This window comes from Leptidea sinapis, chromosome 39, assembly GCF_905404315.1.
Source record: "Leptidea sinapis chromosome 39, ilLepSina1.1, whole genome shotgun sequence".
NCBI lineage: Eukaryota > Metazoa > Arthropoda > Insecta > Lepidoptera > Pieridae > Leptidea > Leptidea sinapis.
In genome coordinates, this window is record NC_066303.1 from 7,005,574 (window position 1) to 7,127,469 (window position 121,896).

A 121,896-nucleotide genomic window follows, 5' to 3' on the forward strand; every position below is an offset into this window, starting at 1 on the left:
TTGTTTAAGATAAGTGGTGGTTTTCTTTTTTACCTCAAAATTGCTTAGTGTGTAGATAAAAGTCTTCTCATGAATCTTATTGTAAAGCTTAGAGGAGAGAGCATCATATTGACGTTTTGCGAAGGCCGTTTTACATTTTATTATGGGACATATATGGGTGCGGCGTCGTTCAAGAACAGTCACGTTGAGGGGTAGGGTCGCATGTTTTCTTAATACACTCCGAAGAATATATAGTTGCCGGACCGTTAAGACTTGGCATTCTGAGTAAAGGAGGTTGGTAGAGTATCGGATAGGTTTATAAAGCATTATCTTTAGAATAGCTCTTTGAGCTCTTTCCAGACTTAACATAATAGTTACGCGGGCTCCACCCCAAACAGGGATACAATAGGTCAAAAGTGATTGGCATAAGGCAAGGTATACAGTTTTCACCGTATTGGGATCAGTCAAGTGTCGTAACGTCTTAAATATGTATATTAATTTCCGCAGCCTCACTTTTAACGCTTCTATTTGTATATGCCATTTTAGGTTAGAGTCTATGTGGATTCCGAGGTATTTTACGCTGGAGACAATATTGAGAGAGGGGCAGTTACAGGTGGGTGTTATTGGATGACAAGTATGTATAATGATATTTGAGTTTTCAGGTGGAACCGAGGAAGCAGATGTTAAGGAAAAAGGAAGAATTTGTGTTTTCCGGATATTTAGTGTGAGTAAATTAGTTGAAAGCCAATCGGCCACGATGTTAATCGCTTCTTGGGCGTGCTATTGGCACTACTCCAGTCATTACCATGTACAACGAGTGCGGTGTCATCTGCATACGCGTATATGCTGCAGTATGGTATGTTTAGTTTGCACAGATCGTTGACATACAGCTGGAAGAGTGTAGGTCCCAAGATACTGCCCTGCGGGACACCGTGGTCAATTAACTCCGTGTCACTGATATGCTTGTCTATTTTCACACTCTGTTGCCGATTCAAAAGATAACTCCGGAAAATTCCCAACGCTTGACCTTGAATTCCATAACGCTCTAACTTAGTGATTAAGGTCGGAATTGATATCGTGTCAAAGGCTTTGGAGAGATCTAAGAAGATTACAAAACATTTTATTTTATTATCAAATTTACTCACTACGTTACTAATAAGATTTGTGGTTGCATCTTCTGAAGATATACCCTTTCTGAACCCGAATTGATTTTTAGCTATTATGTCATATTTATTGAGAAATTTAACAAGATGGTTGTTAAGTATCCTTTCCAGGACCTTGGACAGGACTGGTAAAACCGAAATCGGCCTATAATTAGATACGTCCCCTTTATCCCCTTGTTTATAAATGGGACTGACTAAGGCTCTGTTCATTACATCAGGAAACACACCCGTAGATATGGAAATTTTACAGATATGTGTGATTGGAGGTATCAGGACTTTTTTGGACGCTTTGATTACCAAGGGTGTGATTCGGTCCCAACCCGGAGCAGAGTCGTCTCGTAGTCCACAGATTATGCGTTCAACTTCATCAGTACCAATCTCAAGGAGAACAAGGGAGTTGGATTGTGTGGAGGTTGTCAGTGACTCCATTCTTGTGGTATTGGGAACAATCTTAGCTGCTAGATTTTTAGCTAAACTCACAAAGTGCTTATTAACTGCATTAACTGCAATATGAGGATCATCGTATAAGGTAAGGAGAGGCTGTGAGGACTCTGGTTTCCAAGTTGAATTGAAATTTGTAGCAGTTTTAACCACCTTCCACACGGCTTTTGGATTTTTATGTGTTTTCAAAAACTCATTTTTTTGAAATTCACGTTTCAGTTTATGCAGAAGGTTACTCAGAAAATTACGGTATCTTTTATATGTTGTATCAAGAATGTGATTAGTAGGGTTTTGACGTAATTTTTTATGTAAGTTGTCTCTATTACGCATACATCGAAGTAGACCTGGAGTTATCCAGGGCTTTATGTTATGTCTTTTTCGAGATGTGACTATTAAATTTGTAAAAAGGCTCATAGTGTTGGTAATTATAGAAGTTAGTCGGTTAGTTGCCAAATCTGCGTCCATAGTAGTCATGATAGAGGAAAAGTCGGATGTATCGAGTGCCTTCCGAACACCTCCATAGTCTACGCTAGTTTTAGTCCTGTTTGAATTATCGCCATGATGTAATCGACCACGGTCGATGCTCAGCATAATGGGAAGATGATCAGTTATAGGGGAATCAAAGACTATAGCTTTAGAAGTGAGGTTTGTTTTTAAGAGTATATGATCCAAGCAATTGTGTATTCTAGTAGGGAATGTGTGGGCCGGTAATAAACCTAGAGCAGCCGTAGATGTCAGGTAGTAATCCGAACATCTGTCGGTATTATTGGGCTTAATGTCTATATTTATATCCCCCAATATGGCAATATTTTTAAACGTATCTAAGCTGGAGACTACAGTTGTAAGAGAATTTATGAAGTTGTCTATGTTGGCATATGATGGGGAGCGATAGATACCGATAAACGCAAAATCTTTTCCAATGGTACATATTATGCAATTTCCATCCTCAAATTTAGGTTCCCAGACTATAACGTCCAAATATTGTTTAACGTACATCACTACGCCGTCGTTCTGCATTTTGTTATTGTGGGTACAATATGAAGCGTAACCATCTAGTGGCGGTAATTGATGGGTATTTTTAAGCCAGCACTCACTTAGAATAAGAATATCAACGTCAGAGCCCAACCTGCTAAGAAAAACTGTCAGCTGATCAAAGTTTTTATTTATACTCCTGATATTTATATAAAGGCTTTTAATACATCTAGCGGGGCTACCTATTATTTGTAAGAATTGATCGTGTGAGCACTGAAAAGAGTTTGCGACACTAAAAGCATCTATTTCGTTTGTGATTAGATCAAGCATTGCAAAGATTTATCAACAAAATATAGCACGGACAAGGACGGCTAGTGTAAAGTGTATTTTTAAATATATCAATTTTCAAATAAATAGGTTTATGTTTATCAATTATTTTAAATAAGAGATTATCTGAATTCATGAATAAGTTATTAATGCTAAAATAGTCATGAAGTATGTAAATCGAATTTGTGTATGTTATGATTCTGTTTTTAGAAACGTGATAAGTGTGTGTTGCAATTATTAAAAAAATAGAATTATAAAGAGATATTTGTGTGAGTTTATAATGTTCGTGTAAGAAGTGTGTTTTACATGGTTTGTTTGTAATAAAATGATAGATTTTTCTTAACATAGTATCTGATAACAGCAACGATCGTACGGGAGTAATACTTAGTCATAGTTTTTGATCAAGATCTTGTAGGCACTGCTCAGATTTTATCAGGATTTGTCTGAGCCCTTGATCCTTACGAAGGAACACCTTGGAGTTCGAAGTCCAACAAAATTTATACCCGTTGTCTCTAGCGTACGTCCGAGTTTGGTAGAATAGCTTTTTTATCGAAGCGGGCAAATGGTCATCGACAAAGATGGGTTTCTTCTCCCCAGACAGTCATTGGACTGTCTGGGGAGAAGTGTTGTGTATGTAATTTGTCTGCCGGCTTGCGCGATTTATTGAAGTTGCGAACAGAGGCAAGGAGATCGTATTTGTCCTGTACTCTAGTGAAATCTACTATTATGTTCCTAATAGATCCAGGTTTTCCAGTACTGCGGTAAACGTCACGAAGGCCCGCTAGCTGCAGTTTAGTGTTCACTGTTTTTGCTATATCGGAAACAGTCGTGGTTAGATCTTCTTTAGATTCATTATTCTTTTCAGGGACACTGCGAATTTCTACAGTTGAAGAACGCGTCATCCGGTGCATCTCTTGAATTTTTGATTCTAATAACAATATACTGCTTCTGTTTGCCTTATTTTCTTTTTCCAATGTTATCATTTTTAAACGCAATTCTTCGTATTATTTATTAATAAATTCTAGGGATCGCTCAATGTCTTGGTTAGATTTTTGTATGGTATTACATTGAGATTTAACTTCTGCTAGATCAGAAACAAGCTTCTTTAGAATTGAGTCTTGGGCATTTTTCCATGATGCAAGAGCAGAGTTTTGTTCAGTTTTCCAGGAGCAGAGCATATTTTTGATTTCGTCCTTTAACTCCGATAATCGATCAGTTTCACTGTGAGAATCAGTACGCAAGCGTTTACTCCTTACCGACACGAAGGAGCTGTCATACTCTTGGCTCACTTTGCTAGGAATATCGGGTTCCGACTGAACCTGCTTATTAGCACTGGCGTTCGGCTTATTCGGCGAATGTTGGAGCGGCATTGTATCCTGTGGTTGGTGTTAATGGCAATATGTAGTATAAATAAAACGAGTTAATGGCAGTCTTACTCTCTCGGCCTCTGACAGGATGCACCAATTGATTAGTTAAAGAGCAAAATTGGCAGATCATCAATTATATATTCCAGTAGATAGTTTCATAAAAATAAGGATAATTGAATTTATAATTAAATAGAAAAAAAAAAGAGCAAAGAAGAACAAAAAAAAATATATATATATATAAACTTGGGATTTGAACTATAGTCGTTCCAGTATCAGTCCGCAATGAAATAACGAAGCTCCACAGTATTTGTAGAACAGTTTGAAATAAGTCAAATACAGCACTTTGAGCAATTCTAAAATAATTATTTATACACTCCTCATTTTAAAAGTACCCTACACACGAAAAGAATATATTTTTGTTGTTACTCACTTATTCACAATAAAGTTTCACAGTAAAGGTGATGGCACGGTGAGGGACGGCTTCGTGTGTAGATTTAAACTGACGAATGATTATTCTATTATCTCTATATTCAATTAATATTTTTGTTCTCGTTGTTGTGGTGTGTCTCTTCTAATCGAGATCTGCTGATAGGTAACTCTCTTATCTTCCTCTATCCTGCGTCGCACAGCACTGATGTAATCTTCAGTAGTCGCTGTTAAAGGACGTCCCTCACGCGGATCATCATTGAGATTGCTACGTCCACGCTTAAACTCGTTAAACCAATTGTAAATAGTGACACGAGATTGGGCTTCATTAAAAAATGCTAATCGCAGCCTATCATAGCTTTGTTGTTGAGTAAGCCCACAACGAAAGCCATAATAAATCATTAACCGAACATTTTCTCGCATTAGGTTCATTTTCACGTGTAACAAGAGTTTTAAATTTGCCGCCAATTCACAAAAACAAATGAAAAAGTAATGCAATATGCTACATTAGGTTACCAAATAGATCTAAAACTGAAATTCAAAAAAAGTTTTCATTAGCAATGTTTCTAACTGGCCAGTTCTAAACATTTTCAGTGTTACCCACGTAACTTATCGAAGTGAATATCATCGAATAAATCAATATTAAGATAAAAGTTAATTATAAAACAATATTCCTTGTATTTAAAATGTTATAAGAAAGAAAATATGCAGCAGTGCAAGTATTGAAGCCTCACAGAAACATCACTCGGATTGTGAAAATCGAATAGAAAATTTATTGAAGTAGGCGTTAATTTGCCAAAATCCATAAACATCCAACTGTTTTGAGTTTTCTTTAGTATTAATTCCGTCAATATTCGTCTTCAAACAACTCGAGTTTAGTACCAGTGTTTGGCAAGTCAACGTCTCCTGAGGATGCCTCGTGTAACATTTGGATAAAATCGATTAGCAAAAACTAATTCGTTAGATGTTTTACATGGTACCTATCCCCGTGTAAATTCTGAAAATTTAAGTAATAGCTACGCATTATTTTCATGTCTATGCTTACCTCAACGTCTTCTGTAATATTTGCGGCCATTAGAGAATTTAAATTATTTATTTCTCCTCTTGACCTCGAAATTTGCAATAAGCAAATAGGATGTAAATACTACGTAATAAGAGGCGAGATTGCCTTAGTAAAAATTGAAATTTAATTTATTATGAAACGTGCAGTAATTTGACATAAGTTTGAAATAGTAATTATGAAGTATAATCCGGCTAAGTTTGAAAGCGAACAGTTGCTTGAAACGTAGTGAATTTCGGCTAGCTCCGTTTTATACAAGATTTTAGCTGTCATCTGTCAATCCATGAATGACTGCACGTTTCATACAATCTGATACAGTAAATTTTTTGCTGGCTAGGCTGCCAATAAAGACAGATTTAGCTTAAAGACAAGTAACATAATTATTTTTTGATATTTTGAAGATGCCATATCTTCAAAATCTCAATATTTAGAATAAAATATCATGGTTCTCACATGATGAAAGACACCATTATCAATAAAATTTATATTTTAAAATGTACAAATTTGGATTATTCATTATAGTTGTTGATAACTGTTCATATTTATTACCACTCATGGTGTAAGTAAGCTTTTTATTTTGTTTAATTCTGATTATTTAAAAAAAGAATCCCCATTTAATGTATATTTTTCCTTCTTTCATAACAGCGATAAATTTTGCACTTTACATTTAAGTTATCAAGATAAACGATGAGATTATAGTGTTCATTTTGTTTGGTATAAAAAAATATCAAGTCGTCTCCTAAAAAGTATTAATTAGTAAAAGTATTAACTGTAATAATTTCATAAATTAAGATTAAGGATTGGTCTCCACTGTGCTCCAACTAGATACCGCAGGCGTAGTCGCAAAGTGCGGCAACTAATACTGCTCCCAAGTGGGCGTATTCGACCCAGTCTCGAATAATGTGTGACGTTGACGAGTTTCTGTTAAACTTTGCTAATAATTGAAACTAAAATGCCAGGTTACGTAGTAAAACTTTGTTAAAAAAAATACTACTATAAATAAGATTTTAACTGGGATCACATATCATCAGTAACTATTATGTATTTTATTAATTTCAATGTAAAATAACACGAAGCGTATGTTAGAAAATTTGAAAGATGCCATTGAGTGCAGTAATAAAAAAGCTATTGTTCTTAGGAAATCCTTAAAATATGTTAATAATGTATATATAAATGGACACTTTACTTCTTGAGCTCTTAATAGTGATTTTCATTATTATAACACTAGAAATAAGGGATTGTTTGTAACTAATTCTAGTAGGCTTCATAAGATACATAATAGCTTTAAGGGTAAATGTATACACTTCTATAATAAAGTCCCAGCCACTGTTCAAGCATTATCTATAAATAAATTTAAATGTTTCTGTCATAAAAATGGCTCTGTCGTAAATCCTATTACTTCACTGCTGAATATCTAAATGATCGGACAGCCTAATTGTGATTATTTTATAGCGATAGAAATGACTGTACAATATTGTACATTTTTATTGAAAAGAGCGCAAAAAAGAATGCTGGGAGAGTTTCTTGCGCCGCTTCTTCTCTCTCAGAGCGCCATTTGTTTCCGAAGCGGTAGTAGTATCTAGTAGTTATTAGAAATGACATCAAAAAGAATTGTAAAGGAATCAATTTTGAGAAAATAAATGCCTTTTATATCTTTTAAAGATGTATTCCTACCGGAGGATATTATTCTCAAGCAATTTTCTTTTCCCTGGTCTCAGATATTGATTTGTTCTTTGATAACACATGGGTTACTGAAATGTATTGTGATTAGACACCAGCTCTATCAAAGAGCAAAGAAGAAATAACATTCTCCATCCAGCCGTAATAAAACCAGTATAAAATTTATAAACCCTCGACCATCCAAGATACACTATTTAACTTGAAAATAATATTGGCTTTACTACCCCGCAGTGGCTGTTCTGCCTCATCTAACGACTCTCAAAGGCTTTTACGGACCTCATGTTCAATTTTAACTTTTACATTTTTAGCTTTCAATCGCTCCAATCAATTTTTGATGATCGCAATATTCTTTACTTCGCTCCAAAGCGAGACTAGACTCGTTATGGATTTTTTGATTCGTTTTAGTTCTCTGAGGTATGTATGTATTTTTATTTATTTATTTAATCTAAAAAGATACGCGGACAAAAATTGTACTCTTATTTATTTTTTATTAATGATATATTAATAAGGTGTTTAAATAATACGTTATTACACAAATTAATTTTATAAACAAATTTTATGGACGATGCGGGACTCTAACCCGCGACCTCTCGCGTTCCTTGCGAGCGCTCTTCCACTGGGCAAACTGTTCGAGCGACGTATCGTTCATAAATCTTGATGTGTCTTGTTCGTTATTTTAAATAAGAAATAATATAGAATAGGCTAGAAAACATAATTCCTTTTTTGAAAATTGGGGACAAAACGAGCAGGAAGTTCAGCTGATACGCCCTGCCCATTTCATTGCATTATCGCTCAGGATTATTGAAAAACCCAAACATTCTGAGCGGCACTTCAACTGCGCTCGCCACCTTGAGACATAAGTTGTCAAATCTTATTTGCCCAGTAACTTACTTACGTTTCTAGCTACGGCGTCCTTCAGACCGAAGCACAGTAATGCTTAGGTACACATTACTGCTTCACGGCAGAAATAGGCGCCGTTGTGGAACCCATAATCTAGCCGGCATCCTGTCCAGAGGAGCCTCCCACTGGTGCGTGTTTTTGGATGCAACAATTAATTTTGCTCATTATTAATGCAATTATTATAACATTTTAATGGATATCTTTCGTTATCAAATACAGAATCATTATCAACATCAAATTTGTTTAATAGCCACTATCGACTTTGGTAAACACATAAAAAGTCCATTTGGCCCTCAATGACGCTTTTAATGTTTAGTAAATAACATCATAAATAACATATTGGCTACTACCAAAATGTCGGGGTCCTCATATATTAACTATTTGTTATAAAGGGAAATAAAATGTTAGGTTATTACGATAAAAGCCTCGACATCGATGCTCTCAATGTTATTATTAAAAAGATTAATTTTGATTATGTAGGCAGACGTAAGAGTAGACCAGTGAGTAAGCAAAACTGTCCAGAGCGAGTTCATTTTGTACTCGATTTTTTTTAAAAGGGGAGCATGTATATGGGTTAAATATTGGTATGTGACCACCGCGGCGTGTGCGTGTGGTGTCGCAACAGAGTAGCACCACCCTATCTCTTCCCGTTGGTGCTGTAAGAGGCGATTTAGGGATATAAAGAACGAAGGTTGGGCAGTAATCTTTCCAAGAGAGCACCACGATTAACTGCGATCGCCAACCCGCCTGGCAAGCGTGGTTATTATTAGCCCCAGCCCCAAGACCGCGGCGGCCCCGCGCGGGATTGCAACGGTAGCAGCCAAATAAGCGACGGGGCAGGAGGTGCTAAGAATCCGGTTGCTGAACCAGGCAACCACAAACGAACAATATTGAAACTGGCAACATATAATGTCAAGACATTGGACCGACGAGAAGTTGGAGGAACTGGAGGAAGTAATGAGCAGACTACTATGGGATGTTGTGGGTTTATCGCAAGTCCGAAGACACACGTGACGGCGGCCCATCATCATCAGCCGGAAGACGTCCACTGCTCAAAGGACAAAGGCCTCCCCCAAAGATTTCCACGGCGATCGGTCCTGCGCTGCCCTCATCCAAAGCATTCCGGCGATCTTGACCAGATCGTCGGTCCATCTTGTGGGGGGCCTGCCAACACTGCGTCTTCCGATACGTGTCGCCATTTGAGGACTTTACTAAAAATTAATTATTACTAAATTATATCATCATTATCATATCAGCCGGAAAAGGTACACTTCTGGACAAAGGCCTCCACAAAAGATCTCCACGATGTTCAGTAATGCGCTACCATCATCCAAAGTACTCCGGCGTTCTTAACCAGATCGTCAGTCCATCTTATGGGGTGCCTAACAACACTACGTCTTTACTGCCCCAACGGCCATCTGTGCATCGAACTATATGCCCTGCTAGCTACCATTTCAGTTTCGCAATCATCTGGGCCATGTTGGTAACTCCTATGAATCCTAATGGCTCTCCTCATTTGTGATTCGATCTCGCAGGGAAACTCCAAACATAGCATAACCGCGGCCCATACCTTTTGTAATAACAGAGTAATCACAAGAGCTTTGGCGACATTATAATGCGTAAAATAAACGTATTTTGTGGGTGTCGAGGGAGGTAAGCGTCAACGGTACCATCTATTGCGACGCGTGGCTGTATTTTCTATTTATTTGGTCCACCAATTGGTACAAACACAATGCATACATTAAAATAAAACAATAGACAATAAATACAGTGTCTTACCAATTAACGGTGGGCATGACAATACAACGTGTCTTGTCGGGATAAAATCATAATGAGCTATTTTTTGTTTCAAGTGTAATTTCGTATAATCACTTAGCTGACCTCTACTCGGCGAAAGGAATATTCCTACCAAATTTCAAGTCTCTACGCCTTTCGGTTCAAGAGATATTGCAATGAGTCATGACATAGGTGGAAATTTCTTTTATATATATATATATGTATAATATATTTGTATATTCGCCCACATTCACTTGGCATAACTGAAAGTGATATTCGTCCTCTAAGAGATATTGGTTAAAAGTTGAATGAAACTCAGAATCCTATGTTGATATCAACGCGACGAGCTCAAGTTTGATATCCCGCAGGGTTTTTCTTTTTGATCACATACCATCAGGTGACACATATGCTCGTTCTCCCTTCTCTTCCATAAAAAACTTCGTTATAATACAAAACATAAAAACAGCACAATCTTTAAAGAAAACATCCACAAGCGACTGCTAAAATTGTTCTTCTTATATCAATTTAGGCAACACAATAACTTGCATATTCTCTCTCCAATCTAAGTGTAGTTTGTTTGGTACAAAAAATATTCCATTCATTGCTCACCCACATTAGCCGTGCTAATGTCCCGACCTTTGTGTAATATTAGGTCCCGCAACAAAAACGATGAAAGAATCCTTTTGTTCGGAAAATGTTCTAAGGTAGATGCGAAGTATCAAATTGTTTCGGATAACAGAAATTCATATTTCTTTTATTTTATCGCACTCTTTATTTATCTTTGTGATTAATTGCATGTCACTTCAGTTGATTTGTTTTTACTCTCGATGGTCGAATAAGACGATCAAGATTTGCAGCCGTTTCAATTCATGCTTAGGCACTCCTAATCACTATGTTTACAATTAATCTTTTACTTTTGTTGAACTTTACAGTTGATAACCTGCTCAACCCCAATATTTCCATATGAGGATATTGAAAGTAGATCCTGTAGATGAAGCCACAACCTAAGAGTTGAACAAAGCAAACAAGATTTTGTGGCGATACGTTACTCGAATGGTTGGCTCAGTTGCTTAGAGCACCGGCACGGAACGCCGGAGGTCGTGGGTTCGAGTCCCGCATCGTTCATAAAATTTTGTTTTTCAAATTTTATTTGTGACAACATCTTTAAATTTGCTAGAAAATAGTCCGGAAGAGTATTGATGACAAATAGGGGATACAGTATGCTGTTATAGCTACATAATATATCAGTGGGAGACTCCTTTGTACAAGATGCCGGCTAGATTATGGGTACCACAACTGCGCCTATTTCTGCCGTGAAGCAGTAATGTGTAAGTATTGTGTTTCGGTCTGAAGGGCGCCGTACCTAGTGAAATTACATAGGGCAAATGAGACTTTACATCTTATATCTCAAGGTGACGAGCGCAATTTTTATGCCACTAAGATTTTTTGGGTTTTTCAAGAATCCTGAGCCGCACTGCCTCATGGTCAGGGCATATTAATTTCCATCAGCTGAAAGTCCTGCTCGTCTCGTCCCTTTTTTTCATAAAAAAAAACACTTAGAAAACCCCATGAAGCTACATCAATCAGTTCGTAAAGGGGCTTTGACATGGGGAAAAGAACTGATAAAAAACACCCAGCCCATCTTTTAAATCATATAACAACTAAGCCTATTTAATATAATATAATACAATTTTAAGAACTTGACAAGAACCTTGGATCATTATCCTCTATACAGAGTGTCCCAAAGTTATGGGACATGAAGGGAAAGTACCTTAAATATCGAAGATAGGCTATTTTACTGAAAGAAGACTTTATGTCATTTTTAAAAGTTAGTACTTCTGCATTCAAAGATTTTCTAAAAATAACTTGCCTCGCCTGGAAATCGAACCGACTGAAATGTAAAAAAAAAACACCCCTACTTTTATGATGCCAATCGAAAGAATGGCCAAAAACTAATAACTCTTCTTAAGTAACACAGTATTTTAAAAGAATGGAACAACGTAAAATGAATGTTTTCCTACTTGGATTGGTACGAATGGACCGATTAGATGGCCGGCCAGATCCCCGGACCTTACACCATTAGATTTCTTCTTTTCAGAATACGTGAAAGATATGCTATACAAAAAGCGATACGAGAACGTGGGCGAGTTACAAACAGAATTGTGCCATATCATATCGAGTATTTACCATAAAATGATAAGAAAATCAACAGGCAGCGGACTCATTAAAAGATTGGCGATTTGCGTAAGACAAGAGGAATCACATTTTGAGCATTTAATTAATTAATTTACAAAAAAATACCCACTTAATTGACTACTTTCTCTTACCATGATACTTAAGAAGAGTTATTAGTTCTTGGCCATTCTTTCGATTGGCATCATAAGAGTCCCCTACTCTTATGATGCCAATCGAAATGTTTTTTTTTTACATTTAAGTTGGTTCGATTCCCAGACGAGGCTAGTATTTTTTTGAAAATCTCGGAAACTACTAACTTTTAAAAATAACATAAAGTCTTCTTTCAGTAAAATAGCCTATCTTCGATATTTAAGGTACTTTCCCTTCATGTCCCATAACTTTGGGACAACCTGTATAATATTAGTATATTACCATAGTAAGCCTTCCTTGTCAAAGAAGGTTTAATATATTTCTTGAATTTGTGCTCTGTGAGTATGGCTTGTAATCATTACTGAATATAGAAACTCAATATCTCATTCACCATTCAATCCCCTAAAAGACTCATAAATAAAATCCATTATACATATGTTTCAAAACTCGATGCAAAAAGCCCACTCCATAAATTTTCCCTAATACACCATATTGTAATAAAAATATCAAACAGAATATCTAAGCTGTCGCATTGAAACAGTATTATGTACGGGGAACGGTCGCCTATCCATCAATATTATTGCTCGGGTCTTTACTGGCTGTCAGTGACAGCAATTGATATAGCCTCTGGGACAACTATTTGGTGACAAATCGCTCGGTTTTTACAAAATACAGAGTTATTCTGGTAATATCTGAGCGTAATTAAGATAATAACGATTTTTATTACAAATATTTATCAATAACAAAATTCATTTTCAAAACAAATAACACTTAGGCCGGGATGCATCATATTAGCTATCGAGTTATATTTAAAGTTTACAGTAACACTGACTTGCACCATCGTATTACTTGTCATAGTTAAAGTTAAGTTTAAAAAGTTATCGATTTTTTTTTTAATTTTTGATAGGTCGCTATTTAGCTATTTAACATTAACAATAGCTTTCACGGTTACGGTTAACAGTCAAACTTATGACGTCATCTAAAAATTGACAAATGGTGCAACACAGCATTTTTTGTTTAACCGGTACTTTATAATGTTTGTTATTACACAAATTAAATTTGTGAACGATGCGGGACTCGAACCCGCGACCTCTTACGTTGTGTGCGAACGCTCTTCCACTTAGTCAACCGTTCAAGTGACGTCACGTTCATAAATCTTATATGTCTTGTTCAACTTTCATGTTGTGGCTTCATCTACAGGATCTACTTTCTTCTTTTAAATTTCATTTGAGTAATTAATCCCAGAAGTGAGGGTTATCAATTTAAAAATAAAAATTTTTTTATGTTTGTTATTTCTAAAATTAGTAGGTGCAACCCACATTAATGTCAAATACTAGAACTCTTTTCGAATGATAAACACTGGCGGAAAAGTTCAATGAGGTGAAGCGGAAAGAAAATGTTTGCCATTCGCTTAAGTCGATATTTATACCTTCATTTTACAAATTAGCAATATTTGCATAGATTATTTTGTGTAACAAAGTCATACACCAAAATACTTTCTTAAACTACCAGTTTAAGAAAGAAATCAAAACTGAAGTGGCATGGGCAGGGAACATAGTTCGACTGATGAGGGCATATAGATGGCCGTTGGGGCAGTAAAGTCCTCGAATGGCGACCACCTATCGGAAGATACAGTGATGGTAGGCCCCCCACAAGATGGACCGACTATCTGGTCAAGATCGCCGGAATACGTTGGATAAGGGCAGCGGAGGATCGATCGTCATAGAGATCTTTGGGGGAGGCCTTTGTCCAGCAGTGGAGTCTTCCGGCTGATGATGATGATGACGAGCAATGCCATTCATTCACGCCATGACGAACAATTTTATTAAAATATTAAGCTTTTTGTTTTGATTTTGTTCGTCGAAATAAACAAAATACAACAAAAATGTGAATTACTGAATGCGTACTTCTAATGGTATATTACACAAAAGAACATAACGTTTTTACAAAGTATTATTATAATATTAGAACGGTGGGAAAATTTTCTTATTTGTGCAGACACTCGGTGTGTTTCGTGTTCGACTTCGTAAAAACGATACATTTTTATTTTATGATAAATGCTTACAACAGGTCAGTTTCATCTATCAAAATTAATTTGTCAAAGTAAACGAATAAATAAGAAATACGAATTCAAAACTTATTTGTTATGAAGGATGTTAGTTATTTATTTATATTTTCAAAATTAAAATCATAGTTTAAGTATTTGTATGTCACGTGACCTAAAACGCCGACCACCATTTGGAGACGTCTCTATAGCATAAACAATTTGTTTTTAGCAACACACCAACGATACGGACTATGAAAAGTCGTTTTTATTTTTAGATAAAACAATAAGGATTGCACTGCAGATATTTTGACGTGTCTTTGTTATGATCTTACAAACATATCTTGGCTGACACCGGATTCCAAATGGACGAGGGAAAAATGTTTTTAGTACAATTTTTATGTATAATTAGTTTTTTAATTTGAATATTAACTTGAGATATGACAACTATTTTATGATATATCTTATTGTGATCTATCTTTAATAGAACTTTCACACGTTGGGTGTAGTGAGCCACGCAAAATTAAAATCAAATCAAATCAAAAACACTTTATTCATGTAGCTCACGGAAATGACACTAATGAATGTCAAACAATTACTTTTCTTATTGAATTTACCCCACTTCGTAAAAGGTTGAGCTAGTGAGAAGAAGTGAATAGAAACTCATTGTCACTCTTCTAAATCAACATTAACATTTTCATCGATACACAAATCATTTCAATTACAATATATTTAAAGTGATGCAAGAAAGATGGAAAAAACTCAAACGTCAAATAGTCAATGCCTTACACGAGTATGTCAAAAAATTAAATGTAAGTTAATACAAAACAAAAGTAATTGAGTACAGTAGTTGCATCATCCACACACACCGCAAATAATTAAAAGTATTTTGCGAGCACTTTATTAGCAATCATAAAAAAAAATATTAAGAGGTAAACGAAAATCACGTATAAATATTGGTCTTTATAAATCAGCAGTGGGAGGCTCCTTTGAACAGGATATGGGCGGTGAAACAGTAATGTGTAAGCATTATTGTGTTTCGATCTGAAGGGCGCTGTAGCTAGTGTAATTACTGGGCAAATGAGGCTTAACTTCGTATGTCTCAAGGAGACGAGCGCAATTGTAGTGCCGCTCAGAATTTTTGGTTTTTTCAAGAATCCTGAGCAGCACTGAATTGAAATGGGCAGGGCGTATTAATTACTATCATCTGAACGTCCTGCTTGTCTTGTCCCTTATTATCATCAAATAAAATAAAAATTTAGCGTTTTGTTAAGAAAAGTTGAACATGCAACGTACCGCAGACCCCTCAAGAAGCACTTACCCGAGTCTCAAATTACAGAAAGGGAAAATTGAGGGACTGCAATCGAACTTTTTGTTACTTTTATGACAGCAGGTGTTAAGAAATACGATATTTCGTTCGATAGCTTTAATAAAACATTACCTACGAGGTTGGTTACAGTAGATTTGCTAAGCGACTTATTATTTTACTTAAGTTTGTTTTCTGTGAACCTGTCGTGGTCTCAGAAACCCTGCTCAATTTAAAAAGATGACATATATTGTTATAGAAATGTCAGTGATTTAAAAAAAAATATGCAAATATTAAACATTAGTGCAACGGTCACCTCATGACTACTTGAATGGGGACAGATATAAATTTAAAATGCTACTACTCGGCTAAGTCGAGTTAGTAAGTCTTTTGTGGGGCGACGTATATGCTTTTACAACAAGATCCCAGAAAATGTTCTAAACAAATGTATAATGAAATTCAAAATTGTTAAAAAACTTTTGTGTGGTAAAGGTTACTATAACATAAATTATTTTCTTCACAGATTGGTATTGGAGCGACCGCCCTAAGTTTAATTGTACGATATTACTTTGTAAACATATTTTTTATGAAAAAAAGAAGCCCGCTGAGTTTGTTGCGCCCGTTATTCTCAGGTCTGAGGCATACTTTTAAGAATGGATGGTAGTTTTTGACTTACAATAAGTGATAGCACATCCTATTTTGAATAAAATTTGAATTTGAATGATGTTTGTTTCCGAGTCATGGATATTTGAATGTACTTATGTATGTGTATATGAATATATATATGTTTAAGTAAGTATATTGTATTAAATATATCATTGTCTTGTAACCCATAACACAGGCTATGTATGCTTAACTTGGGGCAAGATAATTTTTGTAAAAAGTGTGTCAATATTATTATTATAATGACTGTACCAAATTTCATCAAAATCGGTTCAGTAGCTCCGGCGTAAAAGTGTAACAAATAAACTTACATTCACATTTATAATACTTGTAGGGATGATTAAAACGGCTTTATGGAGATCCTTCATCAGGTTGAGCGTATTGGTAGTGTAGTTATCGCGAACCCTACTCATACATCTACGAATCACAACCAATGGATGACAATAAAAATAAATTTCAATAATGTTAAGGCAATTCGACTAGCGGCCGTTTTAAATAACCTTCTATCCTTAGTTTGACTTACTAGACGTAGACAAATCTATTATTTTACGCTAACTTACATTTCAATAACCTATTGACAGATAGCATTGAACTATAACTATATTGGACATAACTATGGATAGATAAGATTTTGTCATTAAACGATGATAGAAATGTATCCGTAAGTTAAACTAAGAGTAGATAGGTTATTGTAAACGGCCGTTAGTCGCAACTGACTGAAGCCGCAAGCCCCAAAGTTGGGTAGCATCCGGCTATGGCCGCGCGGCGACCGGCCGCATGCGACTGGTGACTAAAATCGACCGTGTAAACGATCAGTTGCAGGCAGGGGTGGGACAGACGCCTTAAAGTGAGGAAGACTGTAGTGCCATCTGTTAGTTGGCCCGAAAATGAAAGCTTTGTCAGCTGTCACTCGCATTGAAACCTTTCAACTTTTCTTTGTGTCACTGCCCACTGGTCATAAAATGGCGGCTACTTCTAGCGTTTGCGCATATTGTATTGTAGCTCTCGTGTTCCATTTTGCATATTTACACTACTAAATCTATCCTTTATGTTCTATGTTGTGACAAAATTAATTAACTAACTCTACGCGCAATTTCAACATGGTGAAAAATTTCATTACCTACATTTAAAAGTAGAGTTAGTTATTTCATTGCGTCACAACATTAAAAATGAATTTTATAATTTGGAGCTTATTTATTGTTATTTTCGGGGCCAATCTCCAGATGGCGCTAGTTTTCAAATAGACAGCTCATAATGCGCAGAGAGGGCTCTCTTTTCCCTATATTATTATACTCTTTGGTTGCAGGCGATCACCCGCCGCATGAAGGAGTGTTTAACTATTTCAACTCCGGCACAAACAGCTATTTCGACGGAAATGACCGAGCCGCATGCGATTTTAGTAACCTGTGTATGGTCTAGCGATGCTGCTTGGTGAGGCAATTTGTAAAGCGACTAGCCGCACGGCAAATCGACCCGTGTAAACGCAGCATTATATACATTTCATATATTTTTTTTTTTGAGGATTTAAGAGTTGTTACAACAAAGAAGAATAAGTTTTTGCGTAAGAACATACGCAAGTCCACGCACACTTTTTATTTTGAGCAACAAAATATATTATGTAAAAACAAGAAAACTTGACTATTTCTTTGCCATTGTGGTATGAAAGAACTAAATCTCAATCTTTTCATAAATGTTATATAACTAAGAATATCGCTGATTTTATGAAATGTCTCATAACGAAACGAAAAATAACAAAAATATTTTTATTATTTCCTTTAGTATTGTCGACGGTTTCGTCAAAATTGGCTTTTTAATACCGTTCTTCCATATAATTTGATTAGTTTTATGTTATTATATCAATGAAAATAAGTGTTTTTCTTTTTCATAATAAAGGTTATGTTTTATTACGTTATCCTCATCAAATGAATTATTGAAAAAGTACTTAAATTTGAGAACCTAATAATACCTATATATTGCTTTAAAACGAAATCCTGTATGGTTTTTAGAAAGCCATGATTTAATTTTTTTTTTGTTTTCGGTGTTTAATCAAGTGTTATTACAAAAATGTTGAACGTGACATATTAAACACTTGTTTTAAAAAAGTTCTATTACAAATATGTGTTTTTATGTTGTTTAGCGTTAAACAATCTTTAAACATTGCTTATAATATTTAAACACAAGCCGAAGCTTGTCTAAGGTGTCTAAAGGATAGATTATATTCATAAGGGTTCGAATCCCGGTAGGCAAGCATTTTATATGATGATTATGGATGTTTGTTTCCGAGTCATGGATGTTTAAATGTATTTATGTATGTTTATATGAATTTATGTATGTTTAAGTAAGTATATTGTATTAAATATATCATTGTCTTGTAACCCATAACACAGGCTATATATGCTTAACTTGGGGCAAGATAATTTGTGTTAAAAGTGTGTCAATATTATTATTATAAGGAAGATTTACATTATAATGATGACAGATAGATGACAGCTGACTAGAATTGCGTTCCCTTCCTTTACTTGTTCTTTAATACTTCAGTTTAAGTTGTGCTTTGTTAGAATTTATTAAAAAAATAGCTGCATTAGTTAGTATAATTTTAATATGGCTTGCATGGTTTCCTTTATAAAAAATATAGACAAAATAATAAAATTAATTTTGACTCGAAATATTTAGTCATATTTATATGTCATTTGCTTTAAATTCTACGCGCGAGAATGAACACCAACTCAGTGAATTAAATACAAGTTAAACACTGTTTTGTAATAGAAAAAGATAATCTCCATTTTGGACATCGTTTAAGTAGTTAGACACTGTTGAACAATACATGTCTAAGCCATGTTTAAAAAATATTTTTTTATTAATTTAATCAAATTCAAATTCAAAAACACTTTATACATGTGGGTCACGGAAATGACACTTATGAATGTTAAAAAAAAAATACTGTTTCTTATTGAATTTACCGTTACTTCGTAAAGGGTTGAGCTAATGAGAGAAGTAGCAAGAAACTCATTGCCACTCTTTTAAGTCAAGATTCACATTTCAATTGTTTTACAAATCATTTCAATTACAATATATGCAAAGTGACGCAACAAAAATACTCAAATGTCAAAAACTGAAAGGCTTACACGAGTAAGTCAAAAAAAGAAAAAAAAGAAAATTAATACTTATAAACACAAGAGTTATTGAGTATAGTAGATGCATCAATCCACACATACCGTAAATAAATAGAGGCATTATGTGAGCATTTCATAAACTAAAATATATAATAACTTTAACTTTAAAGGAAACATCAAGCAGACCTCCCGGTAACAAGATCATCCAGCCACCACGAGTAGCACCCGTTCACGAGCATGACGCATGGACCAGCCATCGCCTCCCTCGACCATATTTTAGGGAAGGGAACGACCCACGTCGCCGCAATCTTTAAATTAATTTCAACATGTGCCTTTATGCCATATGCCATTGTCCAGTAGTGAACGTCTTTCAGCTGATGATGATGAATAACATCGTTAAAGTTTAAAATAGTACTCTAATATATTTATTTATGTACAGGCCTACATAGAGATGCAGATTATAAAGGCTGCGTCATAAAGAACGGAACATTGAACATGTTGGCTTCAGCGCAATGGAATGCTGCCAATTTGGTACGTTTGTGCTGCATATAGAAACAATCTATTCAATATTACGATATACACTAATAGAACTTAAGGACATATTCTAATGCTGAAGCTAGTTACAAATTCTGGTTGTCGATAAAATTTAATCAGTGGTCTGTATATGCCCTTCAATGTTTTCACATGTACCTAATAAAATTTATTGAATTAGGCGTTACTTTGCGGAAATCCATAATTATATACAAATGATTTAAGTTTTCTTTAGTGTTAATTCGGCCAATATTTGTTTTTAAAAACAATTCGACACGTGTTTCGCCTCTACACGAGGCATCCTCAGGACGTGTTTTCTCGCCAAAATCTGGCACGAGACTGTCGTTTTGCAGTTAGTGTTAATTCCGCCAATATTTGTTTTTAAAAACAATTCGACACGTGTTTAGCCTCTATACGAGGCATCCTCAGGACGTGTTATCTGCCAAAATCTGGCACAAGACTGTCGTTTTGCAGTGAGGATGCCTCGTGTAGAGGCGAAACACGTGACGAATTGTTTTTAAAAACAAATGTTAGCGGAATTAACACTAACGAAAACTTAAATCATTTGTGTATTTACATGTAATGTTTTTTTGCTCAATTTAAAATAAATATATGTGTACTTGTGTACGCACACAAAAACTTGTTCTTCCTTAGTGTAACAACTCTAAAATCCTCAAAAAATATATATAATAGCTATAACATATTACAACAACACTTGGTTAAAGTCACAAAGCCACATCAGTTCGTAAAAGGGCTTTAACATAGGGAGAAGAACACACAAGAAACCCCCAGCCCATCTTTTAAATCATATAACAACTAAGCCTACTTAATATTATATATATCGTTAAAAACATTTAAACGTGAGTTATCAGACTATATTGGTTCAAAGTTTTTATAAAACACATGTCTGAAATTGTTTGTTATGTGACAGTGACCTGTTAAAGTGTGTAATCATAAATTTTGTGAAGACGAATAAGTACTATAATAATTTTAATTATTACATCATATTTTTATGTTCTCATGTAAGTGACAATATTATGTTTTTAATGAGAAATAAATATCTTTAAACCTAAACCTAATATAAGACAATTTTAAATTATCATCTTTATAATCCTACTATTGTTCTTAGGTAGTGCGGTAACTAGTAGCGCAGCGGAGACCAATCCTTAGTCTAAGTTATTGTATCCAAGTATTGAAAAATCACGTCACTGTGCACGTGGGAGGCTCCTTTGCACCGGATGCCGGCTAGATTATGGGTACCACAACGGCGCCTATTTCTGCCGTGAATCAGTAATGTGTAAGCATTACTGTGTTTCGGTCTGAAGGGCGCCGTAGCTAGTGAAATTACTGGGCAAATGAGACTTAACATCTTATGTCTCAAGATGACGAGCGCAATTGTGGTGCCGCTCAGAATTTTTGAGTTTTTCAAGAATCCTGAGCGGCACTGCATTGTAATGGGCAGGGCGTATCAATTACCATCAGCTGAACGTCCTGCTCGTTTCGTCCCTTATTAATCTAAAAAAAAAAATATTAAAAATTTAAATATCGAACGATGAAAACGTAACATAGGTGATGGGACTAAATTTGTTTGTTTATTCAACAATGTAAACATGTTATATTTGTGTTTTATTATTTCTAATTGCTCTAACACATTTAAGCGAAATCCTTTTTCACATGTATGTAAAATATTAAAATTATTATTGTTTCCTAGTGAGTGACCTGTATCAATTAATGTTTCGCGAAGTGTAATTTTTTCGGGATGATCATTCCTAAATGAGACAATATGTTCCTTTATTCAAATTTCGAAATTTCGACCTGTTTGACCTATATTAGGATGCATTTAGGAATAATCAACGGTTTTGGGGAGACAACACGTCCTGAAGATGCCTTGTATAGAGGCGAAACACGTGTCGAATTGATTAAAAACAAATATTGGCAGAATTAACACTAAAGAAAACTTAAATCATTTGTTTGATTCTTGGAGTCAGCCATTTAATAAATCACAAACCCACGATAATTCTCGACGCAATTAATAATAAGTGTAATCCTAAACTAGTTTTAACATAATGAATGTTTCTGAAAGCGGCGGTTAACCATCGATCTCTCAACTCGTAACATTTAATTTTCAGTTATGTTTCTGAAGTTCTCGGCCCCTCATATTTCAACCGAATATTTTATAAGCGGTTCGCGGTCGGAGGCGTACGTCATAATATTTGCCGACCCAACAAGCAAGATTTTGAGCTTTCGCACTGGCGCTTATGAACGCCACGTTTTTTTCACGTTTTATTAATACAATAAGCGTAGATGGCGTATTTGTATTTGTTGGATGCGATTACTAATTATGACAGTAATCACGACCATCATGTTCACGAAGCATCCTCACACGCTTGATTGATTATTGATATGATTTAAAAAGTATGCGGGGTCGTCTCTTTCCCTCAAATAAGTGCGATGGCTGGTCCATGCGTCAACTCGTGAACGGGTACTGCTTGTGGTGCCAGGTCGACCTCATTGGATGCAATTACTAATTATGACAGTTATCACGACCATAATGTTCGCGAAGCATCCTTACACACACAATTAATTCAAGCTCTAAAGGTTGATGCATCCAATATACGATAATTTATATTTAGACAGTTCATTATTTTGTATGAAATAATGGATATTATTTAAACTCGATTCATCATATCGGATGCAGCACCTTACAAATTAATTTGTTATGTATATTACAGCCATTGTAAAATACTCTATTCGATTGAAAAGAGTGGCCGTTGGGTTTCTTGTATTTTCTTCTTACGAGCTCAACGTTTTCCTAACGTATGGTTAATTCAGTTATTTAAAAGAAACAGTTTTAGTGACTATTACAAAAGCGCCTAAAGCCTAATAGAATAAAGTTTATTTGATTTTGACTTTGACCTAGGTTAAACCGTTGACTCTGACCCCGGAGACACTTTTGCTGTCATGAAATCTGCATTCAACTAAAGCGATATCTGTGTAGAACACTAGCTTATAATGACTACTACTCGGCTAAGTCAACTTAGCAAGTCTTTTCTGGGTCGATGTATATGCTTTTACAACAGGATCCCAGAAAATATTCAAAACAAAAGTATTACGTTATTCATAAGAATTGTTAAAAAACGTTTGTGTGGTAAATGTTACTATAACATAAATGACTTTCTTAATGATACCACAAATTGGGAATGGACCGAGCGCCCTCAGACTATTAAAAAATAAGTTTAATTGCACAATGTTACTTTGTAAACATATTTTTTGATGAAAAAAAAAGCCCACTGAGTTTGTTGCGCCCGTTCTTCTCAGGCCTGAGGCATTCATTTTGGAATGGGTGGTAGTTTTTTGACTTTCAATAAGTGATGTCACATCCTATTTTCAATAAAAATATTTGAATTTTGTAAAAGCGTTTATAAACGCCAATGTACACTAAATTATGGGGCCAGAGTTTTACAAGGAAATATGAATGGTATAACCAAAATACAGCCTACATTTCAGAACCGCTACATTGCAGGTAGTCATTATACAGATCCGATTTAAAACGCTACTGAAATACCACTGTTATTTTATATGAAACTGTTCGTATATATTTATTGAAAGCACTGCGGGACTTTTAGTGCAATTTATACATTACTAAGGTAAGTATTGCTATTCTTATATATGTCACAGGGAAATGATAAAAACAATGATTTGGTCAAATCTCGGAAGATGTTAAAATAACAACACGGTTTTATCATTTCTCGAAACAAATCTAGTGATTTGAGCAAATGCCAGAGTTGGTTACGTGAAATGACAAAAATTATTTTCTTTGGTTTTCTAAGGTTTATTTGGTAAGACTTAGACATAATTTGGTAAGAGTTTTGTATTGTGTCGCAGGTGCAGTGAGAGGGGAAGGGGGAGGGAGGTAGATGTCCTCTGTACCTCATGAAAAGTTAGCGCACCAGTGTCTTGAAAATAAAATTAATATAACCTAACCTCAAAACAGATAAAAGTTTCTCTAAAGGCCAAGTAAAAGCCCCACTTCGCGGGGTCCATATAATTAAAAAAAAACACGAATATGTTGGTGTTTTTGACCAAATCGCTGTTATTATCATTTCCCTGCGACATATACACCATTTATTTTATTTGCCGGAATTCTAAGTAGATACAGTCTGTATGTAGATACAGTCTGTATGTAGATACAGTCTGTATGTAGATACAGTCTGTATGTAGATACAGTCTGTATGTAGATACAGTCTGTATGTAGGTACAGTCTGTATGTAGATACGGTACTGGTTTCGGATAAGTAGGTAATCACCAACATATCATACACTAAAATCTCCGAAATGTGCATTTAAATCGTTTCAGTAGTTTTCGGCCGGCCATACATTGATTAGTAGGTACATTATAGATTAATGATATGGACTCTGACGTCCCAGAAACCCTCTACAAACTGGCGTGTTTGAATAGCCGAAATATATTGCTCGAAAAGAATATTTATTTTTAATTCAATAAGAATGTTTTTATCAATAATTTGACGTGTTTGATAAGTTCTTTCTGACTGTGTCAGAAATGAAAACAATAGAGTCGCTTTGTTTAACCGACTTCAAAAAAGGAGGAGGTTCTCAATTCGTCGGTATGTTTTTTTTATGTTTGTTACCTCAGAACTTTCGACTGGGTGAACAGATTTTGATAATTCTTTTTTTATTTGAAAGCTGTTGCTTCCATGTTCCATATTACTAGAATTAGATTGTATAAAATTACGCAATTATTTTTGTACTTTTTAGTGAAAATTATGTCTATTGTTTTGGAATAGTATTTTTGAAGTAAGTTGTTTTTTTTTTAATTTTTTTTAAATGCTTAGTGAACAATTATTAGCAATATGGTATTTTGTGTATTGTGAACGGCTTATAAGAACGTGAATGCTTACGTACTAGTGCTATTTACACGTTATCACGGAACTATCATTACCTAGTGATAATTGATACTTATTTACATCGCAAATATATACCTAAAAGCATATATTTTTCAGCTTTCCCGTACTACCGAATTATCTCGTTAATGAAAGAGAATTTGCGCCACTTAGTAGCAAGAGAGAGATGTCAAGAAATTTACAAACCAAATAAGCATATTTATATTTCACCACTAAAGGATTTAAGTTTTATGGATTTAACCACATTTAAAATTTGGCAAAAGCTGCCATACAAATAAATGTTTATGTCCACTACGTACACCAAAAAGATACCCTGGAAAAGATATCTAAGTCTAAAAGAAAAATTTAATTTAATTCAAGGAACTTAACATTTAAATAACCAGTTTAACTAATTATTTTATGTAAATAAAAATATTAGATTCGGGTATTAGTTTCTCTCATTAAAGGTTACCTTAACTTATCCAAATCCCTTTAATACGTAAAGAAGTAACAAATATAAACACAAGCCAATAAATAAACATACAAACTTTCGCCTTTATAATATGAGTGTGAATATTGATTAAAAACGTAAAAAACCTCCGACTGAACAGATCCTGATCGGAAAACAGAGACAGATTGACGAACGTAAAACATATAGCAACCCTCATTTTAGTCTGGATTTAAAAAAACTGCTTCTCCACTGATGTCTCTGTCCAAATCGGGTTCTCAATTCAAAATACTCAGCTGAAACTGAAATAGTGTATACAATATACATTGCTGCTTTTGATTGATTATATTTTAAGAAACTGGATTAAACGCAGAAATGTATATCTTTAGCCATAGCTTCGACGTCAACTTTTTTGAGTTTTTCGTTTATCAAATTATCATACTGATTACTGACAAAATGACAAACAAAATTAAAAAAGTGTTTTTTAAAGTGAAACTTTTATTACATCGTTTCAAACTTTTTCGTCTGTGTTTTGCATGACGCGTGACGGTCGGGCGACGCCTATAGTTCGCAGCAGCTGACTGTATAAACTATTACTAATTTAGTTGGAGACTTAGTCTAATTTTATTATCTCCCATTAGTATTCCAATTTTCCAAGTATAAAATTAAGATTGATAAAGCTATTTTTATACCCTTAGTGGAATATTATTCCAAAAATTATTAGTTAAATGTCTATAATGTGAAAAAAGTTTCACTTTTACCGTGGTTTCATAAAAACACAATTGTGTGTTGAGAAACTTGAAACAAACAAGAAACGAAAAAGGATTGCCTTTTTTTAATTTTATGACGAGGGTAACATTTTTTCATGGAAAAAGAGGACATACAGCAAGGGTCACCTGGTGTTAAGTGATCACCGCCAGAGGTGATCACTTAAACAGGTTAAATCAATAAACTGTTTTCATTAACAGTTTTCGTTAACGAATTAACTGTTTTTCTTCAACAAAAAAACCTGCTGAACATAATAAGCTAATAAATTCAATCAATGTCTTCGCCCGTAACTCGCAATATATAAAGAAATTGAAGGCCTCACAGCTATCAAAACAGTTGACGAATTTGCGAATTTGACTTAATATTATATTGACGAAATAAAAACCTAAATTATTAATAAATGCATTAACTGATTTTTCAAAACCTGTTGACCATTGACAAAAAACAGATGAATTAAATTAATTTAATAACCTTCAATAACACATCTCTAGTAAGAAGTAACTACCCACCGTTAGTACTTAATAGTTGAACAACTTAAAGAACCACAGGGGCTCTCTCTCCAAAAAATAAATGTATACACTTCTTTAATATCGGATATAATTATTATCTTCGCTTGAGTAACGAATACGTAAAAATTTGTAATAGCGCGTTGCTGTTTCTATTTATAAACGTCTACAGCGCCATCTAGTCGGTATCCGGTAAACGAACTGGGGCAGTCCCAACAATTCATTAGTACAAGTGCGAACTCGTTGCCCGGTCGAAATAAATAAGTTATTATAAGGTATTACACACAAATTACAAGCGTTGTTACAGCGTATCTTTAATTTTCGCCAAGAAAACACAACGTCTGGATGCGTCATCAGTTCTATATTTGAAGCCTTCAGAAACCCATTTGTGACCTTAGGGGATTGTAAGGACGCGTTGACGGGACAAAGTACGACTCTGCCACTTGGACGTTCTTCGCAAAGTTTTTCAAAAACTCTGGGCAAGAACATACTACTCCATAAAATAAAGTACTTAGCGCGGATAAAGAAGTTTTTACATAAAAAATCAATGAAATAGTAAAATAACATGTAACGTGAGAAGACACTTTTGCTATCGATATATTGTAGGCGATTAAATTCGTTTGCTATTACAATATTAACAGGGGTTAAAGTATGAAACTGCCATTTCGTAAATCATTTGGCTTCACTTAGATTGTGAATACAATTCGGACCGATACGGACCTGTAGGTTTTTATAATTATTTTATATGATTTTATGCGATTTTTTTTTCCCGGGGTACGTTAAATATGATATATCGTTAGGTCGAGATATCTGCGTCTAAGTAAGGAAGCACAAAGCCGGCTGCGCCATCTCAAGATTTTTATTTTTTTTATTTATTTATTCATACGGAACATCAACATCATGTTACATTTAACAAACAATGAGTCTTACTTTACTTACTGACTATAAATAGATGAACACATCGCTCAATTTGGTTCATAACTAAAATCTAAATCCAAAAACATATAACTAAATAACAATAATGGTTATGAGATCAACTTAAGTAATTTAATATTTTTTTAAGGTATAAAAAAAAAGGTTAAGTTAAGGTTTACCTTAAAAAAATCGGATAATCTGTAGCCTTATAAGGCTACAGATTATCCGATTTTGTTTTCATTTTAAAAGGAGTAATAAAGAAATAACTTAATATAAAAATGAATAAATTTGCATCTTAAAGATTAGAGCTAACAGTTAAAACAAACACTTAGGAATTGAATGGTGACTATATCTTGTTCTTAAAAAATGTCCAGATGTAATTTAGTGCTACATTCGTTATACTGTGTACATATTCTAACAAGAGGAGAGTTAAGCCCAATATTAGTTCTATAGTAGGGGGTATAGAAAATGTTATTCATCCGTTGTCTACGAATTTTGTATGGAACTGAAAGAGATACTTCATTTTGTATGTCAATGCAGTTAATTTTTCCATTCATTATTTTGTAAAGATATTGAAGATTGAGGTGGATGGCCTTTAAATTGTAGTGTATTCCCCTAATGTTTCAAAAGTCCAAAGCGTGGAGTATTCGCGGTTCTGTGCCTTCCCCAGAATACGACGGGTAGCCCGAGCGAGAATGCTCGAGGAGTGATTCTACTACTCTGGTAGAGCCAGTACCTTCCCGGGGTAAAATCTCTTATAGCACCGCTGTCATATTCTGGTGGAGGGGACTAGGCCGCTACTTCACGCCGGTATTCTGTGCGATTGTGGTAATTAACCCGGACGAGTCTTGTCGCAATAGGCTGACGTCACTAGACGGCAGAGTGACTCTCCTACTTCTAAAAAGCTCTTACGACACCCTTGGGCCTGAGACTCCCTCACTCTTTTTACACCCAGGGGGGCAAATTTATCAGACTTTTGAGCTTGAAGAGGTCAAAAACATAGAACAGCTTTTATCTCGAAGAGAGCACGAAGCGAAAGCATGCGATTTAAAAACGGTTTATACAAAACTAGGTATTTTTTTTAAACTTAAAGTTTAAAAGTAACTTAAAGTTTGCTAGGCAAAGGCCAACTTTTTGGTGCCTGGAGCCATCATCATATACGACACGTCCGACTTCGTTACTAAATTTAGGACAGCGTGATCAGAAGCTTCAAATTGTTTCTAAAATTACTTCAGAAAAAATAGAGAGTGTGCTTAAGAACGCACGGCAGATGTAAAATGCAAATTTAATTGGCAATGGCTATCAATCAATCGTATTATTATTTATCGTATTAGTAGAATAAATGAGAAAAATTATTGTAATTGTTACACAATAGACAATAGATACAACGTATTTATTTATTCAATAACTTAACATTATTAATACTAAAACACAGCGACACAAGTTTCTATCTTTTAATTATGAATTACTAAACTTTCTCTTATTGGATAAAATTGCTCACAAATAAGCTAATTGGAATAAAAAATACGTGAGTTACCTTAACCAGTTACCAACAATTTAAATAAACATAATAATTATTATAACCCTCTTGTAAAAATAAAACGAACACACATGAAAATAAATAATAAAATTTCTTTTATTAGCTTTCTTTTTCCGTGATTCATTATATATCCCAACCTAAAACTCATATAGTATTCCCACAGGATTTCTTATATTATTTCTCAAAAAAAAATTGGATAAAATGTACCTTATGTCGTCCTTTTCAGTATCCGTGACAACGTTTGTGCAAAATTGCATTATTATTCGTTGAGAGACCTAATTACGAAATAAAAACAAATTGAAGATAAGCAAATGTTATCTTATCTCATATTGCCATATGTGTTAACAAACTATACGAGTCTATCTTACGAGTATCGCCTTTCGACAACACAACTTTTTTGTTCAGACTAGTAGTGTCAGTGTTGTGATTAGTTTGGCTACTATTTTCTTAGGGCCAAAGTTGTCAATAGCCAGCTCTGCTGCAAATAATTTAAGAGCCTTATCCCTAGCATCAATTCCGAGTGTCGTATCAAAATCGGTACAGAGAGATTTGAGCGAATCTCGCATCGACAGTCGACACTTGTGATTCTCGCCCAAGCATTGTTTAGACAAGTCGAGCCACGTATTCGTAGATCTACGATTACTCGCCTGTAGTGTAAACATTAGAGAGAAGCGAGTCATGTCTGGTGATACTCGCATTCGAGTATCACTTCATTAATACGAGTTTTTGTCATAATGTAAACAACCGCTGGCAAGAATTGAATGTCGCATTTTTCCATTCAATAATGGTAAACGATTTTTCGCCGCTCGCTAGCGAGAAACTCTTCTTGTGTAACGAACCTATTACTTGTATGAGCGTCTGTCATCGGCGAGTTAATCGTTGATCATCGTGTAAGCATCCACACGATCGTCCTAGATCATTTATTGGGCGACAGTCCTTCAAGATGGACGTGGAGTTTACAGCTGCTGCTACCATTTAATTTCAGTATACAATATTTATTATCATATTTTTGGGTGGTGTACAGACTATTCTCATGTAACGCTAGCAAATGTGACGCTTAGCTCGAGAAGACAGCCCGAGCAACCAGCGGCCAGAACGTCCGTATAAAACACAGTTTCTCAACCTTATTTTGCTCACCGCCCACTTTGAGAATATGTTTTTTTCTAGAGTATTTACGTGTAAATTTTTGCCTTTTTAGACTATAATTTTTTAATCTACCCTCGCCCCATCTGTTCCATCTCAATGCCCCCAAATTTTCTCTGGGTCTTCTACTGCCCCGAGAAGGGGCGTTATCGTCCAGGTTGAGAACCTATGGTATAAAAGCTTCGCTTCAAAAATAAAGTTTATTTTAACGCTTAATGTTATCAACATTCGAGAATTCTGAAAAGATTTCAAATGAAAACCCGAGCAAGATAGAAACACCACAATGCATTTCGAGTAAAAATTAAAGCAAACATTTCCCAACGAGATCTGAAGATGTTTTCTAAATAATAACTGTCTATTATCGTCTGGAAGCATTGTGATCTAAAGAATAACAAGCTTTGTGAGTCCAGTATCTTACCGTTTAAAATAAAACAAAGTTTGTGGGTAGAAGCAGAGACAATGAAAATGTAAGGCGAATTTTTAAACCAAAAGAAATTAAAAATGGCCTGTTATTTGAGTTTTGTAAAATTATTTGTCGCTTCTACTATGTATATGTATTTCAAAAACTCGTAAAATGTTAATATAAAATTTAAAAATAACCACGAGTTCTATTTGTTTGAATATTTTGAAAAACATCATTATTAGTGTCCAGATGCATGTATAACATAGGTAATACTGTAAGTTTCTAGATTTTTTTTATGAAAATAAGGGACAAGACGAGTTGGACGTTCAGGTGATGGTAATTATTACGCCCTGCCCATTACAATGCAGTGCCACTCAGGATTATTGAAAAACTCGCAAATTCTGAGAGGCACTGCAATTGCTCTCTTCACCTTGAGACATAAGATGTTAAGAGGCTTCACGGTAGGCGCCGTTGTGGTACCCATAATCTAGCCGGCATCCTGTGTAAAGGAGCCTCCCACTGGTAAACTGGCTAAATTCACATTAACAATGCTACATTTAAATTTTATTATATATTCTCTATTTTTAAATGTTTATTCAATATTTAAGCACTTCTGATTCTTTGGATCCATTGCATTGACAAATTGAAAAATATTTGTTTATATTAAGTGGGGAACACCTGTACCTTAAGAAGGCCACGCACTTCCATTTCGATAAATTTAAACAGCACTAAAATTCTTAGGTTCTCAATTTAAATCTAGAACAAAAATATTACAGGAACAGGATATACGAGTATCTCTGTTTGTGTTTGTGTTTGTAACTTTTCTTGGGGCACTACTTATTGTTTTATTTTATATTCACTTATAGTTTAAAGATTAGAAATTTTTACTCCGTATAGTTAAACAGCTCTTCCGTTTCAACATAATTTATTGAATTCAACCGGGTAGTATTTTTTATTTACTTCGTCTACATTCCACATTGCTTAGCTTTTAGTGTCAAGTTTATCTGGTTGTATACATGTGGTTGTACAGATTGTTTTGTAAACTGTCACTTTCCAAAAATAGTCATATTTTTTTTATATAAGGAACAAACAGTTTCATAGAACTATCTTAACAACTATGAGTTAATATAAGCCTTTAGTTCCCTGTGTTATATACAGGCTATGGCGCATTTATATACATAAAGTTTACGTGTAAGAGTGTGAATTTTATAAAGTTTATGAAATATGTATAGATACTATAATATCTTATTTAAATTTATCACTTTTGTTTCTGATTTTAAGGTATCTTTTTGATTTATTTATGGAGTTATATATAAAATATATCGATATGATTAAAGGAGTTATTATAAAGTCGACAGACACATCTTATGAAACTTTTGTGGGTAAAACAAGTTCTACTGATCAGAATTGAGAAAAATGATTTATTTTTACTGGTACGTTCACATATACGAGGTATCCTAAATGTAATATGACATCAGTTGTCTTTATAATAACATGCTTTCTGCTTTTTAAAAGGGATCAGCGATTAACGTTTTCTGTCTTTTAAGTTAAATGTAGGACATAATATAGTTTTCGAACACTATATTTGTTGAGTACTATATTCCATCTCTTCTATACGAGCCCTGGGCGGTGCTTCAGTCTCTCCAGAGGTGCCACATTGATTATCGAAGCGTTGAAGCGTTTGTATGGAAACGCCACCATGTCAGTCCGTCTCCAGGATAAGATCTCGAAGCCTATTTGACTGCAGCGACAAGGCGATGTCATATTACCCGAGCTGTTGACCGCTGCGTTGGAAGATGTCTGTAAGGTTCTGGACTGGAACGGCCTGGGCATCAACATCAACGGTGAATACATAACTCACCTTCGATTCGCAGACGATATCGTAATCATGGCAGAGACCATGGAGGACTTAAACCATATGCTCGATGGCCTCAATACAGCTTCCCAAGGATTAGGTCTCAAAATGAACATGGACAAGACGAAGATCATGTCAGATGTCCATGTCGGACCTACTCCAGTAACAATTGGGAACTATACTCTCGAAATTGTTGACGAGTATGTCGACGAAGTGCAAGTGGTATGTATTATAAATATACCTTAATGAATAGTGTGTTTTATTGTAAATGAAACGCAAATTCGAACAGAAAATGGTTTTATTTAATAATTCCGTAAGTTTTCACACCGAAAATTGGAAAAACTCTTTTACCCTATGTTTGACTTGGATTGTTACTTTATTTTTACACCTTACACATCCCTCGTCGCGTCGTTGTCTTTATTACTGAGGGTCGTGACTCCCCCGCTGCATCAGTTTCTCCCGTACGATTTCTCTCCATCTGCTGCGACCCTTAGCTTCACGAAGGGCATTGTGGAAGATAATGTTCAGAGAAGATCGTATTTGGTCCGATCAGCTCGTGGGACTGCATCCTCTGAGTTGCTTGCCATCTACCTTGCCTGTCACTATCAGCTGTGCAAGATTGTGACCCTCTTCACGAGCAATATGTCCGAAGAATTCCAGCACCCTATTAAGGCATATAGTGGAAAGTCTAGTTTTGACACAAAGCTTTCTCAGAATAGACACAAAATGTGTATTTTATCGTGATTCAAAAAGAATATCCATGCATAGGTCTTTTTTTTCTAGAACGAAGTGCTCCGCCGAGCCCCTGCTAGATGTGACCAAAGAGGATGTAAGCAGCAAGCGTCGCAAATATGTTGGCCTCAGTGAGTCATACATCTTGTGCCGTTTGGTATCGAGACACTTGGCCCGTGGGGCCCAGAGGAGCGGAGAATGTTCGAAATACTATCTTCGCGCCTCGATAAGGCTACTGGAAACCCAAGCGCTGGCAGCTATTTCGGTCAACGGATCAGCCTTGCTATCCAACGCGGTAATGCTGCCAGTATTCTTGGTACGCTTCCACGTAATGACAGTTCTAATTTTATGTAGTCGTAGTATTGTAAATATAGTTATAAGATTTGTTTTGTTTGAATAATAAATGTATCAATTTACTATTAAATTATAATATGCGTATTGTATTCGAACTGGTGACAATTTGGTTAGATTATTAGGCGGCGCAAGAGACAACTGTCATTATGTTAACCTCTACGGCCGTTCCCAATATACTAACTACAGATAGAGATAAATTACGACCTACTGTCAGTAATTAGCTGTCAATAATCTGAAGCTGGCCCAATATACCCGATAAGTCGTCCTTATCGCGTTATATTGGGATGCGTGAATTGTAATTTCCATACAAACTTCTATCGCTGGTAAGCTTATACGTCATCCCATTGACAAACAGCGTGTACGGATAAGGATGAGTTACCGTCGATAGGTTCATTGGGACAGAAAAGTCAACGATTGTTGAGATAGACTGAATATTGGGAACGGCCGTAAAGATGACAATGCATCTGTTGTCTATGGTATTTCCCTATCTATACATGAAACCATCGGCGCTATAAATTGCCATAACCAAAAAAAAAAAGAGATAATTGCGGTGCGTCCAATTTTGGTACATTATTTACTCTTCTCTTTGTATCTACGAGTACGTGTTAATAATATTACGTAATAAATTGATTGTTCGAGTATTTACAATTGTGCATGTCACGGCGGGTTCAGCTATCAATATATTTACATTTTATAGATCCGACCTACATTTGTAATTGTAATAAACAATCTGTAGCCAACAACTGTCTGCGTTTATATAAGTTGATACAAATGATTACTTTCTTAAATTGGTGTATGCTTTTTGATACTATTTAAGAAATTTAATAGTTTATCAGCAAATATTATAACTCAATCTTTAATTACGAGAGAACTGATCTATTTAAGCACATTATATTCGACATATTTCGTCGTTTTGCGTTTAGTAGTTCCTACATTATTTAGTTAATAGTGTTTTAGCCAAAGTTATTTCTGATAAATTAAATTGTTATATTTGTAAATAATAATATTGTTTTAATAATGTTGAATTTGCGGATGATGGAATTATTAAATAATTTAAAACAGTCCCTAAGTAGCATATTACCTACTTCATCCATTTCTAAGCTCTTGAAATCAACTGAGTTGATAAACTCAGATTGTTGATAAACAACTATCAGTTGAACCCCGTGTTCTTCTATAAATATAAAATATTATGTCATCAATGCACGAAATGTACTTACATAACTTTAAGCCTCATCTCCACTAACGGCGATGATCGTTACTTTTATGATCGTCTATCATCGGCAAGTTAATCGTTGATCATCGTCTAGAAAGCATCCATACGCATACGATCGTCCGTGGTCATTTATTGAGCGGCAGTCCTTCAAGATAGACGTAGAGTTTAAAGCTGCTACTCCCATTCGTTTATTTCAGTATAAAATCATTTTGTCAATTTAGATGAACGAAATTTTTTGAAAAACAGTTGGAGAAGCAGTTCATCTTAATAGGACAATGCTAATATACCTATTCAAGTAAATTTAACTTATTATGTAATCCTAGTTACTAGCTTCGCTCAGTGTCCAGTGTCCTCCAGTGAATAAATGACCGGCAATCGTGTGGGCACTCGCACGCAACTACACGCGAATTCCCTTTGATGCGTGCCCGAAAAACCGACAAGTCACCGATGGCTGCGATTACTATGACGATTACAGACGCTGATCGGTGACTAGAAGCGAATAAGCCCTCTACACGATCGTGCTCGCGTTTTATCGCCTTTAATCGCCGATTGTGTAGAAGCGCCATTAGATTAACAATTGGTCTCCGCTGCTCTCCAACAGCGGAGATCAATCCTTAATCTAATAACATATCCTATTCTTTATCGATATAGATGCATAATATGTGAATAAGGGGTTGGTAATTTATTTTACCTATTCTGTGGTAATTTAATCGCACATAATAAAACTGTTATATCTGTATTTTAAACTTTCCAAATATAAAAATTAAAAGACAATTAGGGCAGCAAATTAAAAGAAATTATAACCTTACATTTTCCAATCAGCAATGTGTCCTTGCATTTTTTTTTTTTGCGCCCAAGCAAGGGAATGGGCTACCCTCCGGGATAACGACGGGAGGGAGGTGGTGAATGCTCATGCATACCAACGCAGCCTAAGTCTGCGTTGGTTATGTGGGACTCACGTGAAACCTAGGTGCCTACCCACTAAACACCACCTGCAGTTGGCTTTGGGCAGGTGCCCTCTAAGCCTACATCGAAGGCGACCTTCTCATGGGGAGAGAGAGGCGCAAGCGGCACTCCCTATGGAGTTTCCGCTGGGATTAGTGTGTCCTTGCACTGAGCGCTCTGGCTTATATAGGGCACGATTGTGTACCGTTATGATGCTACCAACTGTTAGTTGGCACTACTGTAATGCCAACTAACTTACACAAATCAAATTAACTAAAGATCTGAATATAATGTGCTAGTATAGTTATTTCTAATTATAGGGATGATTATACTTAATAATATATAAATATTAACAGTATTTAAATGAAAAATATTATTAATTGAGATATCTTATGACATTTCCTGACGTTGGTAGCGCTTGTAATCACACATCAAGCTGACATATTATGTATGTTTCATATGGGCTATGAAATGACACAAAATGATTTATAAATGCTAACGTAGGCAATCTCCCAAATACATAGTAGACAAATCTCTTTCATTATTTTAAATTTCCAGATTTGGGGAAGCGAGATAATAAATTAGAAATGTAAGAACATCACTATCACAATATTAATCTATTTAATACATCACGGTGTTTACATGGTGAATAACAAAAATCTGAAGATTTATGCCAAGCCTCAATTTCCTAACGGCTCTACGTTTAATCTATTCACGGTGAAATTTAACTCGAATAAGGGATTACATACATTTGACCGGTACGGTGAAAATATCCGCGAATGTACCGCGGCGTTTCAATAAAATTAGTATACATGATCACATTCTGAGCGGCACTACAACTGCGCTCGTCTCCTTGAGACATAATATTTCAAGTCTCATTTGCCCAGTAATTTCACTAGCTACGGTGCCCTTCAGACCGAAACACAGTAATGCTTACACATAACTGCTTCACGGCAGAAATAGGCACCGTTGTGGTACCCATAATCTAGCCGGCATCCAGTGCAAAGGAGCCTCTCACTGGAAAATTTACTGTGTGGCTAAGGCGTAAGCACACCATAATTAAAATTAAAAACTAGTTTCAGTTCTGTTATCGTTAGTTTGCTTACAACAACCAGCCTAATCTCAAAAACAAAAAAGATGTCTTATCGTTATATTTAAAAATAAATCTCAACATCATGTAAGAATGAAAAAAATTGAAATTGGAATTTTTTGTGTTCTTGTAACACGTTATGGTGATTAAAAATATAGCTATAGAATCCGTTGTTTTTGGATTACGTTCATAGCTATAGTCATTTTTTATTTGGAGAGGAAGAAATACCTTATGGTAAGTGATCACCGCCGCCCACATTCTCCCGCAAAACCAGAGTTTCTGGAATTTCATCAGTGTTGTCATTGAATTTATGTGTGCTATATTTTGTTTTATCTTATATAAGTAAACATCCCATTAGTCCACGCTGTCGAAGTAGAGGGCACAGCTAGTATTGTTTAAAAGTATTTTCCATAACAGTAAGAACATTGTAAAATTTCGTATCATACTAACTAACAAACTAGTGAAGTGGAACCAAAATTCTAGAGTATAATATTTGAATAGACAATATTAGAGTGATTCTCAATGAAAAGGTACAACAAAAGAGGATATTTTTGCTTTTTATTCGCTCATGATAATTCTATGCTTATAATACAGTGCTGTTGAAACAAGACAATTTTTTGATAAAATAAAAAATTAATCTTATATTTTAAAGTGCTATCTCTACAGATTAAGTATGTCCAGGAATGAACATTAATTTAAATGTCAAAACTTTGTTTACACTAATTTTAGCTAAATAATTATGTTATTCTCTTATTTTATATTGTGACTGCTCGTAAAAGTTCGATTATTATTATTATTATTGCTTTATTAATTTAGGGGCTTTTATACGTATGTACATGTCAGCTCTATTATACTCTAAGTACATTAAAAAAACAAAATTCTTAACTAAACAAACTAAAAAGAAATAATAAAAGGAAAAGCAAGTTTTACCTACAGTGTTCAACAAATAAGACTTATGGATTCAAACAGACTTATGGCATCCTTAGATGCAGGACGGGCAAGTATATTTACAAACATGCCCGTATCAAATCTGTTCAAACCCATAAGTCCTACAATTTTGTCTCTACTAGACTGAAATCGGACACATTCCTTTAATAAGTGCTCCACATCCTCAATTGTTCCACACGAATCACATAGAGGTGACTCCGCAATTTTCATCAAAATTTTAAACTTATTCAAAGGCATGTGTCCGGATCTCAGTCTGTGAGCAATAATAACAATCAACCTCCTTTTAATCTTTACATTAAAAAACCACGGTATGTGAGGAGGCTGAGACTGCAAAGTTCTATATCAAATTCCTTTTTCTAAAGATCTACGATCAAAGTACTCTCCCCATAAATCCTAACATTTCCTTTTATATTTTGGTAAGAATGCAGTAGATTATTATTTTTATAAAGCATTACATTTACTTATAATAATAATCAAACTACAATTTAATTCAAAGCGGTGAGGTGTGTAGAGTCCCTTAGTATATTTACCAAAGAACACGCCCATACCTCGTTCAGTGTATGCAACACTATGCGAAATTAAAATTGGCCTTAAGCCAATATAATCTCATAAAGGATTACTTTCTTACCGTTGAGATGGTGTTAAGTGCATTGAATATTATCAATTAATTTGTTGATGATTGAATACCTGTTTTATTAAGTTTCATGTACCTACTTGTGTGTGCCCAGCCTTAAAAAGCTTCGTGTTAATCTAAAGAACTTTTTTTTATGAAAATAACGGACGAGACGAGCAGGACGTTCAGCTGATGGTAATTGATACGCCCTGCCCAATACAATGTAATACTGCTCAAGATTATTGAAAAATCCAAAAATTCTGAGAGGAACTACAACTGCGCTCGTCACCTTGAGACATAAAATGTCAAGTCTCATTTGCCCAGTAATTTCACTAGCTACGGCGCCCTTCAGACCGAAACACATTATTACTTCACGGAAGAAATAGGCGCCATTGTGGTATCCATTATCTAGCCGGCATTCCGTGTAAAGGAGCCTCTTACTTGTCCGTAAGTGTTCGTTTATATTTTTATTTTTAAACTTTATAATTGAAAATTTTTTAGGCTTAGACCTTCCAACTTTATTTATCTAGCATTGTTTGATGTTTTAAATAATTAAAAACACCTGCGTTTTCTTTGAAAATAACTACCTCTTATATTATGTAAAACTGCCAAGCCCATAGGGGCTTCCCGAGAAGTTGTGCAAATGCGTCACTAGCTTTTTGGCTGATCGGAGCATCAAGGTTGTTATCAACGGTGCATGCTCCGACTTAAAACCCATAAACGCTGGTGTCCCACAAAGCTGCGTGCTATCCCCTACGCTGTTTCTTCTGGATGTCAATGATATGCTGCAAATCAGCAATATTCATTGCTATGCGGACGACAGCACAGGGCATGCTTCCTACACCGGCCGTGCCAACATGTCCCGGGATAGCGTCGACGAGAACCGGAACAAACTTGTGTCTGAAATCGAGACTATGCTTTGCAAAGTCTCGGAATGGGGCCGACAAAATTTAGTCCAATTCAATCCCAAGAAGACACAAGTTTGTGCGTTCACCACTAAAAAGTCTCCCTTTGTCGTATCCCCTCGATTTGAGAACACTCCTCTAACTGCCACAGCCTGCATTGGCATACTTGGCGTCGATATATCGAGCGACGTTCAGTTCCGTGGTCACTTGGAACAGAAGGCCAAACTGGCCTCAAAAAAGCTTGGTGTACTCAGTAAGGCGAGACAGTACTTCACTAAAAGCACCGCCTGCAACTTTTTATGGCGCAAATTCGGCCTCACATGGAGTACTGTTCTCACCTCTAGGCGGGTGCTCGCCAGTACCAGCTTCTTTCATTTGACCGCATACAACGAAGAGCGGCTCGAATCATCGACGATCAAGTCATCTCCGATCGGCTTGATTCTCTAGCATTGCGTAGAGATGTGGGTTCTCTCTGCATCTTCTACCGCATTTATCACGGGGAGTGCTCAGAGGAGCTGTTCGGGTTGAATCCAGAGGCCGAATTCCACCACCAGACATTACGTGCAAATTACCATCCGCATCACGTAGACGTCTGGCATTCCACAACCGCGCGTTTTGTTCGAAATTTCTTGCCTCGCACAGCCACTTTGTGGAATCAACTACCGGCAGCGGTCTTCCCGAACAGGTACGACTTAGGGACCTTCAAGAAAAAAGCGTACTCCCACCTTAAAGGCCAGCAACGCATTTCTTGACACACCTGTTGTTTCGGATGTCCATGGGCGGTTGCCTCACCTCTCCCCATCCCGTGAGCCTCTTGCCCGTTTGCCCCCTCTCATTAAAAAAAAAACTCTCATGTTTTATGTTTATTTTTGTATGGATTCAATGAATTTATTGTAAAAATAAATTTGTTACCAGTTTAAGGCTCCGTTGCACAGGATGCCGGCTAGATTATGAGATTATGGGTACCGCAACGGCGTCTATTTTTGCCATGAAGCAGTAATGTGTTAGCATTACTATGTAACATGTGGTACCGACCCGTGGTTATAGGCTGCGTGTTATCATTCCAGTGCTTTCCGCTCTCTTTTAACTTCTGCGTATAGTGAAATCGTTCAAGATCCCTCATCATCATCATCAGCCGGAAGACGTTCACTGCTGGACAAAAGCCTCGCTCAAAGATTTCCACGATGATCGGTCCTGCGCTGCCCTCATCCAACGCATTACTGCAGTTTTAATTCTACCAGTGGGACCTTGGCTCCTTTGCACAGGATTCCGGCTAGAATATGGGTACCACAACGGCGCCTATTTCTGCCGTGAAGCAGTAATGTATAAGCATTTCTGTGTTTCGGTCTGAAGGGCGCTGTAGCTACTGAAATTACTGGGCAAATGAGTCTCAACATCTCATGTTTCAAGGTGACGAGCGCAATTGAGTTGCCGCTCAGAATTTTAGTGTTTTTCGAGAATCCTGAGCACTGTATTGAAATCGGCAGGGCGTATCAACTACCATCAAGTGAATGTCCTGCTCGTCTCGTCCATGTCGGTCTTTATCACGCTCTTATGATTCCACTGCATAATAGTATGAGCCACGGTAAACACATAATATCAACTGGTGCTCCAAATTATGCTAGATCAGGTAGTCCTACCCTTACAACAAATAAAATTGTGAGGAATATAATTATTTTAATTTATTTTACTTCCATTAGTTCATTAATAAAATAAGGCAACAAAGCATCTATTATTATACTTAATACCACAATTTCTTGCAGAGTGCCGAAGAAGTAGGTCGAAAGTGAGTCAGATATTATGCACAGCTATGCGAATAAAAAAAAATTAACAAAAAAAAAACAACCGACTTCAAAAACACTATTCCAAAACAATATATAAAAAGAAAGATATCTATAATATGCACTAAAAAGTGTTAAAATAATTGCGTATTTTTATACAATCTAATTAATAAATTTAATTCTACACTGGCCTTCTAAAGTAAGTATCACACTTTTAAAATTGGGATAACGTTTTAAGTTCACAAGATATACTTTCGAAATAAAAAGGACTCCAAAGAGAATTTTATTTTGTACATAAAAACTCTATAGTCGGTAACCTTCTTTTAAGAATTGACTGTAAAAAAACTTTAAAAACAAAACCATTCCTTTTTCAAAGTGGACGTTTCCGAATCACAATTTTACCATTCACATGTTTCTTTCTGTTTTAAATTTTTTTCAAGATCGATGGGTCTTGTTTTAAAAATTTATGCTAACAAGCACATAACATTTATTTATCATGCCTCTTTCAGTTGAAGATTGTGCTAGGATCATGGCTTTTCTGGAACTAGGCATTAGTATGCGTCGCACTGCAAGAATGGTGGGTGTGACGGTACGAACGGTGCAGAAGGTAAAGCGAAGGTACGACGAGACTGGACACCATCTGAGGAGACCTTGCAATGGCAGACCCAGGTGTACCAGTGCCCGAGAAGATCGTTATATTATTTCCAGTTGTTAAGAAATCGCCACCAAAATGCAGTTGAAGTCCAGCAACAGCTACTTCAGACCCGGATAAACTACATTAGTGATAGTACAGTGAGAAGAAGACTTGCTGAAGCAAATTTGAAACCCCGAAGACCAGCGAGTGGCCCAAAACTCGAGAGACAGCATCGAGAAGCGAGACTGCGATACGCCCGTGAACACATGCAGTGGGATGAAGAAGAATGGTCAAGAATTTTGTTTGCAGATGAGTCTCGATTCTCCCTTTACACTTCTGATGGAAGGCGAAGTGTTTACAGGCGACCTGGTGAGCGATACCTTCAAGCCTGCATCCCAGAAAGAGTCCAATACGGTGGAGGCAGTGTACATGTATGGGCTGGCATATCTTCAGAAGGTCGCACAGAGCTAATAGCCATAGAAAATGGCACCCTCACTGGGCAAAGATATGCTCAAGAGATTCTCAATGAGTATGCAGGGCCGTATTTAGCAAATATGGGTGATGGATCGATGCTGATGCACGATAATGCCCGGCCACACACGGCTAATATCGTACAAGAGTATATTCAGGAGGTCGGTATCAGCGTGATGGCTTGGCCATCAAGAAGTCCTGATCTCAACCCGATTGAACACGCCTGGGATGAGCTTGGGAGGCTAGTCAGAAATCGCAGACCACCACCTACTACCCTCAGGTCACTAAAGCAGGCCCTAGTAGAAGAATGGGAGAATATTCCCCATCATCGGCTCCGAAACCTAGTGTTCAGTATGCCAAACCGGTTCGAAGCTGTAATCAGAGCTCGAGGAGGCAATACCAGTTATTAAAAATTAAATAACATGTAATACATTTTAGTTGAATTTTTTTACACTAAACTAAAAATGTCTATTTTCATTGTTTTATCTTTTTTAAGTTAAAAATGTTGCTAATGTATAATTTTAGTTTCTAAGAATTAAAGCCTATAAAATTTGCAACAAAACTTTTTTAATCTTAAATCTCTACCTTCTATAGTTAAGAAAAAAAATTAATTTGAAAAGTGTGATACCTACTTTTGCAGGCCAGTGTAGTTACGATTAATGTTAGTTTTGGAATCGGTGTCCTTCCGCCGTGACCCGCTCTCGCCTCTCGCCTCCTCACGACTCAAGCACATCTCACCTATAACTATATGTGTAGTTACAAACCTATATTAGATGACACCGACTCCAAAAATTACAATAATCGTAACTAGAATAACATTAATTAATTAGATTGTATAAAAATACGCAATTATTTTTATACTTTTTAGAGCACATTATATCTCAATAGATACCGCCTTCAAAAACACTATCCCAAAACAATTTTTGGAATAGTGTTTTTGAAGGCTGTTGTTTCTTTGTTATTTTTTTTTATTTTATGATTTTTAGTGAATTTGAAGTATACTTACTAACAATTTGTCTAAATATGTGTAAGTATACTAAATCTTTCAATGCAGCAATGAACGTAAGTACTTTGCTATTTGATTACAGACCATTACTCTGTCATGGATTCCGTGATCAGAACCTAACCAAACTCTCACCAAACAATCTATAAGGTATACGCTTTCCAATAAAAAAAAGAATCATCGAAATCGGTTGGCGCGATATTGAGTTATTCGTAAATTTATCATCCACTTTGCTATACATATGTATAGCAAAATTTAAGACTTTTATGGTTTTCTCATGGATTCCTGTGTCAGATCTGGACCAAATTACACCACAAGCACCAGCTTTCAAATAAAAAAATAATTATCAAAATCGGTTCACCCAGTCAAAAGTTTTGAGGTAACAAAAATAATAAAAAAAAAAACGAGGAATTGAGAACCTCCTCCTTTTTTGAAGTCGGTTAAAAATGTATTAAAATCGATTTCTATCGCGATCTTCATTTACTGTATTTTAGTGTTTTGGATATTTTGACAGACCGCGATTATGGGAATTTACATTTAACATGCACATAGTATATTGACAGCACTGATTTTTTCTTATAGTTATTCGAAAAAAAATTTAATACCTCTCTGCATTCAACTCATGTCGTCATATAAAATTGGTTTAAAAAGCAAAATTATTCGTTTGTATTTTCCTTGTAAACGTATACAAAGAAAGAACTGTGTATCACTCGTTGGAAGATGTGAACTCTCTCGAAATGTGACTTGTAGAAAAAGCAAGTCCAATTTCGCGACAGAGGTCACTTCTAGAATCTAACTTGGATGAGCAGCGTTCAGGAAGCTCCGTAAAATCATCTCGTCCCAAATACCACAGTGTCTGAAGACTATGGTTTTTAACCAGTTTGTGTTACCAGTGATGACATACAGTACTCAGATGTGTTAGCTAACTATGGGGTTGAAGAGGTCTATGCTTGGAGATTCCCTGCTAGATTGTATCCAAAACGAGGAGATCCGTAAAGGAACCAAAACACAATCATCGGTATTGCCCAGATGATTGCGAAACTATAGCGGCAGTCAGCAGGGCACATAACTCGACGAACAGTTAGGGCAGCAAATACCTCAAATGGTGACCGCGTGCCGGACGCAGTGTTGGTAGGCCCCCCGCAAGATGGACCGATGGTCTGGTCAAGATCGAATATATATATATAATAGGTTAGATAGGGCAGTGCAGAACCGATCGTGAAGGAGATATTTGGGGGAGGTATTTGTCCAACAGTGGATTTCCACTGGCTTCCACGACTTGGTCTTCTAGCTTATATGATGATACTCTACGAAAGTCATGTTTATATTTGAAACAATTTAGCAATCGAATCGTGTAGCCGAACAAACCTCAATGTTGCGTGTAACTTAAAGTACTAAATTGTATCAAACCTATCTTTCCGCAAACTACAAAAATAGAACAATAGTAAAAATGAATGGCCCTTCAAAATTGGCACACTTTATCTCCCGCAAAGGTAATCTACCGTGAGCTTTGGAGTTGTTTAGCCCGTCCACTTACGAATAGTTTAAGAGCTGCTTATATTAACTATTATTATTTATAATTTAGTAAGAAATTGACTTTCTGGCATATACACAAATAAAATTGGAAACTAAAATTTTATAAACGATACGGGACTCGAACACACGACCTCTCGCGTAACGTGCGAGTGCTCTTTAAACTGAGCTAACTGTTCGAGTGACATATCGTCATAAAATCTTGTATGGTTTGTTCAACTCTCAGGTTTTGGCGTCGTCTACAGCAACTACTTTACAGTTGATGACCTGCTCAACCCCAATATTTGCATATTAGGAAATTGACTTGAGATGTCGCTCTTGCTAATCTAAACAATTTGTTATGTTTTTAAAGTGATAACCCTCACTTCTGGGATTAATACACAAATAAAATTTGAACACAAAATTTTATGAACGATGCGGGATTCGAACCCACGACCTCTCCGCGTTCCGTGCGAGTGCTCTATCAACTGAGCTAACCGTTCGAGTGACATATCGTCATAAAATCTTTTTAAAGCTATTTATTTATTAGCATCGCAAACACAATAATCACTAACTAATTACATTTAATATTATTCTAAATAAAAGTGTTATTGCACTTACGGGCAACGACCACATGAAAGTATAACATTACATAATTTTGGAATTTTAATTATGTAACATAAGAACTTATTATATAACAATATACAACAAAATTATATCCTTTATTTTATTGTTATTTATTAATCAATTGAACATATATTTATATATTGGCATATGTACAGAATTACTCAATTTAATATATGGACTAATGAATAATGTAAATAGGTTGAATCAAATTAAGGTAAATTATGTAGGTAAATAAAGTATTTAGAGTATGTGTATGAAGCTGCACGCACTTGCGGAAAAAAATCCGCGCGAATATTTACCGCAAACAATCCGCAATGCGGATTTTTACGTGGGCGTGACCGCTCAGTCGCTTATCGCCTATGAGAGAAGGATGTCGTGCGCTTCGCCTTCTGAATTCAATCTAATGATTATATAGATGACATGATGATGAGAAAACACACACATCTAATTTTGAAAGAAACGATACTAAAACTTACATTACAATTTATTTACATTTCATTATAGCTGTACCTTATAATATATTATATACAGTAAAAACTCTATATAATTTCATTTCATTTCTATATCTTTATATATAAATATAATTTAAAATTCTTGAGTTATAAATGCGAAAAGAGAAAGTAACCATGTTTTACATGCCACTACTCCTTAAGGCTCTACTTTTACCAAGCGTTGGAAAAGGCAAAAAATATATTAAATATATAAAATATACCACGAGGCGTACTAGCATCACAATACATTGCCTATTATTTGCGTGATCACATATTCTAAATTTATACCAATCATCATCAAATTCGCATCGGTGAGTAGTTTAAGTAATGGTTATCATACAATTAAAAAATGTGTACGGGCAGACTGACTACAGATATAATATAATTATATGAATATATTATTTAGATAGAATGGTACATATCTACTACCTATTAATCTGCCTAATTTTATTACATTGACACAACTCGTATGCGTCATTTGGGGGGAAAAAATTAAACTGGCTCAATTTCCATCCGCTATTTGTATTTAAAAATAATAGTAATCATTTCGTACTCGAGTATCTTTTGATACGTCATAATATAACATAATACAAGGAAAAATAATTATATGTTGTTTTCAAATCACATGCGTCTCGGCTGAGACCTGAGTACAAACTGATTCAAATCGCGCGGAATTTTTTCGCAGTGCGTGCTAGTTGAAACTTACTACGCGGATTTTTATTCGCAATGTGTGCTAGGCCTAAAGACCACAAACTGCGGTAAGCTTAAGACAAAGTAAACTCCTTCAGTACTTCACACTATTATTTCATAATGACGGTACTTCTTAAATTGGTTATTATATATGTCGGAGAGCTCAGGGTACTGCACTTTTATTACTTTCGTTTATTCAACGGGCAGCGTTACGACGTCCCAGAGAGGTCCGTACCGTACGACGGCGCGAGCATGACCCCCGTATCGACCGTGCGGCAGTATGTATAGGACCCGGCGCACGTGCTACTCCACGTGTTTTGAAATGCGGCCGTATTTATGGGGCTCGGTGCACGTGCACGTGTTTTCAATTCATGTTGTTTTTACAATAATTTCACATCACAATGTAATTAAAGGATAAAGTATGAACTAATTTTAACTAAAATTAGTTAAACTGAATTATTCTCGTTTTTATAATAGGTGTGTTGTAGTATTTGCGCCGACATATATTAGTGTCACCTTAAATTTATAAACATGGTATGGGTTAAAAAGTATAATAGACTTACTTTGATATTTTACCCACGATATAATTCATTATGTACTGAAAAAGGAGCTGTCATTTTATAATCGTTATGACTCGTTTGTACATATTTGTGATTACAGGCTCCATCAGTAGGAACAATGCTGACATTTTTTATCAATGTTTCATTTAAAAAAAAGAAGAAGCTCGCTGAGATTTTTCTTTCTCCTTTTTTTCTTTTTGGCTTTCAGTATTTGGTTATATATCCTGTCTTGAATAAAAACATTTGAATCTAAATTATGATCGTAGACTGATAAGATTAAGGAGCATTAATTATTTTATGAATATATGTTTTTCTCCATCTCTTCAACTACAGTATAATTGTATTGGCAACTCGCCAGTACACAGTTTCATCTGTAAATGGCTACGAAAATAATACATCCACGGTCGCCATGTCAAGTTCGTTATTTGTAAAGGATTCATAACTTGCTTACAACTTTTTTCACTACTTCTCTACATAAAGAATTTCTTAACTAAATATATTACGTTGTTTACTTTCAATAATGTTATCATTGATCGTGTTGTATGAGACTCCGAGTCATGATTTTTGCCCGGTTTGATCCATTTATTTATATTTTGACATTTTAACCTTCCAAAATCGGGAAGTGCTCTTTGGCACTACATCTTTCAGAATATACACCAAAATCGAAAGTGTCGTTCGGCACACTAAGGTAGTTTATTTTGCGTGGTCTTAAAGCTTGTTTAAATAGTTTTTGTATAAATTCTCTCATATCATAATAATTATAAGCAATCTATTAATACATGTAAAATAATAGGCATCTACGGCATACAGTATGGGCACTTGCCAATTACGGAAGGTTAAGTTTGTTCTGTGAAAAACAATATTTTTAACAATTCAAATATAAATAAATATTGCAAATATTCAAAATTTTCAGGCGCCAAAAGTGTTAGTGTCACCACGATATACTATCATGATTGATGTTCACGTGAAGTTAATTTCGTATTACTTATTAAATTCGTGAATATCACCAGGTCTCACAGGTTAAATATACACGATAGCGATTGGATTGATGAACTTAATTACCATTGAAGTTTTTAATTGATTTTATATGACTAACAGCGGCAATCTATAACTTAAAATTTCTAAGGTGGTGTATCTACAACGTGGAGTGATAAGAAAGTTATATTTGTCTTATCAAATCTAAACATAACCTTTACTGTTTACAAACAGTATTTTCTTATCATCGTCTAGGTCTCTTTTGAAATGAAGTGACATAGTATGGTGTGCTAATTAAAAATAAAAAGCATTTATTTCAGGCATATTACGACCCATAGTTACAAAAAAAAATTGACACTGTAAAGGGGTGCCAAGTTAAAAGTAAAATTAAATAAACTAGAACTATATATTGGACTCACAAGGTCACGAATGTGGAAGTTCTGGGCTGCGTAAATCAAAAACGCGTACTCATGCAAACCATCGAGATGAGGAATCATAGTGAGGTTTGCACAAATATGCCACTTTCCAATCGCATATTTGTGGCACGTGCTTAAGCACGAGAGGTACGAGCTCCTACAACTCATCATGATGGAAAAAGCTGCTGGAAGAAGAGACGTAGGTCGCAGAAAAATGTCTTGGATAGAATTTGCGAGTGCGTCTGAACAATTTCGCCTCGCGAAGAACAAGAAGTTATAATAACAAAGCCGACGAAGACGAAGAGGCACGCAAAGAAGAGGATATACTGCACGTATGTAAACTAATGTTTATTAACTTAATCATCAAGGTACCAAGAAAATTATGTTTATCTTATCAAGTGTCAACAACTTTGAGCATTACTTCAGACTGCACAAGTAAGGACAGTCAAAGTGCAGACTTCAAATCAGTTTGATGTTGTGTCTGTTTAGCTGTGATTTTAATTACGGTGAGTTCATTGTTTATTTAATTATTAAATGATTGAGAATTTTTTAGATGTATATCAGTTTGCAATAAAGAGCAATTGCAGTTTCGATGCCAGTGGCCGTGTTTGAAAAAGAATGATTTTTTTGATTTATCTTAACATATATCTTAATATATATAAATTACGTGACATGTTGCTTGTCCGCGATGGACTCCTTAACTAATGAATGGATTTTAATGGGGACTACTTCATGGAGTGCAGTTTGGTCCAACTTGAGAGATAGGATAGTTTTTATTTAGATTTGCGATCCATAATTATTTTGATTTTCAGTATTAGTTTTGTATTGACATATTTTCTATGAGAGAATTTATTGACGCATGGTTTGACAGTTCTGCTGTGAGACAATTTCATTACAACAAGAGGGAGCATTTTTTACGAGATAATTCTTGATGTTTTGAAATATTATTGGCAAATTCCTATAAAACAGTATTTTTTTTATTATCGACGTCTGTCGGGGCAGCCAGTCTTAATATATGTGTGTCCTGATGTTTGTTCCCAGTGAACTCCTAAACTAATGAACGGATTTTAATGGGGACTACTTCATGGAGTGCAGTTTAGTCCAACTTGAGAGATAGGATAGTTTTAATTTCAATTTGGAACCCATAATTATTTTTATTTTCAGTATTTGTTTTGTATGGACATAATATTTTCGATTATTTTATTTACAATAATCGTTACTAGAATTAGATTAAATAATTAAATTGTATAAAAATACGATATTTTTTATACTTTTTAGTGCATATTATTTCTATTATTTTGAAATAGTGTTATTGAATTCAGTTGTGTTATTGGTAAAAAATATATTTTATGGTATTATTAATGACTGATACAAATCCATCAGGTTCCGTTCCACAAAAACGAGATTTTATTCATCACCAAGCATCATCACGAAAAATATTTTAGACATGACATGTGTTGAAGAAAGGCAGAACAAAAATTTGAAATTTGATTATTTGGTAAAAATTATGAAAAAATAATAAAATAAGTATCTTTTTTTCATCATCAGTCTCTTATGGACAAACCGCTTCGTAACGTAACGCGTTACGGCGCTTCCTGTTCCTGCTGTCTGGCTTACCTTTCTCTCACGCATATTTCTGCTGCTTTAGGCTAAGGTTACTATGGATGCGAGTACTGACGAAAATTTGTTCTGACGAGTTCTGACGGATTCGTCAGAAGAAACAAACGCCTGGTATACAATGACAGTGTTTACACTGGCAATGACGAACGCGTCAGAACATGCACGATGTCGTCAGAACCACTCGAGCGTTCAAATGAGTTTGATTTTTTCGCACGCCCTGCGTCTGCGAATTTCGAGTGATTTGGTTTCCACCATGGATAACGATAAATTCATCAGTCTCGTGTACTAGAACAGGTGTTTTTGGGATATGAGAGAAAATTTATTGAATTAGGCGTTACTTTGCGGAAATCCATAATTATACAAATGATTTAAGTTTTCTTTAGTGTTAATTCCGCCAATATTTGTTTTTAAAACAATTCGACACGTGTTTCGCCTCTACACGAGGCATCCTCAGGACGTGTTGTCTCGCCAAAATCTGGCATCTGGCAATTGTTTTAAAAACAAATATTGGCGGAATTAACACTAAATAAAACTTAAATCATTTGTATGGATATGAGAGACAAAAATTATCATAACAGCGACCCTAGCCTTAGGCAGGCTCCCCCTCTCTCACTCTAACCAATTGTTACTTTTATAGGATTAAGTAATGATACTAATAATATACATACACAAAATTATAATGCACATATTCAAGAATTATAACTAAGAATAAACTATATTTTATAATCAATAAAAGATTATAATAAATAATCTAAGCTTTTCTCAAGTTAAACACTTTCGATATTAATTAGTTCAACTTAGATTAGTTTAAGTTATCACTTCTGTTTTTAAACAGTCACCACATATCATCAATCTGATAACAGGGTTATTTGATAAGTATAATAATTCGAGTCAAATCAAGAAATTGATACTATATGCAATATTTTACACGCCCGTCAAATAAAAGTTATTTTTACATTATCAATAATGAACGCTCTGTATTTGAAAATTATTTTCTACTTTTAACAGCATAGCCTTTAAGATTTCGTAAGCGTTGGCTCTCAAAAATAATTCTAACGGTGTCCCCGCCCATCCGTTCCCCTTCCCCACAAGATCGAATGCTCCTAGCGAAGCGCCCCTCGACCCGCGTCGAGTTAAAGACAAAAAAGATAATTCAAAATTCTATCACAGCGGTCTCTTTATGATTAGATACAGTTGGTATACGGGTTCGATCCCGCTGGGAACATTATAACATATTTGCCTTGTCGCGATGTTTGATTTGAATGAACCCGGGTGTTTCTTTAATATATTCATGTTATTAAATAAATAATAAATTCTTTCATTGATTTTTAACTCAACAATATCCGGCTATCTTATATTGAATGACACTCCATAATTTTTGTGATGTAAATTAAATTTGGATATATAATTACAGCTATTTATATACCTCAGAGTAGTGTGTGTGTTAATTATTATCCGTAATACAAGAATCACTATCTATTATAAAACAAAACCCTCTGCCAGTCTGTCTGTCTGTTCGCAATAAACTCAAAAACTACTGCACCGATTTTCATACTGCTTTCTTATACTTATACTATATACTTCAGATGCAAATAATTTAATTCAGAATTAAAGTAGATGAGCCAGATATTTTACTTTTGTTTAGGTTTTTTGTTTACTATATTTTACTTAAGGATAAAAACAATATAATAAAAATACACATAGTAGATACTCAATTGAGGAAATAATGCCTATTAGAGGCAAAATTTTAATAGTCTATTCCATTTTTCCTCAAATGACGCCATTTTATTTTTATAAAATGATCCAAGTACACTCGTACGAATAGAACCGCGGCGTCCGAGTACGCTTGGATCACGAATTTATACGAGTATCCAAGTAGTCATTCGAGTCTTGGTTCGACTCTTCTCGGACATAGAATAACCCGATTTAGTCTCATGCCGATGGAGTGGCAGATTGATGTGTTTGTCAATAGTTATATTTCAGTTTATAGTTTCACTGCTTTGGGCAGATAATGCTGCTTAAGAACTCACCAGTGGGAGGTTCCTTTGCACAGGATGCCAGCTTGATTATGGGTACCACAACGGCGCCTATTTCTGCCGTGAAGCAGTAATGTGTAAGTATTATTGTGTTTTGGTCTGAAGGGCACCATAGCTAGTGAAATTACTGGGCAAACGAGACTTAGCATCTTATGTCTCAAGGAGACAAGCGCAATTGTAGTGCCACTCAGAATTTTTGAATTTGTCAAGAATCCTGAGCGGCACTGCATTGTAATAGGCAGGGCGTATCAAATTATCATCATCTGAACATCCTGCTCTCTTATCCTTTATTGTCATAAAAAAGAGAACTGGTGGACTTTCAGAAAAGTGTTGATAGTAGCTGTAACATCATAGATTTAAATAAAAATTTTATATTTTTTTTTTCATGTTATATTTTTGTGTGAGAGCAAAAAAAGGAGTGCTTAATGCGCTAGAAGGTACAAATGACGTAATATCTTTAAACAAGACCAATCACATTCGTTCCACTGAAGTGAAGGTGTAGGCCCTGTATCACAGGGCGTTAGATGGATATATTTCCTTAGGCATTTCTAATTTCCCGTACAATCAGAAAAAAATTACAGATTTTTTTTTGTCTTTGTTTAGTTTTTTGTGGAAGAAAAAAACAATCGAGAAAAATCACAAGAGCGTTGTTTTCCAAAAATCGTCGAATAAATTTTCATATAAATTTGAAAACTAAAAACACATTGGTACTTGGCGGGTGATCATTTATATAAGTAAATCTTAAACTGTGTTATTAGATAAAGTTTCTCTTAAAAAAGTTCTATTACAAATAAAAATATAAAACATTCTGTTGTTTAGCGTTTAACAATCACGAGACATTACTTATATTTAAACATGAGTCGAAGCTTGTCTAACGTGTGTCTAACGGATAGACTTCTTAGGTAAGATTAACGGCCGTTTTCAATAACGTATTTCTATTTACGGATATATTGCTAACACCGTTTAACGGCAAGATCTTATCTATCCACAGTTATGACCAATATAGTATATTTTTAGTAATTAACCGAATTCAAAAAAGGAGGAGGCTCTCAATTCGTCCGTTCTTTTTTTATGTTTGCTACCTCAAAACTTTCGACTGGGTGAACTGATTTTGATAATTCTTTTTTTATTTGAAAGCTGGTGCTTCCCGTGTGGTCCCATTGTATTTTGGTCCAGATCAGACAATGGCATCTATGAGAAAACCATAAAAATCTTAAATTTGCTATACATATTATATATAGCAAAGTGGATGATAAATTTACGAATAACTCAATATCGCGCCTACCGATTTCGATGATTCTTTTTTATTGGAAAGGATATACTTCAAAGATAGTTTGTTGAGAGTTTGGTTAGGTTCTGATTACGTAATCAATGACAAAGTAACGGAACTCTTCAATTGTTAGGAGCAAATTAACGATGCTCGGCCGAATCTTATTTATACACGTATTTCGACTAATTGTTAGTTAGTGTACTTCAGATTCACTAAAAATGAATAAATAAAAAAACAGTTAACAAAAAACAACCGACTTCAAAACCACTATTCCAAAACAATAGATATAATATGCACTAAAAAGTATAAAAATAATTGCGTATTTTTAAACAATCTAATTAATTAATCTAATTCTAGTTACGATTATTGTAATTTTTGAGTCTTTTGACGTCTATACGTCGTTATTGTTAAGTCACTGACGTTGTTAACTGTCTAACAATCCACGTGTTTAAGCTATGTTTTTTTTTTTTAATAATACCGAAAGTATTTAAGATAGTACACGGAACGCAAACCATTAGTACTATTTTAAATCTATAAGTGGATATAATAATAATATTGTCACACTTTTTACACAAATTATCTTGCCCCAAATTAGGCATATATAGCCTGTGTTATGGGTTGCAAGTTAACGATATGTTTAATACAATATACATACTTAAACATACAGAAATACATATAAACATACACATAAACATCCATGACTCGGTAACAAACATCCATATTCATCATATAAATGCTTGCACCTACCGGGATTCGAACCCGGGACCTCTAGCTTAGTAGGTAGGATCGTTAACCACTCGCCTATACAGGTCGTCATCGTCAGATATATGTGTAAATATTAATTAAATCGAAGTAAACTACTTACGAACTGACACTGTTCAGTTGTTATCAGGTACTTTTCCACTATCTAGTTTATTTATAAGTCCATGTTTACTTAAATATATAATAATGATACTTTTATGCGGTGTTTATGTTATTTGCGTTTGTTGGATGTATTGTTGGATGTATTTTTGGATGCAATTACTAATTATAACAGTAATCACGACCATCATGTTCATGAAGCATCCTAACACCAGACGACCTGTATAGCCGAGTGGTTAACGATCCTACCTACTAAGCTAGAGGTCCCAGGTTCGAATCCCGGTAGGTGCAAGCATTTATATGATGAATATCGATGTTTGTTTCCGAGTCATGGATGTTTAAATGTATTTATGTATGTTTATATGAATGTTATATGAATTTATGTATGTTTAAGTAAGTATATTGTATTAAATATATCATTGTCTTTTAACCCATTATACAGGCTATATATGCTTAACTTGGGGCAAGATAATTTGTGTAAAAAGTGTGTCAATATTATTATTATTAGAATTGAATTAGAATTGAATGGCTCTAGGTACCCAGATAAACCCGTGAGGTTTTCGTGGTACTTATTTCATAAAAATGTATGTATTTTTTCTGTATTGGCCAATAAAAAAAAAACCGTGTTTTAAAGAGAAACAGCTACAATAACTTTAGAATACAAACGTAAATTTCGCCACATTGGGTGATCCGGAAAGCAGAAGACCCCGGTTCGAATCAAGATGTCCAATTTTTTTTTTGTTAAGTAATTAATTAACATTCTTAAAAATCCTAGCAAGAGATTAAAAAGAGTGGCCGTTGAGTTTCTTGAATGTTCTTCTCATAAGCTCAACTTTTTGCGAACATATTGGTTTGATATGAAAAACATAATAGAACATAATGGTAAATTCAGTAATTTAAATGATATAATATTTTTAAAGGCTATTTAAAAGCGCTGTAGTTTATTTCACTTTGACTTTGCGTTGTGTTCACTAACGGCCGTTCCCAATATTCAGTCTATCTCTTACTTGAGATGAAACTCATAACTGCTGTTGACTTTTCTGTCCCAATAAACTTATCGACGGTAACTCACCTTATCCGTACATGGTGTCTGTCAATGGGACGACGTATAGCTTACCAGCGTTAGAAGTTTGTATGGAAATTGCAATTCACGCGTCCCAATATAAGGCGATAAGAATGACTTATCGGGTATATTTGGACAGCTATTATTGACAGCTAATTACTGACAGTAGTTAGATAGTATTTTATCTCTATCTGTAGATAGTATATTGGGAAAGGCCATAACAATGATATACATATCAGGGGCGTGCATTGGTTTTCTAGCAAGGTAGGCACTGCGTCTAACTAGTTGTGGTAGAGCTATGGAATAAGCAAAGATAACTTACCCCTAGGTAACTTACCTTAGTATCTAGCCTAGCGAAAAATTTTATTACTGGGTGTTCAATAAAAGTTTGGTAATAAAATAACGGATCACTTGGCGTTGCGTAGAGACGTCGCTTCATTGTGTGTCTTCTACCGCATTTATCACGGGGAGTGTTCCGCAGAGCTGTTTAACCTGATTCCTGCCGCCGAATTCCACCTTCGCACGACACGCCACAAATTAGGATATCATCCCCACCATCTGGATGTATGGCGGTCCTCCACAGTGCGGTTTTCAAGGAGCTTTCTTCCACGTACTACAAAGCTGTGGAATGAGCTTCCTTGTGCGGTGTTTCCGGGACGATACGACAAGGGTACTTTAAAAAAAAAACGCGTACACCTTCTTTAAAGACCGGCAACGCTATTGTGATTCCTCTGGTGTTGCAAGAGAATGTGGGCGGCGGTGATCACTTAACACCAGGTGACCCGTACGCTCGCTTGTCCTCCTATTCCATAAAAAAAATAACGGAACCAAATTAAAATAAATGAACTGTAGCACTGGTGCTATATTTATATAGGTTCATAACTAGGTAGGCATTGCCTATATGATATGCACGCCTCTGGGTACCACAACGGCGCCAATTTCTGCCGTGAATCAGTAATGTGTAAGCATTATTGTGTTTCGGTCTGAAGGGAGCCGTAGCTGGTGAAATTACTGGGTAAATTAGGATTCTAGATACTTAACATCTTATGTCTCAAGGTGACGAGCGCAATTGTAGTGCCGCTCAGAAGCTTTTTGGGTTTTTCAAGAGTCCTGAGCCGACAGATATACCACAGATATATGACATCATACGTTCCAATTTGAAACGATGACTTGTGAGTGAATAATGTTATTTTTTTGTATGCATCTTCAACAATTGTATATATTAACTTACATCTGATATATGCCTTATATCTGTATAGCCGAGTGGTTAGCGATCCTATCTACTATGCTAGAGGTCCCGGGTTCGAATCCCGGTAGGGGCAAGCATTTAAACGACGAATATTGATGTTTGTTTCCGAGTCATGGATGTTTATATGTATTAATGTATGTTCAGAATGTATTTATGTATGTTAAGGTTAGTATATTTTATTAAATATATCGTTGTCTTGCAACCCATAACACAGGCTATATGCTTAATTTGGGGCAAGATAATTTCTGTTAAATTGTGTCAATATTATTATTATTATATCTATTAACATTTGTATGTACTACCAATTATAGGAGAACACATTATTCCATAACAAAACAGTGAGTTGTTTTTCAAAGTGTTAATCCTAGAACTGAGGGTTATCACTTTAAAAACATAACAAATTGCTTAGTACATTGAGTTTAATTTGCCTTTAAAGTGACTAAAACTACTTAAGTATCTTAAAATAAGCTTAATTAATGAAATACATGTTTTTTGATAAGCACTAATTAATTGGCCAGAGCGTCACGGTCGTTAAATTTATTCAGAAAAAGTGAGAGCCGGTCACAACCAATGTCCAGTGTTGCTATGTTTTTTACACATTATTATTATTAGTTTTTATTATTATTAGTATTCTCTTTATTATAATTTCACCTTATTTTATACAATTATATATATAACATATTTATAAAAATTTTTTTAATTAACAATATTACAAATATTAATATAAAAAATAGAGTCCCGCCGGCGTTGGTTCACAACAATTCCGCCGGTGGTTAAGGCGACAGACTGAGGAACTTCCGCACGATGCGTGCCGTTCCCAAAACAGCTGCTTTCTGTAACTGACCCTATATCCAGTTATTAAGTGAGAGCATCTTGAGATGATGGTCGAGGCTATTTGCTATAAGACCGTTAACGGAAACGACTATTGGGACAATTATTGTTGAATCAACATCCCACATGTCTGTAACCTCGTGTGCTAAGTCTAGGTACTTCGACAATTTGTCAATTTCAGCTTTCAAATTCAAATTCAAATATTTTTATTCTAAATAGGATGTGACATCACTTATTGAAAGTCAAAAACTACCACCCATAACAAAATGAATGCCTCAGAGCTGAGAAGAATGGGCGCAACAAACTCAGCGGGCTTTTTTTTTCATCGAATAAATATGTTTACAAAGTAATATTGTACAATTAAACTTATTACTTAATAGCCTGAGGGCGGTCACTCCATTCCCAATCTGTGGTATCATTAAGAAAGTCATTTATGTTATAGTAACCTTTACCACACAAACGTTTTTTAACAATTCTTTTGAATAACGTTATACTTTTGTTTTGAACATTTTCTGGGATCTTGTTGTAAAAGCATATACATCGCCCCACAAAAGACTTAGTAACTCGACTTAGCCGAGTAGTAGGCATCATAAGTTTATGTCTGTTCCTGGTGTTAACATTATGGTTATGACAGTTTCTGGCAAATTCACTTATGTGCCTATGAACATACATTACATTATCAAGAATATATTGAGAAGCAACAGTCAAGATGTTAATTTCTTTAAATTTTGCTCTCAATGATTCTTTAGGACCTAGGCAGCACAAATATTGTATTAATATCGGCAGCGTTGCCCCATATCAATATACCATAGGACATAATACTATGGAAATAACTAAAAAATACTAGTCGCGCCGTATCTATGTCAGTTAATTGTCTAATCTTTTTAACCGCGTATGCTGCAGAACTAAGTCTGTTCGCCAATCCTTCAATATGGGGGCCCCATTGTAATTTGGAATCTAGAGTTATGCCAAGAAATATAGCAGATTCCACTGGTTCTATCACCTCTTCGTTTAACAAAACATTTGCATTTACATTTTTGACATTTGGTACGGTAAATTTAATGTATTTAGTTTTCTTGCTATTTAACAATAGGTTATTAGTGCTAAACCAGTACACGATGTCAGATAAAATATCGTTCACTTCGTCATACATAGCTTGGTTTCTTTTCACTTTGAAAATTAGTGAAGTGTCGTCCGCAAACAATACTACCTTATGTTTTTTCTCTATCAGATTAGGAAGATCATTTATATAGATAAGCAAGAGGAACGGTGCAAGAATAGACCCTTGTGGTACCCCCATACTGAGGAGAGTCCCAGGAGATCTCTTGCCATTCACGTCGACCCTCTGAATTCTATTGTTTAGATATGAAGTCAGAAGATCGAGCGCAGTTCCTTTTATGCCATAGTGGTATAGCTTCCTGACCAGCGTTGAATGTTGAACACAATCAAAAAGCCTTAGATAAATCACAGAAGATGCCAAGTGCATTCTGCGATTCCTCCCAGGCATCAAAAATATTCTTGATTAGCTCAACACCTGCATCCGTTGTTGAACGTCCCCTAGTAAAGCCAAATTGTTTCAAATGAAGTAACTTATGAGAGTTAAAGTAAGTAAGCATTTGGCTTAAAATTATTTTTTCAAAAATTTTACTAAGGGTCGGCAAAACCGACACAGGACGATAGTTATTCGGGTCAGAAGAGCAACCCGACTTAAATATTGGTGTAATTTTACTATGTTTCAGAAGGTCAGGAAACACACCACGACTAATACAATTATTAAAGACTATTGCAAGATATGGTGCTATGACATCAATTATTGAACTTATTATTTTAACAGAAATGCCCCATATATCAGCAGTTTTTTTCATGTCGAGAGACATAAAAGTTTTAATTATTTCTCCAGGGCTAACAAAACTAAAATTGAAAGTTTGTTGGCATTCTTTAACATTTTCCAGAAGAAGTGACTCAGCAACACTGGTGGAGGAGACAAGAGTGCTTGTGATAGAAACTGGAATGTCAGAAAAAAAATTCTCAAAAACAGAAGCAATTTCCTGCTGAGATTGAATTATAGTATTGTTTATTGATAAATTGTATTCAATGTTGCGGTCTTTCACTCTTCCAGATTCCCAGTTAATCACATTCCAAGTCATCTTTATTTTATTCGGTGCATTTTTAATTATCTGTCTGATATGCATAGACTTTGCAATAGAACAAACACTTTTAAATAATTTAGAGTATTTTTTAACATACTCGAGAAAAGATGTATCATGATTATATAATGATCTCTCACTATATAGTTCATATAGCCTTTGTCTGCTCCTATGAATGCCAGCTGTTGCACGCTGTTTCACAAGGTTATCATCACACGGAACGGGGATATCAATAATAAATGCACGACGCTCTAACCGATCTACCAACACAATATCAGGCTTACTAGCAATGATAGTTCTGTCCGTGATGATAGATTGGTCCCAGTAGAGCTTGGCACGGCTTAGTTATTATTATTATTGGTTAATATTACTATTAGTTATTATTATTATTATAAGTTATTATACAAAAGGGATTTAAGTAGAGCGTTTATTGCCAAATTTTTCTTAAAAAATTTTTCGTCTCAAATGATGATGGCTATATATATCCTACTAGCTTACCCGACAGACGTTGTTCTGTATACAATAAATAAAATACCGTTTTTTATTATAAATTTATCAGTAATATTTCATAAAATCAATGATTATTTCGTAAAATATGCTCCCTGTTGTTGTAAGGCCGTTCTCAATATTCAGTCCATTTCTTACTTGAGATAAAAATCGTAACCATCGTTGACTTATCTGTCCCAATTAAATTATCGACGGCAACTCAAGGTGAGTGCACTCTGTCTATCAATGGAACGACGTATAGCTTGCTAGCGATATAAAGTTTGTATGGAAATTGCAATTCACGCGACCCAATATAAGGCGATAAGAATGACTTATCGGGTATATTGGGACTTCAGTTTATTGACAGCTAATTACTGACAATAGAAGGTAGTAATTTATCTCTATCTGTAGATAGTATACTGGGAACGGCCCATAATGAAATTGTTTCACAGCAGAACTCTCATAGAAAATAAGCCCATACAAAACAAATATTGGAAATAAAAATAATTATGGGTCCCGAATCGAAATAAAAACTATCCTATCTCTCAAGTTGGACTAAACTGCACTCCATGAAGTAATCCCCATCAAAATCCGTTCATAAGTTTAGGAGTTCACTGGATACAAACACCAGGAAAATGGATTTATATATCAGTTAATTTATTGCTTAGTCAAATGATTATAAATAAAATCTCCTACACTTTAAGGTTACGTAGAGGAAATCGGTGATTAAGGTTGAATTATTGTGTAACTATAATTATATTGCAAAAGCTGTGAAATTATTTTTACTGCAAAACAATTTTTAATCATTCATTCAAAGCTTCACCTAGATTTCATCCATAGACTTACAGTATACTACCGTATAGACAAACAAAGTGTGCGAGAGAGAAGAACATCAAAGAAAAGGAAAGCGAATCTAGTGAACAGACATAAACTGATGATGCCTACTACTCGGCTAAGTCGAGTTAGTAAGTCTTTTGTGGGGCGATGTATATGCTTTTACAACAAGATCCCAGTAAATGTTCAAAACAAAAGTATTACATTATTCAAAGAATTGTTAAAAAACCTTTGTGTGGTAAAGGTTACTATAACATAAATGACTTTCTTAATGATACCACAGATTGGGAATGGAGCGACCGCCCTCAGGCTATTAAATAATAAGTTTAATTGTACAATGTTACTTTGTTACTTTGTAAATGTTACTTTAATTGTAAAACATATTTTTGATGAAAAAAAAAAGCCCGCTGAATTTGTTGCGCCCATTCTTCTCAGGCCTGAGGCATTCATTTTGGAATGGATGGTAGTTTTTTTGACTTTCAATAAGTAATTTCACATCCTATTTTGAATAAAAAAATTTGAATTTGAATTTGAAAGTGTTACTGTGGCTGATTTTGATTGACAAGTCGTAAGCAGTCAGCCACCCTCGGCATAAGCTCCTTAATATATTGAATATTTAACACTAAACTGCATAAATACCACTGGACAGGCTGTTCCATATGATTGACAGCAAATGTGCCTATTTGAAGCGCCACTCGCGAGCGTCCAGAGAACTAATTTTGACGTATAATACAAATGGCTGCGAAGGAATGTACAATACTCTAAAGTATTTTTACATTTTGAATTAATTTCGTTCGTTTTCCGTGTTATTTATACTTCAAGAATCAATGTTATAAAGTACACAATGTTTTTTTGTAAATAGTTTCCCACCATCTATCGATGTTTGCTGAGGTTTTCATCATTAGTGTTAGTTCCGCAGACTCTCGCTACATGGCCAACAGCGCCAAAATGGCGAATATCAAACAGGCACAAAAGCACTTTGACAGCCGCCATTCCAGTGGTTTAAAATAGAAGTCAGTGATATAAAACCAATAGCTAACGCACACAATGACAAATCAAATTTGTTGGTCTCGCATTGGTCACGCATATTGAGCTGTCAGTTCGTCGAAACGCTAGTTATACAACTCGGTCGAATCAACACGACACCTGGAGGTCTACTCACAAAATCGATAAAGAAAACGATACGACAATACTCCGAATATATCGCAACTATCCTACTCTAACAAATGTTCGAATTCCTTATCGTTTATCTTTACCATAGACTAATATTTTGATTTATTTACGATTTTAGTGTGAATGAAATATGTTCAAACCTAAACGTTATCTGTGCTATGTCGCTGTTAAGTGTCAAAAGTCAAAACATAGTTTAGGCGCTAAGGACCATGCCAGACTCTGCACCACCAATTTACATCATTTACACAAAATGTAAATATTCAAAAATTATGTAATGAATATAATATGACCATTTAATATTGAATAAATAACACAAAACTTGCGGAAAATAAAATGTAAGAAAAAAGTAACTCAACCCTTCTCGTCGACTTCCTGTTTCTCAGGCGGCCCTTTGGCCATAGGCCACGCATAAACGATCAACAAAATGACTGAAAATACTAATTGGTTAAATTAATTGGTAGTAAAAAAATCCTGTTGAATAGTAAATCACATTTAATTATTTTAATTTTATTTATTAATTATGTATATTGTATGGCAAATATATCTATACAACTTGAAACGATAATAGCAACGACAGCTTATAAGGTGTCGTTGAGATTATCGGAAAAATGACGTTTGATTGTTTGTCAAATTCGAATAATCGTCTTTGACATTTTCAACTAAAAGTAGGGTTAGGACAGATAATATCGAAAAATGTTTCGTTCGTTCAATTATCGTTTCGACATTGAACTAAGCGTAGGATTCGACGAGAATAATGCCACGATATATCGAATAATGATTTTAGGAGGTGGCCTCCTGGCTCGAATGACGTTTGTGCAATGTACAGTGGGCAAAAAAAATTTTTGTTTCCATTTCAACTTCTCGTATGAAAACGAATAATATTTTTAGTTTACGCATGTATAATATTAAATTACATATATGTATCTGTTTAGGTAGGAACTTGTAGTTGTCATTCGATTTATATGGAAATAAAAAAAGGTACTTATTCGTATTTTGAAGTGAAACTTTTATAACATTGCCTCAAATCAATTCGACCATCTATCGCATGACCGTGGCCAAAAAATCTATGTAATAAATACTTCTTTTATAGTAATAATCTCATACTACATGTATTGGAGTGTTTAATTTGTATACGTCTTGTTTGAATATTAAAAAGTTATTGATGTCATTTTAGTGACAAGCTACCGTACTTTCAATATCGCTTTTTTTATATCTGTAATAGTTACAGAATAATCGACTGGTCATAATTAATTCGATTACACTCTGTATAACGCTAACACACTTGCTTTTATCATAGCTCATAAAATTTGATTTAAGCGAAACTACAAAGGATTGATTAGTAATAAGGTAAACTGTAATTGAACAGGAAATATTGATAATAGTACCATATAAATAGTATGCGGAAGGTGTCAGGCCGATTCCGGTGCTAGGATAATTGATCTTGAACTAAATACCATACCATCCTCAGATACTTAGACCATATCACGCGACTTGGAGAGCATGCCATAGAGAGACTTGTTGTTCATGGAAGGGTCAACGGCAGTAGGTCAAGAGGACGCTCCCTATGCGCTGCACTGACCAGATCAAAACCCTAACCAATAATCCCCTCAACACATGTGCCAGAGAAGCAACAGCCAGGTATAACTGTCGTAGAATCGTTCGTCGTTCGACGTGACTGCCACGCTCTGTCAAGAGTAATTCGACGAAGAAGAACTAAATACCATGAAGCATTATTTAAGGAAGCAACCATATCAACTAAAATATCCAGAGCGGCGCTTATTTCCACTAATGCAATTTTGTATTTTGGTTTGAAAGGCGCTGTAGCCACTGTACTTACTGGGCTATACAGACTTAATATCAGCCTAGCGAAAATCTCTAAGAAAAACGCGATTCACTCGGTTGTAAAATACGTGCAGTCATTGATAGATTCACAGGTGACGGTTTTAAGCTGTTACTGTTCGCTTTCAAACTTAGCCGGATTATACTTCGTCGCCAAAATATTTTAAACTTTTTTCAAACTTATGTCAAATCAATCAAAATTCTTAACAATCGTTTAGTGAGAGAAAAACTATTATTAACTAATTTTGATGAGTTATTGAATATTAAGTGTCCACTAGAATTATATAAAGCTTTTACTTGTCTTTTTAATAATATATACAATGAATGTTACAAAACGCACACATGTAAAGTTAGTAAAAACAATAGGAATAATAAGAGTTGGATAACTGATACTTTAAAGAAAATGATACAAGAAAGAGATTTACAATATGGCGCAACGAGCCAAAAAATATGATAAAAAGATTATACTATACTAAATTTAGAAATAAGTGTAATAAAGCTATTATTAAGTGTAAATCAGAGTATGATAAACAAACTATTAATATTAAACTGTAATAAAAATATTAAAAAAATATGGGATAAGATAAATAGTTTATTGGGTAAACCTAGACAATATTTAGATGATCTGATACTAAGAAATATTTACCATATTTCTTTCTTACAGTCAAAGAGAGATTTGTCACAAGTTTGCTTAAAATTTTTTGTAGTGATAAATTTTTACAAAGGGAGAGCTATGTGGTAAAGTGTGATGTGGGCATAAGATAGCAACCAGTCACTAGTAGTGATGTTAAAAAAATTATTATTAATATGAATAAAAATAAATCACCTGGTAGCGATCTCCGAACGCATGTCTGATATAAAGTCAGTTGTTGATAAAGTCTGTCCTGTCATAGCTAATTTAGTTAATTTATCTATTAGACAGCATAAATTTCCTTCTAAATTAAAAGAAGCTATAATTCGTCCCATTCATAAGCAAGGTGATCGTAAAGATTTTTCTAACTATAGACCTATAGCTATATTGTCTAGTATTGATAAAATTATTGAAAAGTGTATTGTGAATCAACTTGGAAACTTTCTACAAAAAAAATAAAATACTAAATGTATGCCAACATGGATTTCAAAAAGGTAAAAGCACTAACACACTATTATCTAAATTTACTGATGAAATAAATACACATTTAGAAAATAAAAAAATAGTTGTCGCTATATTTTACGATTTCAAAAAAGCTTTTGATACACTAGAAACGGACACCCTTTTGAATGGATTGGACGAGTGTGGTGTGGGACAGCCGCTGAACCAATGCTTCCGCGACTACCTCACCTCACGCTCTTATCGTGTTAGAGTGGGTGACACGTTCAGCGAGGAGACCAAGGTGGAATGTGCAGCACCACAAGGGTCCGGATGAGGGCCCATCTGCTACCTAATGCAAGTAAATAGCTTATGTGAAGTAATTCGGCACTGTTCAGCTTACATGTTTGCCGATGATTTATGTACATTGCTAGCCGGCACCAACCTCGCTGAAACGTGTAGCTTAGTACAGTTAGACATAGATAACGTAGTTAAATGGTCTCACGATAATGATATAGTTGTGAATTTGGAAAAAATTAAACTAGTTATTATTCACTCACCATATTTACCCCTCACAGATTCACCCCCGAATATGTATATACATAGTTTACTGTGCCTTCATAATAATTTTACAAACTGTAAGTGTAAGCCAATTGAAAGAGTTAATTGTATAACTTATATTGGTGTTAAAATAGATTAAAACTTTTCATGGTTCCAACATATAGATTTTATATGTAATAAGTTAAGGATACTTTTAGGTAAATTCAGTCACTTAAGTTTTAAAGTTCCCTTAGCTACATTAAAATGTTTGTATTATACATTAGTAGATTCAATTATGAGCTATGCTCTTGATAGTTATGGTCTTACATTTAAAACATATATTGATAAAATCGAAGCATTGCAAATAAGGTTTTTAAAATTACTTGTTTACAAAAAAACAAAAGCTAAATGTAAAGACAATTACTCAAAGTTATTTAAAATTTGTAAAATACTGGGAGTATAAGTAAAAAGCACAAATACCTTTTAGCCTTAAATAACCATGACTCTCAAGATCATAGCCCATCCTTAATCTATACTATAATATTATAAAGCTGCAGTGTTTGTTTGTTTGAACACGCTAATCTCTGGTACTACTGGTCCGATTTGAATGATTCTTTCAATGTTGGGTAGTCCATTTATCGAGGAAGGCTATAGGCTATGTTTTTTTTTCAAAATTAGGGATCCGTAGTAAAATTGCTATTTTGTAACACAAGGTGTAAAATCGAAAACCTATTTTTGCGTGCGCTGCAAAAACTATTGACAATAGAACAAAATGATGTACAGGCTATAATATAGGCAATATTTTATTACTTATAAAACTATCGCGTGAATTATACTTTATATGGCAAAACAACGTTTGCCGGGTCAGTTAGTTAGTCATAATCATGGCACCCGTTCGATGACATCAGGCAAACTTGAAGTACCTAGAGTAAACAATTACTTTGGCGATAGAACTTTAAAGAAAATAATACCATATCTGCTTAATAGTTTGCCGGACGACATCCGACGGGAACCAAACAAAAATAAATTTAAAAAACTATTAAACAAATATTTATTGTGGCAGTAACATTTGAAAAATAGGCTTTAAGATTTATTTTATGAGACTCGCTCGATCCTGTAGACAAACTGTGTAAACAGTTTTAAAGGACTTTGTATTATTTTAAGAAGAAACTGTATATTTATAAATAAATAAATAAATAAATAAAAAATGCATGTTTCATACTAAACTAAATTTCAATTTTTACTTAGGCAGTCCCAACTCTTATAACACAGTATTTACTTCCTCTTTGCATAATATCTTTAGTATTAATCTAACGAGCGCAATTGTGCTGTCGCTCAGAAATTTGAGTTTCACAAGTAACATGAACGGCATTTTAATGAGTATAATTTACTATTCGTGCTTGCTTGTCCTGTTAGTTACTTCATCATTATCAGCATCATCAGCCAGAAAACGTCCACTGCTGGACAAAAGCCCAGAGGAATCACAAGATCGTTAACGTATAGATGAATTCGAAAATAGAAAATACAATTTTTATGACAATTATATATTATATTATAGACTTGTCCCTTACAAGACGAACGGGACGTTCGGCTGATGGTAATTGATACGTCCTGCCTATTTCATTGCAATGCCGCTCAGGATTCTTGAAAAACCCAAAAATTTTGAGCGGCACTATAATTGCGCTTGTCACCTAGAGCCATAAGATGGTAAATACAATAATGCTTACACATTACTTCTTCACGGCAGAAAAAGGTGCAGTTGAAAAGGGCATATATAGGTTGTCCTATATATGGCCTTTTCAAGCATAGCTTGCTAAGGCCATGGTAGCGAGCTTTAGTGACTGCCAGCTTCAAGGATGTCAAAAATTACCACTCATTAGAAGATGTATCCCTCACACCCGAGAAGAACGGGCGCCGGAAAAACTACGGGCTACTTCGTTTTTTTGTAAAATCCAGCCGTGGACGCCTTCCGGCTGATGATGAAGATGATGAAGACTAAGAATTCTTAAAAATAGCAGCACTTAAAACTAACACACTCTCTTTCCTCTTATTTATGATTCATACGTGTTTAATTAATGTTAAGTTATAAATATATATATTGTACTAGCTGACCCGACAGACGTTGTTTTGTTCATTACAAAAAAAAAACTCTTACGGCTGGAATTTCGTGAAATCCGTTGTTATCTGACCTCTACTCGGCGAAAGGAATATTCCTACCAAATTTCAAGTCTCTACGCCTTATTGTTCCAGAGATATCGTGATGAAACAATCATCGGTGGAAATCTCTTATATATATATTGACGTAATTCCAGAAAACGTTCCAAACCACAATCATGTCGAAATTGAGTTAAGAAAACAAAACTGGTCACGTGATTCATATTAAATTTAAATGACATCATGACTTACTAGCCCAACCCACATGTATGGAATACACTAATAATTATTAAACTTTAAACACGAATTTCTTAAAATGTGATGTATGTGGCTTGGAACCTTTTTCAGGAACTACGTCCATATAGATTATGCACAGGAAATTCAAATTCAAATATTTTTAATCAAAATAGGATTTAAAATCACTTATTGAACGTCAAAAACTACCACCCATTCAAAAGACACTGCCTCAGACCTGAGAAGAATGGGCGCAAGAAACTCAGCGGGCTTTTTTTTTAATATAAAATATGGATTACAATGTGATATCGTACAATAAATATTTATAATTAAAGAGCCTGAGGGTGTTCGCTTTATTCCCAGTCCATGGTGTCATTAAGAAAATCGTTTATGCTATAATAACCTTTCCCACACAAACGTTCTATAACAATTCTTTAAATTTCATAACACATTTGTTCTGTACATTTTCTGGGATCATAATGTAGAAGCATAATAAACATCGCCCAACAAAAGACTTACTAACTCGACCCGAAAAAGTTGTAATAGCCTTCTGCAAACTGTTTTTTGGTATTGACATTGTACCTTGAGAAGTGTGCAAAGTTTCATGTTTTAAATTCGACGTTTTAAGTATGTGAAAGTCAAGTTCAAAGATTAATGTATATTCATACAAATACAGCAAAAATCGTATAAAAATAGATCACGCAGCGCGTATCTAGAAAAGCGTAAAGTCCTTGAAAAGAGAATCTCGATAGGCACCGACAGTCCGACGGTAATTTCCGTTCACTTGCAAAATATTGACTGCAAGTGTTTTATGTATGAAACAAATTATTGTTATTGAATAAAATAAATATAAGGCAATCGGGAAACGACAGATACTTACACATATCGGAGTTATAAGTTTTATAATGCGTTTATAGAAAAATACTAGCTGAACCAGCAAACGTTGTATTGCCGATATTAAAATCGCGATAAAAAAGTAACTGTTGATCGTAGATGGGTGAAAATTTGAAGTTGTATATATTTAAATCTGACTCATAATCAAACAAATAAAAATAAAAATGACAAAAAAATTAAAATAAAAAATTCGTGTGACCACCCTTAACATTTAGGGGGATGAAAATAGATGTTGGCCGATTCTCAGACCTACCCAATATGCACTCAAAATTTCATGAGAATCGGTCAAGCCGTTTCGAAGGAGTTTAACTACAAACACCGCGACATGAGAATTTTATATATTAGATACTAGCTGACCCAGCAAACGCTGTACTGCCATTTAAAGTGATAAAAAAAATCAATAATTATAATTTTTGGGGTATAAAAAATTGATGACGACCATTTCTCGGACCTTCCAAATATACTATCTATATATTATAAAGAGGAAAGATTTGATTGTGTTTGTTTTGAATAGGCTCCGCAACTACTCAACCGATTTGATTAATTCTTTCACTGTTAGAAAACTACATTATCCCCGGATGATATAGGGTACATTAAATTTTCAAAAAAATAGGGATTCTTACTAAATGTCGAATAATGTAACCCAAGATGTAAAAATATGTACACGAACAACGTCGCGGGGTATCAGCTAGTCGTATTTAAAATTTATCATACTACAATAATCATTATATTCAATTGCCGTCTTGCAACACTATTCCGTATATTAGGATCTGATAGAATAATACTAAAATCACGGTACATAAATAAGTGTTGATCGTTGATAAGTGAAAATTTGAAGTTGTATGTATTTTTAATGCTGAATCATAATAAAATAAGACAAATATCGACAAAAACTATGGTGGGTGACCTTTATAATTTAGCGGCATGAAAAATAGATCAGACCTACCCGATATACACACAAATTTTCAAACAAATTGGTTTAGCCGCTTCGGAGGTGTTTGGTAACAAACACCGACGGGACACGAGAATTTAGTGCTGCTCAGGATTAATGAAAAACCCAAAAATTCTGAGCGGCACTACAATTGCGCTAGTCACCTTGAGACATAAGATGTTAAGGCTCATTTGCCCAGTAATTTCACTAGCTACGGCGCCCTTCAGACCGATACACAGTAATGTTTACACATTACTGTTTCACGGCAGAAATAGGCGCCGTTGTGCTACCCAAAATCTAGCCGGCATCCTGTACAAAGGAGCCTCCCACTGATAAATATATGTTCAAAATACTGATTTTAAACATATATTTACTAATAAAAGTTTACTATGGTTATTTTCCGGTATGCACTGCGAGCACTGCATAATGCTATCACTAGAAAAATTCGTTCCGTTATGGACTGCCAGTATACTGCCGCAGTACCTTAAGGAAATATAGGACGTCATAAATCGCCGCCATATTCTACTGTGAGTACTCGCAGTACTTTGATCACGTGATCAGTCAAAACCACTCGAGTGCCTAACGTTTTATAAACAATACCTACAGTTTAATCCCAAATAATTTTAATTTGACAGTACTCCAACAACAGTTTATTTTTAATGAACTAGAAAACTTTAATACACTCATTTGAATGCTGCGTCAAAAAATACTGCTGACAGTATACGGGATTGAGTTCAGTTTTAAATAGTAAACAATATAACTGGCTATAAAGGTGATAGAAGCCCGACGAGATAGTCCTCGTCCTGTAATCGTGTAACTTCACTCACACTCACATCACAAATAACACACCTACAATAACACTACACACAAATAGTCACACACTTACATACACTCACACATACATATATCACTGCACTCGCCGGCGAGTGCGAAGTCCCTTCAAACCTAGAGTCCACTGGACTAACAGATATATTAGATCGTTAGTGATCTTCTCTCCATCCAGCCTAGTGAGCAGGCGGTCCGAGGTTCGAGTCTCCTTCCGAGACGCCCCGCGCCTGTGAACTACATTTTCGGCCTCCAAGGCCCCCGCCCGGCTTCGCTGTTAGGTGGCGTTTACACCCGAGCCCGACATATGGGCCCCGTTTCGGGGTCTTCAATACGTAAATGTATTTTACTCCTCTCGAAAAAAAAATGGCTATAAAGGAACGGCTTCACAGTATACTCAATTGACGTCACACTGTACAGTGGTCGTAGTGCATATCGGAACATACTCTATATTATTGTTTTCATTTTGACGCATGACAAAAATCTAGGCGGCTTGTGACGTAATTATAATTAAGGAAAACTAGTCCTTCCTTACAGTTAATTCGATTTTGACACTTAAAATGATTATAAATGTTTCCCGGACATTAGTCACGAATTAAATTAGCGACGTAAACTTATCCAATTAATGTAATTATTAATTATAAATCAATATTTAATTTCCTTGTTTCAAAATGAATCTTTGAAGTTAGTTTCATTGGCTGACCCGACAGACGTTGTTCTGTATATAATATATAAAATACTGTACTTTATAAATATTTCATAACACCAAGAATTATTTTGTAAAATATGCTCCCTGTCAATGACGTTCTATATTATGTATAGAACTTCATTGCTCCCTGTTGTTAACTATAATGAAATTGTTTCACAGCAGAACTGTCTCATATCAGAATTTTTGTCTCTCTCAGAATTCTCTCATAGAAAATATTTCCATACCAAACAAATATTGGAAATAAAAATAATTATGGGTCCCAAATCGAAATAAAAACTATCCCATCTCTCAAGTTGGACTAAACTGCACTCCATGAAGTAATCTCCATTAAAATCCGTTCATTAGTTTAGGAGTCCATCGCGGACAAATGTCACGTAATTTATATATATTAAGATATAGTGAAAATGGTCTTTGTTTGAGGCTCAATCACGCCTAAACCACTGATCGTATCGACATGAAACTACCACCCTTTGATGCGAAATTTATCCTTGATGGTTTATAGTTATTACTTAATTATACTCATTTTTCGAATTCCAACGTCCCTTTCAAATTTCAAATTTCAAATTTCCTTTTACAATTCACACAGCGAAGCGGACGGGAACGGGTAGTTTTGTAAAAAGTTCTTTATAAATTACATAACAAAATACTTTAAACACTTAGGCATAGGTTATGGTGTACAGGAAATCCGATTTATGACAGAATAAATTGACTGAACGAATTCATTTAATGAATATAAAGTTCTTATATAATTTATACGTCTTGATAGAGTATCTTTCTGTTAGTCAATCGATAAGAACAGGCCAGGAATATTAGTTTAGTGTTCGTAGTAAGTTACGTCTTATACCCGCGATTTGTAGATATGACACTTTGTGTTAGTGTGCGCGCATTGCTCTAAGCAGGGGGCCTACTATTAAAATCGATATTCGATAAATCGTGGCATTAGTCGTGTCGAATCCTACTCTTAGTTACATCGTAATCAATGTCGAAACGATGATTGAACGAACGAAACATTATTCGATATTATCGGTCCTAACCCTACTCTTACTTGAAAATGTCAGAGACGAATATTCGAATTTCACAAACGTCACTTTTACGATAATATCAACGACACCTCTTTTTTTTTTATGGAATAGGAGGAGTTTGGCTTTGGCAGTTTGGCTTTGCCCTCCAGATGGCCACGGAATTGGCAATTGCTCGAGATTTCGAGACCCAGTATTTCGATACTAGGCGAGGCTTTAAGGGAAGTGTTCTCGAAGAGCGGTGATACGGCGAATGGGGTTTTTTTAGTGGGAAATGCGCAAACTTGAGTCTTCTGGGGGTTAAATTGGACAAGGTTCAACTTACCCCATTCCGCGACCTTCTCGAGAGAGGACTCGATAGAAGACACAAGTTTCTCCCGGCACTGGTCGACGTTTTCCCGAGAGAGACCTGCATGGCCCGTGTATACGGCATCACCAGTGCTGTCGTCTGCATAGCAATGCATGTTGGCGGTGTCCAACATATCATTGATATGCAGAAGAAACAGCGTGGGAAATAGCACACAGCCTTGGGGCACTCCAGCGTTCACGGGCTTGGGATTCGAGCAATAACCGTCGATAGCGACCTGTATGCTGCGCCCAGTGAGGAAGCTGGAGGTCCACTTGCATAAGCTCTCGGGAAGCCCAAATGATGGAAGTTTTGCGAGGAGTGCCTTGTGCCATACACGATCAAAGGCCTTCGCTATATCCAGACCAACTGCCAGGCCTTCCCCCTTGCTTTCAATAGCCGCCGCCCATCTATGTGTTAGGTATACCAGAAGATCGCCAGTCGACCGACCATGGCGAAAGCCGTACTGCCGGTCTCCTTTTTTTGGGATCGGATGGACAAGGGCTGACTTCCATGAATCAGGGACTACGCCTAGGCCACCTTCTAGGCTGTCGATGCTATTATCGTTTCAAGTTGTATAGATATATTTGCCATGTTATTTATTCAATATGAAATGGTCATATTATATTCATTACATAATTTTTGAATATTTACATTTTGTGTAAATGATGTAAATTGGTGGTGCAGAGTCTGGCATGGTCCTTAGCGCCTAAACTATGTTTTGACTTTTGACACTTAAGCTTAACAGCGACATGGCACAGATAATGTTTAGGTTTGAACATATTTAATTCACACTAAAATCGTAAATAAATCAAAAATTAGTCTATGGTAACGAAAATGTCAGAGACGAATATTCGAATTTCACAAATAATCAAACGTCACTTTTATGATAATATCAACGACACCTTCTAGGCTGTCGATGCTTTTATCGTTTCAAGTTGTATAGATATATTTGCCATACAATATACACACTTAATAAATATTATTCAAATAATTATATGTGATTTACTATTCAACAGGATTCTTTTACTAATAAGTCATTTAAGTCATTTTGTTGATCGTTTATGCGTAGAAATAATGCAAATGGCCGCCTGAGAAATAGGAAGTCGACGAGAAGGGTTGAGCTACTTTTTTTTACAATTTATTATCCGGAAGTTTTGTATTATTTATTCAATTTTAAATGGTCATATTATATTCATTATATATTTTTTTAACATTTACATTATGTGTTAATGATACCAAATTGGTGGTGCAGAGTCTGGCATTGTCCTTAGCGCCTAAACTATGTTTTGATTTTTGACACTTAACAGCGACATAGCACAGATAATGTTTAGGTTTGAACATATTTCATTCACACTAACATCGTAAAAAAATCAAAATATACTTAAGCCTATTGTAACGATAAACGATAAGAAATTCGAACATTTGTTAGAGTAGGTTAGTTGCGATATATTCGGAGTATTATCGTATCGTACCGAATGTATCTTTGTCGATTTTGCTAGTAGACCTTTTTTTCGACCATTTCACAGCTGTCATAGTCTATCTAGACGTTTAAATGATCTAAGATAAAGTTATACATCCATCTACCCTATCTGAAAATATGAAAAGAGGTGTTAAGTAACTTAACTAAATAACTACTCTTATATCGATATACCTAATAACAGTTTCATAATATACAAATTATTTAAAATATAAGCATCAAAGTGATGCAATAAAAAAATCAAACGTTTCTACTTAATAAGGAAGAAAAAATGTAAACATTAACCCCCTTATTCATTAATTTACTGTTAGCGATCCTACCTACTAAGCTAGAGGTCCCGGGTTCGAATCCCGGTAGGTGCATGCATTTATAGGATGAATATGGATGTTTGTTTCCGAGCCATGGATGTTAAAATGTATTTATGTATGTTTATATGAATTTATGTATGTTTAAGTAAGTATATTGTTTTAAATATATCATTGTCTTGTAACCCATAACACAGGCTATATATTATTATGCTTAACTTGGGGCAAGATAAATTGTGTAAAAAGTGTGTCAACATTATATTAATATTATATTATATTATTCATAATGGTCCGCTAACTTAAAACAGCCGCTAAGGAGTGTTTTTACTCATTCTGACTTAGGTTAATAGAAGAAGACACAGTGAGAATTGGCAATGCTTTAAGTTAGCAGACTATTATGAATAAGGCCGTTAGTATAGATGTCTATATTATGTCTATGGTAAGTATAGATGTTTATTAGACATAAAAAATACAAGGCAAAGGAGAAGGTAGGTAACTTTTTCCGATGTTGTTCTAAGAATCTACTTTACCAATATGGCAATAACCTTCTGAATGGCTAATGATCTTCACACCTCTCAAAGGCACATACTAACCAATTTCTATTTTTCTTTATAAGACTTTGAGAAACAACAACAGCTGTATCTCAAATAATGATGATCTAATTAAAAACGTTATTTCCTATCGAACATCGAATTTGGTATTCGAGGACTTTCCTGCCCCAACGGCCCAATACTACTTCAGTTTCGCGACCATCGAGGCTATGTCGGTGATTTTGGTTTTCCTACGGTTCTCCTCGTTTCTAATTTGATCTCGCAGGGAAACACCGATAGCCCTCTCAATTGCCCCCTGAGCAACCATGAACTTCCTCAAAAAGCCCATAGTTAGCGCCTACTATGTCTGCGTTCCGTATGTTATCTCTGGCAACAAACACTGGTTAAAAATCTACATCTTCAGATTAGGTTTGTGGTAGACATTTCCTCCCCCAGGCTTTTCCAGTGGTCTCGGTCATGACTTGATCTATTCCATATTGTTGTACCTGCGATATCTTTTAAATCGTCGCTCTATCTGCGACTCGGTCTCCATCTATAAATATGAGATCACAGCTACTCAACTTAAGTAAGCTTAAAATAAGTTGTGTTATAAATATAAAATGTGTAAAATACGTGTATTAAAAATATTTTCCAGAATTAATTAAGTAATTCAAATATTATCTTATTTTAAGTGCAAAGTAGTGCAAGTAAATGTAAGAGTGCTACTTTTGTATACAATAAACATTTGAACTTGCTTTCACGCACCGAAGAAATTGTTGTGGAAAATAGCCCATGAAAATACATACATATGAATGACATAGCCCATGAATATGTATAGATATATAAATATAGATATATGCTCTTAATAGTGATTTTCATTATTATAACACTAGAAATAAGGGATTGCTTGTAACTAATTCTAGTAGGCTTCATAAGATACATAATAGCTTTAAGAGTAAATGTATACACTTCTATAATAAAGTCCCAGCCACTGTTCAGGAATTATCTATACATAAATTTAAATGTTTTATAAAAAAATGGCTCTGTCATTAATCCTATTACTCCTGCCGAATACCTAAATGATCGGACAGCCTTGGAATAGATTGTGATTATTTTATAGTGACAGAAATGACTGTACAATATTGTATATTTTTATTGAAAAGAGCGCAAAAAAAGGATGCTGGGAGAGTTTCTCGCGCCGCTACGTCTCTCTCAGAGCGCCATTTGTTTCCGAAGCGGTAGTAGTATCTAGTAGTTATTAGAAATGACATCAAAAAGAATTTAAAAGGAATCAATTTTGAGAAAATAAATGTCTTTTATGCCTTTTATACATACCTATAGATAATAGTAACGTCTGATTGGTAGTATACACTACTACTTACTATTATGTTAATTGTTAATGAATTACTTCGCCGCAGTAATTTCTTAGTTCCTTAAACAAAGTGATTGAATGCGCAAGCGCAGCGTCCGGGTCACTCGTACCTATACAAAGCGCGAGTAGAACAAAACAGTACCTATTATGGTAGCGCTCTGTTCAATCGTGTACTTCGCTCCTGATAATTAAACAATTGCGTACCTATTATTTACAATTGTGCATTGCTTCTGTAAGTACTAAATTAGTTTTATATTTTATAATAATTAACGGGTTAAATTGTTTCATTAGTTTGTTATTAAGTATATAAATTTCTAACATACAAGAAAAATTACTTCCTTAGAATTTCAACTACATACCTACTACCCTAAAGATTTTTCATAGTATTTTTATAAGTAAACTTACCATTTATCTCCAATTTCTCAGTTTTATTTTGCACTTTTTATATTGTAATATAAGGGAAATTTATGCCAGATTAAACCTTCTATTTTAAGTCTGTGGGGAAAGTATCGTTTTTTAATCAATAACCAAAAAATAGTATTATTATTAGTAAAACTATTATTATCATTAGTAAAACTAATGTGTTTTTAATGGAACCTTCTAGAAGTACTTACTATTAATTCGTTGCTTTTCGTGTTATAGCTATATTTATATACTAGGTAGTCGTTGCCCGTTGCATTCGCAGCTAAAGGTTTTATCTCAAGAAAATGTTTAAGTATCGATAACAGAGAGAGTTGTCATTCTGAAACATCCAGGGCAACCCTGTCAGCCCTTAAGTTGGCGTAGCGAACGCACGCCAAGAAACGGAAGATGTTTATTATTAGTGGGATAATTTGTCATCTTCATTCGGTTTATCTCTTTGCTGTTGCACTCTCTGCATCTTCTACCGCGTATTATAATAAGGAGTGACCAGGAATCAGATCAAATAGTACTCGCACCACCTTGATTTTGCATTTCACAACCCCTACCGCGATTTGTAAGGAAGTCTTGGAATCGCACAATTACTTTTTAAAATTAAAGTTCGCAAGACATTTCTTTGGCTGAGATATTGTGACTTTGCTTCTGAGCAAAGTCACAATATCTCAGCCTCATCATTTAAATGGGAAAAACCCATAGAACTTGCGACACATCTACCGTTACCGACATTTCTGCATATAAGAATCTAAATATATTAGCCCCATTTACACAATAATTTAGTTTGGGTTGAAATACTTTGATAATATAAGATATTTCTAGACGATTAAAAAATACACACATAATTGTTTAAGTTTTCACTTCTGTCGGGACTCCGGGAGCGTCATTAGTTTTTATTCCTCACTGAATCAGTTGACTGTATATTTTTATAGCATCAACATAAAACAAAAAAAATACTTTTTTGGATAATACTAAAATTGTGAGAGTTTGGCGAGATTAGAGTATGGCAACGGTCTCCTTTTCCAATCGTCTCTTTTAAGCTTTTATTCGTAGTGCTAGTGCAAAGTATGAATAACTTTTCCTTTGTAGCACGATAAAAACAACTTGAAGTAATAAAATTTCATTAATAATTGTATAGAGAAAATTCTTAAAAATATTTAAAAAATATTGACACACTTTTACACAAATTATCTTGCCCCAAACTAGGCACACAATACACATACGTAATAAAAATACATATATACATCCATAGTTCGGGAGCAAACATCCACACTCATCATTTAAATGCTTGTATATCTACTGGGAGTAGAACCTGGGGCCTCTGCTCGGTTGGTGGGGTCACTAACCACTGGGCTATATGGGTTCATAGCGCTTAGTAATTATGTGAAAACTTATCTATGTGGGTCTGTTATCTTTGAAACCATGTCTTGCTGATCTTAATATTTAATATAAAAAAAAAACTTAAAATTGATTTTCAAATCATGAATATAAGATAAAAACTTAAATAATATGTTATATCATGATATAACATATTATTTAAGTTTTTACACTAAGACAACATGTAAATATCATCACATTTTTTTTATATAGCTGTTCTTACGAGAGAAACGAAATAAGATTATTTGTAGGTTATTTGAAGAGTCTCTCAACTCTGTTCTTATTTAACTACGGACTTACAAATGATATTAGCATAAAGTTAAACCTGAAGATAAACCAAGAATATGCAAAATGCTTACAAACAGATGTTTTTATATTACGATTAGTTTACACAGGCGAATAACGATTCCCGCCTATATTTGCAAGGCTGCCTCACAATCGGAAAACTTCAGAATTATCATTGTATTGACAGTGCTGTCAGGGATATAGTTGCATATTCTTGATTTATTCTCAGGTATAAATTTATGCCAAGTTTATTAGTCAGGCCTCTTGTTTATGTCTAAAATTATTAAACAGAATCAATTGCCGTGCGGTCTCATTTGACATTGAGGACCAAATATTAACTTACAGTTGTTAGCTCAGCTGTACGAATAAGAATTAATTCTCAGAATAAATATAATTCAATAGACGTTTCTACATTACCATTTGATTACAATAATTTTAAATAAGCTAAGGCAGGGGTGCTCAAGCTTGAACTGCTGGCGATTTACCTTAAAATTGTTAGACTCTGAGAGACTGAGGCAGATCTAGCGACCTATCGCTCGCGAGCGACCGTTTGAGGACCCCTGAGCTAAAGTAAATGATTAAAGTTAGTTATTCAGTATATCACAATATTCGTTGGAAACTGTATCGTGGGACCATACAAGAAGGATATGGTTTCCAAGTTGAAAAACTTGTCTTTTTGAGTTCAGTTTTGACTCATCATAAATCTCTATCTAAGGCTCAGGTTGTACATACGTTTTGTGTTAAGTTTTGTGTTTAATCTTATATATAAAATTCTCGTGTCACAATGTTCGTTCCCGTACTCCTCCGAAACGGCTTGACCGATTCTCATGAAATTTTGTGAGCATATTGAATAGGTCTGAGAATCGGCCAACATCTATTTTTCATACCCCTAAGTAATAAAGGTTGTTCACCCTTAAATTTTTTTTTTTAATTTTTGGACGAAATTTTTTGTTTTTATTTTTTTATAATGTGGCATTAACAAATACATACAACTTCAAATTTTCACCCATCTACGATCAACAGTTACTTTTGTATCGCGATTTTAATATCGGCAATACAACGTTTGCTGGGTCAGCTAGTAATATATAATATGTTTTACAACTGACTGATACAAATTCTGAGGTTGACTATTGTGGGTTGTGAGGTTGACTACTGAGTTGACACATTATGGTACGCATAAGAAATAAATTCATATGGATCCCGTAGGCAGCAGTAGACATTTGTTTCCACCATTTCAAATTCAAATGTTTTAATACAAAATATTATTAAAAATCACTTAAAGAACATCAAAAAGTAGCACTCATTCGAAAATGTATACCACAGACCCGAGAAGAACAGACGCAAGAGACTCTGTGGATTTTGTCTTAGGATGTCGCTCTTGATAATCTAAACAATTTGTTATGTATGGAAGAGCGCTCGCACGGAACGCGAGATGTTGCGGGTTGGGGTCCCGCATCGTTCATAAATTTTGTTTTCAAATTTTATTTGTCTGTAGTCTGTCATGTTTGTTGTGTCTGTTTGTAGTAGTCTGTCATGTTAAGGCGAAGAGTAAGCAGAAAACACGCAAACATGGTGTTTTTAGACAAGTTTTGTGGTGAAAGTATAGCATTTCGAGCCATGAAAACTACCTTATCCTGTTACACATATCCTTAAATCTTATTTGTAGGTTGCTAATACTTGCTGTTGGTTATAGTTAACACTGCCGAGACTTTTTGAACTACCACTTTTCTTTGAAGTTAAACAAGTTTTTTGGCATGGCGTGACGCATTTTTTTGGTACTTCTCTCAGAAAAGTTATTCTTATAGCTTGTACTTTTTTGTGTAGGTTCATTTATTCAGATTACTAGTGAATAACGAGGATTGTAAGCATATAAACTCTTTTCCAGCCAAGAATTTTGAAAATTTCGCTGGCATTTAGTGTCGCCTTAAGTTAAATTTAAGGACAGGAATATTCTATTTTCGTTTGTATAGGTGCTATGAAAATATGAATTTCAGAACACATTTTTTCATGAATTTCAATCAATATTTTGATAAATTCTATGCATCGTTATTTTATTTTCAACTTACCTACGTGAAGAAGTAAGTAAGTACCTAAAATAAACAAGAAAAAGATAAACTGTCTGTTTTTTTGTATGTTTTTCACCTCATATCGCGCCATTTATTTGAATTTGTTTTGAAAATTAAAACCAAATTTTTTCGTCACATAATAAAAATATTATATCTCGTTATAGACTCTATGAGTGATTTGGAAATTCTCAAAGTTTTATAGGTATATTATTATGTATGTAACATATTAAGGTGTTGTGATTTTTGGATTCTCTCCTTCCCACAAGCACACAGCCGGTCCGAGGTTCGAGTCTCCTTAGGAGACGCCCCGCGACTGTTGTTGCGTAGTCTTTGCGGCCTCCACGGCCCATGTCCTATGTCGCTGTAAAAGCATGGCTAACAGCATAGAGGAGGTTTTAGTCGGTATGGGGTGTCCGCTAAAGGGGACACCCGGAACGGCGTACTGTATACGTAACTGTATATTTTCCTCCTCTGTGATTTTTGGATGAGAACCACACGGGAACTTTTAAAGCCTAGTACTTCATGTATACTAACCAGCTTGAATTGAATTGAAATGGCCATATACATAGATAAGACCATGATGATGATAGTAGTAGGGTAGTAGACGTAAATAATAACAGGATAGAAACTGAAGGCATTGACAAGTGCCATCCTACACCTATCTTGGTTCTACTATCTCCAATAGCGGGGGTTGTAAGCTGGAAATCCGAAGGCGGTGTGCTATAACCAGGTCTGCGGTAGAGAAGCTCAATAGTATCTGTAAGGACAGAAGGATCACCAAAACCACCAAGGTTCGAATTATGACGTGCCTTATGCTTCCTCTATGGGGTTGAAACCTGGTCACCTAAACTGCAGGACCGCCGCTAAATTGATGTCTTAGAGATATTGTGATGGAGGCGAGTTCTGAAGATCTCTCGGACGGCTTTCCGAACCAACAATTCCATCTTGAAAGAACTGAAGATAAAAGAAAGGCTATCGTCGACTGTGCAACTATGAATTCTGAAGTTATTGGTCACATCTCCAGAAATGAAGGACCGATTATGCGGGTTAAGGTGGTGGAAAAAATGGGCGTGAGTATGCTCACCCACGCGATGTATTTTACCCACGCATTTATTTCCTCGGAGGTGGTATTTGCTGTACACAGATGGTTTTTGGCAAAATTTACGCAAAAATCTAATGTAAAACCGTTACAATTACACGCGTTTTAATCCTTTAAAAGTGTTTTATTTATATGAGTAGCTATGGCAAAATAAAAAAGTGTGTGTGTACTTAAGTATGCACGCAAGAAGTTATGCTTCTTTGGCCTAACGAAGCAAAAATCATTAAAATTATTTATTTATTAGCAATTTTGTAAAAATCATGCAAAGATGGCTTTGACAGTTATTAAATGATGAATACGGCTGTATGGGCTTGAACCTTTTGCCTGCCCTAATAATGGACGAAGAAACAAAAAAAAAATGAAAGACGCTAACGTCAGAAAATTTTAGGAACCAACTTCAACCTGTTACATTTGTGTTACAGTGATGCGCGCGCATCTTAAAATCTCACTCTCATCATTTTTTCATAACGCTTAGGCGCGAAGGAGGTTTAACATCAAAAATACCATAGCATAAAAGTTATACTATAGCACCGCTCCGGACTATCAGTTAATAAAAGTGTGAGTGCTTTTTTATCTGTCAATAAGGGACGAGACGAACATGGCACTCAGCTCATGGTAAATGATACGCCCTGCCCATTACAATGCAGTTTCACTCAGGCTTCTTGAAAACCCTAAAAATTCAGAGCATCACTACAAATGCGCTCGTCTCCTTGAGACATAAGATGTTAAATCTCAGTTGCCCAGTAATTTCACTAGCTACGGCGCCTTTCAGACCGAAACACAAGGATGCTTACACATTTCTGCTTCACGGCAGAAATGTAGCATCATGTACAAAGGAGCCTCCCACGGGTGAAACCACAGTGAAAATGTCTTTAAGACTGAACGAGCGCTTGTTCGGTAAAGTTGACTAAAACCATCACTCAGAATAAAATTTACATTCATTCATTTATACACAATTCCCTTTCTTTGGATATTGTTGTTGTTACAGTCACTATGTGAAGTATAATCGTTTATGCATATGATTACACGTATTGACTTCATTTTCAATTGCTTTGTTATGTCCCACAAGAGGGTAAACAAAAGAAAATTTGCATACAAAAGTACTGACTTTAAATATGTACATTTAAGTGATTCGTAACGAGGTTAGTGAAATGTGAATAATAATTATTCTCTTCAACACTTTGCTGCTTTTTGCAAGACTTTGCTCAGACTTTACTTACATAAAACTTCGTTGAGTGTGATACCAGAGGGAGGCTCCTTTGCACAGGATGCCGGCTAGATTATGGGTACCATAACGGCGCCTAATTCTGCCGTGCAGCAGTAATGTGTAAGCATTACTGTGTTTCGGTCTGAAGGGCGCCGTAGCGTGATATTACAGGGCAAATGAGACTTAATATTTTATGTCCTAGGGTGACGAGCGCAGTTGTAGTGCCGCTCAGAGGTTTTGGGGTTTTTCAAGAGTTCTGAGCGAGACTGTATTGTAATGTGCAGGGCGTATCAATTACCATCAGCTGAACGTCCTGCTCGTCTCGTCCCTTATTTTTATTAAAAAAAACACGTGAACTTGACTTTTGCATTGGGCTGTCGTCGTGAAAGACTTCCACTGCCTTACAAAGGCCTCCCCCACAGATCTCCACGATGATCAGTCCTGCACTGGTCTCATTCAACATATTCTGGTCATCTTGACCAGATCGTCGGTCTATCTTGTGGCCTACCAATACCACGTCTTCCGGTACATGGTCGCCATTCGAGAACATTACTGCCCCAACGGCCATCTGTCCGTCGAACTATGTGCCCTGCCCACTGCCACTTCAGTTTCACAATCATTTGGGTTATGTCGGTAGCTATAGTTCTCCTACGGATCTCATCAGTCCTGATTCAATCTCGCAAGAAAACTCCGAGTATAGCCCCGAGCATTGCCCTCTGAGCGACAATGAGCTTTCTCATAAGGCCCATTGTTAGCGACCACGTCTGCTTTCCGTCTGTCATTACTGGCAACATACACTGGCTAAAAACCTTCGTCTTCAGATACTGTGGTACACATACAGCATAATATTAGCTGTTAAAAAATCATAAAAACGAAACAACGATCATGCTACGCTTACACTCAGCTAAGTTGTTGTAAGTACCACCTTCGCACGACACGCCACAAGTTAATATATCATCCCCACCATCTGGATATGTGGCGGTCCTCCACAGTGCGGTTTTCAAGGAGCTTTCTTCCACGTACTACAACGCTGTGGAATGAGCTTTCTGTGCGGTGTTTCCGGGACGATACGACATGGGTACCTTCAAAAAAAGCGCATACACATTCCTTAAAGGCCGGCAACGCTCTTGTGATTCCTCTGGTGTTGCAAGAGAATGTGGGCGGCGGTGATCATTTAACACCAGGTACGCTCGTTTGTCCTCCTATTCAATAAAAAAAAGTACGTAAAGTCTTATCAAAGTTTAGTCTAACCTAGTCTTGCCAAAATACTGAAACAATGAAAAAAATTTTTTATTACAAATAACATTTATTAGTTTTACAGTGTATTACTTTATTACATAAATATAAAACATTTTAAAATATAAAAGCTTATTAGAAGTGATCTCTATGGCTGCAATTTAGTCCTTCAAAAGTTGAGGCCAGTTATAAGTAGAGGCACGCATTCTTTCCATGGGAAAATTCTTCACTGCCAATCGTACAGATTGTTTTAGGCCAAATTATCATTGCGTTAAGAGCAAGCCTCTCTCTCTAAAACAGACCATAAATCATAATCCAGCGGATTAAGATCGGGACTAGACGGTGGCCAGTCTTCAGCTTTGATGAAGTCTGAAACGTTCGTTAAAAATTGCATTTGACTCCATATCTTCTTCTCTGTATCACCCCAGTCCATTTTAATATCGCAAAATATTGTACAATATATTGACGTTAAAAATGAGAAAACTCAATGAACCATCAAATAAAAATGACAGATTCCAAATTCAAATGTTTGTATTCAATATTTTGTTTATTTTTTATTGTAACAGTATTAATGGCCAGACTTACGGCCGTTGCCAATATTCAGTCTATCTCTTACTTGAGATAAAAATCGTAACTATCCTTGAGATAAAAATCGTAACAATCGTAACTATCTGTCAATGGGACGACGTATAGCTTACCAGCGATAGAAGTTTGTATGTAAATTGCAATTCACGCGTCCCAATATAAGGCGATAAGAATGACTTATCGGGTATATTGGGTCAGCTTCATATTATTGACAGCTAATTACTGACAGTAGAAGGTAGTTATTTATCTCTATCTGTAGATAGTATATTGGGAACGGCCGTAAGTCGTAACAATAGTATGATCATAGTAATATTGTTCCACATCTACCCAGTATGAGGACACGTGTACTGAACTTACACCGAATTGTTTACAATCTTAATTCTCTGTATCGGAACAGTTGATAGTGCGAGATATAAAACTCGTTAAGCCCGGCTTGATTATCGCCTGCTCTTATAGACTGCTAGCAAATGCCCGTGACTATGCCTGCTAAGATTTTTGTGGAGCCTTTAATTTTGTGGGTGATGAATGAGAATAAACTGTCACGTTCGGTTATTTATTTATTTATTTAACACCAACAAGACAAACACTAACAAATGTATAATAACATTATTACAATGAATAATAAATTCTAAGTGTTGACTTAATTATAGGTGTTACACACATTTCAAAAACATAGACACAAACATATTTAATTAAAATAAATGCAAACATTATCGGAATATTACAAATTGAATTAAACGTAAATGAATAATAGATCAATAATATTATATAATAATTAAAACATGCATCATTTCACAATTATATAAAACAGACTTAAACTTATCAGTATTTATTAATTATTTGAATAAAATATACTTTTTGCCTATAATTTACAAAAAAAAAAAAAAATCATGAATATAAATGAAATAAATTCCGTTTAAATGACGAAATATGGTCTGAAAATATATCAATATCAACTTTTTTATCTTTTTCTTTATCCTTTTCTTTATTAACAGTAGTTGTTATGACACCAATACGTTTCATATGTGATAATTTAGTTATATAACGCTTGTTCGGATAAAACAACTAAAGAAGCACCATTAGTCAGAGCAAAATTATCAGAGACATACACAATAATAATTAAATATTATACAAATTTAATTTGTACCAAAATTTATGTACAATGCGGGACTCGAAACCGCTCCTCTCGGCACCGAGTGCTCTTACCAACTGAGGCAACATACCGCATTTATCGCGGGCAATACTCCGACCAGGTCTTCGACATGAACCCTGGCCTCCAATTCCACCTTCACACCACACGCCATAAACATAATTACCATCTCACCATCTGGATGTGTGACCCTTCTACATAGTTCGGCTTTCAAGAAGCTTTCTGCCACGTAATGTCAAACTTTAGCATGAACTTCATTGCGCCATGTTCCAAAGACAATACAATATACCTTCAAAACATCTACTTGAAATTTTCAAATTCATTCAAATATTTTTTTCAAGATAGGATGTGAAATCACTTATTGAAAGACAAAAAACTACCACCCATTCCAAAATGAATGCCTCAGGCCTGAGAAGAATGGGCGCAACTTTTTTTTCATCAAAAAATATGTTTATAAAATAATATTGTACAATCAAACTTGTTATTTAATAGCCTGAGGCCGGTCGCTCCATTCCCAATCTGTGGTATCATAAAGAAAGTCATTTATGTTATAATAACCTTTACCATACAAACGTTTTTTAACAATTCTTTTGAATAACTTAGTACTTTTGTTTTGTACGTTTTCTGGGATCTTGCTGTAAAAGCATATACATCGCCCCACAAAAGAGTTAGTAACTCGACTCAGCCGAGTAGTAGGCATTATAAGCTTATGTCTGTTCCTGGTGTTAACATTATGGTTACGACAGTTTCTCGCAAATTCACTTATGTGCCTATGAACATATAGTACATTATGAAGAATATATTGAGAAGCAACAGTCAAGATGTTAATTTCTTTGAATTTTGCTCTCGATGATTCTTTAGGACCTAGGTTATAAATAGCGCGAATAGCCCTCTTCTGCAGCACAAATATTGTATCAATATCGGCAGTGTTGCCCCATAGCGACATGCTATAGGACATTATACTATGGACACAACTAAAGTATAATAATCGCGCCGTATCTATGTCAGTAAGGTACGCTCATCATTTCAAGCCACTAATTTGCTCATTTCCATAAAAAAATAATTCAACACTAACAAAGTAACAGGTAGTTATTAATCTATTTATTCATCTCTATAATTATTGTGGTTATTGTCATGTTTTACTGCGTGAGAAAAGCTTAATGATCTTGTCAGTTGTATTTTACTTCCCAGAAACCATGTCTATATATGAAAGACAACGAAGGTCAATCTAACATGTGTCTTATAAGTGTAATTGCAACGGAAATGAGGGAAAAAAATGTGTGAGAAACTCACCGTCGTACTAGTTTTGACAAAATTCGTGTTAGCTGTGAACGTATTTAATTATCATTAAGTATAAATTGGGCCTCATGTAAATTATATAAATTTATTCGAGCATATAGAAATATAATATAGAATTTATTTATGCTTGCTCTGTATATATCTCGTATAAAGTTATCCTTTTCGGCAGTAGGAGTACGTAGACTACAAGTATTCGCCTAGCGACAGATGTGGCAGGCAGGGATATATCAAAATTTGGTGCTCCTCTTCTTCCGAAAAAAGCTTCCCTCCTTTCGGGCGTCCCTAGAGACAATTATAGACGAGCAGGACGTTCAGCTGATGGTAATTGATGCGCCATGACCATTACAATGCAGTGCCGCTCAGGATTCTTGAAAATTTGTTTTTCTTGTCTCCTTGAGACATTAGATGTTAAGTATAATTTGCCCCGTAGTTTCACTAGCTGCGGCGCCCTAGTGACCGAAACACGATAATGCTTAAACATTTCTGCTTCAAGTCAGAATTAGGCGCAGTTGTGGTACCCATAATCTAGCCGGCATCCTGTGCAAAGGAGCCTCCTACTATTTATATTTATTGGTTGAAAGTATTTTATTTTATTCAAATCAGACAAGTGCGAGTTGGACTCGCCAACCGAGGGTTCCGTAAATATTATTAGGTACCTACCCATTCTTATAAAAAAGTGAAAAAGTTTTTTTTTAGTCTTCGTCATAAATCGAACACTATATATTAAAAATTATTAAAAATATGTTTAAGCTTAGCGGCTTTTGTTGATTGATGCACGTATTTAGTCTTCCAATAATAATTCCGTATTTCATAACCTGGATGTTCTAAACAATTATTATTGTTCCATCGCATTGTATGTTCTTTGTTGTCGCTTTTAAATAACCCATATAAAGATATCTTACCCACTGCTTCTGTATGAATAATTTTATGTTTTTGGTTTTTATATTACTGTTTAAGTTTGTTGAGCTATCAAGCACCGTTGGTTTGATTTTCGATCCCGGTATGTTGTGTAATTAGCTTTACACTTATATAACAGCTTCCTGCTAGGTGGAGCCTGTGGGAGGCTCCCTTGCACAGGATGCCGGCTGGATTAGGGTACCACAACGGCGCCTATTTCTGCTGTGAAGCAATAATCTATAAGCATTATTTTCGACTAAAATAAAAAAAAAAACGTTTTTCGTGTTTATTATAGTGTTTGACACTCAACTAATGATGTGCCTTTCTATTGGTAACAGAATTACCACCTACAACCTCAGAATCTTAACCTATTTAAAGTAATAGTATAGATATACTTGGTTTTACTCGCGACTTCGTCCGGTTGGAATAGTTTCTTGGGGCAGCATTTAAAATTTTTAGGATTCTTTGCAAATAATATACATACAAACTGCTCTTTCCGCTGCTTGTGGCGCTCATCTATGATAAAGCGAATGTCTATTGTCATTGTGGACAGTCTCTTTAATAGTATTTCCCTACGAAATTTAACATCCTTACATTCCCATATAGGTCAAAGTTTCAAAAATGCTCGAACAAATGTGTATCAATTACAATTCAATACAATCAAAGGCAGCCTATGTCCTTTTCCAAGCTCTAGTCTATCTCTGTATTTTATTTCATCAAAATCGGTTCAGTTACCACTAAAGGCATGAAAGCGTTACAAACTTACATTCACATTTATAATATTAGTAGGGAAGTAGGGATAGAGTGCGGAAATTGGCACATCCATTTTAAGATATTTTTTAATTTGTACATATTTTATAGTCGATATCAGTTTGCGTAGTGATATAAAATTAGTGGAGAAGTAGGGATAGTGTGCGGAAATTGGCACATCCATTTTAAGATATTTTTTAATTCGTACATATTTTATAGTCGATATCAGTTTGCGTAGTGATATATAATTAGTGGGGAAGTAGGGATAGAGTGCGAAAATTGGCACATCTATTTTAAGATATTTTAAAATTTGTACATCTTTCATAGTCGATATCAGTTTGCGTAGTGAGTAAGCTCAGAAAACGAGTACATTGATGATTGTTCCATCAACTAATTGAAACTAACGAAGATGTAGGTGCAACCGCATTAGAACTATTTGTGGAACTACGTTACTCACGATAAAGGTTCTTTATCATTTTGTTTTACATACTTTTTCTTTACCATGTGTGGATATTATTTTTAAATTTAAATAAACATAATATTTATTCGTCGCTCAGAGGGCAATAAAGAGGGCTATGCTCGGAGTTTCCCTGCGAGATCGAATCAGAAATTAGGAGATCCGTAGGAGAACTAAAGTTACCGACATAGTCCAAATGATTGTGAAACTGAAGTGGCAGTGGGCAGGGCACATAGTTCGGCGGACAGATGGCCGTTGGAGCAGTAAAGACCCAGTGTCGGTAGGACCCCAACAAGACGGACCGACGATATAGTCAAGATCGCCGGAATACGTTGGATTAGGGCAGCTCAGGACCGATTGTCGTGGAAATCTTTAGGGGAGTCCTTTATCCAGCAGTGGACTTATTCCAGCTGATGATGAGATAAATATTTTTTAAATATAATTAAATATTATTATACTGCATAATTTAGTTAAGAAGAGAGAAATTACTATATTTTTATTTTAAAACTTTTATTTAAATTGAAATTATAATAATATAATAATGAAATTATTTAATTGTCATCCATTAGTAATTGGAGCTGAAGTATAATACAGATGGTCTAGTTGAGCAGCTAACGGCAAGGTGTCGAATTTGCGCATCGTAAAAATTCACTCTAATAACGGGACGTTGATTTCTCTTGTGATTTTTTTTTCATTTCAGATAACATTTTTTTCTTAATCTCTTCAAAATTTCTTTATCAGAGTGTTGCCATGAATAAATAAATAGGATTATTACAATGAAATCCCACGATCTCTTGAATTTGTCATAATTCTTTAACAAGTTGAATAACAAGATTTTTGTTAAAACAAGAAAATAAGTAATTTTATATATTCAATAAGGATCGAAATAAATAATTTTATCAGGTTTTTAATTTAGCAGGTAAACATATATATATACTTATTCAGAAAATCCGCCATCAGGAAATGAAAGTTAATTTAAAAAAAAAGAAGATATTTCTTTGTTTTATGATATCGGCTGAGAGCCGCTTTATTTGTTTGCAAATAAAATTAAAATCTTGTACTATTTGCTTTATTAATGTCATTTAGTACCTACTTATTGTTTTATTCAGCGTTATTTAAATATATTTAATCAAATAATTATATACTATAATTATACTAGCTGACCCAGCAAACGTTGTATTGCCGATATTAAAATCGCGATACAAAAGTAACTGTTGATCATAGATGGGTGAATATTTGAAGTTGTATGTATTTTTTAATGCTGACTCACAATTAAACTTAAAAAAAAATGTCAAAAAAAATTAAAAAAAAATTGGCGTGGACCACCCTTAACATTTAGGGGGATGAAAAATAGATGTCCGATTCTCAGACCTACCCAATAAAATTTCATGAGAATCGGTCAAGCCGTTTCGAAGGAGTTTAACTACAAACACCGCGACATGAGAATTTTATATATTAGATTTATAAATACTAACGTAGTTTGTATAAATAAATATAAATACAACCTACGTAATTAACTAAGAATGTATATTGGTCTATTTTTTTGGTTTAATACCTCTAAAAGTATAAAAACACATGTACAAAGAAAAGAAAACGTGATAACCTCCTCTGTTTTTAATTCTATTAAATATATAAAGAGTTCCTTATATGATCACTTTGCACATAGTGCCTTCACGCACACAGTCAGACAGATAGTACAGACAACTTTATAAAGGAAATAACATCAGATTTTTTAACTAGCATTTGTAATCTTTGAAAACATGTCAATTGGAAAAGAACTTTCTTTATATCAAAAGTTTAGTAAAAACTACAGAAATCGAAGTTTTATTTAAGTATTAGGTGTATTTAAATGTGAACTCAATGGTTAATGCCAACTCAATATCAAACTGTATATATAAAATCATATAGCGTTTAGCTCAAAGTTCACCAATAAGACATACACAGATTCATTTTTTGTATATTACAAAGTACCAATCACGTGTTAATTTTGAAGAACAATTGAAAGTGCCTTGCCTAACAGAGACCAACAATAATAAATACTAATGCTTGTTTTAGATAAAATGATATAATGGCTCAAATAAGCAAGCATATGTTCGAAGCAGCTTGCAGCAATGTGCACTGCAGTGAAATACTCCATCCATGGAACAGAAGTTGTTGGACCTCTTCCATTCAGACGTACCGAGACTCTTTCATCGGAAGCGCAAAGTTCTATCTTATTATACACTTGGTAAGTACAATTCATTTAAAATAAAGGCAGGACCGCATTAAAGCGGTGCTGTACTCTGCGTTGATGCGAGAGTTGCCTCAAAGATAATATTTTGGTGAGCAGAGTACCTTCAGTACAGTTACGCTCAGTGTAACACAACAAGCGGCATTTCGCTTTAGTATACGTACTGTTAAGTTAATAGGATGTTCTCTTCGATATTCTGAAGTAAGTGTAAAATCGTGCAGAGTAATTCAGAAGGCGAGGAATTAAATAGTGATATTCGACTTCTTGATAGCGTGACCTTGGTCAAAAGCAATCCAGTTCTAGTTATTTCTTTTCTCTTCCATAATTCGTTCTTTTTCTGCACTCAACAACTGCACATAAATAATGATCAAATCCTGGTCAAAAATAGATGTAAAGTGACCTGTTGCTTACTGCAGTTGTAATGCGATAGGTACCATCGGGCGAAGTGAAGCGACGCGCTGCGCAGTGCCGCACTAATGCAGTCCGACCTTTTTGACCGGATTGACGGATTGTTCACAGTATAACTATCATGTAAATTACTAAATTTCAAGATCCCGCAGTACAATAAATTGTTAATTTAAATTTGGAAGATCCAATTTAAAACTATACTTCCAGGCCCAAAATTTGATGCGTGGCAAGAAAGTTTTAACTAAAAAGGAATTAATAAAAGCCGGGGAGAACTACCTACGATCTACCATTCTGGGAGCCATGATCAGCGGTACCTGTGTAACATTTGGCTGCATATTGAGGTAAGGTATGTTAACAAGCATATATTATACATTTACTACGGTAGTCTCAAATATGCTTGTTTCGAGAGCCGTTGCATTTCTCTGACCACTTTTAATCAACATAATCTTTCTATTCAAAGCAACAAGCTTCATACAATATGTCAATTCAGTTTTATAATAATAATAATATTGACACACTTTTGACACAAATTATATTGCCCCAAGTTAAGCATATTATATAGCCTGTGTTATGGGTTACAAGAAAATGATATATTTAATACAATATACTTACTTTAACATACATAAATTCATATAAACATACATAAATACATTTAAACATCCATGACTCGGAAACAAACATCCATATTCATCATATAAATGCTTGCACCTACCGGGATTCGAACCCGGGACCTCTAGCTTAGTAGGTAGGATCGCTAACCACTCGGCTATACAGGTTTTATAATCTTAAAGATATAAATTGCAATGTATCAACATTTAAATTACTGACATGTATAAATACCACTGTACAGGCTGTTCCATACATTTGACAGCAAATTTTTAGTGTCTATTTGAAGCCACAACCACAACGGTGCCTATTTCTGCCGTGAAGAAGTAATGCATAAACATTATTGTTTCGGTCAGAAGGGCGCCGTAGCTATTGAAATTACTGGACAAACGAGACTAAACATCTTATGTCTCAAGGAGACGAGAGCAATTGTAGTGCCGCTAAGTTTTTTTTTGATTTTTCAAGAATTCTGAGTGGCACTGCATTGTAATGGGCAGGGCGTATCAATTTATATCAATTTGCCCTGTGCTGCCCCGGGGCGTAAAAAGAATAGGGTAGTCCCAGGTCCAAGGGTGTCGTAAGAGGCGACTACGGGCTCTTTGAAAGTGGGAGAGTCACGCTGCTGTCTTATGACGTCAGCACAATCGGGCCAGTCTCGTCCGGGTTACTTACCACACTCGCACAGAATACCGGCGTGAAGTAGTGGCCTAGTGCCGCTATGTTTCGCATAGGTTAGTGTCGAGGACCGGAGGCCATTCCCCCCCGTCCTTTCCCCCCCCCCCCCCCCAACAAAATATGAGAACGGTCCTAAAAAAGAAATTACCCCAGGAGGGTACCGGCTCTTGTAGAGCCGGCGAATCCCTCCCCGAGCATTCGCGCTCGGGCTGCCCCTCGTATTCTGGGGAGGGCACAGTACCGCGTATGTCACAGGACAAACAGGGCAGCAACACCACGGCACCCCGCTTCACGCTTAATGTGGACTTTTATAACATCCGGGGAATTCACTCCAACTTAAACGCCGTCCACCACCACCTTGAGACGGCGCAGCCGGCCTTGTGTTTCCTTACGGAGACGCAGATATCTCGACCTAGCGATACTTCATATTTAACGTACCCCGGGTACAAAATTGAGCATAATTTCATGCCTCATGCCGGGGTATGTGTATACGTTAGGGAGGATATCTGCTGTCGCCGTCTCGGCAATTTTGAGGGTAGGGGCCTGTCTACTCTCTAGCTCCGCGTAGATTTAGAGGACCGCGTCCGCATCTATGCGTGTGTCAGATCCCATAGTGGTAACGCAGAAACGGATCACCTCATGGGCTGCGTTCAAGCGGCATTTGATGACGTGCTTGCTCAGATCCCCTCCGCTGAAATCGTAGTCTTGGGTGATTTCAACAGGCACAATGCCGAATGGCTTGGATCACGTACCACAGACTACGCAGGGCGATCTGTGCATAATTTTGCATTGGCGTATGGTCTGTCCCAATTGGTTGAGTCGCCGACGCGGCTCCCGGATGTGGATAGCCACATGCCGTCCTTATTAGATCTTCTGCTGACTACACATCCCGATGGTTACCAGGTCTCTGTCGACGCCCCTCTCGGAACGTCCGACCATTGCCTGGTCAGGAATGTAGTGCCTATCCGACGCCAACGTCGCAGACCACCAGCGACCCGCCGTTTTTGGCACTACAAGTCAGCAGATTGGGATAGGATGCGTTCCTTTTTTGCATCCTACCCTTGGGGCAGGGTTTGTTTCCCTTCGGATGATCCTAGTGCCTGCGCCGTTGCAGTAGCCGATGTGATACTGCAGGGCATGGATATTTTTATACCAAGCTCTGTAGTACCGATCGGTGGCAGATCACAGCCCTGGTTCGATGCGTCAGTTAAAGCAGCATCTGACTGCAAAAAACAGGCGTATCGAACTTGGGTTGCGGCGCTGAACTCAAAAGATCCGAACTGCCAAGTTCTGAAGAGGAAATATAACCGTGCCTCCCGATTGTTTAAGCGGCAAATTGCCCGTGCGAAATCAAAGCACGTCGTCAAAATTGTCGAGCAGCTTTCGAGTTACCCGACCGGAACACGCAAGTTCTGGTCGTTGTCGAAAGCTGCTCTTGGTAACTTCAACCAGCCGTCCATGCCGCCGTTGCACATGAGGAATGACACCCTGGCCCATACGGCAAAAGAGAAAGCCGATCTCCTGTGCACACTTTTTGCCTCCAACTCGACTCTTCACGACAACGGTAAAACACCGCCGACCATTCCGCGGTGTCAGAGCTCCATGCCTGAAGTACAATTCCGACAGAAAACTGTTAGGCGAGCTCTGTTTTCGTTGGACGTCAGGAAGTCGAGCGGGCCGGATGGCATTTCTCCAATCGTGCTTAGAATGTGTGTCCCTGAGTTGACGCCGGTGCTAACGCGTTTATTCCGGCATAAAGGCGTAGTCCCTGATTCATGGAAGTCAGCCCTTGTCCATCCGATCCCAAAAAAAGGAGACAGTTCGGATCCGGCAAACTACAGGCCTATTGCTATTACCTCTCCAAAATCATGGAGAGCATAATCAACCGCCAGCTCTTGGTATACCTTGAGGGTCACCAGTTGATCAACGACCGGCAGTACGGCTTTCGTCATGGTCGGTCGACTGGCGATCTTCTGGTATACCTAACACATAGATGGGCGGCGGCTATTGAAAGCAAGGGGGAAGGCCTGGCAGTTGGTCTGGATATAGCGAAGGCCTTTGATCGTGTATGGCACAAGGCGCTCCTCGCAAAACTTCCATCATTTGGGCTTCCCGAGAGCTTATGCAAGTGGACCTCCAGCTTCCTCACTGGGCGCAGCATACAGGTCGTCATCGACGGTTATTGCTCGAATCCCAAGCCCGTGAACGCTGGAGTGCCCCAAGGCTGTGTGCTATCTCCCACGCTGTTTCTTCTGCATATCAATGATATGTTGTACACCGCCAACATGCATTGCTATGCAGACGACAGCACTGGTGATGCCGTATACACGGGCCATGCAGGTCTCTCTCGGGAAAACGTCGACCAATGCCGGGAGAAACTTGTGTCTTCTATCGAGTCCTCTCTCGAGAAGGTCGCGGAATGGGGCAAGTTGAACCTTGTCCAATTTAACCCCCAGAAGACTCAAGTTTGCGCGTTTACCACTAAAAAAACCCCATTTGCAATATCACCGCTCTTCGAGAACACTTCCCTTAAAGCCTCGCCTAGTATCGGAATACTGGGTCTCGAAATCTCGAGCAATTGCCAATTCCGTGGCCATCTGGAGGGCAAAGCCAAACTGGCTTCAAAGAAACTGCGTCATAAATAGAGCACGGCAATACTTCAAGCCGGCCCACATTCTAGCGCTCTACAAAGCGCAGGTCCGGCCTCACATGGAGTATTGCTGTCATCTCTTGTCTGGCGCACCCCAGTATCAGCTCGATCCATTTGACCGCGTGCAACGCAGAGCAGCTCGAATTGTCGGGGACCTAGTACTCTGCGACGGCTGAATCATTTGGCATTGCGTAAAGACGTCGCTTCATTGTGTGTCTTCTACCGCATTTAATACGGGGAGTGTTCTGAAGAGCTGCTTCACCTGAGTCCTGCCATTGAATTCCACCTTCGCATGAGACACCACAAATTAGGATATCATCCCCACCATCTAGATGTGGCAGTCCTCCACAATGCCGTTTTTAAGGAACTTGCTTCCACGTACTACATAGCTGTGGAATGAGCTTCCTTGTGCGGTGTTTCCGGGACGATACGACATGGGTACCTTCAAGAAAAGCGCGTACACCTTCCTTAAAGGCCGGCAACGCTCTTGTGATTCCTCTGGTGTTGCAGGAGAGTGTGGGCGGCGGTGATCACTTAACACCAGGTGACCCGTACGCTCGTTTGTCCTCCTATTCCATAAAAAAAAAATGAACGTCCTGCTTGTCTTGTCCCTTATTGTCATAAAAATATACAAAGATATACGCTTGAAAAAATGTTAGATTATAAATCAAACAACCAAACATCAATATGCATCGGTGATAAAAAGTGTTTTTTTTTTCATTGAAAATGGAACATCACACCCAATTGAGTCATCAAAGAGAACTTACATTGAGGACATGTTCAAATTGGCTTAACATTATATCTTTAGCTAAACACCTTTTAATTCAATATTAACCACATTCAGCGCGAGATAAGATAATCACAATGAACTATCAACATTATGAACACTGATGAGCTAATTTTATCAGCGCTTATCATAACAATAACAGTTATAAATAACTTTTATTACACAAATAATATTTGAATACAAAATTTATAAGCGATACGGGACTCGAACCCGTGACCTCTCGCGTTCCGTGCAAGCGCTCTTCAACCGTACGAATGACGTATCGTAGATATATCTTGTATGTCTTGTTCAACTCTCAGGTTGTGGATTTATACTAATCGTAGAGTGCGGCATTGTTTCAAATTTTATTTGTGTTAGTCAGTAAGTACCTAATTAATCCCTGATGTGACTCACTTTAAAAAGGATATCACTTTAAAAAAATAACAATTAATATTATTTTCTTACATTAACGCGAGTCTTACACATTTAAATAAAACACTTTTAAAAGGATTAAAACGCGTGTAATTGTAAGTGTTTTTACATTAGATTTTTGCGTAAAAGTTATATTTTAATTTCAGTTAACCCGACGTTTCAAGACATTTCCAGATCCCGTTTTCAGGGGAACAAATAACTTTTATTATAAAGATAATTTTCTCTGTTTTGTTAATTTCATACAGACAAAAATACAATAATAATTCGTATTTTTAATTATATTTTTAAAAAAAATTTCGTCTAGTGCATATTGTAGGATAAATTATTGAGATTGAGAGATTGAGTATTATTATTAGGTTATTATAACCCAAAATACAAATTACACTCAATGTAAAAACACACAATTTAAAAATATCTAAGAATGCAATTTACACCTTAACCCATATTATTTATATGAAATTTAATAATTATTAATTTTTCCAATATCAAAAGTGCAAATCGCGGATAATTCTAATGATTATTTATGATGTTATATATATTTATGATATTATGATATCGTCTAGTATGTTGGTTTTTACACTACTAAAACACAGCCCGCTAAAAGAATGATGGATAGACGGACTGAAGCCCGTAAGCACGGAAAACTGAAAGGAGTACCAGCACAGGAACGAATTTATTAATCCTCTGACTTGCACCAGAACAAGGAGTAATTTTCAACAGATGAACTCTATCTTCAAGTGATGATTTACGTCGAGAAATTAACTAACTCAATAATATGCTTATAGTTTCACAATATAAGTAAAAAAACTTTAAAAAGAATGTTCTAACTGTGCTAAGAAAAAGTTAGATTTGAACTATTATAACTACTTAACAATAACATTTTTATTATTTATGATTTTTTTTTACTAGTAGGTACCTCATTTCATTTTTATTTTGTAAAATTTATTTTAGGTACTTTACTCTTCATTGTCATAAAATATTAATTTTAAGGAAACTGTAGGTCTAATTTAGTATTAACATCTCTTTGTAAACTTAAATATGAATGTGACTGTTTGTTTCTAAATAAGTAATTAAAAAAAATAAGTACCGATTAACGGTTGCTGGCACTTATGAAGGAATTTTTGATGTTACCAGATCACGCTACGTCGCATAGCTTAATTACCGTCATTAATTCGTGTGTGATTATCACACAGTTCAATTTGTGTTACCGACATGCAAAGATTGACATTTCTATTAAACAACAGTGTTAAACAATGACCTGTATAAATACCACTGGACGGGCTGTTCCATATTATGTTTGACAGCAATTTTTTTGTGCCTATTTGAAGCGCCACTCGCGAGCGTTCAGAGAACTAATTTTGACGTATAATACAAATGGCTGCGAAGGAACGTACAATATTCTGAAGTATTTTTGCATTTTGAATTAATTTCGTTCGTTTCCCGTGATATTTATACATCTGGAATAAACGTAATAAAAACATAGTTATTTTTTTGTAAATAGTTTCCAACTATATGTCGATGTTTATTGAGGTGTTTTGACAGAACATTGCCAAAACACCGTGACAACCTTGAGTGTTTAATGGTGACGGGGAAAGTTTAAATATCACCACTATTTCATTCCCCGTATTTGAACTTAATAATAGAAAAAGACTATTATTGTGGCTTGTAGTTAAAAATACCATCGCTGTCTTTTTTGTGAGCAATCATGAGTACTATTAACAGATAGAACACTATTTTATATAATAATGTCTCTTATAGGCAACATTTTGATACCTTAGATTACATTGTTACAAATTAGGCAAAGATCTTTTTTTTTTAAATATAATATAGCCTGCATGTACACATTACTCGGTAAAAATGTAGCTTTCTAATGGTAAAACTATTTTTAAAATCGGCCGAGTTGTTTTTGATTTAAATCGTAAAAAAGAAACAAAAAAAAATATTTTTTTTATAATATTTGTTTATACGTGATTTCACAATGATCCTGGTAATAGTTTTCTATTCCGTGTTTACTTTTAGATTACTGATGGGGCGGAAGTTCACATTCTTCACATACTTGATGTTGCCAAATACCCTGAACGGTCTCTTCATCCTTCTAGAGCCTCCTTCAAGACGAGGGCTTGTTATTAACCTGTTTTGTAATTTGGTAAGTATTACTGCAGAATACTATGTGATGGAAAAGGTTAAGAATTTTTAATTTAAAAATTTATCAGCATTAATGGTATAAAATTTTTTACGGCACGAATTATTAAGTCATTTTTCGATTTCTTTACTTTTAAAAGCGTTTTTTGTAGCAAGCAAATACATCAATACGATTCACTTGTCAATTTTCATCTCTGGTCTGGTGCACCCCAGTATCAGCTCGAACTATGTGACCGCGTTCAACGCAGAGCTATTCTAACTGTCGTGCTCTGCGACGGCTGAATCATTTGGCATTGCGTAAAGACGTCGCTTCATTGTGTGTCTTCTACCGCATTTAATACGGGGAGTGCTCTGAAGAGCTGCTTCACCTGAGTCCTGCCATTGAATTCCACCTTTGCATGAGACACCACAAATTAGGATATCATCCCCACCATCTAGATGTGGCAGTCCTCCACAATGCCGTTTTTAAGGAACTTGCTTCCACGTACTACATAGCTGTGGAATGAGCTTCCATATGCGGTGTTTCCGGGACGATACAACATGGGTACCTTCAGAAACAGCGCGAAAATCTTCCTTAAAGGCCGGCAACGTTATTCCTTTGGTGTTGCAGGAGAATGTAAGCTGTGGTGACCACTGAATAAACTGTACGCCCGTTTGTCCGCCTTCCATAAAAAAATATTAAATTAAATAGAATCTTAAAAAATTCGATTTTTAACATCAGAATTTGTAGGCTATAGAGTACATGCTGCGATGTTTACAACGAGCTGGATACATAGCAATAACAAGAGGGAAGCAGACAGTTCTGTTTATGCTGGGAAGTGCTCTTCTCTTCTATCTTATGAGGTTAGAAGGAGAGAAGAAGAATCGAACTCCACTGCTATGGTGAGTTGCTATTGATATTGCAGTAAAACTATTTTTATGCATCGCCATGCAAGTGATTATCACTTAATAATAATAATTTTTACTATTAAATACGATCTCATACAAAATAGTAGATTTTATCGCTGTTATTATATTAATTGTCGTTATTTACAAAGAAAATCATTTATAATGTCATACATCTAGTCACATCGGTTAGTTAATTAGAGGGCTAGTCCATTCAACATTCGTTTTATTTTTATTTATTTATTTATTTATTTATTAACTAGCTGACCCAGCAAACGTTGTATTGTCGATATTAAAATCGCGATACAAAAGTAACTGTTGATCGTAGATGGGTAAAAATTTCAAGTTGTATGTATTTTTTAATGCTGACGTATAATCAAACATTTAAAAAAAAAATTTCAAAAAAATAAAAATAAAAAATTTGGCGTGGACCACCCTTAACATTTAGGGGGATGAAAAAAAGATGTTGTCCGATTCTCAGACCTATCCAATATGCAGTCAAAATTTCATGAGAATCGTTTTTAATTTTGTTTCATTTGCCGTTTCGAAGGAGTTTAACTACAAACACCGCGACATGAGAATTTTATATATTAGATATTTGGGAGACTTACTGCTAGCTTACAATAATTATAACTTATGAAATAATTAAAACTAATCAAGGCTACTTTAAAGTTTTCACATTTTTGTAGAACTATTGATATAATTTAATTTTACACTTTAAAAGTATCTTAACTACAATAATTTAAACTGGAAGAACTTATTAGATGAGGTTATTTTTAATTTAGTACTAGATGTACAAAATAAATCTAGTTCTACGTCATTAAAAAGTCGTTATAACTTCTGAAGGATCTAGTAATGAATCTATTTGCACGATAGTTACACCTAGCCATGGGAGTATGTAAAAGGCTAGTACTAGTATCCTAGGGACTAGTAGCTAGTATCCTAGCCTATTTCTAGCTAGTTTCCTATTGGAAAGGCATGCGCTACTAGTCCAAGCATGCTAACGGCCGTTCCCAATATACTATCTACAGATAGAGATAAATTGCTACCTTCTACTGTAAGTAATCTGAAGCTGTCAGGACTTATCAGGATGTACCTTATGGATGGTATTAGGATATATATGATGGTATTAGGATATGATGGATATTAGGATATACCTGATAAGTCGTTCTTACCGCCTTATATTGGGACGCGTAAATTGCAATTTCCATACAAACTTCTATCGCTGGTAAGCTATGCGTCGTCCCATTGACAGACAGCGTGTACAAATAAGGTGAGTTACCGTCGATAAGTTTATTGGGACGGAAAAGTGAACGATAGTTATAATTTTTATCACAAGTAAGAGATAGACTGAATATTGGGAACGGCCGTAAGTAACTCTGGATAGTCGATCTTACTGTTCAGTATACTCCATAAATACGCCAAATCTGCTGTACGACGCCTCTGCCGAAGCGTTAGCAGATGTAAGCAGATTCATGTAAGTTCCTGTATCCCCTAGCTGGAGCAGAAGGCATCTACAGTGCATCTCCATCGCGATCGGTACTGAGCATCTCTCCCGATTTTACTCCAGGTCTTATACAGGGTGGACCAAAAGTCCGTTAACATTTGAATCCGTTGCCGCGTCTAGCGCTTTTTAAGAAATAAATTCCCCTTTTGTTTACTATCGAAAACAATAAACAATTTTGATCTACTATTATTAGTTTTTTTTAATCATCATTCCAATTATAAACGGACTTTTAGTCCACCCTATTTTAATACTTTTAATTTTTTATATAATGCTTATGTCAGAGCATATTAAGAATATGCTTCGACTGAATGAATCCTCAATATATTCATGTTATATAAAGTATTCAAACAATACTTTTAAAGATCACGTTACTCCACAGTTAAATAATATTTATCTTTAAAACAGTAGAGAGAAATACAGTAATCAATTTTACAGTTAAAAAATATAACATAATTGATTCCAATCGTATTCACGTAATATTGCACCTTTTTTGTGTCGATATCATTACACCCGTTGTATTGATAAAAAAGGCATAAAAAGGCATTTATTTTCTCAAAATCGATTCCTTTAGAATTATTTTTGATGTCATTTCTAATAACTACTAGATACTACTACCGCTTCGGAAACAAATGGCGCTCTGAGAGAGAAGAGCGGCACAAGAAACTCTCCCAGCATTCTTTTTTTGCCCTTTTTTCAATAAAAATATACAATATTGTACAGTCATTTCTATCGCTATAAAATAATCACAATCTAGTCCCAGGCTGTCCCATCATTTAGATATTCAGCACTGGAGTAATAGGATTTACCGCAGAGCCATTTTTTTATAGATACATTCTGTATTCTTGTTCGTAGAATCAATTACACTACCAATTATTTTGTTATTACAAACGAGCACGCAACCCTCATAATAATATTTTATTATAGTCTTTCAGTCGTTTTTCACAACAGTCATCGGAAGTTTACTAATAAAATTAAAGAATATCTTACTTAAATTTAAATCATACTTACAATGCTATGTTGTACCTGTAATTTTAATAACTTTTTAACCGAGTTCAAAAAAGGAGGAGGTTATTGATTCGTCGGTATTTTTTTTTATGTTTGTTACCTCAAAACTTTCGACTGGGTGAACCGATTTTTATAATTCTTTTTTTGTTTGATATTCAATTTGCCATACGTATGTATATGATATATAATGATAAATTTACGAATAACTCAATATCGCGCCAACCGATTTCGATGATTCTTTTTTTATTGGAAAGGATATACTTCAAAAATAGTTTGGTTAGGTTAGTCTGATTACGGAATCCATGGCAAAGTAACGGAACTCTTCAATTAAGCGCTTACGTTCATTGCTGCATTGAAAAATTTAGTATATCTGCACATATTTAGACAAGTTTGTTAGTTAATGTACTTCAAATTCACTAAAAATCAAAAAATAAAAAATAAATTAACAAAAAATCGACTCCAAAAATTAAAATAATCGTAACTAAAAGCAGTATTATACTTTTTAGTGTATATTATATCTATTGTTTTGGAATAGTGTTTTTGAAGTCGGTTGTTTTTTTGTTAAAAATTTTTTTGTATATTTCTTTAGTCATTTTGCATTGTATTTAAATGTAGCATAAAAATGTACAGGTTTAATTATATTAATTTTTACATTGTTTAAATATATGTAGAAACTGTATTGACTTATGCATCATAAATTATTATGCATTAGTTTCTGTATTGAACATATTAAGCTGTTTCTTTTCCAACAATAAATAATACCTTTATTTATTCGCTTGCACGCTCGACTCTAACTGAACTTGATGCGTCTTCGTGCGTGTAGCCGGTTTCATCGATTTATAGGACATTATCACTTCAAAATACAGGAGCTTATCATTAAATAACCAACCTAGTGAGCATAGATAAAATAAAATATTAAACATATAAATAATAATGGTTTTAATGCGTCGGAAAACATCAGTTTCACTACCAAATGGCAAGCGTTAGTCTCCAAATATTACAAAAGTTGAAATCCCCAAAAAATCAGTCTTTATTAAAATTATATATTCTTAGGATTTCAGTACAATACATCAATGAAGCTGTGTTTGAAATATAAATACAAATATCTGAGGTATCACTACTATGGTCAATCATTTAAAAGAGAATAATAAAACGCCATATTCTGCAAGAATTATCATAGAGATTGAGGTCCCTCTGCATTCTTACCACATATATGGTAAAAAATGAGATACCTTCTGAGTATTCCCTATGATATCACGGGATAATGATGAGATGAGATGTTCAGCTTAATAACAGCAGCGGAATTCAAGTCATTAGGTCAAAATGCAATGCAAGATTTAACGTCAAAATGAAAAATTTTTACCTCGCTCAGCCACTTTGTAGAATCAATTACCTACCGGCTGTGGTTTTCTCCAATCGTTTGTACTAAGGGAACTTCAAGCTCACTGCGACATTAAATGTTAGCGACCTTGAGTGATATGAGTTCATTTAACGGCCACCCGCCTGCCATCTATGTTACAAAGTAGTAAAACAAAGCAAACACGCGCTCTAAAAAGCGCAGGTCCGGCCACATATGGAGTATTACTGTATCAGCTCGATCCATTTGACCACGTGCAACGCAGAGCAGCTCGAATTGTCGGGAACCCAGTACTCTGTGAACGGCTAATTCACTTGGCGTTGCGTAGAGACGTCGCTTCATTGTGTGTCTTCTACCGCATTTATCACAGGGAGTGTTCCGAGGAGCTGTTTAACCTGATTCCTGCCGCCGAATTCCACCTTCGCACGACACGCCATAAGTTAGGACATCATATCCACCATCTGGATGTGTGGGGGTCCTAAACAGTGCGGTTTTCAAGGAGCTTTCTTCCACGTACTACAAAGCTGTGGAATGAGCTTCCTTGTGCGGTGTTTCCGGGACGATAAGACATGGGTACCTTCAAAAAAAGCGCGTACACCTTCCTTTAAGGTCGGCAACGCTCTTGTGATTCCTCTGGTGTTGCAAGAGAATGTGAGCGGCAGTGATCACTTAACATCAGGTGACCCGTACGCTCGTTTGTCCTCCTATTCGATAAAAAAAAAACACTTTGGCCTTAATATAGGTAGGTGAAAACTAATAATACCACACGCACGCTAATTATAGGTGAAGGTAGTCAGAGTACATACAAAGTGTCTACTCTGTATGTGCTAGTGTAAACTCTGGCACCGTCGCAGTTCGCGTATCATCGTTTGCAAAGCAAAAATAAAGCGCCTGATCATATTTTCGAGCAACATTCTTGCGTAGAAAACGTAACATATTGCAATATTTTAACAGGCGCAACCAGTTTATATGCTTACAATCATTGTTATTGATTACTAATCCGAATAGATGTATCTAAACAAAAAAACTACTTGCTATAAGAATAATTCTTCTGATTTTCGTTCTAAACAAGTGCGTCACGCTCAGAAAAAAGCATCAGAAAAGTGAAACTTTTTTTCACATTATAGACATTTAAATAAAAATTTTTGGAATAATATTCCATTAAAGGTATGATAATCGCTTTATCAATCTTAATTAAGTATAAACTTGGAAAATTGGAATGATAATGGGAAATAATTAAAGTAGACTAAGTAAGCAACTAATATTTTATTGAACTCTATGTCTTAGCCCTGTTCAAAAATATTGAATAAAAGTTTCACTTTCATAAACACTAACAAAAACAAACAAAATAGCGTGGAGCACTGGCACAAATGAGTAATAGTCTATACACTACACGGTCAGCTGCTGCGAACTATAGGCGCCGCCCGACCGTCACACGACATGCAACGCACAGACGAAAAAGTTTGAGACGATGTAATAAAAGTTTCACTTTAAAAACTTGTTAAACATTAAAGAAAAATTGTAGTTCTAAATAGCTCTGGAGTGTTAACTAAAACCTACAACAGTTAGCATTGGAAACCTACAAATAAGAATTAAGCGTATGTGTAACAGGATAAAGTAGTTTTTATAGTTCCAAATGCTATTTTTCACCATAAAACTTGTCAATAAACACCTTGTTTGTGTGTTTTGCTTACCCTTTGCCTAACCTCTAATGTCGGGAATGTCCTTGTAACTAATTCTAGTAGGCTTCATAAGATACATAATAGCTTTAAGGGTTAATGTATACACTTCTATAATAAAGTCCCAGACACTGCAATATCTATAAATAAATTTAAATGTTTTATAAAAAAATGGCTCTGTCGTAAATCCTATTACTCCACTGCTGAATATCTAAATGATCGGACAGCCTGGGACTAGATTATGATTTCTTTATAGCGATAGAAATGACTGTACAATATTGTTTATTTTTATTGAAAAGAGCGCAAAAAAAGAATGCTGGGAGAGTTTCTTGCGCCGCTTCTTCTCTCTCAGAGCGCCATTTTTTTCCGAAGCGGTAGTAGTATCTAGTAGTCATTAGAAATGACATCAAAAAGAATTCTAAAGGAATCAATTTTGAGAAAATAAATGCCTTTTATGCCTTTTCCATGGGCGGTTAATTCACCACTTCCCATAACGTGTGTCTCTTGTCCGTTTACTCTCTTTTATATAAAAAATAAAAAAGGTTCATTATAACATTTCAGGCTGTTTACAGCAGAAAAAGTAAAACAGAAAACTGATGATGAACAAAATGTTTGTCCTCACAAAGGGACATGCACAAGTTATATCACTAAGGTATGTTTATCAAGTGTCATGTTGTTAAATAGAATAGGAATTAATTTATTTTTATTATCTTCTATTAGTATACGTGCCTTTAATAATTAATTATAATAAAATATTATAGCTATTTATACCCAAAATATTTTTTGTACATAAGAACATTTCCATTTTCTTCAAAATACATCCGATTCATCTTCAGATAATCGTTTCAAATGCCACTATTTCTACTATAAAGTTCTTTTAAAGACACCATTTATTACGAATCGATTTATAAATAATCATTCTTATACTAATCAGTGTTTGTTAATCAGGGTGCTGGAATATACTTCGGAGCTGGTCTATGTGTATCTCTAGCAAAGACGCTACTACCAAAGTTGCGGACACCAATAAAGGCTCTTTCCACAGTCCGTTACAATCATTCCAAATTGGCACTGTTCTTCGGCAGTTATATCGGTATTTACAGAGTACGATTATATTGTATGCTATATTAAATATAGAGTTTTAACATAAAATACTTTATCAAAAGCTTGGAACATATATTCTTATCTGTTTTAGTTTTATATACGTTTTTTTTTATGGAATAGGACGACAAACGAGCGTACTGGTCACCTGGTGTTAAGTGATCACCACCGCCCACATTCTCTTGCAACACCAGAGGATTCACAAGAGCGTTGACGGCCTTTAAGGAAGGTGTACGCGCTTTTTTTGAAGGTACCCATGTCGTATCGTCCCGGAAACATCGCACAAGGAAGTTCATTCCACAGCTTAGTAGTACGAGGAAGAAAGCTCCTTGAAAACCGCACTGTGGAGGACCGCCACACATCCAGATGTTGGGGATGATATCCTAATTTGTAGCGGGTCGTGCGAAGGTAGAATTCGGCGGCAGGAATCAGGTTAAACAGCTCTTCGGAACACTCCCTTTTATTCTCTTCGGAATATGTTTCTCTTTTTATGAATAAGTTCGACAATGAGGGTACGGATCAATATGACTATGTGACCACCACCTCCCATTCTCTTGGAATATATGACAAATCACATCCTTACTGCCGGACTTAAGGTGTACGTTTGCGCTTGACACGCATAGCAAAGACTCTCATTCTATTTTCTCTTAGAGGGTAAGCAAACGGATATCTACAGACCAAGGAATTTGCATGTACTTTTGACTTATCTTCAGATTCTTCATTCTACTCTTAATCTTCCCATTCCCAGTTTGTTTGTGGAAATTTGATCTACAACGCTTCCCAAAAGGGTAATACGTATAAACGCAGTGTAAAGTTACTCCAAGTATGAAATTTCTCCCCCCTGTCATGTAATTTTGTAGCGACAAAGTTAAGATAAGGAGAAAAAGTTTTAAATTTGCAATAATTTTACTCCGCGTTTATATAAGAAAAACAGTGAATGACTATATCTTGGAGTGTCATTAGTAGCACAATAATGCTAAGTAAATGAGCATATAATGTTTGCAATAAAACTCATATTACTAATAAAAGGTCATCATTGCACACTCTGTGCATTATGTCATTAACCGCCCGTCATAGTTAGTGGGCAAATGAATACTTGTGTACACAAAATTCCATCGATTGAGATCACAAGGTATATGCCTTTACAACAACTTCCTTGTTCTTAATATTTTGTGAACTAAACCCATCTAATGTTCCTTCTTTTCCACAAACTTAAGTTCTTAGTTCAGCAACAACAAACAGAACAATCGAAATAGGTGACATCCCTAGCATGGTAGCACTACATACGGACAATGCGACTGAGTGTGACCCTAATACGAAAACCAATGTTGATGTTTTGAAGGAAAACAAAAGAGCAATGAACATTAAACTCACTGCACTCTGGCGGCCTAACCTGTTCAAAAATGGCTCCTTTTTTGTAACAAATAGAATTACCACGTTATTCCTGCCTTAGTATAATATTACTAAATATATATAATAAAATTTCAAGCGCAGGACCGATAGTCGTGGAGATCTTTGGGGGAGGCATGGATCCAGCAAAAGGCGTCGTCCGTCCAGCCGGAGCTGATGATGAAACAGAACAAACAAAAACAAAACAAAGAGTATTTGGAAATTCTATAAAATTATTCCTGTGTATATGTATGATAGGATTCTTATGAATTTAAAAACTGGTTCTAATTAATATTTTCAAGTTTAGTCCAAACTTGAAAATTTTGATAGTGATCGAAAAAACATTGTTATTTTTTGCAAGCAGTAATTTATTACCGATTTAGAAAGAATTTGCAATCAGGCTGAAAAAAACTAATAATTCAAGGTTAAGTACGGCTATCGTTAAACTAATTGAGTTTTCCGTACATTGCAGGCTATTGTTTGCTACTTATGCCGTAGTCGGGGTTACGACTCAGCATTGTATGCACTGCCGGCTGGATGTATCGCGGGACTGTCATTTCTGTTCAAACCTAACCTTGGGTTTGCGATAGCGTCGTTATCGGGTGCTTTTAAGGTAAGCTTAAGGTTTAATTTTCATATTTTAGATATACTGATTCCTGCCGCCGAATTCCACTTTCGCACGAGACGCCACAAGTAAGGATATCATCCCCACCATCTGGATGTGTGGCGGTCCTCCACAGTGCAGTTTTCAAGGAGCTTTCTTCCACGTACTACGAAGCTGTTTCTTCTCACAAGCACACAGCCGGTCTGAGGTTCGAGTCTCCTTAGGAGACGCCCCGCGACTGTTGTTGCGTAGTCTTTGCGGCCTCCATGGCCCACGTCCTACTTCGCTGTGAAAGCCAGAGCTAACAGCACAGAGGAGGTTTTAGTCGGTATGGGGTTGAACTTGAGTGTCCGCTTACGCGGACACTCGAGTCCGACATATAATAAATACGCAACAGTATTTACTCCTCTCAAAAAAAAAAATACGAAGCTGTGGAATAAGCTTCCTTATGCGTCGTTTCCGGGACGATACGACATGGGTACCTTCAAAAAAAGCGCGTACACCTTCCTTAAAGGCCGGCAACGCTCCTGTGATTCTTGTGGTGTTGCAAGAGAAAGTGGGCGGCGGTGATCACTTAACACCAGGAAAGGGTCACCTGGTGTTAAGTGATCACCGACGCTCGTTTGTCCTCCTTTTCCATAAAGAAAATACATGAATTAGATATTTAAACATAATATACAAAAATCAAATTTGCATACAAATCTACCATACACTGCAAATCTGCCATAAAAAAAAATACAATTACTAGTTTTATTATAAAAAATAATAAAACAGGTAAGATGATTCCCCGAGAAGCTGACCTACTGAACCGATTTCAACAAAAGAGGTTCCATCGATTCAACTCAAGTGTCGTCACAGTCTATATTATATGTGAGTAATTTACTCTGCAGAGTGTCTCATTAAGAAGATTCTGTTACAAAACACTGTTCGCTGTATACATTTTTATGAAATATTTTAAAGCCTTTATACCGACATAGTTGAAAGGTATATTTCTGTGAGTTATCTATCTATTCACATGCAAATTTTTCGAGCTGGTATAATTATTTATCAGACCATTGATATCACCAATAATCTTGGTGACTACCTTTGGCTCTGTATGTAGGAACAGTTTATTTTTCGAGAACAATCTATACGCCTGTCTTTTTTAGCTTCATGCAAGCCTTGTACAAGAGACTATTGTTGACTCCTATGTTGAATAGATAGTTGTTAAAGCTGCCGTTATCATATGGGCTATTTTACTTTAGTGGCATGTTAGTTTCACTATCGTTTCATCAACATTTAGAAAATTTATTGAATTAGGCGTTATTTTGCGGAAATACATAATCATCCAAATTTCGTAAGCTTTCTTGAGTGTCAATTAAAAGATTTATTTCTTTAATCAATTCCACACGTGTCAGTCTCGTGCTAGAGTTTGGCGAGTCAACATCTCCTGAGCATGCCTCGAGTAGAGGCGAAACACGTGTCGAATTTACACTCAAGAAAACTTACAAAATTAGGATCATCAACATATAGCTCGCTAACAGTCGTCCGTTCGTAATTATCGAAGATAGGCTATTTTACTTAAGAAGAGTTATTAGTTTTTGGCCATTCTTTCGATTGGCATCATAAAAGTAGGGGTGTTTTTTTTTTATATTTCAGTCGGTTCGATTCCCAGACGAGACAAGTAATTTTTAGAAAATCTTTGAGTGCAGAAGTACTAACTTTTAAAAATAATATAAAGTCTTTTGGCGAATTGGCAAGCAAAAAATTGGCGAGCAGCTTTCCAGTTACCCGACCGGAACACGCAAGTTCTGGTCGTTGTCGAAAGCTGCTCTTGGTAACTTCAACCAGCCGTCCATGCCGCCGTTGCACATGAGGAATGACACCCTGGCCCATACGGCAAAAGAGAAAGCCGATCTCCTGTGCACTCTTTTTGCCTCCAACTCGACTCTTGACGACAACGGAAAAACACCGCCGACCATCCCGCGGTGTCAGAGCTCCATGCCTGAAGTACAGTTCCGACAGAAAACTGTTAGGCGAGCTCTGTTTTCGTTGGACGTCAGGAAGTCGAGCGGGCCGGATGGCATTTCTCCAATCGTGCTTAGAACGTGTGCCCCTGAATTGACGCCGGTGCTAACGCGTTTATTCCGGCACTCTTATTCAAAAGGCGTAGTCCCTGATTCATGGAAGTCAGCCCTTGTCCATCCGATCCCAAAAAAAGGAGACAGTTCGGATCCGGCAAACTACAGGCTTATTGCGATTACCTCCCTACTCTCCAAAATCATGGAGAGCATAATTAACCGCCAGCTCTTGGTATACCTTGAGGGTCACCAGTTGATCAACGACCGGCAGTACGGCTTTCGCAATGGTCGGTCGACTGGCGATCTTCTGGTATACCTAACACATAGATGGGCGGCGGCTATTGAAAGCAAGGGGGAAGGCCTGGCAGTTGGTCTGGATATAGCGAAGGCCTTTGATCGTGTATGGCACAAGGCGCTCCTCGCAAAACTTCCATCATTTGGGCTTCCCGAGAGCTTATGCAAGTGGACCTCCAGCTTCCTCACTGGGCGCAGCATACAGGTCGTTATCGACGGTTATTGCTCGAATCCCAAGCCCGTGAACGCTGGAGTGCCCCAAGGCTGTGTGCTATCTCCCACGCTGTTTCTTCTGCATATCAATGATATGTTGGACACCGCCAACATGCATTGCTATGCAGACGACAGCACTGGTGATGCCGTATACACGGGCCATGCAGGTCTCTCTCGGGAAAACGTCGACCAGTGCCGGGAGAAACTTGTGTCTTCTATCGAGTCCTCTCTCGAGAAGGTCGCGGAATGGGGTAAGTTGAACCTTGTCCAATTTAACCCCCAGAAGACTCAAGTTTGCGCGTTTACCACTAAAAAAACCCCATTTGCCGTATCACCGCTCTTCGAGAACACTTCCCTTAAAGCCTCGCCTAGTATCGGAATACTGGGTCTCGAAATCTCGAGCAATTGCCAATTCCGTGGCCATTTGGAGGGCAAAGCCAAACTGGCTTCAAAGAAACTGGGCGTCATAAATAGAGCACGGCAATACTTCAAGCCGGCCCACATTCTAGCGCTCTACAAAGCGCAGGTCCGGCCTCACATGGAGTATTGCTGTCATCTCTGGTCTGGCGCACCCCAGTATCAGCTCGATCCATTTGACCGCGTGCAACGCAGAGCAGCTCGAATTGTCGGGAACCCAGTACTCTGTGAACGGCTGGATCATTTGGCGTTGCGTAGAGACGTCGCTTCATTGTGTGTTTTCTACCGCATCTATCACGGGGAGTGTTCCGAAGAGCTGTTCAACCTGATTCCTGCCGCCGAATTCCACCTTCGCACGACACGCCACAAGTTAGGATTTCATCCCCACCATCTGGATGTGTGGCGGTCCTCCACAGTGCGGTTTTCAAGGTGCTTTCTTCCTCGTACCACGAAGCTGTGGAATGAGCTTCCGTGTGCGGTGTTTCCGGGACGATACGACATGGGTACCTTCAAGAAAAGCGCGTACACCTTCCTTAAAGGCCGGCAACGCTCTTGTGATTCCTCTGGTGTTGCAGGAGAGTGTGGGCGGCGGTGATCACTTAACACCAGGTGACCCGTACGCTCGTTTGTCCTCCTATTCCATAAAAAAAAAAAAAAAAGTCTTCTTTCAGTAAAATAGCCTATCTTCGATATTTAAGGTACTTTCCCTTCATGTCCCATAACTTTGGGACATCCTGTATATTAAGTATTATTACATATTCATACCCCCTTATTTATAATAGTCTGCTAACTTATAGCATTGCTAATTCTCACTCTGTCTTCTTCTATTGACCTAAGTCAGAATGAGAAAAAACACTCCTTAGCTGCTGTTTTAAGTTAGCGGATCATTATGGATAAGGGGGATAGTATACATTATCATGGCTCCATTTGACATATGCAAACCATCTGAAGAGAGAAGAGAAACACTAGGATATCTTCCAATACCTTAGGTACACCAATACTCTTGCTCGACTTTTACAAAATATTATACTTCAGGATACCCGTAACAATTTCCCTAATGAAACTGCTTCTTATAGAAATTATAGAAAAAGTTTTCTGCTTACGTATTCTTCACGATATCATGGATGACATCATAGTTTTAAACAACTATCTCGAACAGATGGCTTAGCCGCCCACCCCAAAATGCAAAATAGGATATCACTAGACGGTAACTTACGGAAAATAGCCAGTGATTAACTGCCCACGCACTCCTGGATGCCAGAGCCTTAGCTACCTGTTCTTAGCTATAAGTATCCAAAATTAGAATGATAATTTTTTTGCAGATATTTTCTACGACTCTTTATGAAAAGAAGATGCTGCCAGATAATATTCCATTACCTCTACTTCTGTACTGTTTCTGCCAAGGAACCCTATTCCATACCAGGTTTATGGACCCGGATATCTGTCCAAGCTACATGTTCAATCTAATCAGAAGTGTAAGCAATGGAAGGTGAGTATACTAAATCGATTCATTTACATAATCTGCTTATTTTTTCCCTTAAATTTGGGGAAGGATTAAATATCCTGGATCTTTAACGAGTCATAAAATAGTAGTGGGAGGCTACTTTGAAAAGGATGCCGGCTAGATTATGGGTACCACAATGGCGCCTTTTTGTGCCGTGAAGCAGTAATGTGTAAGCATTACTGTGTTTCGGTCTGAATGGTGCCGTGGGTGCCTAATGAAATTACTGGGCAAATGAGACTTAACATCTTATGTCATTTTCAATAACCTTTCTATCCTTAGTTTAACTTACTTGAGGTAGACAAATCTATCCTTTTACGCTTTTCAATAACCTATCGACAGATAGCATTGGACTATAATTAATAATTATATAACTATATTACTCATAACTATGGATAGATAAGATCTTGTCATTCAATGTATCCGTAACTAGAGATACATTATTGAAAATGGCTGTAAATTGATTTAGTTTCACGATTGCTAGATGCTTTATCCACTACTGTAGCTATGTAATATAATTACATAACTGATATTTAATATGTTTTCAGGTCTGAAATTCTGTACGCGAATATGCTCAAGATTATTAATAAGATTGCTATTTAATTTTTTTTATTAATACGGTTGTGAAAATATGGGATTTGTAAGATATAAAAGCATCTTTATTTTAATTGTACATAGATATATTATTTCTTTATATTTTTGTGTACTATTTGAAGCCATTCTTGTATTTTTAGCAAAAACGATAATAGATGCAAGATTTTGACAGGTCTTTTACTGTGTACAGTAATGCTTATTGTAAAGCAAATTTGTATTTCATCATATCTATGGATGTAATTACTACTTTTAATGTTTTTATGTCATTGATTGGAGTCTCTGATAATGTGGTACGAAGTCGGGACCTTTTTTTGTAGATTTCATCAATGTTTCACTTTTACAGCATAGAGATATTGTACTTAAATTTAGTTGATAGAAGTATCAGAGCTGACTCATAGTGACTACAATTATAAATATAATAATTTCTTTTATTACTATTCAGAAAATGTACAAAGGAGTTGAAGTATGTTTACAATTGTTCGTTATGCCAAGAACGGAATAAATCCTCCTTTGGAACTTCACGCAGATTATTTTCATAAGAATCTCTTTAATATTATTTTTTTCTTGGAAAATTACAATAAATTTGGATTTTTGAATAATAAAGAGAAAATTAAGTTAATGGGTAACGTTAAATCGTACTAGATTTACAATCTAATGGTGTATACCGTCGGTATGTTAACATTTGAAAGAGCGACATCTCAAGTCAATTTCACAACAATACTGGGGTTGAGCAGGTTTTCAACTGTAAAGAGCGACAACCTGAGAGTTGAACAAGACCAAGACATACCTAGATTTACGAACCATTCGTCACTCGTACGGTTGGCTCAGTGGAAGAGAAGAGAGTAATTTAATTAAGAGCACAAGTGAGGGATATCACCTTAAAAATAAAAATCGTTTAAACCGTACGTACGTAGGTCTTGAGGTCAAAGTTGACTAGATCCAGATGTGATATTAATACCTATGTTATTTTGTGAATAAAAGTTTCACTTACATCGTGGTTTCATAAAACTAAATTGGCTTCGAAGAAGCTGGGCGTTATCAATAGAGCACGGCAATACTTCAAGCCGGCCCACATTCTAGCGCTCTACAAAGCGCAGGTCCGGCCACACATGGATTATTGCTGTCATCTCTGGTCTGTCGCACCCCAGTATCTGCGCGATCCATTTGACCGCGTGCAACGTAGAGCAGCTCGAATTGTCGGGGAGTCAGTGCTCTGTGAACGGCTGGATCACTTGGCGTTGCGTAGAGACGTCGCTTCATCGTGTGTCTTCTACCGCATTTATCACGGGGAGTGTTCCGAAGCACTGTTTAACCTGATTCCTGCCGCCGAATTCCACCTTCGCACGACACGCCACAAGAAAGGTTATCATCCCCACCATCTGGATGTGTGTGGTTTTCAAGGTGCTTTCTCCCTCGTACTACAAAGCTGTGGAATGAGTTTCCTTGTGCGGTGTTTCTGGGACGATACGACATGGGTACCTTCAAAAAAACTCTCTTGTGATTCCTCTGGTGTTGCAAGAGAATGTGGGCGGCGGTGATCACTTAACACCAGGTGACTCGTACGCTCGTTTGTCCTCCTATTCCATAAAAAAAACACAATTGTTTTTTTTATTTTTTTTACACGAGTAGGGCAGTTTTTTGATAAATTTTATGTAAGAATAATCAGGTGATGGAAAATATAAGATGAATATTTGTATTTTTCGTAATATTGTTAGTACCTTATTCTTAGTACACGTATATTAAGAAGTGAGCTTAAAAGTTTTGTTATTTAAAAATTCTCTTCTCAACTTACTCACTGCATCTATACTAAGATAATTGAGAGTAATAATGAGAATAGAGTTCTAATTTATTGTATTATAAAATTGACCTTACTAATAATATCGGTTTATTTATGTTACGCAACTGATATAACTGAAATTAATGAATTATAAAATAAAAATTATTGAACAATGCGACACTTCCTTGTTTTTATACTTTACTAGCTGACTCGACCGACGTCGTTCTGTACATCTATATATATATATAAGTCTCGCTAAAACTGAAGAACGGCTGGACCGATTTGGCATTCATTTTAGTCTTGAATTAATTGTGGAAGTCCAGAGAAGATTTTAAAGTTTTAATAAATATGAAAATTTTCGGAATTAAATAATAACAACAATTTTGTTTTTCCTTTGATGTGTCCCCCGTCGCGTCGCTCAGAAATCAAATTGAAAGAATAGTTTAAAATGAATAACTAATTAGAATCTTTGTATCTTTCTCAGTTTCTCAGGAGGTAAAAATCAAACTTAATTTTAGCTACATATAGTTGGTAGATTAACTATATGCTATCTATGATGGCAATACAACGTTCGCTGGGTCAGCTAGTAATAAATAAAAAACTGTTTTTATGTATTTGTCAACAATATTTCATAACATCAAGAATTATTTCATAACATATGCTCCTTCTTGTTATTATGAAATTGTGTCTCAGCAGAACTGTCGAACCGTGCGTCAATAAATTCTCTCACAGAAAATCAGTCCATACAAAACTAATATTGGAAATAAAAATAATTATGGGTCCCAAATCGAAATAAAAACTATCCTATCTCTCAAGTTGGACTAAACATCACTCAATGAAGTAATCCCCATTTAAATCCGTTCATTAGTTTAAAAAAAAATACTGTTATATAGGTATTTGCCAGCAATATTTCAAAACATCAAGAATTATTTCGTAAAAAATGCTCCCTGTTGTTAAGTGAAATTGTTTCACAGTGGAACTGTCAAACCGTGCGTCACTAAATTCTCTCATAGAAAATATGTCCATACAAAACAAATATTGGAAATAAAAATAATTTTGGGTAACAAATCTAAATAAAAACTATCCTATCTCTCAAGTTGGACTAAACTGTACTCCATGAAGTAGTCCCCATTTAAATCCGTTCATTAGTTTAGGAGTCCATCGCGGACAAACAACGTGTCACGTAATCTTATATATAAAATTCTCATGTCTTGGTGTTTGTAGTTAAACTCCTTCGAAACGGCTTGACCGATTCTCATGAAATTTTGAGTGCATATTGGGTAGTTCTGAGAATCGGACAACATCTATTTTTCATCCCCCTAAATGTTAAGGGTGGTCCACGCCAATTTTTTTTTTAATTTTTTTTACATTTTTTTTAAACTTATATGATTATGAGTCAGCATTAAAAAATACATGCAACTTCAAATTTTCACCCATCTACGATCAACAGTTATTTTTGTATCGCGATTTCAATATCGGCAATACAACGTTTGCTGGGTCAGCTAGTTTATATATAGGTACTAAGATTTATATTTAAATTATCATAAACAATATCTGGTATATTTTATTTTAAATTCAAAGTTGTTGAATCGCAAATGATAAATACCGGCTGTAATATAAAAATAATAATTTTATTGTACTTTTTGTTTTATTTAATACACTTATTCAGTTAAAACATACTGTTATTACTTGCATACCTGCGTTACTTAATTACAAATTACCTGTTATTTTCATCTTACGTCTCTACCTTCTTACATTCTATTATAGTATTATATGCAACAGTTGTATAAAGAGGGTCAAAAAACGCGAGTGGCGTGGGTTGCGAAAATCGCAATGAATTGAGCCACGATCGTTTTTTGACCTTGTTATACAAAGTGGCGCACATTTTTTTGGTAACTGGTAATTTAATTTATTAATAAACAAACAAATACCACAAGTTTTCGAGCTGGCGTGTAAATGGGCGGGAAATGTACTGCATACGTACATATTTCTGATCGGTGAGTAGTTTCATTTTCTCCCGAAGAATGGCAAATTTACACCCATACAGCCAACACGAGACAATTGAAAATTACTAATTACACCTACCATCATCTTGGCAAATAATATTAGCAAGTTGATTTTTTTTAATAATAATAATGACACACTTTTTACACAAATTATCTTGCCCCAAGTTAAGCATATATAGCCTGTGTTATGGGTTACAAGACAATGATATATTTAATACAATATACTTACTTAAACATACATAAATTCATATAAACATCCATGACTCGGAAACAAACATCCATATTCATCATATAAATGCTTGCACCTACCGGGATTCGATCCCGGGACCTCTAGCTTAGTAGGTAGGATCGCTAACCACTCGGCTTTACAGGTCATCTAATTAAAATGTTTGGTTTAATGATTTAAAAGTTAGTAGTTTATTAAAGCCGTGTGGAGTTTGAAGGCCGAGACGAGGAGAGAGGCAATTGCCATTTCCCGCCCAGGCATATAGTGCTTTTCTTAAAAGAATGCAGGGATATAAAACGCACTTTTCATATTATACATTAAATTTAATTTACCTTTTAGTCGCTAAATACATATCATCTGGGGCTTTAATTAAAAATTGTTTTATGTTTTCGCTACTAAAAATTTTCGGTTTCTCTCTTTTGAATCCGGTCGATTGTCGTTTAAGAAAAGTAGTTGAATTCCCATAATTTTTCAAGTTTATGCTGTTTTTAACATGAACTGTACATTTCAGCATGGAATAAATTGCCCAGAATGTAGATGGCTTTTTAGTTTAAGCAATCTCATTAAAATACGCCAAAAATACTGTTTCGGCGAAAATGTTCATTATTTTCTCGTTTTTCCAACTCATAAAATTTTCATTCACAAAATAACTTTCATGTATTTTTCTTTTGACTTCGTTAGAAGCAGGTTTTCCATTGCCAATTTAGCTTCTGATCTGGTGGAGTAGGTACAATTAATCTCCATTTCACTCTCTGAACCGTTGGAACTAATTTTTATTGTTTTTATAATCTATGCCCACAGGCAAACGGAAAGAGATTATGGTATGCCAAGAATGACAAAAGGGATCTGATCAAATAGTTTTTTTTAATAACCCAGGAACGCCGTTTCATACAACATTGCAGGAGCGTTGTAATGTTCCAAATTCAAAAAACACTCCTTCATTGGATTTGATTTTACATCTACTTATATATACTTCGATACTTCGCGTGTTCTTTTTTAAAATAATGACAATATTTCCATGCATGTTTGAGAAAACTATTATGTATGTACAGTATGTACTACCAGTGGAAGGCTCTTATGCACAGGATGCCGGCTAGATTATGTGTACCACAACGGCGCCTATTTCTAAGAAGTGAAGCAGTAATATGTAAGCATTACTGTGTTTCGGTCTGAAGGGCGCCGTAGCTAGTGAAATTACTGGGCTATGGGACTTAACATCTTATGTCTCAAGGTGACGAGCGCAGTTGTAGTGCCATTCAGAATTTTTGGGGTATTTCATGAATCCTGAGTGGCACTGCATTGTAATGGGCAGGGCATATCAATTACCATCACCTGGACGTCCTGCCCGTCTCGTCCCTTATTTTCATTAAAAAAAATCTATGAACCCACCATACCTAACCTAGATTTAGTTGTCTGTGGCACCAAACCAACTGTGCTTTTTTGGCGACATTGTAGTACTGTGAAGAATGCTTTTTTAGGCCATAGAGTATAGACTTTTTCAGACTTAATAGAGTATGTAGTTTTATTACAGATCGTGGCTATATAAATAATAATAATAATCATTAATTATTCAACTAATTATATGTGGTACAAAATGTTTTGTGCCCTACCCTCTGCGATAGGATACCCTGAGTTGCAGAGGCTAGGTCCTTCCGAAAGGCTATACATTATTTAACATAATTAGCAAACTCACTAAAAAGATGTATGTGTGTGTGCGTGTGTGTGTATGTGTGTGTGTGTGTGTGTGTGTGTTTGCGTGTGTGTGTCTTTTTTTTTTATTTAGTCTTTGTTTGTTTGTTTATGTAGTATGTCAAACTGTGCACAAGATTAAATAAATGTTAGTAATTGAATATTAAGTTTTAATTTTAAGAACTTTTTCTGTATCGTCGTATTTAATGTCGTATGTAAGATTTTGTCAAAGAGTATTTATTTTATTTTATATTTATTATATTTTATTTAAATAACAAATAAAAGTAGAGGAGTAGAAAAAGAATTATAAACTCGTATGTTGTTATAATGGCTCGCATGATATTTTTACTTTTTTAAAAGATTTTATAAAGATAGAGATAGAATCCCAATTGAAATAAAACGGCTTATTCATGCGAATTATCTTTTTATTTATTTTTTACTTATATATAAAATATGTGGTTATAATTTTCTGAAAGGCCTATGCCAAACATTTATATTATAATAAGGCTGAACACTATTAACTAATTTAAATATCCGATTAATAACATGTAAATACATGTGGCATTTCGGCCGGTATAAATTCTCTGATAACGAATTATGTTTTACTTCGAATTACCTCCAGCTTTGAAGCAATAATAATATAGGACTTTTGATCAGACCTTGAATGTACATTGGAGCAATTGGATTTATAGATAATAGTACTTTGTAACCCAACTATGGATAAATGAAATATACTTTCAAACCCTAACTTAACCATTTAGAGGTAACGTTTTGATAAATACGAGTTTAATATACGAATACTTACTTATAACTTGTGCAGCTTGAATTTTTTAATGAAAATAAGGGACGAGACGAGCAGGACGTTCAGCTGATGGTAATTGATATGCCCTGCCCAAAGCAGTGCCGCTCAGTATCTTTAAAAACCTCATAGATTCCGAGAGGCACTACAATTGCGCTCGTTACCTTGAGATATAAGATATTTAGTCTCATTTGCCCTGAAATTTCACTAGCTGCTGAGCCCTTCAGACCGAATCACAATAATGCTTACACATTACTGTTTCACGGCAGAAATAGGCGCCGTTGTACCCATAATCTAGCCGGTATCCTGTGCAAAGGAGTCTCTCACTGGTTTGTTGAAAAAGACAGACTTCATCCCCTATTTTACGAGTATCACCATGGGTATGAAACTTCAAAAATCCCTTCTTATTGCTGATTTATGTAACTTATGTAACCTTTATACAAAATTTTATGTCTGTAGTCTCAGCAGTTTATATTATGAGGCTCTGGATATTATGATTTTGTATAGGAAGTGTTAGAAAATCAATCCTTTGTTTGATAGTGAATGGCTAAAGATCTTTATATTACTCATGCGAAAAAAGTGAACTATTATTAACTAATTACTCAACCTTGGCGCTCGCTGTTGTGGTTGAAAAAGAGCCGTTTGCCAATTTTAAAATTACGTACGTGCATTGAATGCGAAAAGTTTACTTCTTCATCATTATCATCATCATCATCAGCCGGAAGACGTCCACTGCTCGACAAAGGCCTCCCCCAAAGATTTCCACGACGATCTGTCCTGCGCTGCCCTTGTTTACTTGTTAAGTTTACTTGTCGCACGCAAACTATACTTGACACTCGCAAATTTCGAAATATCAAAACTAAATTGAGGTTGACGCGTCTTACAGTTTAGTTTAATAAGTAAAATTATAATTTAAGTTACAAAAGTTTAAAAAAGAATATGTTGTCGCACTTGACAGAGAAATGGGCAAGACTAATAACTGAATGGCAACCTAGACCTAACCAACTAGATAGCAAAAGAAATAGAGGTAGACAGCCTATGAGATGGGAAGACGACATCAAGAAAATAGCGGGGCAACTATGGACTCGTACAGGTATAGATAGGACAGAATGGAAATCTTTGGAGGAGGCCTTTGTCGGAAGATAAGCTGTACCACAGTAAAGACCCTTTGCCGATAGTATTTAGAGGCACTTTTTTTACTTTAGTTTAGTAACTACTATGTAAAATTTGTACAGCAATAAAGGCTTTTTTATTTTATTTATTTATGTTGTCGCACTTGTTGAACAATATATAATAAAATGTACAGTTTATATTACATTAGACAGGAAAAAAGGCAAACGTGGAAGCTGGCTTTCCATCAATTTTAGTAACGCCAGAAGCAGTTTGGTTAATCCCCCTTTTAGTCGTTGCACCAATAGGATTGACAATGAGAACCTTCTGAAGTGATTGCTTACTGTTTGAAAATGATGACAAATATCCTCGGGTGAACGTACATATTGATTCGCACTGGAAAAAATAAGTGTATTATTAAAAGACTCATTCTATGAGACGGGGCTTGGATTTTAGCGGTCGTTCGAGTAAAGTCGGCTTGTCTTGGGAGGCCGATTAGGCAGAGTAAAATTTACCAGAGTGATTTATAAACTTCATCAGGTGCCATCTCCTACCGGAGGTTGGCTATCATTAGTGCTATTTTTATCTTTGACACAGCAGCTCAGAACAGGGATTCTATGCTGAGGT

General features: G+C 35.7%; 1 protein-coding gene across 2 annotated transcripts; it reads left to right on the forward strand.

Annotated features, from left to right (window-relative positions):
• Positions 1–48,949: 48,949 nt before the first annotated feature.
• On the forward strand, positions 48,950–117,078 carry LOC126976016 (transmembrane protein 135-like). Of its 2 annotated transcripts, XM_050824158.1 has the most exons (10): positions 48,950–49,017; positions 91,206–91,377; positions 91,996–92,129; positions 98,937–99,063; positions 99,790–99,941; positions 106,054–106,144; positions 106,441–106,593; positions 108,452–108,592; positions 112,890–113,056; positions 113,617–117,078. In XM_050824158.1, exons 2-10 carry the CDS (start codon positions 91,219–91,221, stop codon positions 113,669–113,671), a joined length of 1,179 nt encoding a protein of 392 aa, XP_050680115.1. In that variant the 5' UTR covers positions 48,950–49,017; positions 91,206–91,218; the 3' UTR covers positions 113,672–117,078. The 2 variants fall into 2 exon arrangements, with proteins under 2 accessions (XP_050680115.1, XP_050680116.1); XM_050824159.1 differs by lacking the exons at positions 48,950–49,017; positions 91,206–91,377; positions 91,996–92,129 and adding an exon at positions 96,723–96,805.
• The last annotated feature ends 4,818 nt before the right edge of the window (positions 117,079–121,896 follow it).

Coding starts and splice junctions, on each gene's coding strand:
- LOC126976016 (XM_050824158.1), top strand. CDS start 91,219: ATGGCTCAAATAAGCAAGCATATGTTCGAAGCAGCTTGCAGCAATGTG. Junction 92,130..98,936: donor ACATTTGGCTGCATATTGAG/GTAAGGTATGTT, acceptor GTTTACTTTTAG/ATTACTGATGGGGCGGAAGT. Junction 106,594..108,451: donor GTTATATCGGTATTTACAGA/GTACGATTATAT, acceptor CGTACATTGCAG/GCTATTGTTTGCTACTTATG.